This window comes from Lutjanus erythropterus, chromosome 13 (genome assembly GCF_056507025.1).
Source record: "Lutjanus erythropterus isolate fLutEry1 chromosome 13, fLutEry1.hap2, whole genome shotgun sequence".
NCBI lineage: Eukaryota > Metazoa > Chordata > Actinopteri > Lutjaniformes > Lutjanidae > Lutjanus > Lutjanus erythropterus.
The window spans coordinates 24,335,596-24,468,736 of record NC_139329.1 but is presented as its reverse complement, the minus strand read 5'-3'; the positions used below and the strand labels follow the sequence as shown (position 1 = coordinate 24,468,736).

The window sequence follows — 133,141 nt, the reverse complement described above, 5'->3', positions numbered from 1 at the left end:
GTTGCAGTGCTGCATTGATTAGAAACGGATGTTAGAGACAAAACAACATAGTAGCTACTTTTCACAACAACACAAACACGAGGCTCGATGTGTGTTATGATACAGAAATGGTGCATATCATGTGGATATATCTGCATTTGTGTTTCTGTGCACAAATGAGCCTCTGAGCTTGTGTGCGGACAACTGCTTTTTAAAGCTCCGCGTTTCAAAACCCTGTTATTATGGCTTCTGTCCTGCCAAAGCCTCAGTGCATTCCTCAGACTGTAGATTCTTGTCTGTAAGCCTTTCCTAAGGCCCGCTTCTCCATGTTCACAGTTAGCAACAAAGGACTGAGGTCTCTCTGATAATTGCAATCAAAGTCGTTAAGTACTTTTTAACAAAAGGTGAGCACATGGTGCGAAAGCATCTCTCAGTTAGATGTGTGACTTCAACTAACTTTTATTTTCACTGTCGATTCATTTTTCGATTATTTTCTTGATTAATCCATAAGTTGTTTGGTCTCTGAAAAATGTTTATCAGTGTTTCCCAAAGCCCAAGGTGACGTCCTCAAATGTCTTACATGATTTTTACTTTTTACAATTCCGTGTAAAAAGTAAGAACCATGTTCCAAATAGTGAGTTGGATCCATAGACGGTATATTAAATAGATTGAAATCTTTGACTTTGACTTTGACTCAAGTGATTAAATTATTAATGTTTTCTTATGACTCATAAAAAGACACTTCACTCATTTGACATTAATTTGAACTCTAATTAATGTGAATCGGACAAACAAAAGTACAAGTTACAGGCCAGTATTAATAGTATGTAATAGTGGATTACAGTTAGATGTGATGTGTGAGTAATAATCTCAACCCGAAGTGATTCCAGCCTCTCCTGTTGGTCTTATGAGAGATCAGAGAGTCGAAACAGACACAAAAGTCAGTATTGAAGAGTTAGTAGGTCATTTGAGCCAGACAGATGTGGAACTACTGCAGCTCAACAGTACTGTTCACTCCATTTGATGACCCAGTCCTGCACATCTGGCCCCAGTAAAAACACAGTGAGGTAATAGCACCTTTTGAAATGAGAAGAGAGATTACACAGAGCGCCTGAAACACTTCCTGCTCTCTTTCTCTCTCTCATGAACACCGGCCCACGGAAGTCTTCTCACCTTGGCGGAGGGTGTTAATTACGGCTCCTCACAGCTGCCATGCTCGCCACTTATTGGGCATGCTGACACTCGTCAGCGCACAGGGGATCCACGCTCTCAGAGGGGATTATGGGCCGGCACGCAGGGCAAAGCCGAGAAAGGGAGACTTTTCCTTTTGGGTGTTTTTCCACCCTAATAGGCTGAATATAAGATGAGAAGTGGTGTGACTGATGTGTCTGTGCTTTGGTGTGGTGTTTGCATGTGCCTGCACAGGTGTGTGTTGTGTCTCTACAGCCATCACACTTCATAAAACTTCCCCATGCTGATAAATCTTGCTCCCAAACTGACATTTTTGTTTTGTATCTCCCCGATGACAAACCATGATTCTGCTACTGTGCTGCAGGCCTCTAACTGAGCCTGGAACAGAGCATTGAGTAAGCATTTAGGTGGTTTTTCAGAAGCCAAAAGCAGCCTGGTCCTGATGCTCCTCTGCAGATCCCACCCTCCCCTCGGTAATTACAGGGTGCACAGGGGCCTCTCTGACGTACGAAAAGGATTTATTTTAGTGAGTTTCCACAGAGGTTAAAAGAATGCCACAGTGTGAGCACATGCACACACACACACATACACACCCGTAGGCTCAATTTTGACAGCATTTATCAACAGCCTATTGCTGCCTCCCCTTGTCCAGCTCAAATCATAGGAGTACAGTGGTCCTTATTGTGGCATTCACTTCAAAATATCTGAATTAGCATTTTCAACATTCAGTTTCTCAGCTGATTCACATAACTCAAGAGGTTGTCTGTAAATTCTGCAGAGGTAGCAAAAGAACATTCTCTACTCAAGGCGAAGTACAGATACTTGTGTAAGCAAAGACTGGTAAAAGTAGAAGTACTGATCCAACTTCTTTACTCAAGTAAAAGTGAGAAACTACAGGCTTTGAAATGCACTTAAAGTATAAAAGTAAAAAAATCGCCCTATGAAGGACATTTCTACTGGCTGCTTCTGTGCAAATCTAACTGAACCTCACCTCTTCTACACAGTCGAGTCCGTCATTCTTGTCATCTTCATCTTGTCATATATGTTGTGCAAAATATGTACTGATGGGTAAACCAAGGAATCATCTTTTCTATGTATTATTGTCCCAACCATTAAGGTTGAAATCGGTCCTGATGTTGGGAAGGTGGCACAAAATGCATGAAAAATGAAAATGCATTAAAACTAAAGAGAACGTACAAATGTTCAACATTCAGTTTCTCAGCTGAATTGTTTAACTTTCTGTAAGGTTTTCTGTAAATCCTGCTGTCAGTTGTCAAGAGTAAAAGGTTGAAGGAGGCAGAGTGAAGTCACACTCTATCTTTACTTTAACAACCTCAACCTGACTTAACACAGGCGTCTCTTTTTTAAGGCATGAAACCATTCAGCTTTTCTTGCCTAAACTAGGAACCCCCCCCCCCCTAAATTTAGCAAAGGTGGCAAAAGTATGTACAAGTTTTACTCAAGCAGAAGTACAGATACTTGAGTAAAAAACATAGAAGTATTGAGTCAACTTCTTTACTTAAAGTACAGACTCTGAATGTAATCAAAGTATAAATGTACAAAGTTGGCCTCTGAAGGATATTTCTACTTCCTGTTTCTGTGCAAAGCTGATTGAACCTCACGTAATATTAATATTATTTGAGGACTATCAGTAAACACAAACAAACTTAAAATAATGAACATTAACTTTGCTCCAATGTGGAAATCAGTTTTCACTGTCAGCAACATAACTTTGAAACATCATATTAAACACAAGGACACGCTTCAGGTGTGCTAATTAAGCTGTTTTTCTTTTGTTGGAAATTCCCTCATCACTACAAGACTGCCAAAATATTTTGTTTAGCCTAGGGCTGTCATGATTATCCAGGCCAAAATAAGCCATAATGATGATATTATCACAACATCTACTGAGTAAATAAATTGATGTGTAAAATCTAATTAATCACACTAACTAACTAACTAACTAGTATTGAGCATGTTAGAAATACAAATATCTGCATTAAAATGTAGTAAAAGTAAACACTTCTGAAGAATACACTTAAATACAGAAACAAAGTATTTGTACTTTTTTTCCTTCCCACATCTGGAAATCAGAATTGTTCTTTCAATGAACCCCATACCAAGAGACAAGCCTTCATTCACTGCAGAAACAGCTAGAATTGCATTCTTTAAAATCCCGTTTTTTGGAGAGGCAGAGTTTTCTCCTTGTCTGTCTGCATAAGGAGTTTGACTGATGAGCAGAGAAGATGTGTTTGCTGCGTTCTGTATATTGTCCCTCTATAATTTATACCAGCCTTTAATAGAGTTCCTTTATGGGCTATAATCAAATCCCTGCAGACCCCTTTATCTAAACTGTGAGGCAATAGCACATGAATGCAGTGTGCTGCAGCAGTGCTGCTGAGATACATATTTTTATGCCTGCATGGCTGTGGTTGTGCCTGCCTGTGGGTTTTTGGGAAATGTGACTCTTTTAGAGAACCAATCACGGCTCAGTTTTACACTTGTGCAAAGTAAGACAAAATACATTCACTTAACACCGAGTCTCACATGTTTTTAGAAGTAATCCTATATATTCAAGTATGACTTGCTCATTGATCTCACCAAGAGCTCAACAACTTTTTTTCCAGTTTGTCCTTTTAGAAGTCTGACTGAGTTTTTTTTTTTTTTTTTTTTTCCGAGGGGCTGTAAAAGAGAAGATCTAGGAACGCGGCCCCCTTTCTGCAGGGCTCCTAATATGTTCCATATTGTGAGTTTAAATGGGGTGGACTCAGGAAATGCAGTCACACTGCTTTGCCTTCCAAGCTTCCAGTCTGAGGTTTGGCCTGCAGTGCTGGTGGTTCTGTGGACTGGGGCTGATTGGGCGGCTGGAGCTGCCGAGGCGGTTAGGCTCAGCCATGTGGGCTTTCTTCCTCCTCTCCTCCGGAGCCGAGATGTCCACGTTGCTGGTTCTGTTTTGTTATGTTTCTCTGCCTGCAGAGGAGCCCCAGCTCATGTAGGCTGCACAGTAATGACTCTCATTCTGGCTCGCTCACACTCTGTTTGCCTGCTGCAACTTTCTCAAAGGTGAATCATTCTGGCATAATGTGCAGGATTGCCCAAGGGAATAGTTTGACATTTTGTGAAATGTGCTTATTTGCCTTCTTGCCAAGAGTAAGATGAGAAGATTGATAGCTCTCTTATGTTTGCGCTGTAAATATGAAGCTACAACCAGCAGCTGGTTGGCTTAGCATAAAGACTGGAAGCAGCTAATCTGGCTCTGTCTGAAGAGAACAAAACCAACCTAACAGCATCTCACTGAAAAAAAGAGGATTTTTGGAGCAACTTAAAAAGTATATTTCAATTAGTAACACACAAGTTACTTTTTTAATGCATTTCAGAGCAATTGCATAAATCTAACTCTGAAAAAATGTACTTCAAATTATTACTTCAAATGGTACCAAACAATCTTTTTCAAAGCAAGTTAAGAAGTAAGATTAAGACAAATGATTTTAAAAAGCTGAATTCATCATTTGTGTGTTACCCACTGAATTATTTTTTTTAAGTTGGTCCAACAAAACACAATCTTCAATAAAGAAATAGTCCAGCATATGACAACCTACAACAACAGATTACAAAAACAAGATATAATGTGTTAATTCGAGGTGCTTGTAGAATTTGTTACCTTCTGACAAAACCAAGCTATTTGTTTCCATTTGTTTCCACGCTGTAAGCTAAACTAAGCTAAGAGCTGCTGGCTGTAGCTTCATGCTTACTGCACAAACATGGTATGATTTTTTTCATCTAAACCCAGTAAGCACCAACTGGGATTTCAGCGATGCAAACTGACCGATTTTCGGTCCTAAGACCTCTTCCCACCTTAATTTCAATCAGATAAATGCAGTTACAACATCAGTGTGTCACAAAACACAGATTTGTTTAATCATTTTGACAGTTTGGTCAGTTGTGGGTTGAAAGAAAGACAATAAGTCATATTTCACTGGTGGGTGAAATGCGGTCTACACGAGAATGTCATTTCAGCCCAAGTTTTTAATTTTGAGCCTATTCCGAACGTCTTTTCTCATGTGGCCATAGTCATTTTTACCGGGACTTCTCCATATCTCCTAATGTCTTGCATTCAGTGTGACGGGTGAATTCAGGAAGTTACAACTTGCAGTAAATAAACAGTCTTGCACAAAATCCCCTGTAAAACCAAAGTTTTTGTACACATTAAATAATCAACACATAACTTGTTAAGACCTTTGGACTGAGCTAGGTTAGCTACTTCCCCTTGTGTCCAGTCTTTATGCTATGCTGAGCTAAACTAACACATGCTTACTGCAAAGGAAAAGTGTTTTGTTTTTTCATCTAACTAAAGACTGTTTCCCAAAATGTCAAATTAGCCATTTAAATTCTCCTTCATCCTTCAAACAGAAGTCAGTAATGCTGTCCTCCTGATGCTCATTTTGCTTCCAACGTATTGTGAGATCTTCATTTAGCCGGAGCCAGAGCTTAAACGGAACCTTCAGTTGCTGGAGATGACTTTATGTAGCTGTTTTAAGTCCTCTGCCGGGCAGCACGAGGCCCAGCTATGAGAGCGTATCTCTGAGAAGCGTGAAGATGAGTGAGGAGGCTCAAATTCCAGCCCAGAGGTCAGGTTTCGCATTCCTGGGGCACACACCACCGCCTGTCTCCACGCTGACATACCTGCTGAGTGTAAGAGTGCCAGCGAGGGGCCAAGAATGTGCGTGTGTGTGTGTGTGTGTGTACACATGCACGTGGTGGAGTGTATGTTTTTCATGCAAACTAAAGTGTCTAAATGAACATATTACATTCCATTACACATCATCAAACATACATACAGGAACTTATCAAAGCAAACAAAGCAGTGAGCTGTTTTCTCTCATGTGTGATGCAGGGGGAAAAACACACACAGATGTAGAGAGGAGTTGGCTCACCAAATCAAACCAAGCACTCATTACTCCACGCACGCCATTCACAATCAACTCACAGGGTGGATGGGAGTCCAAAAGAGCAGGAAAAAAAAAGCCGGGCTCCTTCTAGTCTCATTCGAGCAGAGCTGGTGCCCTTGAAACGCAGAGGAATCCAGCGAGGGGAAACCGCTGCAGCTTTTAACTGCTCGTGGTGCCTACTGGGCTGCTGTGCTGCAGCGTTTTATTTCAATGTTAAAAGCCTCGCTAAACAAAACGGACTTGTCTTTGTAATTGTTCAGTCATTTTGTTGTGATTTTAATGGGAAGAGGGATATGAATTCCAGTCCAGCCGCACACAATGGTTTTCATTATTTTAACAATAGTGTTTATTTCACTGTCTTTGAACTGGGCCTGTATGAGTAACATGAGGGGAAAGTAAATCACTAATTAGATTTAAGTGTTGCTTTCTTTGTTGCAAATATAGTTACAAGACAAACTTGAGTTCAAAACTGCAGGGATCATTTCTGTGTCCTTTTTTTCAACAATAAAACTCACGTTAGTCCAACCCAGTGTAAAAGCTTTACGGGCTATGACATCGTCTTGGATGTTAAAGGCAGTGTTCGTGATGCTATCTGCATTTATGTCAGGCTTGGAAACCCCAGTGCAGTCTAACTTTACATTCAATACTCACCTCTTTGCCAATATAGTTGCAGCCAGGAATTGTTGCCTCATCTGCTCAATACTATGGATCAGCAACACAATACCTCCCAGCAGTAATTTACCACTTGTTTCATGGTCACAATATACCGAAGATTTTGTTCTACATTTCCAGTTTTAAATCATTTTTAAGTTTGTCCAGTTGGAGAGTTATCAAACAACAAATTACAAACCCTGAATCCAAAAGAGTTGGGACACTGTAAAAAGCAAATGAAGATGGATTGCAGTGATTTGCAAACACTTTTTGACCTTCGTTCAGCTGAATACAGTCCAAAGAAAAGGCGTTAAAACTGATTCAAACTGTAAATATACACTCATTCTGAATTTGATGCCTGCAGCCTGTTCCAAAAAAAGTTAGGACAGGAGCAACAAAAATCTGAGAAAGTTGTGGAATGCTACACACACACACACACACACACACACACACACACACACACACACACACACACACACACACACACACACCTGTTTGGATCATTCCACAGGTAATCAGGTGAATTGGTAACAGGTGATAGTATCATGATTAGGTATGAAAGGGGAGTTCTTTGCAGACTCAGCCAACCTCAAGCAAGGATGGGTCAGTGTTCAACACTTTCTAAAAAGTGCGTGGGCAAATAGCCCAGCAGTTTAAGAAGTTTAAGAACAATGTTTCTCAACTCAAACTACAGGAATTTTGGGATTTCACCATATTCAATTATTAATATATTTTAAAGATTTTGATTTTTTGGGGGGAAATCACGGACATTATATCCTCTGGGTTAAAGGACCATCCAGATTGTTTCCAGTGCTGAGTTCAAAAGCCAACATCTTTGATAGTTCTAGGGGTTTGTTAGTGTCCATGGCATCATGGGTAACTGCACCATTACCCCTGGAAGGTACATACAGGTTTTGGAGCAACATATGCTGCTATCCAGAATACGTCTTTTTCAGAGATGTCCCTACTTATTACAGCATTACAATATGTTGTCTTTGTACTGTATTCCCTTATAGGAATTTTTATTTACATTTTGCATAGCGTCCTAACTTTTTTGGCTTTGGGGTTTGTACATTGAACTTCAACAAAAGTACTTGGTCCAGAGGACGGGTGATCGGTCCCCAGGCACAGAGCTTTTGTGGGGTCCCTTGAGAACGTAAGCGTCCCCTGAGGGTTTCTCAGCCAGTGTTAATAACACGTCTTATTCCTCGAGGCCTGTGCAACATGATCTCCATCTGGCATTCCTGCGCTTTTGTTTGTCTCCATTTCCACTGCGCTCTCCAGCCCCAACTGCTTCACTCGTCCCGTGCCATCCCATATGAGGCTGTTTAACATCTTAATCTGCTGCTGTCTTTCATCTGGCTCCTGTTAAAGCCTTAACAGAAAGATTGTGAATGCTAACTTCTGTCAGCACCTGGCTGTAAGAGAGCAGGGGAGCGGTGGATAGAGGGAGAGGAGCAGACTGCTGGAGAAAGACGGGGAATGGAGGATTTAGAAAAGCAGACAGGAGTGGAGAAAGTACACATTTGCTCAGTGGTGGAAAGAGTATTCAGATCCTTAAGTAAAGACACTAATATAACAATGCAAAACTATTTCATTACAAGCCCTACATTCAACTCCTGTACAGGCGTATGAAAAGTAAAAGTGCTCATTCTGAAGAAAGACAGGCCCAGTTAGTCTGATGCATCAGTTCATGAGTAGGATTTTATTGTTGTAGCTGTTCACTGTGGAGCAAATTTAAACCACTTTATGTAAATCTGGGTTAGTCCAGTGGTTCCCAACATAGGGGTCAGGCCCCTTCAAAGGGTCCCAAGATCAATCTGAGAGGTCCTCAGATGATTATTGTAGCAAGACAGAGGAAATATAAGAATTTTACTTCTTTGTGAAATGTTGAATAATTTTCATGTCAGAAATCAAAATTTTCATTTATTTTTTTAAATTACATTGTGTCAATATATATCGTTGATACATTTCCCGATATCTAAACATCTTGTGACTTTTTCTTTTTGTTATCCTTCATCCATACAGGAGACACAGTGCATGCATAAACAATAAAGTATTACAAAAATAGAAAGAAAAAGGAAGAAAGAATAAGAGATGCATGTTTTTTTGTTGTTTTTTTTTTTTGCATTTTTAATCTGAAATCACTGTCAAATATATACAGTGGAGTAAAAAAGTGCAACATTTCTGTCTGAAATGTAGTGTAGTAGAAGTGTACTTTCCCTCAGCTGTACTTTCAGTACTTGATTAAATTTCTTTAGTTTCTTTCTACCGCTGTATGTGATATACACATTTTCTGTAGAGAAAAATCAGAGAAAAGAAGCATTTCAGTGCAAACATAGCAAACTACCTGCTAGTTTTGACTGCAAACATTTTTCTCTGTGCTACATTTGGCTGCTCCTCCACCTCCCCTGCATGGGATCTTTCTGTTCCTCCTGCTGTAATCCATCATATAGATCAAATACCTGAGTGTATGACATGCGTTCATTTTCTGATAACTCCTCTCTCTGAGCCGCCATCTCTCTGTCTCGTAACCGTGGAGGGGTGGGTAGGCGAGCCAGGTACGCTTTCTTTGTTATCTCTGCCGCTCTTGTCAGCTTGTTGCTGTGCACGATGGTGTGGTTCTCACAGATTCCTCAGCAGATTTATGTGAACGCCCATCCCCTCGCCTGTGGCAGCAGGTACGAGTGGCGGCAGCCTGTCAGGGCTGATGGGACCGATGATGTTCTTACAGCCATTAACATGGCAAACAATTGCTAATAGGAATGAGCCCCCAGCTACAGGAGCCAGGTCAGTGTCAGTACAGTGGGCTCTGGTGTATCAGCCAAGCAGGGACCTTATTCACTGTAAAAACACAAAAGTTGGAAAAAATGCAGAATTTCAAGGCATCTCACTGTAATATTTTTTTGAGTTTTGAGCCCAACTGAAGCTCTCAAGTTTAAAAAAAAGCTTTGCCAATTTTACTGAGATTATTTATGTTTCCTCTTTAGATAAACTTGAATCTTTGAGTTTTAAAAACCCCAAAAATTCATTAAAGTGAGAGTGAATAATGGGTAATCTTTTGATATTTTCAATCAGTAACATTTCATTTTCAGGCATCCTTAAAAAGATGATAAGTAAAAGATCTCACCAAAGATTTTAGTTTGGCAAAGCATTTTTAATTTATTTTAAAACTCAAGAGTTTGAGATGGGTTTAAAAGTCACAAATCTATTGCAGTAAGTTGCCTTGAAATTTTGAGTTGTCTCAACTTTTTTTTACACCACAAACATTGACAAATCACGTTCACTGAGATTTTGGGGGTTTCTAAAACTCAAAGATTCAAGTTCATCTAAAGATGAAAAGCTGGCAAAACTTTGTTTAGTTTATTTCAAAACTGTGATTCAACACTCAAAAATCTAGTGGAGGCAGTTGCCTTGAACAAGATTTTTTTAATTTCAACTTTTAATTTTTTTTTTTTTTTTTGCAGTGAATTGTTGTCATGAGGACAACGGTGCCGAACATAAAGCCGTCTCTGTGCCATCACTGAACACATCTCCTCTCTGGCATTCCTCTAATTGCTCGAGTCTTTTTTTTCTTTGGCCTGTATGAACAAAATGAAGCAATCCGGGGGAATTAATATAAATGCTGTAATAACTGCCCTCAGGGCTGCTCAAAATCAGGATAATAGCAGGCGCCTTGCAAGCAGAAAGAAAAAGAAAATCCTCATTACACTTGCTTCTGCATTCTTCCTGAATGGCCGACATGCTTCGGCTTGTCACTCCTGTTTGGAAAGTGTACAGACTCATCTGTGCTGCTGCTGCCGTTCATTCCTCCTGCGCCCCAGAACGGGCTGCAAATTGAAGGAGGAGGTCTGAATCTGGCTGAATTACGTGTTTGTGAGGGATGTAATGAAATTCATATTTCTTGTAATGTGTTTTATGTCCCGTGGCGCTCTGGTGTGAAAGTTCAGTTCTTCTCCAGGAATCGGAGATGCAGCGACGAGCTCTCGTGCCAAGCTCTCGCTCTCGGGTATAGGTTTAAACTGAGGGCAGGGTAAATTTGGTCCTCAGTGTTGGTTTATTTTTGCTGGCACACGCGCGTTTTTGGGCACAACCAGGCATCTGCTAGTATTTCAGGTCTTTGGCTCGGCCTCAGTCGGCGAGGTACAGTATCAGGGGATTTCTTCCCTCTGGCGATGGCTCCAGTCCAGCCTAAGAGGCCTGTTCACATCTAAAGAGAGGCCCCCTCTGTCAATGCGATCACTGTGTGAGAATATAAGAGAATAGGCAGGTGGTTGTTATAGCAGGACGAGTTAGAGACACACTGATCAGACTCACTAACACGAGGAGTCAAAGAGCTGTTTTATTTTGTTTTGACTGGACAAATATTTGTGAGTCCATTATGAGGTTACACCTACATACATGGGCTTAGGAGACAGTAGGAGTTTGTTTTCATCCTTTTCATCTTTCCCTTGCTGCTCCCCCTCTTACCTCCCTACTCCAGCCCCCCCCCCCCCCCCCTTTGCAGAGTTTTTAATATCAAAGTGCGCTGTCTGACAGGGGTAAGTCTCAAACAAGGGCTCTTTTGTTGGGTCTCCCTCCGACCGGCCAGGAACGACAAGAACTTGTCAACCCTTGTTCGGTTAGAAAAGAAGATGAAGAGAGGAGAAAAGGGTCGGGACAGAATTGGCTCTTCTGCAACGTACAAAAGAGATTATTTAGGTGTCTGGCAGCGGGTATGAAACTGAATAACTTAATTTCATCTTATTAAGGAGCAGACATACTGTAGATATGAAAACACTATTCATTTTTCAGATTCCCCTTATATTTAATATCATCATGTATAATAGGGACACAATCTGTCTGTGTGTGTCTGTGGGAGACGGGGAAGACTGTTGTGACTTTGCCAGAAAACAGAACGACAACCACAGCCAAGGAAAATATAATACTCCATCAGTTCGCCTGGTATTTACACTAATGTCTTGTCATCTGATGCTATACACTGTATGTACATCCAGCAATGGTGGAAAGTAACCAAGTACATTTTGAGACAACTGTACTACAACTCTACTGCATTTCATGGGAAAATACTGTGCTTTTTATTTTACTACATTTACAGCAGGTATAGTTACAAGTTACTATAATTTTACATACAAAACATGTGAGCAATTTATATAATATGATGCATTATTATGAATAAAAGTAGTTTTGACCTACAGTACTCAGGTTGGAGTTTTTTGTGAGGTCTCCATGTCCAAGTGTCACAGTCACAGTCTTGTCATTTTAGATTTTGGCTGTCAAGCTTCAACAAGCCTGTCTGATGTCAGGGACAGACTGTGATGAATCTTAATCCAGAAGTATTTGTCTGTGTCTACTCTTTAACCTAAATGAACTGAAACTAACACAAAATGTAGACCTGGCTCCAACCATGCAGTCGAGTGAGTAACACCGTGGCCAAGAAGAAGTTAGTCAAAAAACATAATAAAAGTGGCCATATTCAGGTGTAAAGTTAAGGGTGAGAAAGATGGCCATCATCATGAATGTTATGGATTAACTTTAACAAAATCTTCCAAAGAATTGCGTGCTCTTACTTTGGAAAATTGAAATGCCCTCAGCTCTTGTGACATACCACAGTACTTTTATTCTTCTGTTTGTGATATGAGCAACCTCATGCCGGCTTTGATGGGCCGCTTGACAAAGATCTTCATGCTGATTAAAGGACTGATATTTGATGTTTGTTCCCACAGTCGTAGAGGGCGAGGATTAAGTCACGCCAGAGAGGGTGATCTTTTGATCTCAATGATCAACAAACTACGTTGCATTTGTGCATACTTTTAAGTGACTCTTTATCTGATCGTTGACCTGCCAAAGGTCACTACTGTCATGTCACCACAGCAAAATGCATTGAGTCTAATCTCTGTGACGTATTTGTTCATGTTAGCAACATGGGACCTGTGACAATCAAGATGTGCTGGATATCAGTGCTATTCTTACTTCAAACACACCTTCAAACAAACCCGGAATTGCACAGAATCAAATGTTCTTCCCATGCTATGTGTAAACTTTGTTTGACCTCTGTCCACAAAGAACGTCCCTATGAGTTGTGGTTCAGGCTGTAGATATGAAAATGTACGTTTACAGTGAGCTGTAATGTACACCAGGCGAGAAGGAGAAGGGAGTGCTTGTGGCTGGTGGCCAGCTGAGGCCCCAGATGTGCACCGTTGTTTGGGCCATGTCCTGTGTTGTAAGTGTGTAGTGTGGAGCCGGCTACCGGACACACACTGTGGGATCTGGGCAGCAGATGACGGCTCGCTGTTCCCAGTGTGTAAGATAAACTGTGGGCTATTAGGGATTTACAACAAGAACATGTTAACAAAAAGAAATCCTTGCTTAGTAACACAGAACATATATGTTGAAAAAAACAGGCAGTTAAACCATAATGTGGGAAAAATAACTGCTCTTATTTTGAAATTAATAACATTTTACGTAAAGTGTAGTTTGCATTTGATCATGTCAAATGGAAACCAGTTAATCAGATGAAGTCCAGTATCATGAGATATTTTCTCATTCCCATACTTAAGAAGGTAACTCTGAAAATCTGAAAATCTTATGCTGCCCACCCAAACCTTTAATCACAACACTGATCAACACATGAGAGGCAAAGACCCTATATTTACATATATATCTCTTATTTATAAATGGAACAATTTTATGTGAATAAAAATAGCAATGCAGTGCAAATTGATAATCCATCCACCAACGTAACAATTTGTAAACTTGCATATCTTTCCACCCCGACAAAGATAGGGTATTATATCACAAAACATGGTGTGATAACTGTTAAAATAGGTCGGATAAATCAAAAATAACATGTCATTTTAATCCCGTGGCTTTATTTCAGTAGTTCTGATCACCTTTTTGTAATTTTTCAACTAAAAAAGCTTTGCACATTGTAATTCAAGTGGTTTGAGAGAAAACTAGACTCCTGCTCCTCCTCTTGACTGTGTTTTCAGGCTTTAGAAAATCTAGCCCATGATGGGAGACTCTGGCCGCTCACACGTCGGTAAGATAGCTGATTGAGAGTTATTTGACAGCCTGGGAATGAGGCTCAACAATCAACTATCTTTCTCCAGAATCAGTTACTGCACCTTTAAGTTGTGGACCATTAAAACCAAAACAATAAAAGACACTTAAACAGGAACAGGATGTGAGCCACTGTAACAGTTCTCTGAGGATATGCTTGCATGTAGCTTGCACCAAACTGCTGAGGTCAATCAAAATCATAAATCAAATCAAATGTTCCTTCTTATGTTCCTTTGTCAACAGATAGGAAGTGATTTTCATGTTCCCTTGTATTTGTTTTTAATCTTTTGATATCTTCTGAAGAGCCCCTGGTTTTTACTCTGGTTCTGGGTGTATAGCTGTAATTTGTAACTAAACTGTTCTGTGTACCTCCTCCTTCACTATTTTCAGGTTTTCCCTTTGCGTCTCCCAGCACGTGAATCTGTGCTCTTGGAGAGTTTGTCTTCCTCTTGCTTCCCTATTTCCATGCGGTCATGGAGATGGCTACCTGTTCCCACACTGATTCCGAGGCGAGAGTTGAATCAGCGGAGCTAATGCTCATCCACCTTCCCACCAACTTGTTTGCTTTCCACCTTACGCTACACACGGAGAATGAAGCCGTGCTATTTTGAGACACTTGAGGAGGAAAAATACTCCACCCAGGAGTTATGCAATTTAAAAACATAAAAATGTTCCATATTTCTTTCATGGGCTTTTCAAGAATGGCCAGTGCTCCTCCGAGGGCCACGTGTGGAGTCCATGAAGGGTTTGTTGGACGGGCACAGCCAACACGCAGCTCGGGGAGGGACTGGAAGTGTTCTGTCATGGTTGAACATGGGCGTCTGGTGGTGATTAGAGACCATTTGTTTCTGTCAGAGCACAAAGCTTCAGCCTTCTCTCTGCGTGATAGATGAATTAGTGGAAGTGAACTGGATAAAAGGATAAAAGGGGGCACACTCATCAATGAAATACTTTGACACCGAGACGTTTGGTGATTACCTGCAATGGAATGTTTTGCCGCGATCTGCCAGATCAAATTTAAGAAAAATCTCTTCAGTCTGTTTTTCTTCCATGTGTGTGTTCTGTGTCCTCATTGATGGAGGTGGAAAGTAATAAAGTACAAATACTTGTTACTGCACTTAAGTAGAGTTTTCAGGATTCTTTACTTTACTCATATATTTATTTTTCTGGCACATTTCACTGCAGCTCCCTACATTTTAACACAAATGTATTTACTTTCCTCTCCTTACATTTTTTAAAATACGAGACATAAAAAGTGTACCAGGGCAAAAAAAAAAAGTCACAAGACTTAAAAAAAATGCGACACAATTAAAAGCTCTACAATTATATAAAAGATGTAACAAGACAAAAAAGTTTTTACAAGACATAAAAGACAGTATGACGAAAAAGATGTAACAAGATGTAAAAGATGCAACAAGACAAAACAGAATAAACGAGACTCGACAAGATGTAAAATACATTAGACAAAAAAGACATAACGAGACCAAAAAATAATGTAAAATAATGTAAAATATGTAACATGTAAAAGATATGACTTATAAAAAAAATGATGAAAAAGATGTAACGAGACTTAAAAGATGCAACAAGAAAAAAAGAACTAACGAGACAAAAAAGCAACATGAAAGACGTGACAGGACAAAGCAGACACACAAGATTCAACCCTGGAGAAAAGGTCCAGTTAGCTTTGCGCAGACACAGCGGGTAGAAATGTCCCTCAGAGGGCAACTTTTAACTTTTATACTTTCAGTACATCTCAGAGTCGTTACTTTTTCACTTTTACTTAAGTATATTAGTTGAATCAGTGCCTCTACAGGAGTCTTACACAAGTACCTGTACGTCTACATGAGTACAGATGTGTTTACATTTACAACCTCTGCTCATGGACAAAATTTTCTATTTGTGTTCTGAGTCCTTATATCCAAACTTGTCCTCCCCTCATTCTGCCCCCTTGTTGTTTTCTTTTCTCTCACACACACACATGCACTCACGCACATACATAATAAACATACGAGATGATGACCTGGCTAATGCTTGTTCCTTGTCTAAAGAGCAGAGATAAAGACAGAGAGGAAAGTGGCGAGCGGTGCAGCAGAACCCCCTCCCCTCCCCTCCTGTCCTCCCCAAGGGGATCGGATGTTCTCAGCCGTTATAAGCAAGCAAAGCTGGCGGCCGGCAGACCGTCTGGCTCCAGAGCAGCCCGGGCACACAGACAATGCCAGACCTTCTGTCATGAGGTTTGCTTTCACTGAGGTCAGCTAAACAAGCCTCTAGGCCCTAAACACAGCCATGTGCACACGCACACTCCTCCATCCTCATACACGTGTGCACATCTGAACACACTCAAGATAACTTTATTTCCCACCTCAGGCAACAGTGTCAGTCCCTTGTTTGTGTTGTCTGTGTCTGTGTTTGCAGTGTCACTCTGTGCTGCAGTCAATGACCGCGCTCTCCTTCTCTAACTCAGAAGCCGCCGTATGACCTGCTCGCCGTGCCAACATCCACATACTCTGCATGCCATAGCATTTTAATTAGAGCATTACTGTACGTTATTATGCATATAACACTGTGTCACCAGGCAGCAACTGTCAGAGGGAGCTGCTGCAATCACTGGTATTACACATTGTGACATATGGAGGCTTGGGGAGTAACAGATTACATGTAACAGGATTACGTAATCTGGATACAAAAAAACTAATTATATTCCATTATAGTTACAGATAAAAAAAAAGAAGTAATCAGATTACAGATATATTTAGTAAAAATGTGGATTATTAGCAGGACTACTACTACAATTTTAAAATAAAGAACAAAATACTACCATGCACATTTCACACACAGTTGCTGATTCATTATCCAGGACTGGAGTGAAAAAAAGCTTCACTGGGGGGAAATGTTGCTTTTTTTGTCTTTAAATTAATCAGTCAGTCAATGAATTGCACACAACAAAGGAAGAAACAGCTGGACAAACTAATGAACCTAATAGCAAACATAAAACACTTGAAGCTGCAATGATTAATGTCATTGTTTATTGAATTAATCTGCATCCATTTTGATAATCAATTAGGCGCTTTGGGTCATTTTTCCAGAAAAAAAACAATTCAAATTTCTCCGATTTCAGCTTCTAGCTTTTTCCTTCTGGTTTCTTTACTCCTCTCTGTCACTACACCTAATATCATTGGGTTGTGGACAAAACAAGACATTTGAGGATGTCATCATGGGCTTTGGCAAACACTGATTGACATTTTCTGACATTTTATGTATCAAAAAACTAATTGATTAATCAAGAAAATGATGAAAATAATCATTACAGGAAAGACTTGAAAAATAGGTCCAAACATATTTGGACCTATCACTACTAATCTGGTATATATGATTATATAAAACTGTACGAGGCATATCTCAGCTGTATTATTGCACGTTGGAATGGATTCATATTTTTCTGGTCACTAAGTGTAAATCAGTATGATATATGCAAACTTGCAAACTCTTAAAAACAGAAAAAGGTGACATTTTTTGTGATTCAAACATGTAAAAAGCATTCTGGTGCACTTCGAAAACTCTGAAATTCTGAAAACGTTCAAAACTATCATCCACTGTAAACATCCATGTTTATGAGGGAAAAGAGCCAAAAAACTTGTGACATCTCACCAAATATGTTTCATTGCCAAGACTGCCACACGACAACAGCTTCGCAGGATTCGCATGAATGACATATTTTGATTCAAAATGACAAATTTCACCAAAAAGAATCGGGTATGTGGGGCCACTCTTTCTCACTTGATCTAATTAGGTATTTCCATAAAGCTTTTAAGGTGTCATACTTACCTTTGAGGTTGCTAAAGTCATATTTTTCCACATTGTCTGGCAGTATCATACTGTATATATTCTATATCACCTTATTCCAGCTCGTCTTTGACATTATAAGTTGTTTACACTGAGTGAGACATTTAAATGTAAGGCCTCATGTTTTTTATGGCTTCACAATTCACCTGGTCATATTCTAAATGTTCAATTTATACACATTTCCCCCAAATTCTGCTTGACAAATCTGGTATCCACATAAATGTTTGGATCCCGACTGAAATTGAAAAGAGATTTGTGGGGGTTTGGTAATGTTTTGTTGCACAGCATGTAATGACTGACTCACCTTCTGTCCTCCGCTGTAAGAAAAGCAAGTTTGTTGCGAGTGAGTTTTATAGCAGGAGGACGCTCCTCTGTGTCTGAGGGGATGGATGGAGAGAGGAGGGCTGCTAGATGGATCTGCTCTCCTGTGTTTGGGGATGCGCCAATCTGCCCGCACTCAGGAGAGCAGAGTAACTTTTGTGAGTGAGTTATTCCAGCTGAGGCTTCTTTGTAGCCTGCTGCAGCTGTTTTTGATTTCACAGTCCATCCCCCTCCTCTCTCCCAGCCAGCATCTCAGAATGGACCCCCCCACACACCTCCCTCCATCATTACCACCCCTATACTACACACTGATACTCACTCACATTTACTCTCACATGTTAAAGTGGCGACACACACCACAACAGGTGTTTACACTCGCCTGTCTGTCCACACAGGTTTCAGGGTGATTTATGAGGGACGAGAGGAAATTAAGCATGACGGATTACATTGTGTTTAAGACACCGGCAAGACCTGCAGAGTGTGTGTTCCCTCTTAGAGGCTGCTGGCCTGCAAATGTGAGTCCTCCGACAGACTGATTCAGCCTTCAACCATTGTGGATCATTTACTGTAGACGTAAACACTTGTATAAACACACAACATGCACTTTTACAAAAGGAACTAGCATTAAGGCAAACTCAGCTTGAGATGTTCGTAATGTCAAGGGTCACGCCAATAATGAGGAGGATGTCAGACTTACGTTTCTCTCTCTCTTATACTTTTTGGGCTTCCAGTTCTTTTTGCTATATCAGACTGTGTGCACCAACAAATTCTAATCAGAGTTTAGCAAAAACTAGGTTTAGAATTAGTAAATTCAATTTAAAACTAAACAATTAAAAAGTGTTATCAGTTTAGTAAATCCAAGTGTAGTGATGTAAACTGAAATTACCTAGAGTTTATTTACCCAAATTAAAATAAATGAATTAATAATTAGTAATAAATTCGAGTGCTGTCAAGACTTTTAAAAACCAAAATGTTATACTGTTTGCTAGCAAGTAAAAAATCAATAAAATGTTATGTTGTTTGCAAGCTAGTTAAAAAGGTAACTAAGTGTTGTATTGTTTCATAGCTATCTTAAAAGCTAACTAAATGTTCTAATGCTAGCTAGCTAGGTAAAAAGTTAGTTAGCCTACTCATGAGAGCTTGGCAGAAAAGCCCAACTTCATACATACAACTCAAGTGGGTTGAGTCTGTGCCTTAACTTTCTTTGAGGAACTTAATTATCTTTCGCGATTTTTAAAGTTAAACTTCCTTAAGTGTAAGTTTAAAGTTAACACTGGATCACATTTTAAATTAAAGTCTAAAGTTTTGGTGCAACAGAATTAGTTTAAATTTAATCGGGGCTTAGAGTAAAAACTAAACTGTGGTTTAAAGAACAGTTCATCTTCAGTTCAGTGCAACATAATATAATGTTAAACCATCATTTAATTAGATGCTAAAAGTGAATCCTTGTTGGTGCAACCCAGACTTTTTCTGTCATGGTGTCTCAAAGCGATGAAAAGAGTTGCTTTAAAAATGCAGGGGTCTGATGATGTCTAGTATTTGAAATATATACTGTGTGAACTTGAGACAAAGGATTTGGCAGAAGTGAAACAAACAACCCTGCCATTTTAAATTGAGAGGTCTATAGCGCCGTCTCTAGAGAAGCAAATAACATGCTCTAAAATGTTTCCTTTCATCCTCCCTCCCCTTTGGCCTGCTCCCACTCTGCTTTCTAGTCCATCCTTCCCTCCTATATCTCCTTCTCTTCCTTCTCACCCACCCCTGTTTTTTATCACTCCCTCTCTCTCTGAATGAGCTGCCCTCGGATTACTGGGGCTTGTGGAGGTCTATCAGAAACATGTGTGGAGGGTTGGAGGCGGCTGATGGGAAGTCCTTCGTCAAGCGGCTCACCCTCATTTCTCTCAAAGAGCCCGAGCCAGTGGGGAAGAAAAACTCTCAGCGAGTTCAAAGACAGAAACTTATTGGCTTTTTACAGGATATTATTTTCCACCGAATGGATAAACAGGAAAAAACTTCTCACCCTAAACCGCTCTCTGTAAAATACAGGAGCCAGTTGGAAAACTGGATCAGACAACCCCCTCTTAGCGCTGCTTTCAGTCATCGCTGCTCCTGATTCTCCTGCCCTCTGTCTCTGTCTGACAACCGTGTTTGACTTCATATAGTAACATCAGAGACATGACATGCTGGGATTGTCATATATGATGATCACACTAAATCATGCCAGTGAATGTCAGAAAAAATGTAACATAATCATGATAAATTGTGTGGTCTGCTGATTGTAAATGTCTCATCATAACAATGTCAATATGTGACAACAGTGCAGGCAGCCAGTGAAGGAAATTAGACTTTTAATTCACCTTTTTTGGAGCTCATTCAAACACATGTTACACTGCCACCTTGTGGACTCTAATTGTGTTGTCCTGGTAGGCATAAACTTGCAATAAGATTTTAGTTTTCATTTTTAAAAATGAACTTTTTTCATAACATACAAACATACATTGAAGCTGTGTGTGTTCTGTGTGTGTGTTGAACAAGTACTCAGATCCCTTACTTAAGTGAATGCACATTTACAACAATGTTAAATACCCCATAGCAAGTAAAAGTATTCAAAATCCTGCAAGTACACAGGTATTATCAGCAAAATGTACTTAAAAATTGTAAAGGCTGTGTTCAAAATCACTCATTATTCACTATACAGCCCACTGAGTAACGTGATATTTTGCAGTGTTGTCCACATGTATAGTGAGAATTATTATCCCCAACATAGTGAACTTTTCACACAATGCATTGTGAAAAGTAGTATACGACCGATTGTCACTGACCAACCAATGCATGCCAATTATAAATTATTACATTGTTATTGTTACTGTATTGTAAATTAATCTAAGGGGTCGTGAGATGGTTAATGTAAAGACAAAACATTTCTGCCACATAAATTTTGCTTTTTGAGGACTTTTCTGTAATCCTCTTAGATTTTGGGGAATCATTTTGGAATTTGAACAGTGATCTTAATGAATTTAGAGTGACAATCCCTCTTTTGATGGTAACATGACAACTTAATACTGCTTTTTTGTAATGAGTCACATCCAAAAATGTTTGGCTTAATCTTTAACATGTATTTTTAAATTAAAAACCTAATGTCCATAAACTACTCAGATGACTGTGAATAACTCTTTATTGGTTACTTTTGGTTCTTTTTGGGGTACTTGTCTGTTGATTACACTATGAACTCTATTTAGTTACTTTAGTCATAATTAAAGGGATGGTTCACCCAAAATTGAAAATTCAGTCATTATCTGCTCACCCTCATGTGGACTGAGGATTGTGTTTAGTTTTTCAGTCCACAAACCATCACATGCAACAAAGATCAAAGGTCTGGTGCACCTGCTATAACCAAATCACTCCATCACTTCTAGTCTATGTGGTGTATACTCAACAGTTACTGTAAGTGCTCTGCGAAGCTTAAAACCAGATTTTCTGCTTATTAAGAAGCAATTGCTGCAGAAGAATGTTGCTGCTGAAACAAGAAAATGTCTTCCCGGTCTCTCTTTTAGCTACCGAGCCGAGTCTGAGCCGCCTGAGAATGGGCCAGAGAGGGAATGGAAAAATCCACGGCATTTAGGTAAAGCCATGTCATAAAGGCAACACTAATGAGCCGGAGGTTTTAAGAGAGGGAGAGGAGGAGGAGGAGGCAGGAGGAAATGGTTTACATATGGATTTGAAAGAGCACAGGCATCACAGCTATGTTGTGTATTTAATGAAGCAAAGTAATCCTGGTGCACATGTCTCTCCACTGCTGCTGCTGCTCTACCACTCCTCCTTCACGCTCACTTCTGTTTAATCTTTTGAAACACTTTCACACACATTCATTTGATGCAAACAGTAGGTTAGTTAAAATTACTTTAGCATGATTAAAAAAGCAACAAATGCTAATCACACTGGCAGTCGAGTCCATCGTTTTAAAATACATCTGTCTTAAATTTAACTTTTACTGTTATTTTTTTCCTTTAAGTACACCTTCTTTAAACCCTATAAGGCCATTTGCATCATATTAGATACATGAGTTTCCTCTAGTATCAGTATAATCAATACTTTCCTGAAAAACCAGTTGTACACAGTCTGAGACTTGTGCCCTCTGGTGGATTATCAGTGCACTGCAGGTAGCAGCCTGCCTCTCAGGGCAAAAGCCAACATGGCTGCCTTCACATTAGTGAGTTGTGAGTTTTTAGCAGACAAATCTTTGCTAATTTTGAAGTTACAGAAAAATAACAGTAATTTTGTTAGTAATATTTCAATATGAATATTTACTTTCAAGAAACAACCTATGTTTAATATTTTGTACCTTATTTTATAGTAAAATCATGTTGAACATGTGTATCAAATGATACAGCCAGTACATAAGATCATTTACTTGTGAATTCCTCAGTCATTTTTCTATTGAATTTCATGAATAATCTGCATTAGTCCTATAGCCGACAGCAACATTTTATCACCTTGACACTATGTCAAAATCCCTCAAACACTTTAAAAGTGTTATAATGGAAGGTTTTGTAATTTTATTGAAATTAAAAAAATGTTCTATTTTACCAACAATTAGATTGTATCTCACTTAGAACAACACTTCACTTTTCTGAGCAACTGGCACTAAAACATATAATTTGAGATCCATTTAATGTCTCTGTGGCTGAACTGCTCAGCAAATATGGATTGACCAGAGGCAACGTGAAAATGCATAATAGAGCTTATTGCTGAGGACTACAACAAGCCTGATTGTTTTCTTCTCCTGAGGCCACATTAAATCATCTTCCAAGCCACATTTAACTGCATTCCCATTACAAAGATAATAAAACTGTAGTTTTAATTAGTGATAGGCAGTACCTGGATGAAGACAAAAGCCATAGACATTATAGATCATCATCTAAACACAAAATGTAGCATAATAAATTAGAAAAAACTATGACAATCAAGAATAACTATGACATTAATTTTAAGTTTCAGTGTGAAAATTTTACAGGGATTTATTGGCAGAATATGGCAGAAATATAATCACCTGAAAATAAGAATTGTTGTGTTTTTCTTACCTCAGAATGGGCCATTTATACAGAGAGCACGGGTCTTCTTCCATGAAGGCCACCATGTTGCACTGCCATGTTTCTTCAGTAGCCCAGAACGGACAAACCAAACTCAGACTCTAGATACAGATGTGTCACACGTTTCACAGCCACCGTAGGTTCTCCTACACTCTTGGAAGGCGAGAGTTAGGGCTAGATTATATGGCTTATAAATGATATCTCAGTATTTTTAGGCTGTTCTATGCAAAGTGCAAGCTCACTGCTAGATACCACTAAGTTCACTAAAGGCCAGCACATTTAACATTCACAGGAACTTGACAGCGTCTTGAAACTTAATTGTTTACCCACAAACGGGAAGGATGTGCACATAAAAAGATCTTCTCATGAACCTGATCAAGATCAAGCGATTTAAATGTTGTTTTTGTGTAATTAAATTTTTTACTGGCTGCCCCTTGGTGTCACGGACATTCTTCGCTTCAACCACTGAATGAAAACAACAGAGGCGATTTGGTTGTGTGTGGGAGTTTTTTTTTAAAGACACTATTTTATGTGACACATAATTAGGGCAATTTGGTCCTAATCTGGTTGCCCCCCCTCCTTCAGACTTAATCCCTTTTTATCCCTCACATCTGTGGCTCCTAGTATGCATCCGCTTTTGAGTCCAAACAATGCAAACACGCATTCGACAACAGAAGTAAAGAAGATAAACAGTTGCAGCCTTTCATCCGAACCTTACTGTCATATCACTGTTAAAGATGTTTAACGATTCATTCAACTAAAGAAAAAGAACAAAAATTTGTAAAAGCCTAATTTCGTGTTATTTGCAGGAAACAAAAAATATGACAGTGAGCAAATGTAACTACATATTCATAATGAAGAAATAATCAAAGTTTCAACCACACGTGTTTTGGTGTTCTGATGGATGATTAACTCTCTTGGAGAGAACAGGTTGGCTTTGTCTGCAATAAAGTCACTAAATCTCTTGGGATTCTGAGAAAAATAAGGTGTTTTGTACACAGTGCATGTTTCCTTACATTATACTACAATTTAAGCCATCCTTGTTTTAGCATACTGTAATATAGTATGGACAAGTACATTTCCAACTTATTTGTATAAAACATTGCTGCTGCAGAAACAGTTCATTATATTAGCAGCTTTTTCAAAAGTTGTTGTACCAAGTGCACTTGCAGTTGCTGACTATCTTTGAAATTAACATTCTTCAAATCTATTTGTCTTCAAGGTGAGATATAAGAATGTCAATTTACCTCACAGTTTCAGATTATTTTGTTAATAATTCACAATTCCATGATTACTCAGTTGGACAGACTAAGAATCTTCATATTCTATTGTACAGAACATCCTGTGGTCAGTTTTCTATTACATATTATTATGAGGCATGAAAATGTACATTCAATAGATTCCTTTTTGTCATTGTCTGTGTATAAAAATACATTTATAAATTCTCTGCTGTTAAAAACATTTTATTAGGAAATATATGGCCATTCTTAGAAAATGTACTTTAAACATGGCAACTATTCCAGCTTCTTTGCATTTGTAACTGTTGAATGTATTTTTAAATTATGATTTTACTAATTTTACATGTGCAATTTTCAACTTTTACACTTAACGCGTATTGGTGATTTTTTTTTTTTTTTTTTTTTTTTTATTTTAACTGTAGTATATCTCCAGGGTGTGGTTTTGTATAAGCTTTTACAGGATTCTAGCCACACCTCATGCATACTTTTATATTTCCTTCATGTGTTTGTCTTTTCGTATTTTATGTGTGTGTGAATGTCACAAGTCATTGTATTTCCTAGAACACACCTGCTGGTCTCTCCACCGTCTCTTATAGACACCGCGACTGTGTCCGACCTTGCTCATCGTGTCCCAGTGATCCAGGCCTGAAGGTATGCTGTGATGTTCAAACATTATTAACCCCCTGTGGACTGGATGACAGGTACACAAAATAGGGAAGGTTGTAAAGGACACAGATGATGCAAACAGGGTTTACCTAAAAACAACAGCTGAGGGACAGGATTGGTCTCTACTGTCATCGCTCAGTCCTGAGGAATGTGTTTATTTACTTATCTAAAACATGTCTTCTTTCTCCTGTAGCTAATGCAGGTCATTCAGCTCAGAAACGACTGCCTGAAGGTTAGTCACTGGCTTGTTGAATGTATTTGGTGACATTTACCAGAATGTGGGTTAGTAGTGCAAAATGCATCTGCAACACTGCTATTAATGCACTATTATCAGCTGTGGAGGAAGTCCTCAGATCCTTTACTAGTACCACTTTACTAATACTCTGTAACACAGGATTTCTACACATTTGCAAGTCAAATTCTTGCTATTCTCAAGAGTTTTCAAGATGTATTTTCAAGCTTTTTCACCTTACCTTGAGAAAAAACAGACAGAGAGGGAGACTTGACTGTGGAGAAAAGGTGAGGTTCAGTTAGCTTTGCAAAGACACGTCCAGTAGAAATGATGACTTTTTACATTTATACTTTAAGTACATTTCAGAGCCTATACTTTTCCCACTGTATCTGTACTTCCACTTGAGTACAGAATGAGTGTACTTTTGCCACCTCTGACAAATACACTTTTGTGTATAATCGAGAAATGTATGTTTAAATGTTTAACAAAGATTACTATTGCTAATATACTCACACTAATGAAATCCCATTTTCAGAATACAGTACGAGAGATCAAAAAGTTTACAATTGCTCGCATACTAATGCTAATGAGAACACATTATAGGGAAAGACCAAAAATAGTGATGAGTCCAATAAGAGCTCTCCACTGCCTGCAGCTCTCTGAAATAAGCAAGTTTTAATGTTCAAGTGTAATGCTTAATTATCCATACATGGCCATTTACAAGCATATTGCCACAGGGCTCCAGCTTCACAACAGTCCCCAATCTAATAGAAGATAGCATTATTGCGTGCAGTCAGAATTATTCACTGCATTACCCACGATTCATAGCATGTATTAACACAAGCAATTTCATGCATATGGATACAGTGGGTCTTAGCAGGGGAGCTCCTGATTGCTCTGAAACTAATTTCACAATCATTAGTTTTGGTGGTGGTGTGAGTGACAGAGTGTATTTACCAGATCTCAGAAAATGACAACTTCCACAAGCTCGGTGGAGGAAGTTGTAAAGATGAAAGTCTGTGATGCTTTTCAAGAGAAAAAGTACAGTGACTGTGCTGTTGTAACTTTAAGAAAATCTGCTTTTATTTCCAAACTTTTCCTTTTTGAACACAACAAAGGAAAAATTAATGATAAATAATCATAAATATGCATGTCTATGTCCACCCATAACACAGAATCACAGAGGGGCGGTTTCTTTGTAAATACAGGACCAAATGCTCGAGTTGCAGGCCATACAGAAAAAGCCATTTTAGCCTGGAGGTGAAATTAATGAATCATGGCCAAGTGCTGCATTCCATCCATATGTAAGATGAGGAAATATTTTGCAAAGCCTCTGAATCAACTTAATGCTGTTATGGGCCATTGTTCACAATAAACATGTAAATTGTGTTTATGGAATAGCCCATAAATCAATGGCACTGATTCACAAATAAATTATAATCACAGTGAGTTGGGCACAGGCAAAAGAAAAAAAACACACACAAAGACACACACACACACACACACACACACACACACACACACACACACACACACACACACACAAAGGGAATGTCCTATTGTGCACAAATCCAAACTAAGAAACTATATTTTCATGGTATAGTCAGCATTTTTGCTGAAATAAAAAAGCATAGATGTGACAAATAACACTTAGGATGGCTCTGTTCTCTTGTAAGTAATTAAAGGGACAGTTCACCCCAAAAAGAAAATCGTCATTGTTCTCTACTCTATCTACCCTCATGCCGATCTAAAGTCTGACCTTCAGTTGGCATACAGGTGAATTAATAATGATTGAATTTTCATTTTTGAGTGAACTACCCCTTTAAGTACATTTGCTCAAGAACTGAACCTAGTACAATTTAAGGTATTTGTACCTTTATAATTTTCATTTTATTCTACTTTACCTTTCTGCTTCACTACGTTTCTTAGGGGAGTACTGTGCTTTGTACTTCAATTTAATTATTAGTTACTAGGACAGCACATTTAATCAAAATATTATCAAAATAGCAATATCGCTAAGTGCAACATCCAAATTGTGAAAGCTGAGATTTTTTTATTTAAAAATGTATGATAAAACAACATTAAAATAAAACATTATTGTACTGTAACACAATGTAATGTAAGAAAACTGAATTTGGTACAGACCCCAACAAATTGCCCTACTAGTTACTTTGCAATTTCAGAAAAATAATGAACACATAAAATATGATGTATTATTCCAGCTGAAAATAACACTTTTTGATCCTCAGGGAGGAATTCACAAGCTGCTATGTAAAGTAACTGAAATTAGCTACACCTTTACCAGGTGCAGCATTTATACACTGATGCATCAATAATTATAATTCAATAATATAATACACATCATGCTGAAAAGGGCCATTCTGCATAATGAGTACTTTCACTTTTGGTACTATAAATGCATATTGATACTAAAACTTTTGTACTTTTACTAAAGTCAAATTTTGAATACAAAAGGCATTATGCACAATACCAGGACCCTAAAACTGAAGCAGCTAAATTGAATTTAGCCATCATTAATTGTATTTTTTACACCTGTGCTTTTTCTACTGTGACATGTCAGAATGTCTGCTGTGAGGGCTCATAGGAGATTTTTTTCTTTACAAATTTAAGATAAGTCAATGGGTAGGATGGAAAATATTTTCCATAAGTCCACAAACATCAACTCGGTGTCTGTGTGCACAAACGTACAACATTAAATACTGCAGTAATAGTTCAAAGCCACTAGGTGGTGATATGTTATCTATATTGAAGAGCATTTGTACTTCAACCAGTGTACTACAGTATCTTGTTAAAGTAATGTAACATATATGCTACAGATTTACTTGCAGCTTTAAGAAAATATAATATTCTAGATAATAATGTGTAATTAATGCTGAACAACACAGCATGACTAATATGATTGTAGTTCACACTCTTCTTGGGATCAAAGTGTTAATGGTAAAGCAAACTTAACAACTAATATTGAATCATTTACTATTTCCTTATAGTTTGGGGTATTAGGCTGTGAAAAAAAGTGAATTCTTATCTTCTAATAAGCCGTCATGCCGGCATATGTAAATGTTACTGTTATGTTGTAATAAATGGCTTTTGGTCCAGATGGTCTGCAAACATCAACAGCCCATTGGAGGGGTCCTCCTGATAAATTAAAAACTCAATAAAAAGACAAAGCAAAGAGTCATGCTGATTGAGAATAAAAACCAGACAGAGAGATTTTCATAAACCTGGTGACCCATAAGTTGCTCTTATTAATGGGCTTATGATTGAAATATTAAATATTAGTAAATGATTTATTAATCACTGATAAAGCAGTGAGTTACAGCTGGTTAATCCATTATAAAGGTTTGTATGTTGCTCGGGCGACACGGTGGTGCAGTGGTTAGCACTGCTGCCTCACAGCAAAAGAGTTGTGAGTTCGAATCCCACGTAATCAGGGCCTTTCTGTGCAGAGTTCTCCTCGTGTCTGTGTGGGTTCTCTCCGGGTTCTCCACAGTCCAAAGACATGCAGGTTAATTGGTGACTCTAAATTGGCTGTAGGTGTAAATGTGAGTGTGAGTGGTTGTCTGTCTGTATGTGTTAGCCCTGCGATGAACTCCAGGGTGTACCCCGCCTCTCGCCCAATGGATAGGCTCCAGCCCCCTGCAACCCTTCGGGAATAAGCGGTGACAGAAAATGAATGAATGTATGTTGTTCTTGCACAGAGTTAGATTAAGTTTCATTAATTTATTGTCCATTAAATTCACATAAAATGGAAATTTGTTTTTGGCACTGGCATATGGGAAGAACACACATTATACAGAACAATACAATTAATAATGATCATAATGATTTAAAGCAAACAATGACCACTTATAGTGACTTATAACCAGTGTCATGTGTTACATTTGCCTATTCCTCAGGAATTTCATTACTTTAATCACTCAGCGACCAAGAGCGGTTTGATTATGTTAAGTTAATCACATTATAATGCATTATAAAATGGTCATAATGTATTAGAACTATAAGGATCATAATGCATTATGATCCTTGTCAAAAAATGTCAGTGATGACCAGCAATTATCTATTAATTATCTATTATGATAACCTAATAAGTCATTATAAAATGCTTTATAGAGTGTTACATTTCTTGTTTAAAGCACTGTGAACATATATGAGTGCTTACAGCTATAATTACACATTGCTGTGAGCACAGTATGATGCATTATGGGTATGTTTATTATGCATTATAGACATGGGTGTGATAGAAAGTGTTACCAAAGACAAGGTTAGGGTTAGAGAGGAGGATGTGATGGTGTGTCACCTTCGTGGGTCTGAAGCCAGCAGAGGAGGATTTGAGGGTGCTTCAGTTCAGGCCAGAGGGGGGAGAAAGGAGGGAGGTCACTTCTGCTCCAGATTTGGAGGTGCCACTGTCTGGGGAGAGATTGATGGCTGCGAGCAACAGATAACAGCTTGCAGTGTGAAGGGAGATTTAAAAAAGGCAGAGATTGTAGGGAGAGCCATACTCCACCCATTTGGGGCTATGCTGAACAGCCATGTCTGATTCTAACACACTGCAATTAGCTGCTGAGCCAATTACAGGTTGGTGGAGGGTAAATGTGAGATGTTTTTTTTTTACCATACAATGGAAACTATCACTCATCCTACAGAATGTGCATTTATAGCAGAACTGGATGAATACTTGCTTTAAAATATACAGTTTTTATATATAAGAATCCAGTGGTCATATAACACTTCATTACAATTTGCCCATATGGAAACACAAAAGGCATATTTACTCTAATTGCTACTCCATCTTTGTCTAACTATTGTTGTGACAGCAACCCAGCTGATCAGGCCTCTGCAACACATCCTGCTTGTTTCCCACGTAACCCATGAGTGGTCCATCACAATGCCATTGTTATCCATCAGATTGTCTGCGGTCATTACTTATTCAGCCAGCCGTCGTGCCTTTTGTCCAAAATCATCCTTCACTCTGTCCCTGAGACCTTCTCCTGCCTGCCCTGGCCCATCTGCCCCCTGTCTGACACATACTACACAAGCCCCCCATTTCTCACTCTCTCGCTCTCTCTCTCTCTCACACACACACACACATGCACACACAGACATGCAAAAACTCTCCACACCAGCTGTCCGGCTCGTGTCCCCTGGCAGGAAAAGGTGCCGGCCGGCCCTGAAGCAGACCATCGGAGTACACAAGGAAGCACTGCTCACCGCTCTGTTTCATTTACCAGTGACAATGACTTGTTAAACACTGAGTGAGCCTTTTTCAGCATCAATAATATTTGAACAGTACAGTCAAGATACACAAACTTCTAATCAGCACGATTCCATGTATGCAACAGTAACAGGTCCTCCACTTTCACACAGCATTTTATCATCTATGGATATCGATGTGTCAGCACTATCTTATCCCAAATAAGCATGTTTGTTTATTAATTTTTCATGTTAATAAAGCATATTCTGCTTACTACTGCTACTTACTATCTTGCACGTTTCAAATACATATTCCACTTTTAAGATCCATCTCAAACAATAGCTTAAAGTGAAGTGTTTTGTATATTTGTATTTGTACATTGTCATTTGTAATGAATAAAATGGCAGGAATTGCATTTCATTTGACATTGTTTTTTTTCTGGTGAAGTTATTTGTTGAATAAGGAAACTTAAACATAAACTCAAAATGAGATAACTATCAGTTAAGGAAAATGCACAAAATTTGTGACCTCAGTATCTATCAAATAAACAAATATAAAATATTCTTTCTTTCATTACTTTTTTTCTACTTATTGTTATGCACCAAAACAAGGCAAATTTCTTGTATGTGAAAATCTACTTGTCAATAAAACTGATACTGATTAAGTGTAACATTAGTGGACTAATCAATTAGTTGGCTGACAGACAAATATTAGCAACTATTTCAATAGTCAATTGATCATTTAACTAATTTCTCAAGCAGTGATGCCAAAAATTCCCTTTAAAATTGTGGTGATTTGTTGCCTTTTTTGTGTTATGTGGTGGCAAATGGAATATCTTTGGATTTCAGATGGCAGTTTGGACAAAACAAAACCTTTGAAGCCATGTTAACACGTGTTACTGGTCTTGTTGATGTGTAATAAGCTGGAGGATGATCCAAGTTTCATTAAGTCACTTAACTTTTGAAAATGGGGTATGCAACTGATTTAATTTATTAAACCAACTGATTATTTATTTTGAAAAATGCTGGTTGTCAATAATGAAAATAACTGGCCCTTCAGAGTATATCATAATACTGAACAAGGCATACTTTTAGATATACTGTACATACCAACTGACTGTTGTGCAGAGCTATGAAGTGTCCTTTAATATTATTTTTCATGTGTAGCTGCCAAGATAGCTGTAATATTTATTTAAGAAGAAGGAAGTAAGAAGCCATGCCAAATACTTGCTTATAAATAGACGGCAGTCATTGATGGAGGTTATAAATAGAGAGAAGGAGAAGGGGCTGGTCCTGGACAGGGATATTTATAGCACTGACACACTGCTGTTTACTGGAGGCAGCAGCCAGGGGTGCACTTATCAATAACACCATAAAACCCCAAATACCACTGAATGAACAGTCACACCCTCATCCATTTCTGGAAAGATGCATCTGAGGTGAAATTAAATCACTTTTATGAGGGGATCAAAGGGATTACATCTAAGGGTCTTCTATTCATGGACACAGTAAATGCAAAAGTTGGATCACTTTTCAGTGTTGACATATCTCTGATTACAACATTTTTTCCATTTCTTGCCTCTTGAGTCTGACGTATGACATTGATAACCCAACTGCACACTCCTGCTGGTTTAATTTGCACATCTTATCTTTATACTCCCACTCTACCTAACTGGGCACACTCATCTACTGTATATTGTATGTTAATCTATTTTGTATATTAGTTTAATGTCTTCTTGTGTATTCTCTATTTTGTGTATTCCATAGATATTCTATAGACATATACATATCTATCTATCTATCTATCTATCTATCTATCTATCTATCTATCTATCTATCAAGACATATTGCATCTTAATATGAATTAAAAACAAATGACCAAAGCTCAGTGCAATAATTTAGCTTATCATATATAATGTTTTATCACTGCATTTTAGTTTAGCTGTTTTACTGTTAAATTGTTTTACCCTTAGCCTACGTTAAAAATTAATTCTTGCATGTGTTTTTCTGTTGTAACAATGTTTAATTTAGTGGTGGTACTGTAATGTGTAGGAAAATAGCTGTCCTACACAGTAGCTTGATACAGGTGGAGGACAGACCAGCTGACTGAGGAGAAGCATGAGGAGGAGGGGCAAACAGTCCGGCTGGCGGTGGAGCTGCTCCTCTCCGACAGACGGCCAACTTGATCGGAGTGAACCTGCGACGCGAGCCGCCGCTACAGCTGCTGAGTCCCCCGGCAGCGACCAGCCTTGGAAATTAGCTGGCTAAGCTAACTAGCTGACTTCTCATAGAAGCTGTGCTGTTAGCAATTCTGGGCTGCAAAATTAAATCAGAGTACTGTGATAAATTGTTTAAGTTGCAATTTGAAATGTCTATATTACCGTTCACTCCTCCAATCGTGAAGAGGCTCCTTGGCTGGAAGAAGGGAGAGCAGAACGGGCAAGAGGAGAAATGGTGCGAAAAGGCTGTCAAAAGTCTGGTGAAGAAGTTGAAAAAGACGGGACAGTTGGACGAGTTGGAAAAAGCCATCACAACACAGAATGTCAACACGAAATGCATAACCATACCCAGGTAAGGATGCAAACGGGCTAGCTAACAAGCTGCCTCGTAGTTAGCTGTGCTAGCAAGCTAGGGTTGGTGACAGCTAACGTTATCTAAGTAGGTTAGCATGCTACTTAGCTTGAGCTAATATTAGATGCCTAGTGCTTTGCTCGTGAAGAAGTTTTATTTTATTTCTTTACTTGCCAGTGTCTAATTTGTCAAGTCAGTTACTAAATTTATCAATGAGGTAAAAAGTTAAATGGTATGCACTGAGTTGTGATTGCATTGACAGTTAGCTTTAGCTAGCTGTCTAAGAAGGTTGCATCTAGAAGGGAACCCCAGACCCGCGAAAAATCTCGCGAGAGTGACACTTATCACCCAAAGCTTTTCTTAATACTAACAAAGTGGTTTCTGTCTAAAAACCTACCCAGGTTATAACGGCTGCTATGGCACATTATAAACATAAACACGTAATTCACGATGCACTAACAAGAAAAGACCGGACATATCTCGCGTGTTTCGCAGATTAGGGGTTCCCTTCAAGACACGTCCAGGTAAAAACAATACTCCATCGCTAGGAACGTTAGCGTTAGAGCTAACATTAGCTTATCAGTGCAAACTCAACCCGCTTTCGACTTATTTCTTCGTGTAGTTGTGTGTAATTTGTTTGCATCATTCTGAAGTACTGATTCATGATAACTGGTATTAATTTCGGTTAATTTTACTGTAAAAAGACATGGAGCGCCTGTGCCTGTCAGCCCATACATTTAAGTCTGTTATGTCATTTTCCATCTGTACCACTAGCATACCTATGGTAACCTGTAAGTGCAGATGAACTGTAGGAATGTGCTGTACAGTAGTACTTAGTGTGCCTAAGCAAGTTTCACCTGCTGACTTCGTAGCTGTGGCACATGTAGCACTACATAAACAAGTATGTGCACAGTTCACACGTGTGACGAATAGGAGAAGGGGTGGTTTGGTGGAGCAGAGCACTGACTCACAGAGGATGTTTAGACTGGAGTGTGTGTACTCTGGGAAAGTTGGAATAAGGGCTTGGTTTGGGATTCCCCATATGGGATACCCATCTGTCCAACTGATCATAGCTTACTGACCTATGAGCTAGATTTTTTTTAGTGGTATGCAGGACTGTGCACACAAACACTTGTATTCACAGTTGTGAGAGTGAGTAAACAACAAATGTTTGTCAAATGTTTTCACTTGGTTGGATGTTGAACAAAAATATTGTGCAGCTGAATTTGTGTACTTGTGACTTTCTTCAGTCAGCAGCAACTCTGTAAATGAGACAACATCAGTAGTGAATCATTTTTTTTATGTATTTTGTCTTGGCCAGCTGTGAAAATGTAACCTTAAATAAAATGACGTAGATAAATTTGTTACCAAAAAATAAAATGATAACTCAATCAGGCATGTAGTGACATAACAACATAGAGTAGACTGTAAATACATAGCATACTTCAAGCTATTCAAACTGCTGTGAATGATTTCTGGTGTTGGAACTGGAGTTGTCCCAATACCAGCATTTAAATACAATACCAGTATTGAAAAAAGCATAGTTGATATCACTTTCGATTTCCTGGCATAAAAACTAAAGCCCTAGGCACTCAAAATAGCTATTTTTTCATTTTTTAAATTTATAGCCTGAACACAGTGCTAGCACAGAAAAAGTCACTGAACTGAGGTCTTTCTCTTTGGTTTTTATAGATTGGGTGCTGGATATTTTATCTCTTTAAAGACATAATATTAATACTTAGATGCTTGAGACAACCTGAGTTGTAAAGTTACTCTTTCCACCTTCTAGATTTTTTTGTTGCTTTACCCTTTGTTCCTAAATAACATAAATAAGGTAGATTGCTATACATCTCTGCTGGTAATAAGCAGTGTCAAAGAAGCCAGAGTACACCCCTTATTGATTTCTTAAATTGTTAAGCAACCTTTTATTTTTTTTTTCAAGGAATATTTAATCAGGCAGTTTGTAGGCCTAATTTCTAATAAAACTCTGTGTCCCTCATCGTGTTGTGTATACAAGTCTGAGCATGGGTGTTGACCTACACTAAAAACTTTTTCTCAGTTCTTGGGAATGTGCTCTGGGCTCTGGGGAGGGCGTGGGCCAATGTTTGCATTGTGGTTCAATCTCAGTGGGTCCTGCAGAGACTGTAGGTTTACAGAATAACAGCTGTCTTGCTATCTGTTGGGGATAGTGATAGTGATTCTGTACGTCAGTAGGTCCACTTTGCTATACTTTCATCTTCTCCTGTAATGTTACCTCAGGAGAGAGGGATTGTTGGCATTTAAAGGGGCCTGAAGTGCTGTCCTGTTGGTTGAATGGACTCAGCCAAAAGAAAATATTTGTTACTTAACTATCTACTATCTACTTTTTGTTTGTTTTTTGTTTGTTTTTTTTCAGTTGCCTGACTGAGCGAGTGGGTCAGAAATCTGCTTTCCCGAAATCAATTCTTATTTGCCCCTGTGCAAATTGTTTTATTGGCAGTTATTAAATAACAGTAAAACTAAAGTTGATTGTCATGTTTAATCTAGGGCAGCGGCATTCATAAAATATCAGAAAATAGTGAAAAATGTCCATCCCAGTTTTCCAAATGTCTTTTTACATGTCTTGTTTTGTAAGTCTAAAACCCAAAGATATTCAGTTTTATATGATAATAAGCAAATAAAAGTGGGAAATCTCCATATTTGAGAGGCTCAAAACAGCGTTTTCTGCCATTTTGCATGAATCGAATATCAGAAGAGTTTGACAGTTTAATTCTTTTTTACAACTTGCTGAGTCTGCTGAGTGAGTTGCCAGATTGTTGGGTCTTGATGGTAAAATAGAAACTTCAGTTAAATGTTTTCCACTGTTTTAATTCATTTCTACAGAATGTAATGAAGCATTTAGCCTGGAGCTTCCATAACTGCCTATTTTAATGTGTCGTACTGGATAATTTATTGACTTGAAATTATAGTGATGAATGAAAGTGATCTGCTTTTTGGTTGAAATGAATGAAAACAGTGTTGAGTTTGTTTGTCTTTTTTGGTGGGGGGTGTACTTTTACCCTTATGCAAAAGATGACAGTAGATAGGTGGCAAGAAATAAGGGAGAAAAAGAGTTTAATATGCAGCAAAGGTTTCTGGCTGGAAGCAAACTGGTGACATTGCAGTCAGAGTGTGTGGTATGTGCCTTAACTGCTTGGCTACCATTATCATTTTTCAAATGTTTTTTCTATGCAAGAACTGGAGAGTAAACATTTTTTTAACATCATTAAGTGGTTTCTCTCCCACTCAAGATTGTCACAGGGTAAGAGGTGCTGCCTTGGTGTAGAGATGTCTGCGAAACCCTGGCTGGCTGCTGTACAGTTGTTGTTTCTTCTGGTGGATTAGAGCATTGCCTCAGTCCAGCTGGGTGTCATAGTGGTCATCATGTCAGAGTGGCAAATCAGGGAGACAGGACATAGCCCAGGCCAATCTCAGCAGAGGCATAGGAATGCTGACCTCAGCTGACCCAGCAAATACAGCCTCTATGGAGAAGACGGTGCTGGAAGATGAGTGTTTTGTGGAGGTCATGGATGTAGTCTGGAAGCTTGAACTGAATTGTTGGAATAGCAGGAAGAGGTGGTGGTGCTCTGTGGTGTATTTGGAAGACGTTTCTACTTATTTAGGCATCAAATTGCCCAAACTTCACTGGAGCTGTGCGTTTGTCTTGGTCCCACTTCACATTTTTTGCTTGCTTGAAGTAGATAAGTATTTTATTTTTAAAATTCTGGTGAAAACCATGTCAAAACAGGTTGTTTATTCAAATCGGAATATTTCAAAGTTAAAGGGATAGTTCACCCAAATTAAAATTCAGTCATTATCTACTCACTCACTCCTAAAGCCCCAAAATGCTGTTCACTTGCACACACACACACACACACACACACACACACACATAGTTCAGCCAGTATGAACGCAGGTGAATGTGACTCTAAGCTAATGATCTACTGTGAAGATTTGGACTAAAAACATTGTGTAAATGGTGTCTTTCAAGTCAACAAGTCACTTAAATGTTTGGGAGATTCCGCAATGCTGTTTTTCTGTGAAAAAAACTAAACCTGACATTCAATTGGCATGAGAGTGAGTAGAGTTTTCATTTTTGGATGAACTATATCTCTAAGATGGTATTCATTGTTGGATTTGGCTTTTGATTACTACACAAATGTGGAGACATGTATACTTTTATGTCATGATCCATTAACCAGAGCTATCAGACTGAATATCAGCACATTGACACCAACACTAACCACACTACTGGGCCAGTGTCAACATCTGAACATGCAAATAATATAAAATTATGGTATATTATTTAAGATAAGATAGATTTTTGAGCTCCAAACCTGTGATTTAGGAGAGTTTGTTTCAGCTTGGAACATTTGGCCCGTACGTCTTACCGTGAATGAAATGTCAGTGGGAATTTGTTACTGCAGGTGTCTCGTCTTTGAGATGAGATGACCATGACTACTCATTGTAGTCTGTGTTCTTGATGGAAGGCCTCTGTTTGTTAGCAATATCAACTAGGTGCATCACTAAAAGAATAGGTGATGGCCTATTTTAATATTAGAGATTTACACCTTATATTTGATTCAATTCAGAGATCTGAGGCTCCTTTAGATCTGTATCACAGTGACAATGCCCTCTTACTCTTCCTGCTTTGTAACATGCCAAATAAATATGACAGAGATCTGCACTAAAATTTGAAATTCAGTTGCCATGCATCGCATTCCTTTGAGACTGAAATAACAAATAAGGTTAATTCTACTGCTTCCTTGAGATTTCTAAGTTTTGTCAAATGTTTGACATCTTTATCTGCCTGGAGTAAATAAATGGGCCATATGTAATTATTAGAAATCATTATATATGGGTTTGATGATGTAAGTTGCTTTGTCGGTCACCTTGAAACCAGCACCAGCTTGTTTACCTCAAAGCCCAAGTCCTCTGTGACATTCCTTGCAGGAGTCCAAGGCCATGGTAAAGAATGAGTACCATATGTTTCTTGTCTGACAGCTCAACAATGAGATGAACTGTTGTTGAGTTCAGCTGGAAGAAAAGCCCTGACCACACTGGATTCTGTGTGAGGGGGGCGATCCAGGATTGGTTATAATCTTTACTTTTTTTAGTCATTTGAGTTTCATGGCAATACACACAATAAGGTCCTATGCTTCACAAGTCCAAAAAAATTGTTGACATGAGGTTTCATAAATTTTTGTGCATATGTCAAGCAGTTCTCTTTCCATGCAGTCACTGCAGTTTTAGCTACTTCATCAATGGACTGTGTCACACCAGAATTTAAAACTCTCTTTAGACATATAGGAGTAACTTTTGCATTTCAACAACACCAATTTCCGTAGATTTTAGCCAACACTTGATCGAGATAAAGTGTATGTAAATTTCCATTGTCTCATACCAATCAGAATTAGTCTTCCATTTGCACTGCAGTTTGCAGTGATTCATTTATTGATCACAAACTTAGAAACAAAAAAGAAACAGTAACTCAACAAATGACTGAAAGAATCATGAAAATTGATTGTGGTCAAACACTTATTATAATGTGTGAATGAAAAAGAAAACTTTTTTCGACAATTATTATTATGTCATTAAGATGATTATTATGACAATGGAATGTATAATTTGGGACAGTTGTGGGACACTGAGAAAAAAAAAATTTTCAAGCCCTGTTTGTAGCTAGTCTGTTGTTCGTTGCTTATTCTGAAATGACAATTTTGTGTCTGCATTTTAGGGTGGTTCAGACAGCTGATGTTTACCTCACCAGTCCTGCTGCGTGGGAAGGGCTGAGGGAATGGTTGGCATAAAATACTGACTTTCATACTTGGAGTATTTTAATATAGAAAATGGAAAAAACAAACATTGTATAAAACAGTATTGGGAAAAAATGTATTTTGAACTGGTCTGACACCAGTCCAATGCTTTGGTGTTCTTCCCTAAATTAATGTTGATGTGTTGGGAACTGGGATAAAGCTCAAAGGTTGTACCTTGTAATTAAAAAACATGATTTCAGTGATAGTCAGGGCATCGAGCAAAGCCACACATTGAATGATTACATTTAATCTGCATGTATCACTACAGTGTTTTTGGTGGTGTCTTTCAGATCTTTAGATGGGCGTCTCCAGGTCTCCCACAGAAAAGGTCTTCCTCATGTCATCTACTGTCGCCTGTGGCGCTGGCCAGACCTGCAGTCCCACCATGAGCTGAGGGCTGTCGACCACTGTGAATTTGCCTTCCACACCAAGAAGGATGAAGTCTGCGTCAACCCCTACCACTACCAGAGGGTGGAGACACCCAGTGAGTGCAGTTAATTGCTGCATGATTCAAATTACTGTATTTAAAATAATGCTTTTACCATAGATTATACAGAACTGAACTGGTCCTTAATGAATGTATCTGCGTGTCTGCAGTTTTGCCTCCTGTCCTAGTGCCACGACATACAGATATCCCTGCCGAGTTTCCACCCTTGGATGACTACAGCCCATCCATCCCTGAGAACACCAACTTCCCCGCTGGCATTGAGCCCCAGAGTAACTATATTCCTGGTGAGAAAACTAGTGCAATTATTTTTGAGCACAAAACCTAAACGTCTGTAAACTCTTTTCTCATGATTGCTTATATAGCCTGTGCTTAATTTGGAGAGGACTGTTGAAAAATGGTTGCATCCCTGAATGCAGGTGGTTATTGTAAGAATTTGGGAAACAAAAGGGAAATTTACTGTAAGCAGAAAAACATTCCTTGGTAAATGCTGGTTGTATCGATATTTTTGGCTGTAAGCTTGAAGATTGGCTTAAAATTTACAGAAAGAAAACACTGTAAAGCAATCTTTAAGTCACAAAAACCTGTTTCAAGATTTAAAAACATGTCAGACGTTTGCTATACTGAGATCTGGAGCGAGCACTTCATCTTTGTCTGTTTTCTGTATGTGACAGAAACTCCCCCACCAGGGTATCTGAGTGAGGATGGTGAGACAAATGATCACCAGCTCAACCACAGCATGGACACAGGTGAGTCACGTGACAGTACACACAATTCAAGTGCATACTGTTCTAATTATGCCTTATCAGGATCTTGAACCAGTCCTCAATTACTGCTCTATTTTAGGTTCGCCCAGCCTGTCGCCCAATCCTGTGTCACCCGCAAACAGTAATCTTGGTAAGACAACCCAAAGGGGTCAGCTCTACTCACAGAGCATATCATTTGTTATGTGCACTTATCTTGTTGTTGTATTAAGGTATAGCACTACTTATACCATTGCGTTTCCCCAGCAAACTGGTATATGTAATCAGATTACATATATCAGTGATTGATTTCCTATTTTACCAATTTTTGTTCTTGTTTCTCTGTTTTCTGCTGTGTCCGAAATGACTCTCTTGACATTAAGATATTGGACATTTGGTTATTATCACTGACAGCTGTTAAGTCGCATTACTGTAATTTTCACTATAAATTGCAGTGCATTGCATTGCATTGTGGAATTGTTGTCAGAAGTTGGTGTCCATGGGAGCCCTACTAGCTCAGCTGGTAGAGAATGAGCCGGTTCTCTGTGGCAGCTGTTTGATTCCAGCATGTGGCCCTTTGCAGCATGATATCCCCCCACTTTCTTTCCACCTTCTTGTCACATCCTCAAATGTATTGTCTTAAAATGTTAACTACAAATACTACTTAATTCATTCAATTGTGGAAGTTCTGAGGACATTATGTAGTGAATATATAACATTAAAATAAAATGGCAGACAGTAAAAGTAGTGCATTGTATAATAAATAGGGTGATTTTGGACATAGTCATTGTTCTTCTACCCTGAAATTCTTCCTGAAGAAAGTTGATTGTAAAGTACGGTATATATTTCACCAAGTTGTACAAGAACTTTTAAAATCCTCACACATTTTAAAATTGTGTTTTATGAAGTACATAAAACTACATTACACTACTACACTAGAGAATAGGTGAAGTAAACTTAACAGAGATGGAGGCAAATATTTTTTAGAACTAGCCCCATGGGTCACCCAGCCGTTAAATTTGGTGGCCCAAATGTAAACTTAAGTAAAAAAAAAACACAATGTAGAAAATTTAATGTAATACAACTTAACATGGCCTTCCATAACTGTGACAATTGTGTGGTCCATTTTTGTCAAGAATTATGATGTGGTGTTTCTTAAGGGCATTGTTTCTGATGAAAAATTAGCTTTACTGTTGGCTAGTTGAGGAAACTGCAGTATTATGTACTTAGATGTATCATATTCTAGTCACTTGTGTCCCTGTTTTGTTTTTTCATAGACTACCTTTTGTGTTTGTGGTTCTTCTGTCAGGACTGCATTAACAGTTTGAGTGATATTAGTAAACCCAGAGTTTAGTAGCCCTGACATATCAGTAGGATGTTTGTGGAACTTTAACATGTTGGTGAAGGCTTGCAGTATGAGGATAAAACCTGGCGGCCATGGACATGGAATATTTGATGGCCACAGAGTATCTTGTTGAACCCTGTTGTATTGTAGGCTACGTAGCCTAGCAATCATCTAGTACTTTCAAACACGTCATTTATCCTTTTCTTCATTCAAGCTCTCAAACCCTGAGGCTACCGGCTTCATTGTATCCAATAGTATGTCAGCGTTCCTTCCACTATTAATTACATTTTTTCAAGTATCAAACTAGATTTAAATTCAGTTTGCACAGTTCCAGTTCTTAGGCAATTTATTTGATTTTGTATTGGGTTAGAAATACAAAAAACACACAAACAGCAAGCTTTTTAACTAAACCCCTAAAGCCTTAACTATTACTGTCATTATAATTAAACACTGTAGCATTACTTTAAAATGTCAAAGAAACATCTGCATCAGAGGTGTCAAGTTATACTGTCCTGTTATTGAAAATGATTGGATATCTGAGGTCGGAGCTGGGAATTCTCAGTGGGCAAGAAATAATTTAGAATTAATGTTGAGTTCATCTTGATGGCTCGGCTGGCTAAAACACACTGTATACCATGCGTGGTTAAGACAGTAGCAAGAGCTTACATCCAGGACCAGCTCGAGAGACCTTTTAATCTGAATCATCCTGTAACAATGGACCCATCCCCACCTGACTGTACCTGATGACCCGATGACTGTACATATATCAGTCAGAACAAGTCAAAACAGGTCAGTAACCCAAAAATAGCAATGGTGATGTTCGGATTAGAATAGCCTTGTAGGGGTGAGTGTGAGAGAGACACATGAGCAATATAGAGGAGCAGTGGACTTCGTCTGGACGGCGTAGCTTCAGGGCAGTAACAGAGTAACTATGGTATGAATGGAGTCTTTGTCTGTGGTCTGTCCTCGTCTGTGAAAACAGCGACAGAAAGCTCAAGGTAATGCAATTATAATAATATCCGGTTGCCAGGTTATTCTATATCTACATGGAAAGCCACCAGGAGGTCATTGTTAAAAACAATAAATAAATAAATACGTACGTCATGTCTTGGCCAGTCCTGGCTGGGGCCACGAGGGTCATGGGAAAGAACTCTTCAAAGGGAAACTTTATCAGTAGTGTGCATCTTCACAATCAAATGCTTGTTTGACCACAAAGCAGTTTACCTGTTCTCATGGACTTCTTAATTCGATTTTCATGGACCTAACTGGAGCTTGTATTCCTGTTAGTGTCTCTCATCTAACCCCGACCCTCTGCTTACAGACTTACAACCTGTGACGTACTGCGAGTCTGCCTTCTGGTGCTCTATCTCCTACTATGAGCTGAACCAGCGTGTAGGAGAGACCTTCCACGCCTCCCAGCCCTCCCTCACAGTAGATGGATTCACAGACCCCTCCAACTCTGAACGCTTCTGTCTGGGCTTGCTGTCCAACGTCAACCGCAACTCGGCAGTAGAGCTCACACGCAGACACATAGGTACTCATTCTATTTCAAAGGCACCCCATAAGCTCAGATCTAATTTGCCTTTTATATTTGCACTCAACATAATGAGCAGGTAGCTGTGTGCTGAGTGAAAATCTTCTCTCTCCAGGACGGGGCGTGAGGTTGTACTACATTGGGGGTGAGGTGTTTGCAGAGTGTCTCAGTGACAGTGCCATCTTTGTCCAGAGTCCAAACTGCAACCAGCGTTATGGCTGGCATCCTGCCACTGTCTGCAAAATACCTCCAGGTTAGCATGACGGGATGCACACAAGCACATGAATCCATTAGAGACAAAATGATCAAAGCATAACTGGCTTACAATGAAAAAAAAAGAAGAAGCAAAGAATGACAGTCGAGAACATTAAAGAACTGCAGCTAAATAAAATTTGATGTTGTATTTTTGGTTTTCTACAAACAGCAGCTTCATACATCAGTAATTCTTTGCTAGAAATATTCTCATACTTGCTAAGCTGAGGAAAGGCTGCTGTCACCATCAGTGGTTCCCCCATCATAAAAGTCATTATGACACGTTGCATCTAGTGTTTTACATCTATCCAAATAAGAACCAGTGCCATATGGGTAGCAGATTTTATTACCCAACCCTTATTGTCAGTGCTAGTATGCCTAATAATCTTTATTTTACAGGCTGCAACCTGAAGATCTTCAACAACCAAGAGTTTGCTGCTCTGCTCGCTCAGTCAGTTAACCAGGGCTTTGAGGCTGTCTACCAGCTCACCAGGATGTGCACCATTCGCATGAGTTTTGTCAAAGGTTGGGGAGCCGAGTACAGGTAAATAAATGTATTTCAAACAAATTAAGATGCTTAATACAAGTATATGAATGTTTACATGTTATTGACTTAATAAATGTGTATATATAACGATAATAGGCTTAAAAATGACAAGGAATGTAAGGCATTGGAAAGGTCAACCAGTAAATGTTCAGTTAATTCAGTGCCAGTATAAGTTGCTAAGACAAATAAAAAATATGTTGTTTGCTTGAGACGCCATATTAAAGCAATTTCAATCTAGGCCATTTCCAGTATAATAAAAGACAGGAGCATTTCTCAATTCAGTCAGAATTATTTCTTACCGGTATTTGTATAATTTTGTACTTGAGATTCTGCCAAAAAAAATTCAGTGTGTGTGTGTGTATAAAATTAACTGTTTAGCAGCAGTTTGCAACATATTCAGACAGATTCTAGACTTCAAATAATCTTTAACTGACTCAGGAAATGACTGTAGCCTCCTGTCACATAGCTTTTTTCTTTTCATCCCTCATACGGTCTTATATACTTGGATAAACTGTGTGTGGATGTTGAGGGATGCTGTCAGCTCTGAGTAATCCTCAGAGTGTGGGAGAGAAGGGGGCAGAGAATTTAAGGGCTGAAGTGGGTCCTCTGTGAACTTGTCCTTCTCTGCTCAGGGCTCCTCTCTTGGTAGACAACGTCATTCTGGAGACACAACAGCACATAAAGCCTAGACCAGACACACAGGGCTGCACTTTCTCACTTATTGTTTGTCACTTGTGTAAAAAGCCTATCCATAGTTAAGTGTTCAATTAGCTGTTTCTATTTCAGCTTCCAAAGGTGGGATAAAATGCCAGCTTTAACACACAGACCATATGCTATTGTCATTGTCCCTGACTGTTTAAAGTTTTCTGTCAACAACGGTTCTAAATGTATTCATTAGGTTTTATGGGTTTATCATCAATCACACATTTGGGACACAAATGTTTCATTAAGCTGTTTATGAAAAAAAGGCTTGATGTTTATGGTCAGGACAATTAAATTTGGTTTTGCTGCAGATGGTAGCAGACTTGGAAAGGAAAAAGGGGGTGATGGGGGAAGGGACAGCTCTGAGTTGGGAGGAGAGGGTTGAGTAACGGAGGAAGAATGCGGGGGACATGAAGTGAGAAGTGAACACATTTCAGACACCCTTTGCAAGGGGGATTCCCACTGGGCTTTGAGTCCTGCGTGTTAAATGTCTGGCACCAAACACCTTGGAGAAAAACATCTCTGATAGAAACTTGAATGACTTCAGGAATAGCCTGTACAGTTGGCTTCAGTGCTGGTGCTAATTTAACTGAGACAAGAAACACTTTGGCTCGACAGTGATTTAAAGGGACAGTTCTGATTATTTAATGTGGTGTTGTGTGAGGTATATATCAGTAGTGTATTACGTACAGTAGATGCTGGTTGGCACGTCCCCAGTTGAGAGAAGCAAGTAATATACTGCTGTGGCAAGGGCCAGCAACAAAAGGTATTTAGCCTCTTAAAAAAAAAAGAAGAAAAAAGATTAATATCAGTTGGAGAAAACACTCTATTTAGAATAATTTCACCACTTTACTTTGCCGTCAGACAGCCTTTTTCTGACAGGAAACTGCAGATAATTAAGCTAAATATCACTCTCTCCAAACCAACCAAACTCTGTGACAATGACTAACACAACATTACATGGCCGTAGTAACCAAGCAACTCTGGTGTTCTGAGAGGTAAAATTACCGATTTCACCCACGGAATGTGGTTGGTTTGGAGAGGCCAACATGACAACAACTTGCCCTCAAAAAATGCTGTCTGACAGAAAGGTAAGGCTGTCAAAATATTCAAAATATAGTGTACATGTAATTGCTATTGATTTCTTTAGGTGGACCTTTTTTAATTTGGCTAAATTACCTTCTGTTGCTGACCCTGTCCATGGCAGTACCTTGTTTCCCTTCTGTGTTGGTCCTCTCCGTTTCTCCAAACTGGGGACGTGCCAACCAGCATCTACTGTAGGTTGGTTATTTAGGTTATTCTGACTGAATATCTCCAAAACACTGCAGCTCACACAAAAACAACTTAAATTAATAAATAGCATTACCGGCCAAAGGAAAAATATGTATTTTTGATTCTGGGGTGAACTGTCCCTTTATATGTATGGTGTGATGTACTATGAAAAGCTATCAATAATGACAAACTATGTTTTCCCTCTCCCTCTCCTGTGCCCTGTGCAGACGTCAGACAGTGACCAGCACCCCCTGCTGGATAGAACTGCATCTCAATGGCCCTTTGCAGTGGCTGGACAAAGTCCTCACACAGATGGGATCTCCCAGCATCCACTGCTCCAGTGTATCGTAGGAGCAGCACATCTCCCAAAATCCTCCTTCCCATTCACACAGTTATACACAAACCACATAGGAAAACTCAAGTATCTCTCTGTGATGACATGGAAAGAGACACCATTCTTCAAATCAACAAATCACTCTTCTCCCTCGCTGTCTCTAATATTTCACCTCACACCTATAGCACTTTCCTTAGAACCATTTAGTGTTTCCATTTGATGGTTTATTTTAGGACTTATACATTGTTTTGTTATCATGTCACTGGGCAGCCACAGGGTATTTGCAATAGGTTTCAAAAGACTTACCACATTTTCTTCATTATTCTTTCAGATGTCATGTCTATGCTTAGTGTTGTATTTTTTAAAAGAAAGATTGATTGAAATGTTGAAGTTATGGTACAGTTTCAGCTTTGTCACCTTTTACATGTTTCAAAATATTTTTGATTCTATGAATTAGCTAAAATGATGAATACGCTATCATCACTGGTGTTTCAGTGTTCAAGTACCACTCTTTGTAATCGCTGAATTGGGAGGCTTATTTATCAATTGAACCACAAATTAACATTAAAAAGTAATCTAAGTAGTGATTAAATAGAATATATTTAATTCATATTTTAAGTACAAGGTACTTTGCCCATATTGATTTACCTGTATTAATGAAAGTGTCAATTATTTGATTGATCATGTAATTGGTATTTTATCTATTTTAAACAAAATGTAGACATTAGCACCATTGTTTCTTGAAAAGAACCCTTGTATGAAAACTATTTTGCTCAGTGAAAGAGACATTTTATAAGTTATTTTTGCATACTGTCCTGCATGGGAATATATTTTTTTTAATGCCTCAATATGATTGTATATAAATATTTATAGCTTGTGATTTCTTGTAGTCATGCATTGCTTGAAATAGTGGACCTGACTGACCTCTGGCATGAGTAGATTCACAAAAGGACTTTGCTTTAACGACCCAAAACTTTTAACAAGGGTCAACTGGTTCTTCTGTGTGACACATAAGATTACCATACCAGCTATTACTGTTAGTTCATTATAGGGACATGGAGTATGAAATACAGTATGAGTGATCATAAAGGACTGGTTGAAATAGGCACTGTGTGACTTGAGTGTGAACGGTACTCACTAGCGGCAACCATGGCTGTAGTTCATCCATTGATGGCATGTAGAGTGAAAACATAACTGCAGGTCTTTTCACGTATTACCAACTTTTAGACAATAGTACACTTTGCTCCTTGTGGGTACATAATGCACTTCCAACTTAGTGTGTTGATCAGTGTAAAGCTTTAGTTCTGGTGGTAGTTTGCTTGTCCAGTAAATACTGTATATTACATGTACATTGCTACAATATAAGGCATGTGTAATATGCTCGCTGTCCTTGGTCATTGTCTAAGAAGCCACCATGTTTATCCTGCACTTACTTACAGTACATAAGCACCATATAATCTGTTTAACAGGGTTACATGGTGCTAAACTGAAGTACTGTTAAAGTACTGTGTACTACAGTGCATTAGCTAGTTGGTAGATCTGTATCAGTACTTGTGTTCCTTAGATGTTCTTAGTTGGTGGTTTTCTGTTCCAAGTCTTATGTACATGTTTTTTTCATGTAGCCTAATATTTGTTCTCAAATGACCATTGTTTTGTTATCTGTGAAAATTTAATAAATTGCAACTGAGTAAAACAAATTCTAAACCAATTTTCTTTTTTTTAATCATGGCTTGTTAATACAAGGCTTCTGTGGGTTTTTCAGACTTTTTCAGACCATTGTGACTGTCATAATTCAATTTTTAAGACCTGTCAAAATTGTATTTAAGACATTATGAGGCCTAAAATTTAGATGATAAGATTTTAGACTTGGAGAAGTCCTGCAGAAACCCTGCAATACACAGTGAGAAGAAAAATAGAAACCCCTGTACATGAATGCACACCAACATTACTGCCGTGTAATAAATGCAACCATTGTGGCAACTTTTGAGGTTGAAGTTTGTGGTTATAAGTGGTAAATAAAAATGTAAACGAGAGACAAAATATCCCCGACACTCTTCAGTAAAATACTGTCCAGTAAAAAGGTACTCCATTGTGGCCTACAGGTGTTTCTATGTCTGCTCTGCATATTTTTCTTCTTGAGGATGAGGCAAGTTGATTGTAACCATGTGGGGCAACAGTCCTCTGTTCACAATGAATACACCACACAATAAAAAATAAATAAAATCACAAGTCTTTATGTTGATTCAACAGAATGTGCATTAAATGTCTTACAACTCTTCTAAAGATAAGGCACATTATGTCACTTGTAAATGTGACAACTGTACCTAAAGGACGTATACATAAATCCACATACTTTAGTTTTGTTTTTCCACCTGCAACACCATTATGTAGTGAGGTTCACTCAGGACTTAAAGCATAGCGAGGGACCCAGGGGAGAAGACTGAGGGTCAGGGCCGTCCATCTGTTGGCTCTCTTCTCTCCCTAATCAAGATAGTTGACTGTTTTTCACTATAGACCAGTATTGCAATCATTTCATTTTAAGAATCAAAAGTTTCTAAACATGACTATGCTTACAGTACCATCTGTAAGCATCTCCGCTTTCCAGGTGTAAGAAGCAAGTCAAAGGGCACTGGATCTTGTGGGAGCCCCAGGAAAGGATGAGGATCAGGAGAAAAGAGACAGAGTCACAGGCAGTTACTTTTAGCTTTCTTCACCCGATGATAACCCGTCTATCTCATCATCATCGCCACCGATGGCCATCCAAAACGCTTTTGCTACCTGGAAAACAGATTTAGTATGTAAATACTTTATATGTGAGTTTAAATAAACTCAACAAAATGTATTAAGCCAATTGAGGATTTGCACTGTAACATAACTACTGCTCCAAAAATTTGATTTGAACATTTTTATCAGTTACATAATTTATTGTGAACCATGGAGATACCAGTGATACCAGTTTGTAATATGTTGTTCAAAAAAAAAAAATGCTGATGATGATTAACCTTTTATATAACCATAAGTAAGAATATGAACAGGTCCTAGTCTTGGGGGCTAGTAACCAAGAGTGAACAGTTGTTTACCTTCTCTGCATGAACCTTTCTCTGCTCATGAGGTAATGAAGAAGCTTTGTCTGCAGGTTATAAATCAGAGAACACCAAATCATCACAAATGACATCAGCTGAACAAATATTTCACCTCCACACCCACAATGAGAGCAAGATACAAAAATACAAAGGGAATCTTGTACATTTTAAAAGGCTGTATTTTGAGTTGTGTTTACTTTATTTATTTTTTTTTACCTTTCATCTCTTTTAATTTGGTAAAGAGCCGTTCAAAGTTATCCACATCTGCATCTCCAGCTGTGAGATTAGCAAGTTCCTGAATGTCCAAATCAGTCATTGCATCTAAGAGAACCCACATAACAGATTATTTAATAACTTTACATAAAATACTGTCATCTTCAGTCATCAAGACATCCAAGTTTTGGCCAAGAATACAGAAGAAAATGTGTCATTAGAACTGACATTAGTAGTAAACAGTTTTCATGAGGGGTTGTTCACTTACCAACTACTGTGTCTTCCTGTGTATCTGTGGTTGTACTATTTTCTGTACGGTTAGCATCCTCACTTACAAGTGAGCCCTCTACTGGCAAGCTGGAAGCCTGTCACAGAGAAGTAGTAAAGGTTAGTAAACCTTCTTGAAAACGTACATATTTAAAAATCAAATTAACATAAAAATGGATTGATATAAATGAGCAAGACGTTTTTCACAGAAGCCATATTGATATGAAATAGTAGGGTAAACCGGTGTTAGAAATTACACTAAATAAGATCCTGTTCTACGTAGTGTAGCAGAGCCTGTCTGTTGAGCCAGCATGCACAAGAGCAGCACCCCAACTCTGTTTTCCCTGAATGGAATGAAACCTTAATTTCTATCATGTGTAATACCTGTGTCTACCTTCTATTTCATGTCAAAATGGCTACCGTGGAAAAGGTCTATTACACATGTAAAAAATGAAATTGCAATCAAAATAAATAAAAATGGTTCCAACAAAATTGCCACTGACTGGAGGATCTTGACAGCTGTGTGGGTGTGGGTTGTTGTGCCTGGAGGCCACCAAGCTACTCATCAGACCAAAGCCCTGATTGTGCCCTATGAAACAGAGATATAAACTGTCACATACCCTACACAGCCATAAATTAAATAGTCACTGGAAAGTGTAATAGGTAATTGCCTTATATCATATCATCTCACCATCTTTCATCTCCACGCTGGACCACACATTGGCATTGAGAGCCTGGACAATCCTTTTTACTCCAGTGGATTCTGGAAAGTCATCTGATGAAGACAACAAAGACAGTGTGGATGAGTGTTCAAAAATTGATAAAACATGAACAACAAAAATATGATCATTCACTATATCATTATAATTCTTGCAGTGTGTAAAACTCACCATCCTCATCTGGCAGCTCCTGTGGATTGAGCTCCACCAGCTCAAAGGCGTGAGCCAAACACCACTGTTGTGCTGCATGCCTGGTGACCCCTAGAATACAAATTGCGTTTCAGATGGCATACTCTACATATAAAATTATATTCTTTTGTTTCTGCTTTAAAACCGAGTTGGAGAAGGCCGTACCATTTTCACAGACTCTGTCACACACCAGAATGAGCACCTCTGGAGCAAGATCTTCAACCACTGATATCCAAGGTTGTAGTTTTTCCAGACCATCCTTCTGCAAACATTATGCACAGATAATAAAAGTTACATGTGTATCACAGGATAAAGTGTTGAGATTTTCAAAATATATCTCTTGGTTAAGACACGTACCACTGTGCTGTCAAAATAAGCGATGAAAGCCTGCATGGACTGGGCAATCTCGGATGACATTTGAAAAGTGCTTGGTACAACACATAGTCTGACATCTGCGGTATAATATTTGTTGTTGATGGTCCACGGATACCACGCTACTGATTCTTCTCTCTTGCTCGGCTCAGGCAAAGTCTGCGAATTGAGGATCTCTGAGGCAAGAACACATTTGTTATAAATTGCACGTACAAATAGAGACATTAGCCTATGCTATGCAAAGCTGCTCAGCTTGTTTTCACTGTGACCGCTGATTACCTACGGAAATAATCTGTATGCAACCTCCTTCAGCCTTAACATTGCTTTTTTAAGAACAGCCCAACAAAAAGTAATCGCTTTACTCGCTTGACAACCTGAGACAAACGGGTTATTAACCTGTATTAACGTCACACAGGGGCTACTAAGCTATCTGCTGTGCTAAGAGTCAGTTAGCTTTGTTTTGCGTTAGCTTGTTAGCCAAATCATGCACGTTAAGCTTCACCAAACTTACGCTTTATCAGCTCTTCTTCTTTAAACCCACTGTCTGAGCTAGTGATGAGCACACATGGAATAGTAATGTCTGTGTTGTCTTCTGAGGCTGACATTCTGATAATATTTGGGACGAGCTTCTCCAACTCCTAGCTTACCGTGACGTTAAACTTTGTTGACCTTTCAACTCTGACTGAGCTGCGTCCTTCCGGTGCAACGAAACAGGGCTCACATATTCTTTCAATAGCAGATTTCAATAAATGTACTTACGCTGCTATTATATAATTTGTTATAATAGTATAAGTACTAAAAAATTAATTTGTGTTTTAATTAAATTTGCTTCCTGTAATGAAGCCTTTGAAAAATAATAGTTGTCGCCGCCGAACTTGTCTTTCAGGCAACGCACCACCTCGAAAAGGTACACCCATTAATTCATAATGTATGTTTACGTTGGTGGTTAAAAGAAGAGTGAAGTAGGGCTTTAACTGGCATTTTTATCTGCCAACAGTAACGAAAGAGATTTGTATGTAGAGCTTAGTGAGCTGGGAGGAAATTGCCTGACACTTAAAACTCGGGGCAAAAAGAACCCAGATCCATCTTGGTGTCATCTCGTCGTCATGGTTACACGTATTGTTCGAATAATTTTCATTCGATAACTAGCTAGCTAACTCGTTTGTTATTAGTAGCTTAAGTTAGTTATTACAAGTTGTCATTATGATATCGTGACATAATATTTGAGTCGTATTATTATACCCAAAACAAAACAAAAATGTCTGACACGGTTAGAATCGAAGATAAGCTGGGAACAGTTTTATTTCAGGTAACGTTGTCTAGCTGCCTTAGCTTTGCTAGCGAAGTTAATAACTAGCCTCTAGTCTAACGCTAACTAACCAAGTCACACTGAGAATATTTAAAGCTAGCTAATTAACCTTTAGCTTAGCTTTAGCTAGTTTTTTTTTAGATTAGTTCAAGTTAACTATAGCTAAAATAAATAAAATTGGATAACATAACAAACGTATTGAAAAAAAAAACCTTTTGCCTTTTAGAGTAATAGTAAAGTGGAAAACTGAGTATATTGATATTGATACCGACATTTTAATGCCGCTTATGTGTGAGCACAGTGTTTACAGAGTGCAGGGCTCCTTACATGGGACTGTGTGTGGCTTTCCTGGGCCAGATATTCACAGTTTGTGCATCACAACTGTATATTACAGGTTCAAGATGATCTGAGACAACTCAGACGTAGTCTTAAGAAAATCACCGTCAATGAGAGTGGAAAAACACTGGATATTCAAGCTTTGGACACTGCCATTCACAGGACAGAGAGTAGCATCAGGGTGAGTGAGCTGCATACAGCATTAGTACTGATAACAATAATATTAAATATACATCGGACAAATGTAGCTGAATTACAAACAGACAACTTCTGTGTTCTTTAATTGCAAATAGAAACATGCAGAGGATTGTCTGAAAACATTGACGAAGCAGGTGGTGGTTCTTCCAAGCATTGAAGACTTACAGAAAAAGAAAGTGCAGATTCCCAAATGGTAAGTAATCAGAAACTTACATGCACTGTTACTAAACATGTTTGAAGAGTGGACACTTTCCTTCACTATCTCACTATTAGAGCTTGAAGAAATATGTCTAGAGTTGCATAAATTATGGTGATTGATATTGTGAACCTGAAAGAGACACATTACACAGGAAACCTGCTCTGGAGAGTATCCCAGATGTGCATCCACAAATAGAAGACCTTCCAGGAGCACGACAAACAAAACTAAACAAGGTGTGATAGAGCAGCAGAGATATGCATACATTCAAATCTTTAATATTACTATTGCTGTTTGTACAGTACATCTTATTATAATAAGTTTTGAAACTTTTCCTCTGTCTACCTCATTCAGCAGAAGTCAGCATTAACCACGCGTTTGCTGTGTAATCCCGCTCACCCAAACAACAGAGCCATTATGCACCAGAAATTTGGTATATCACTCCCCGATGTCCACAAGAGGACTGCATATGCGGTAAGTAATCTGGCTATAAATGTACATTAACAAATGCATGCATGTTTTGCATAGAAACTACACTTTACACAGAAATTTGATTGAGTACTTTAAAAATGCAGTATGGTTAGGGGCCATCAGTGTCATGAGGTATTGTTAAATTTATTAATCTTAGAAAAAAAATATTCTTGGATACATTGTGATTCTCTCTTTAAAGATTATGAATTGATGCAGAAAAGTCAAGTAATTGGAAATTTAAAACTCAATTTTTTAATATCTTGATCAGCTGTAACAATTTTGTAAGACCAGGCTGTGTGTTCATTAAAGCTGAACCAACTAGACAGTGAAATGTAATCTTCTAAACAACGCTACTTCTTGAGTTTTGGTAAGGATGGTGTGCGAGTGTGAGCAATTACAGATGGATACAATCTGAGCAGCCTGACGTGGCGTAAAAGCTATTGTATGGAAGCATTTTGGCTTCTAAAAAGTTGAAGGGAAAAGGTAACTGAATAAGTCCCACACTGTCCTCAAGTCATGAGAAAAAAATAAATCATGCATAGAAATAAAGAAAATAAATTGATGCGGCAGTATGCATTGATAATCATTTTACAATCACATCATAGTGCTCTGAAACAGAACTAAATTGAATGGTGAGGTGCAAAGAGATTCCCACCCCTAAGCCCATTGTGATACACCTTGTACTCCTGGTGGGTTTAAAGCAAACACTATGACCTTAAAATGCCACTTGAATCAGGTCTGCCCTGGTGCTTTTAACTTCTTTATGGAATTGAGAAGATAGTTGATTTTTTAAAGCATCAATATATACTGTAATTTGTTGTCAGAATGAGTAGTTTATATGACAATCATGGCATGGATGACAGTTAATTCAGATGTGCTTTTGTAAAACTGAACACCCAAAAGAACTTGCAGAAATCAGGCTACATCTGGTATTTTGGCTCTTTTAGTTGTGTAGCAGATTTTCTCATAATTTCTCATAAGTCTTACTGCTGGAAAAGATTATAATCATCTATAATCATAAACTATAATCAGAATATCGTGTCCTGCAGTTATTTGCTTCGTGCAGTGAGAAATTGATTCCTGTGTCCTGAGTCTATGTTGATATTAATTGTAACATGCAGCACAAGCCTCGGGAAAGATTTGATTAGGAAGCATTACAAGAGTTCCTGCTACAACTAAGATGAATTATATATCATGATTCTTTTTCCTGATACTTCCTCCCTTAATCCCCAGAACAGACACTTTATGCTGGAGTGAAGAGTGATGGTACAGGTCTGCATTAATAGATGCTTCAAGTCTCGTGCTCAGAGAGACAGTGACATAAAGGTCACTTGGCTTAGTGATGACAGCCAGCACTTATCACAGCAAACAAATTAATCTTTGCAAAGGTCGGCATTAGTTTTAGATATATTTTACACACTTTCTTCTCCAATATGTTTTTGGGAATCTGTACCTGACATGAGAAATAGCGGCCAAGACTGTCACTCTGATATAGGAGAGATGGAAGTTCTGGCTGCAGAAAGCGGAAAGCAGCAGATTGCAGCACATCAGCATTCTTCTAAAGAAACAGGCGCCTGATTGCTGTGCTATGGGCTACTGGTTTACAGCTGTCTCAGGACAGAAGTGAGTACCTGGTCCAGCATGCCAATAAGACAGCCGTAGCTTCCCCAACTGCTAACCACTGGCTCTCTGCCTGCTGCCTCCTCCTGCAACTCAGTCCAGCTCTTCTCCACTCCCTACCCATGCCAGGGAGAGAGCTTTTGCATTTTAGCAATTTTACAAAAGGTGCCACCTTTTCCCAACCTCATCTGAAACAGATGTGTGCCTTTGAGGGGAGAATCTCCCAGCACCTGGCTGCTACCTGTGGTCTGTCAGAGAGCTCAGTGGTCTGAGGAGAACGAAGGAGAGGACATTAGGTGACAAGTCTGGAGGATCAGCAGCACAAACTTTGTGTTTTCTGAGTAATGAGACATTTGAATATTTATATTAAACTAGGACAGGGAATCTTTTAAACCTTTTTAATGTTATTATGTTAAAGTAATCTGTTTTAAAGTTTAGCAGAGCAGAATTGCTTTGAGTTACAGTATTTTCAGATTAATCCTTAATCTTGGCTACTTTGTGATTAATTGCTGCAGGAGAGTTTACAACCTTACCCATGCCAGTTTTATGACTCTCCTAAATTCTTAATGAATACAGAAAATCTATTGTTTAGACTCTCCTTTACACTCATTCTGCTGGAAGGTTATTCTTACATCACCAAGCTGGCATGATGGTTGGTTGCCTTCTATACTTACAAAAATCTCTCTAGAATGGACAGAAAATCTAACTCCTGAAGGGAAAACCATTCAATCTAAACATGTTCGAACTCGCAGCTTGTATTTGTTGCACTTAGTTTGATTGAAGCTACTGTAGGGCCAGGTTTCTTTTACTGTAAGCCATAACTTTATAGGGTCAGGAAGTACAGGACCAGCATCTAGCAGGTCTGCTTTGATTTTTATTTATATCAGATGTACAACCTCTGATCTTATAAACGCTTTCTATTCAGGCAAAACATCACAGAATGATCACTGGCCCTGTGGTGAGTCTTCAGGCCATTGAACCAAAATACCACCATATCCTGGCAATGCCTGAAGAAGAGATGGGGACAGGTAAACAGACATTTCACCACCTCATCACCAATACCTCACCACTGTCATACTCCAGACAAATGGCGAGTGGAGCCATTGTTTGTCAACTACTAACTGTAATGTACATTGTTATGTTAAATTATTTTTACATTTTTCATTTTAGTTCAGCAGTATTTTCATATAGTATCTTGCATTTTTTTCTGACACCATGTTTTGTTTTTGTTTTTTATTTTTTCATTAGTGCCAGATACAAGTTTGCATTGTATGTCGATCTCACAAAAGGCTGCTTCTCTTCGCCCCAGAGAGGATTCACATCCTTCTAAGACAGGCAAGTGCTTCTTCAAAGACTCCACAGAAGATGATACATTTAACTGGATTCTATATGCCAGCTTTTAAAAAAAGTGAAATTATATATAATAATAGTTATATATATGTATATATATTTAGTTCTTGCTAAATATGTAAAATATCCCACATGGGATTACAAGATACTGCTATCTCTAAAAAAAAGAGATTACCACATTATAAAATACCTCTATATTTTTTCAAATAACATATTTGAAATTACAAATTTAAATTGAAATGTATACTGAAAAGAACTGCTACATAGCTGTAGTTTATTCTGATAAAGACCTTTTTTGCGAATCTCTCAGACTCTCCAAGTAGGTGGTAATCTAAATGTTTCATATGTAAACAGTCAACTCAATCTTTGTGCATCCTCCATATTTACAAAATCAATATGTATATCCATTTTATATTTTCTAAACAAAGTATTACTATAAATATTTTAAAGTCTGTGTAAAGGAAAAAGGAGAGTTTCTTCTAAACACACCAGACATGTTGCTGAAAACATATTAAAAGACTGAGCTGTATGTAGTGCTGAATTGTGATAGACTTTTGTTCACGATTTTTTAGGTAGAGCTGAAACATGGCACGGTGATGTGCTAGAGCCATGGTCCCCCAACACTATATGAGCCCCACAAATCGACACATGAACGACACTGCCTCACCCTCCCTTCATCCTCTGGTTATGAATGTATCTTAAGTGACTCTCTCAGTCCAAATCAGCCCAGCAGTTCACTTGACTCACTTCAGTTCCTATAATCCAACACAGAAGAAAAAAACACTTCCCGTCTCTGTTCTTTAGCAGCTTAAACATGTCTGGACATGTCTGATAAAACTGGACAGAGCGTCCATGTTTCAGGTAATTTTCAGGTCACAGTTTGACACCGAGGACACACTCCCAGTGTTTCAGTGCAGAGAAACCTGATACCTATTTTTATATACTTGCCAAATTTTTAATCATTCAAATTTGGTTGGGTGGTTAATAACATGTTTCTGTGCTGTGACAAAGTCAGAACGCATATTTATTGTTGCTTCGATATGTTGCTGAAAAAATTATTATGATACTGTTCACTGGCTCAGGTGATTTTTGATGCTCTGGTGCATGATGAAAAGCTCTGCTCTGGAAATATGATAACTAAAGTTCTCCCACAGTGGCAGTCTAGTATTGTGTCATGGATTATTGCTACAGCGACAGCAATTATGGATTTTGTTTTCTATTTTGCTCTCTTGACATTTCTCTCATTGTTTTAATCATCTGTGGGTTTAAGCCCTTTAATAACTCTGTTGATTTGACAGTGAACGCTGGTTGCCACCGATCGATCACTGATAGAGTACAATTGAGCCTGCCTGTTTGTTACTTTAGGTCTGAGAGGTTTGAAGTCCAGGTATCTTAAGCAGCTGAAACTGGAAACAGAACCTGGATCCACCTGTGAAAGAGGCAGTGAATGCACACCACTCTGGACCACCAAGACACCGCCTCCCTCCACAACCTCCAAGAGCATCGACCGCAAGAGTGTGATGCAAGACATCCCCAAAAGCCCTCAGGTAAGAAGCCCGTAATAGTTTTAAATAGATTTTAAATTAAATCAAGAAAGATAAGGTCATCAAGGTATTATTTATCCCCTTAACTGCATTATTAAGTCTAGTTTGGTTGCCTCTCACTTGCTTCCCTCTGTTCTATAGAATCTACCTGTTCCTGTGAACATCAGCAAATATCCCTTCAACATCGTAAAGGGACAGATCAACCCAGTGGCGACAGATTTCTGTCACTTCAAGCAGAGCTTTAGCTTGTGCTGGAGCAGTGTGCTTGATGCTCTGGAGGCCCTGAAAAAGCTGCTCAGGGACTTTGCTGTGCCTCTAGCCAAAGTGAGCGGGGAGCGGCTTGTGGAGTTTGGCCATCGTTGGGATAATAGTTGGAAAAAGGCTCCTCCAGTGACCAGCCTCCTGTCAGTGCTTGAAAACTGGGAGGAGGTACTGGGCCTGGTCTTACGCCCAGGTCAGCGCTACAAGGGAGAGGGAGGCGTTGAAGCGGCTGCCATCTACATCCAGTCCTGCTGGAGGCGCTACTTAGCCCGAACAGCCTACTGTCGGCTCAAGTGGGCGGCACTGACCATCAGCCTGCGCGCTCATTTGCGTCGTGTCAGGAAGGCCCTGAAGGCCCGTCATTTGAGACAACTGGAGAATCACCGCAGCAGAGCCCAGGTGATGTTGCTTACATTCAACATGTGCTTCTGCCTCTCTCTTACTTAAAATTGCTCTCTCACCTTTTAAAATATTGCATTTCTTTCTCCCTTTTCACAGTTTATCAAAATTATAATCAAACTTTTAAATCTAAATGATATTAAATAAGACAAATCCTACATTTCTAAAATGTGTTGTTCTCCGGTTGTCATGCCACAATTTTAAACTTCAACATAATATAAGAAAGGATACTCAATACTTTTTTCAATACCATAACAGAAAGAAAAAAGTCCTAGATACACAAAAAGGATGCTTTTTTTTTCAATTAAAAACCAGCACACAGTGCTGGCCCAGTAACAGTCACTGGCCACTGTCTGGTTTTGCTTTGCTGCAAGCTGAATTTCAGAGAGTACTTTCTGTACTCTTGAATGTCAGTATTGTATTGATTTGAATGTGGTATAAAAAAAAGTATTGAAGTGTTAATACTTTTGACAACCTTTTTTTTTCAATAGAAGTTTTGTTATAGTAGTAGTTTATAAATGTCTTTCTGTTTGTGTGTTTTAAAATTTGAGTGTTGTTAACTGTAGAAAAAAAGACAGGTTTATTGTTTCAAAATATTGTTCAGGCTGGAAAGAATATTATATTTCTACATTTCAGCTTGTCTTATGCTATGAAGTTCTATTTCCAAATCAAAACTGTCAGTGTTTTACAGAGAGCCAAACAAAATCTGTGTTTGAGGTAGAGGTGGGAGTTTTAGAATCTCTACTATTCTGAGTAAATGACTGTAAAAGTAAGGATGCAAATGGTCAGTAAGAATGCAGGGTCATTAATCATGGTATGTGTAACTTTAACTAAAATGTGCAGCTAACGTGTACTTCTGATTCGAGATGAACAAAAACACAGAACAGCAGAGGGGGGCAGTGAGACAGAGTAGAACAACAGAAAGACGCAAAATGAACACAAAACATCAGCAGAGTTAGATGAACAGAGGGGGACAACAGAAAGAAAGAGTGAGGCTGATTAACAAAATAAAACTGCAGCCACACTGACAAAAAAAAGAAGATGAATGGAGAACCAGTGATTATGAGGGCAAAGAATGTAATAGTAACTAAATATATAATGACATGCTATAAATATTATTAATGGATTTAATGTTTAAATAAAAAAAAAATTCTGGTGCAATTAGGTTTCAAAATGAGAACAGATTTTAAAGGGAAAATTCTTGCTTTGCAGCTGACGTTATTGTGAATGCAGTGACCTAATGTAAGGTTTGTATTAGAATGGGACACATGGAGCTCAGTCCGTCCAGAATTTCACAGGCTCCACTTGGAATTGTTGCAGCCTAAAATGGCTGATTTCGTGACAGCTTTTCTAAAAAAAAAAAAAAAAAAAGTGATGCATTTTGCAGTGTTTTTAGGTGTTTTGTCATGAAATTGCAGGAGCAAGTGCAATTTACACACAGAAAAAGCTGAGCTTGTTTTCTTTTTTTGAATATAATTCATTAAAAATCAAAGGCAACTTGTTCCTGGGAGAATACAACTGCACTCGGTTTTAAGTGTTGTGATGTGTTATTTCAGTGTCTGTGACAAAATCCCATAAAGGTACATAACAATAAAAAATAATAAAATTACTTGGTTCTTTGATATATACATGTATGATGTTTGTGCAAGGAAATGCTTTGATTGATGGAAGCTATGATGATTGGTCAGATTTGCGGAAATGTTACAGTGATTGGACAAAATTGCAAGGTCATGTAGAATTCACAAAGATTGGTTGAATTTCTGTGATTTACTGTGATTGCAACATCGCAACTTCCTGGAGAGACTGATTTATGAAATGTAAACCATGTCAAAAGTAATTTTATATAATGTAATTATAATTGACTAGAAAATTATATTCTTGGATTTTATACCTTTTTATAACTTTTATGCTCAATATCTTCAAGTAATTTTAACTTCTCTCTACTGGAGCTAAACCTTACAATCTTATGCTCAAGAAATAAAAATGTGCTTCTATTTGTCTTTTCATGTGAGCAGTATGACAGCACAATGTTCCTAGATGCATGGTGCTCTGTACTTTTTTTCCCATTCAGCGTAGATGTCATGTCTGTGCTGTCATCACGGCTGAACATCTTTAGAAGCGCTGACACAATATTAATTAGTGCCTACAAGTTCATTTAGTTTTAACATCGCTGTGTGTGTATACATGCACTAAATGTATGTTCTCACTCTTTAAACATTCATACCCTGTTAATTAAGCCTGCTAATCTTCCCCTGGCAGTAGCATCATGTACCTTGCTGATTGAATTAATTGTGAGAAGATGTTTCTAAAGTAAACGCTTAATTTAATTAAGGTGGTGTTTTATGCTTGGTTTGCTTCTGTTAGCCCAGAGAGATGTTGGCTTGATGTGTTTTAGCTATGCAGTGATGTGATGATTTGTGTGTGTGTGTGTGTGTGTGTGTGTGTGTGTGTGTGTGTGTGTGTGTGTGTGTGTGTGTGTGTGTGTGTGCGTGTGTGTGTGTGCGTGTGCATGTGACTACGTGTGTGTGTGAAGCAGTCTCTCTGATCACTCCTTTTCTCCATTCCCAGCATCTGGCAGCCAACTGGAAACACATCCAGTCCTCCAAGAGGACCATTATCCACATCCCTTCATTAGGTAGCTTTCTCTGCCTGCTGCACACACACACATGCACACACTTTTGATCTAGCAGCAGCAGTCATCCCCTGTCTGTCTCACCACTCTGCTGCCCCAGTCTGTGGCCCTGGTGGAGGCACTCTGTCTCGTTCAAATGACTCTCTGCAGGAAAGCACTCACAGGATGATGACAGTCCCCATGCCAGGGAACTGAACAATTTAGTCTCAATCGCCATTTAATTTGCAGATTAAGCAAATGAAAAGCCATTATGTTGAATATTTGCAAGAGGCACAAAGGTCTTATTTTATTGCAGTGCAAAAAAAACACAAGAGGAAGAAGCTGCTGTGTTGTTGCACCAGACATAGAGTGCAAGCTATGATCCGTTCTTGTTCTAATTTCACCATGGCACTCACATTTAGACTGTAATCAGGCATGTGCATTGTAAATCATTGAGCGATTGTCTAAAATTATTAAGCCTAATTACTAGCAGATGGAATGCTTTATTTGCACTTGGGGTGGCTACAGAGAGTGCTGTGTGAGCAAGGATAATTAGAAAGTTGAACCCCATTGTTGTTAATTAGCATGAATCCAATCATTTAATTACCTTGATTCAGTTGAGGATTCTCTCTCAGGCAGAAATCCAGACAGACATTGAGTAAAATCCTGGAGGTGCCACTGGATGTAGCTCAGTGGTGGCTGGACATGGTGCAACAGGACTCCCAGCACTCGACAGACACTGCACCTGCTAATTATTAAGCTAAATTAATCATCAGATTGCAATACTGTGTGATTAGACTTAATAACCCCACCCACAAGTCTAGTGGTATTCACGTCTGAGGGTAGTTGTACAGAGCTACAGAATTAGAATAAAGCCAATTAGAGAAGAAAGTCTTGTGCAAAAATTTGTGACCTTGTTTTGACAGGATACTCTCAGAGCCAGCGACTGAACTTGAGGGGATTTGAAATCCTACAGAATGTCCAAATAAGCAGACTATGTGATATTAGAGGTATGAGCGTTTCACAGCCTCACACTCAATTGTAACTTTCTCTGATTTATTGATTTATTGTAAACATGTAATTTGTGACATCCTCTTCATGGGGTTTATTAGTTCATTGGGTGCTGGAAATCCTTGAAATTACTTGAATTTTAGTGTAAAATGCAATTTTTGTAAAATTTTTAAAGTTTGAAAAGTATTTGGATTTTGGATAAAATTTTTGAAACTTATTGAATTTGCAATTTCATTACTTTCTTAATAAATTGCTACCTTACTGCTTGCTTTTTAGATAAGTCAGATAATGACTCAGATGCTAAGACTACCTCCAGACACTTTGAAACATGAAACTTTCTGTTGCGTTTTTTTTTTGTTTTTTTTTTAGTTACTCTTCTCCAAAATCCTCTCACAAAATATAATTTTGGTTGTTTATTGCATGATAACCGTAAGGTGCCAGAAAAGCTTGAAAATCTACCTTGAAAATTCTTGTAAGGTGCTTGTATTTGACTTTTGAAAGACTCAAGAACCTTGTGTTTGTATATTTTTAGATGAAAATGTGAATGTGATCTACGTATGTCCAAGCCATCTTGGGGAACACACCTTAGACTTTTACAACAGGCTCCTGAAGTGTGATGGAGCCACAGACGTGGCCAACACCAAGATAACTCAGGCCTCATCCTGTGTCAGACGCTTTGTCATCCTCACACCTGAGGCTGTAGATTATTTCCCGGTAAGGTCAATCACTTTCACATTTAGTGCTCTAATATAAACTTTAAGGTAAAAAAATGACAATATCTGTTTTATGCAGGAATTTGCTGTAGGGAAATCAATTGTATTGTGCTGTCCAATCAGCTGTAGTTTGTGAATTCTCCTCTAGAGGGTACTAGAGGAGATTGTTAGCATACAGTTGTCTTGTGAGAGCTACTCTGTCTGTTATTTTATTTTTCATCCCCTTTTACTACTTTTGAAATTAAACATCTGTGTATTTCGAGGTAAACACACTAAAGCTATATTAAGTTATACTTAATTAAAATACATTTAATGGTCTCAGCTGGTGTTCAGCAGATAATTAAATTCCATATTAGTTGCTTTAATTATCTGTTCATTTCATCTAACTGCAGCACTTTCAACAATTCTGAATTGTTTTGATTACCTGAACACAATAAAATCAAGGTGTTGTTATATTATCTTTTTACATCCAGCCATTCTATCTATCTTTTTACATCCTTTTGCACGAGATTGAATGTGCAACATGACATGGCCTTTTCATTTCTTTCTATTGATTTTCCTGCTGTTTTGTTGTTAAACTGTGCCAGACGTGTTGCTGAGATGAATCACTGCTACCCATGGCTGGCAGCGCATTCTGCCAGTGACAGAAGGGATAATTCCGTGTGGATCAAATAAATACAGATGTGAAGTAATTAGTTATATTCCCAAGGAGCTCATTGCTAGCACACATTAAAGATGTGAAGGATAGGGGAGGCCTCCCACAGGCAGCTTTTATCAATTCAACCTGCTGGAATACAGAAGAGGTCAAAACCCTGCTGGCTATTACAATAATAGATCTGTTGTGTGTACACAGTGATAAATCAGGTCAAGGAACAACCCTTGGAAGACACACTTAGAACTCTTAGCTCCAGCACTAATCTGTTTCAGCTCTTGTCTTCCAGACCCACAACATGTGCCTGTCCACGCTGCTAAAGTACAGTCCATGCACCCTGAAGCTCATCAGGAACTTGATCCAGGGGAAGCAGGCCTATATCGTGGGTGGGGTGGCCCATGTGGATGACCTGGCAGTGGCAGATGAGTTAGGAGTGCCAATCCTGGCTCCAGAACCAGCTGTTGCACAGCTCTACAGCACCAAGTCAGGAGGGAGGAGGCTCTTCAATGGGGCAGAGGTTGATGTACCTCCTGGTCAAGCAGACATCTACTCACTAAACCAGGTCAGAGATCAAAAACACAAATGCATTTCAGAAGGGCTCAACCGATACTGGATTTCTGGTGCAGATACCAATACTGATATCATGTATTGAAAATATTCCAATATCGATTTATCAGCCAATGTTCTTTATAGTGAATATAATAAAAGCAATAAAGAATATATACATAAACACACATTTTTGAAATGATCCTTCAAAAGTGGTTAATATTTGGATATGTAAAAAGGATATGTAATGAAGGAAGGATATTTTACAGTTGAACAATAAACCTTATTGTCCAAAATGACACCAGGGCACTGAAACAGTAAACTTTCCCTGGCATTTTGTGATAATTATAAATAACTATAAAAACAGTCTGCATTATGTTCTGAAAAAAAAAAGTTTTCATATAGATGCATATCAGAGAACATATATGCTGATACCTATATAGACTGATGTAGGTGTGACAGGCCAATATTGGCCTGATAATATAGGTGAACTGATATACTGGTCTTGCTCTACATTTCAGCACAGTATCATTCCTTGTATCAGTGCCCAGTAACAGAAAACACATTTTAATTTTCACCTTAACTTTTATTTGTAATTAGTTTGTAATTCCCACGTCTCTGTCTTGGTTTAGCTTCATGAAACACTGGCTGAGCTCATGGCTCAAAACATGGACGTGTGGCGCTGGCTCTTCAAGATAGACTCTGAGCACGGAGGCCGTGGTACGGCATACTGTGATGTGTGCCGTCTGAGCTGCTATAACTGGGCCCTGCAGGAGTACCATCGTCATGGTCCTAAGCTGTGGAAAGCAGAACGGATTCAGGTAAAAGTATGACTTAAAGGATTACGTCACTCCTTCCCTGTCATAAACTATAGGACCACTTCTTAAAGCACATTTTATACACTTACTTTTATGCAATCTTTTATTGAATTTGCTTGAAATTTAGGTTTGTGTTTTTATTTTTTTTATTTATTTCCCTTATTACTTCTCCCTAAATTGATGTTTTTTACTATTATGTCTTGTTTTTATGGCTCCCTGCAAAGCACTGGTTTTAGAAAAGTGCAATACAAATAAAGTTTATTGCTATTATTATTACTCTCATACCAATGAGGGATCGGCCATTTAAAGTTAACATGGTAACAACTAGATACTTAACAGACAACATTACAGTAACAGCTAGATATTAAAATGGAGAGTGTGCTCCTTGTTGAGATGAGGCAGCTCAAAAAAACGGTTAGATTCACTTCTGTCATTGATGGAACAACATCACAGGTCACAGTGGGGTCAGAGGGAGGCCATCATTTAGCCCAGAGTAGATGTGTTGACCTAACAGTCACAATGCCGCTCCCTGTAGTACAGTATTTTTAGCACCATCCCCAGAGCCACAGAACATTAAATCAATACATAAAATATCTGTTTATACACACAGCCATTATCTATTCTCTGAGGCACACATCAACTAGTGTCGGTGTGTTTGGAGAACAAAAGCCTGTCCAGAGGATGTAGTGTCTTAACTCAAATGCAGGTGGGGTCTTTTGGAGCACTGCAAGGGGTACATTAGATTTTTTAAAAATGTTTATTTAAAAAATAGCAGTTATACATGATTCCTAAACATGGTTGGATAGTAACGGATTACATGCAATCAGGATTACGTAATCAGATTAATGAAAATGTGTATTAGGATTATAATTACATTGTCAAGGATTACTTTATTACATTTTTGATTACATCTTTAAAATATGTATTTTTTTTAAATCATTTATCATTCCATGATAAATAATGCTCTATTAACAAGTGTGTCTGACATACTGTGTTTTTTAGACAAGTTCTCCACAGAAAACAATCCTGTGCAAAAATGCACTATATTTGCACTGAAAATGTTATGAGATGTTTAGAGAGAAAAAATAATATATTTTTGTGGCTGCATCAAGTTTTTTAGTATAAGGTGCAATGTCTTCAGAGTTTGATTTTGAAGTAATCCAAAAGTCTTCAGTTTAGATTACTTTTAGTAATTAATTACAAATATTGACGTGTAATTTGTATGCAGTAAATGACTACATTTCAAATATCTGAGCATGTTGATTAAGCCATCTTTTATATTCAATGTTCTTATTTTCAATGCAATCGTTAACTGCCGACAAAAACTGTCAACTACAGTAAAACCTCACAGAACAAGAAAGCAAAGAACGTTATCAGGTTCACTGTGAGCGGGTAGCCAGTTTTGTCATTGAATGAAATGGATTCTTGGTTGAAACGCAGCAGTGATACAGCTGAAAACAGAGAAAATAATGAAAAAGCAAAACCAGAGCCAATAAAATACCACCAGTATCAAGAAGTATATGTTTTAATGAGATTTAGTTCAAGGAGCTGATACCTCTTTAAATAGGCTTTTTTCCTCCCCAAAATGTTTTGCGCTGGTCAGGGGGCACTTGGCTGAAAATTCATTTCAATAGTGGTACATACATAAAAAAAGTGCGAAAGTACCTCTGGCCAACAGAGGATTTCTGTGTCTGTACATGTGTGTATGTTTTTATTAAGCTACTGTGTAGATTAATGTCACAAAGATTCACACCTGCTTTAATTTGCATTGCAAATGTATTAAAAGTATATTAAAGTACAAATGACAGTAAACACTTTAATCCTTAATTGCAGCTGATGTTGATGCCTTGATCTCCTGCTCTAACATTACAATATTGAGCTCTCTGTCTCCGCCTGTCCATTACATTCATTAAATTAGACAGACATTTCTAAAGGGAACATTTTAGCACAAATATGTGTATATGGTTAAAAGTGTGGCATTGTAATTATTCACTAAATATCAACATTTGCTTTCTCCTCAAAAAATAAATTCAGATTTAATCTCAGACCTATTTGAGACAAAGTGTACTTAATCATTAGTAAACCATTCATTTAGTACAGATGCAATCTGTACACAGCCTCTGAGCCCCTGGCTCTTATTTCTCATATGCTTACAAAGTAGCCTTTGATTTTCTGTCATGTGTTAATTACCGTATTTTGCCATTTAACTGGGAGCTTTGTGTAAACTAATTACTGGCTAATGATTGTGGGCTTGGAGCACAACGATTTTACTTTTTATTCCATTCGAAAGAACAGCAGTCATCTCGAGCTTCTTACGGCTCACTCTGTTTTGTTCCTATTAGCTCGTTCTTTGATTCATAGTGTATGTGCGGTGCGGGGCTGTAATTGTTGTGGCATTGGTGCTGTTAATTATGGCAGAGAATGGCTGAGCCGCAGCCAAGGTCCATAATGGTGGCTAAGGCAGCACAGGAAAGTAAATGGGGTTTGTTTCACCAGCTGGGGTCCCATGGAGAGGGAAGAGTGCCGAGGCCCCCAGTGTAGGCCGACAGCCTCAGGGCTTCTGGGCCATATGGACACAACACTTTAACTGGCCTTTATTCTACACCTTGCTCTTTTAATCAAAGCAAAGCCCACATCCTGTGCTCCTCATTGCATGATTTTTTGTTATGACACTGTTTCCCCCTAAAACGTATTAGCCCCCTTAAATGTATTACATCCTCCTTCTGCTGTTGTTCTTGTGTATATTGACGATAGCAATTTGGCTGTATATGCTGAAAGATTACAGAACAGTGGTGTTGATTAGATAGAAACATATGAATATTTTATATCAGGGTATCTCCTTGTTTTTTTCTCCTCACAGCAGAAACTGTAGATGGATGTTCAAACGTGGCAGTATATTCTGAGATATAACACTCATTAACGTAGCACTTTGCTGAAAAGAAGTAGACCTAATTGCAATGGTAATGACAGCCACTGAATAGGATATATACTCACAATGCTGAATGTTTGCAAGCATTTAAGGAATAGATGTTTAAACCTATGGTTATGAAAATAATCGCAATTTAATTAATTATTAATGAAGCACCAATTATCAAATGAAGCATTTTAAATATTAATTCAGAATTTGAAAGTTCTTCACCAGGATTACTGCTTACAAAAAATAACATGTGATGACTGAAGTGTATATTGTTAAATGTATTGTAAAATTCAGTGTAATGTCTTATATCCTTCATGATCACTATAGAAGTGGGATTAGAGAGTATCATTGGCCTTAATTTACACGGATTGTGTGTATATTTTTTTAATTATTGCTTGTTCTGAAGATCCCAGCATGAGGACGCCTGACTCACAAGAAAGCCATGTGGTCTTTCCGAATAATACCAAAAATCAGATCCCTTCTGGCTATGCAAAAGAAAGCCTAAAAGGGTCCAACATAAAGGAGGGGTGACCACATCAGCGGTAAAGGTCTAGGAGACAGTGTGTTTCTCTGAATATTGTGAGGCCCACAGCCTCCGGCACAATGTTTCAGCCTGCAGAAAGCCCCCAGGCATCTTTTAGCATTTACACAGGGAGAGGTTAAAGACATGTAGATCTGCACCCATGCAATGCCTGAAGGGGGCCACACACACACTTAAGCACTCACACAGCTTGCATATGGATCATTAGGCACAAGAGGGTAAAAATTACACCTAATAGCGTCAACAGATGGAGTATTTCTTTTTGTCACGCTGTGTACAAACAGATCTTGAGCAACACCTTATTTAGGTTAAGTTTGTCAACGAAATGGGTCATTTGATAATCACTACCACTGGAGAGGTGCAGGGACATTTTATACAGATGTTTTCTGTCTAAATATTGTGCAGTCTGTGATTGCATGGAGGAGTTTAAATATATAATACATAATTAACCTGAAGTACCTTAATACGACGTTAAAACGTTTTCTGCAGTTCTCGTTTGATAAGTGTCTGTTTTGTGTTTTTTTTACTTCACTGAAGGCCATAAGTGCTTATTGTGTGATCCTTAAATAGAGCAAATGTTGCTGTCCTTGTATAAATGTTCATTTCAACCAGGAATGAGAATCATGTGGTAACAAGAAAGTGACATTTAATATTACACAAAGATCATACTACAGAAAATGAATATATATGCAAAATGTGTGACTAGTCCGATTATATCACTCTTTGCCTGAGACTTGCTGCAGCTTCTCAGTTGTTTCACTATGTATTGGAGAGATGAGATGGCAATCAAAAAGGCAGGGCAACATCTATTTTATTTATGGCCAGATTGCTTGGCTTTATGTGGACACCAAGCAAAGCTTGAATCCTATCACAGGGTTCTGTACGCAGTTTAAGTCCAAATAATTTATTGCAAAATACCTCTCTTTCTTTTCTTGCTGTCCTGCTGTTTCTGTGAACTGCATAGGCAAAGTCCTGGGGTGAGCTTGTTCTTCCGTTGAAAATGACAACCGTTCCCTTACACTTTTTGCCGCACCATTGTGTGCTTTATGGTTTGTATAGGGAGAATCACTGTGTAGCATTTGACCTCGCCTCTTACAGTACTTGAATATGATGATGGCTGTTACATGACTGGAATATCAACAGCATAATCTCCAGTCCTGTCTCCAGTGAAGCCAGACAGAATATACTCAAAACAAAGTAACGTCCTGGATAGAGCGATGAAAGAACAAAGACATCATTTCCATTCAGAATTTAACCATCTTGCAGACAGTTTTCACATATTTTATTGTGTATAAGCAAATTAAATTCCTGTCTAATGGTCATAAACAGACATTATTACATACAGAATCCTGTGTTTAAAAGAACACTCAGCACTTGGACTCTTCATACAGTCATCTAAGCACTCAATTGTAGTTTTACAATATAATATATATGATATAGAATGACAGACAGCTAAATGTTTAGTAGTCAGTGTTGTTACTTTAACTTTATCACAGCATGGTCAGAGGAAACAGTGTGGAAACGGTGTACACAAGTTGCCAAACTGTTTTAGAGACACCTAAAACAAAAGTTAGAAATTAACAGCGTAATTAAGTGGTGAAACCATTATGGCATATCCTAGTTACAGAAACAAGAGTGATATCGATCCCAGTCAAGCCCTGATTGATCCCCAGATAGATGGGGCAAGCTTAGGCATTCATCAGCTGCCCAGTGGAGAGAGTTGTTATTGAGGGCAGGTGCTGTCTCTGTGGCTGAGAGTTAAAGCCATTAGACTCCTGAGGCCTTCTGATAATAGGCTGTCTCTCACAGATAGACCCTCCCGCAGCATCCATCAGACACTCACACAGAAATTGAAGCAGCCACCAAAGGTCTCAAGGATAACAAGCAGTCACTGGAGTCATCCGGATAACACAAGGGCATTTTCAATAATGTAGTCGACACCCAGAAAGCTTTGATAATGGAACAAAATAAAGTAGCCAGGACTTGTTATTGACTTGCGTTTGAATTAACCAACATACATAATGTCCTCACATCTGTCCAACTAATGCATGCACCTTACTGTAACTTTCTTTCTGCAGGAGTCTGTACGGCTCAGATATTTAGATGAGATCCCGGAGTGGCTTGCCCGTTATGCCCGGCCTGCTAAAACCTCCTGCTATCCCAACTGGGCCTGCTTTCTGAAGACCTTCCTCAGGCAAGGTCAGAAACCCATTGTCAAGCACTGAATGCTATTCACCTGCAAATACAGCCATTTGGAACATGCTAACAGTCATTTCCTATGTCCGTCCTAGTTCCCAGGTGTTGCCTGTGTGAGCTGACAAATTAAATCATTTTCATGTTACTCTTGTTGGTTGTTAAACAGCTGCTAGGAGTGTTTGAAGATGATGTGTCATTGATAACTTTCTGTTTTCTGTACTGCAGAGGTTGAAAAAGTACACGCATTTATTACTCAAGTAGAAGCACTGATTCAACTTCTTTACTCAAATAAGAATGAAAAAGTACAGGTTCTTGACTGTATTCAGAATATGAAAGTAAAAAGTAGCCCTCTGACGTCTTTTTCATCTTGTTACATATTTTGTGTTTAGTTACGTCTTTTTTCTTTTACTGTGTCTTTCTGTTACGTCTTTTATGTCTTTTTTTGTCTACTTATGTCATTTTGGGCTTATGTCTTTTACATCTTTTTTGTCTCATTACATCTTTATGTCTACATCTTTTTCATCATTTTTAAAATCTTGTCGCTCCTTTTTCATCCTTATGTCTTTTACATTTTGTTATGTCTTTTATATTTTACTACATATTTTTTGTCTTGTTACATCTTTTATGTCGTTACATCTATTTCATCTTGTTACATCTGTTGTGTGTGCTATGCACTGATGGATACACCAATCGTCTTTTCTACATGTTCCTGTCACATCCATCTAGGTTGAAATTGGTCTTGATGTTGGAAGGGTTTTGTACAGTGATGCAAAATAAAAATAATCAATTCCCTGCAAATTCATTAAAACTCCAGTAATAAGCCTGTTTTGGCTGCAATGTAATGTAAGGAGAAGAAAGTACAGATATATGTGTTACATGTAAGGAGTAAAGATAATAAGTTGTCAGAAAAATTAATACTCAAGTAAAGTACAGATACCTGAAAACTCTACTTGTGTACAGAAATAAAGTATTTGTATTAAGTTACCACCTTTGCTGTACTGTAACCATTCCTCTGCTCTCGCTGTGTGTCCAGGCGGTGTGGTGGAGGCCTACCCCCCTTCAGACAGTGTCACCTGTCTGACAGTAGATCTGCTGCTGGAACCCGGGGGTGAGGTGACTATGCTGTCCTGTGGAGACCAGCTTCATGGCTCCTGTCAACTGGAAACTATTGGCTGCACTGTTCCTCAGACCTCCATCCACCCAGAGACCCTTCACTCCATGTGCATGCGTGTGGGCCATGCCTGTCTACAGCGCCTGATCATAGGTTATGTCTCTGTGGACCTGGCCACCTATCTGAACCACAACACCATGGAGCAGAAGGTGAGACACTACCATGATATTAATGGTCTGCAGCACGTGGTGTCAAAGCTTTCTATTCCGCCATATTGGTGTAAGAGATCAATTTTTAGGCTGGATCAGGGATCCATATGAGCAGATAGGTGCCTTCCTTACTGCTCCCTTGGGTTTTGGAAAACAGGCAAGGTAAACAGTGGGCGCAGGGACCAAATGTGTCACAAGGCCATCTAATAAACTGTCAGGTCTTATTGTGTCGATACACTGATTCTACCATTTAAGGCTTGCCCTTTAACCTTACAAGCCGAGAAATTCTGAGCCTCCTATCTTTCAGACAATAGGTCACTCTAAAGTGATTTGGCAGCTTCACAGTGATGTCCTGTCAGTGTTTAACCCCGAGCTGGTTACCTGCACTGCTCTGCTGAAATTTCTCTTGTTATTATAGCAAGGCACCATCGAAGCCTCATCTCATTTGTCAGGATTAAGTTTTGTTGAAACCTTGATTTATGATATTGGAAATGGGCTGGTTTATGATGGTTTAACCTCTGCTCCTAACATGTGGCTACATTGATTGCTTATTGATCCAGAGCTGTAAAATGAAATGCTTTGTTTATAATATGGTCTATAAAATACTAAACCTGCAGAATGGTGGAGAAAGTACCAGAGCTACTTTACAGTTTTAAAAAAGGGTATGAAAAAGGACACTAAATGCATTTTTTTTCTTTTTCTTTCATTAAAAATCCATCAGGATTCAACACATGAAGTGAAATGAAGCTTTATTTATGTTTGCATTCATGATGGATTATCAATTTTAAAAAATGGATTTGGAGTAGACACAAGCTAAGGGCATGATTGCCACTAGAGGGTAGTATCTTATGGATTAGATATTCACACACAGCATGATCAAAGCAGTGTTCAGACAATGCAATTTGTATATTAAAACTTTCAATATCTTATTATATCTTATATCTTAATATCTTAAATATTTTGTATTTAGGTGAAGGTTTATTTTAGTGCATTGGTATTCTTGGTTCCTTTAAAATACTGAAAGATTTCTTGTCAGGAATCTTTACATGGGCTATGGATTTTACCACATTATATTCATTTTAAGGCAAAGGATATCTCACAGTATTTCTTACATTTCAGGAATTATGTAGTCAAATTAAATAGTAATTTCAATAACACTCAAATCAGAAAATGTGCCATTTCTCAGATTCATCACAGGCACAGACGCTGCCCTTTTCTTTAACTGTTTAAAATGATATAATGACAGCCTTAGAATTAATTTTCGGTTTCAATGTTGACCCAAAATTGAATGGGATTCACTGACAGCATAATTAAGAACAGACTATAAACAGCGTGCGCTTCAATAGAGGCAGGAGCATTAAAGACAGATTCTTAACCATCTCCCCGCACACAGAGCTCAGACAGAGAAGAGCCACATGGGCAAACCTGTCTGGATTTAAACATCAATTTAGATTCAAACCTGTTGCTAAAAGCTGCCTACTTTATTTGATGGGAAGAAGTGGGTCACATATGTTTGCCCTTGCAGTCTTTCCTCACATTGTGGAACGGTGGGGCCCCAGCTGCAGCATCAGGGTTTTTAATGAAAATGCAAGGCAATAGAAAACAGGTACAATCCAGGCTTACATTTCCCACGGCTTTGTTAAGAGCGACAATGAGACATTGGAGTATGATTTTTAGTGAGTCTGGTGAATGGCGCGGTGGAGTGTGTCCATCACTCGGCCCAGGTACCAACCTGATGCATAGAGACAAGCATCCATCCAGTGGAAGGTAGTGTATCTCTGACAGTAAAGGTGTCTGAGTGCAAGACGTACTACTGAACTCTCACTAAACACAAATGTACAAAAGTTTCAGTTGTTAAGAACGTTGTGACATGTATTGTTTACTACAATTTGAAAGCTCTGTTAAAATTTTGAAATTGTGATATTTACTCATGCAATTACAAATTATAAGCAATTTTTTACTCATTTGAAATAGGGCTGCAAGTAAGGATTATTTTCCACTGTCGATTAATCTGTAGATTATTTTCACGATTGATGCTTGTCGAGAAAATGTCAAAAAACCCAAAGTGACGTCTTCAAATGACTTCTTTTGTCCAATCAACAAGCCAAGACCTAATGACTTTTCATTTACTGTCATAAATGACGAAGGAAAGCCGCAAACCTTACATTTGGAACCAGCAAATGTTTGACATTTTTGCTTGAAAAATGTCTAAAACAACTAATTGATTATCAGAATAGTTTAGTTAATTTTCTTTTGATTGACTAATCAATTAATCAACCAATCACTGTAGCTCTAATTGGATAACAGTTACCAGCTACAACACTCTGGTTGAATGCATAACTCTTGTCTAATAAATCAGATCATATGTTATAAAATATTTAATATTAATTCTATATTATTTATAATGATGGTAATATTTTAGTAAATTATTTAGGGTATCGTGTCGTCAAGTGGTTCTGTGGAAGTGTTGTGAAGTTTTGTGTAACCGCCCCTTTAAAATGCGTACAGTAACTTGATTATCTGAACCTATGAGGTATTTATCAATTATTCAATGACTAATTGCCGCCAGTTATGATAACTGATTAATCATTTTAATAATTTCTCAAACAAAAATGCCAAACTTTCCCCAGGGTTGCAAATTTTGTACATTTTTCTCATCAGTAGTTGGAAATCGATTAATTGATTAATAATTTATAATTTATAAATTTCTCATTTTAGTTTATTTTTACGTTTCTTTATTCAACAAATGGCTCCACCAAACAAAATAATGTCTAATATGGGGCAATAACTGCCATTTCTGGCTATAGTTTAGTTATTAATTAATATTTTTAACAGGTTAAATTCTCAAAAACATATTTGATTATCTGACTTTCTCTGATTTCTGCCTCCCAGATGTGAAGAAGGTGCTGATTTTCTTCATCTTACATAATTGTTAATTGAATATATTTGGGTATTGGACATTGGTGGATGTCTCCTTGAAAAATACAAAAGGATTTTTTTCTATTCTTTAATTTTTTTAATCGACAATGAAAATAATTTTTGCAGCCCTAGACTATGACCTATGTTTCACAATATATTTGAATTTAATGAAAATAAAATATAGCCTGTAAGAAGTGTGTTAGTGGAGATAAAGTGCTCAGGTTACAGAGACTGCGGGGTTCAGACAGGCAGCGATTTGCATCTACTGGCAGGAACGTTTACTTTGACAAATAGTAACAGCGAAAGGAGGCAGCCGACTGCCACTTAGTTATTAACAACTCCTTCACTGGTGATTTATTTGCCACTTTTGAAGAGAGGGCATAGCTATTAGGTTATTATTGGGAAAATTAGCCCTGTTTAAGTGGAAGGCTACGACCATACCTGACCCCTTAATATACTTATAATGATGCCATTTACCATACATATCTGAACTTAGCTTCTCATCAGACCTGAGCCAAACAAACTAGCCCAGGGCAGACTGAATCCAAATACGCAGCAAAGGATCTACTTTGTGCACGTGTCACTCCACGACTGAATTACCTACATCTGTCGAGCATACACCATTAACCGTGTTTTTCCTCTCCTCTGCCTTTCACCATGGATAACATTGTAAGGATTAAAAAGGTACTGACCCTTCTCTTTCTAAGGATTGCTGGGTGAAATACTTTGATGTTCCATTTTTGTGATTAAATTGGAATTATCAAGTTTATAGTGTCTGTTTTTCTCTGCAGTGACACAGAGTTCATGGTGTCTTGTTTGCAGGTGTGGGCTATTGATCTGGACCTCACATACAGTGACCAGCTGGCCATGACCCAGATGCTTCTGATGATGACTGGAGGAACACTGAATTGCCGCGCAGGCTGTTTACAAGTGCCAGTGCCAGTCAGGGAGAAATGCTGCGAACACCAGATTGCAGCCAAAGTACCTATTGTATATTTGCTTATAATAACAGTGCACAGAGTGCACAGAATGGAAAAGTGTGGAATTTGATTTTAATAATATCCAGGTCTGGATAAATATGGAAAAAAAGAAAAGGGAGTGTGGAAAATATTTGTCTTTCCAGACTATTTTCCCAATTCTGTTTTCTAAAATATAAAATTTTGAATTTTTCAAAATAAACTGATCAGGCAGGCAGCCGGCGCTGACGATGTTATCAAAGTAACATATGAATGAAATGTAGGCACTGCCTCAGCCTCACACTGCAATTTTGCAGTACAGTATGTCCTAGGATGCTTTGGTAATTTTTGCTATTGACCAGTTATGCAAACTGATGTCAGATGCCCCAAACCATGATTTAACGATTCTTAATTGCAAAAGTTCTTATCGGTCAGGAATAGGCGTGGTTTTAAATATTAATAGCTATCCAGACTGTGTGGGATAAAACACACACAAGCCTAATTCTCCTTTACAATATTTCACTGTGTGTTTACGATCAGGCAAACTCATTAAATATGAAACAATTAAGATTAGTGTATATGATAGAATAGTGGCATTAAAATGTGCAGAGCCACCAAATTTGAGCTTTTACATCCAAATTTTTTCTCTGGCAAAATATCCTTGGTCCACCCTTAGATGGCTCTTCATATTGTTGTGAAAGCCTTATGAGTAATGCCATAAGCATTTGGTTCTAAACTGGACTGAAAATAGGATTAAATGTTAAATGCAAGTTTGCTGAGGGCTAGCCCTTCTGGAAATACTTTCTTTCTAATAGGAAGAAAATTATTCCTACATTGTTCAAAGTTTTTTTTTTTTTTGGTTCTTTGAGCACCACAAGCCAAGTGCCATTTAGTCTCATTACACTGGAGAAAAAGCAGACATCTCCAAAACTCCATAACTCACACTAAAACAATATAAATGTATAAATGGCACTACAGGTAGAGGAATAACATGTACTTTTGATTTTGGGCCGAACTGAACCATAAACCCTGGCCTGCTAAGGATTCCAAACATGAAAAGAAAGCTCAATGTCAAATATGGTCTGAAAAATCTACCGAGATGTCTGAAAATTTGAGTCCGACAAAGAATGGAATTTTAAAAATGGAAAATGTGTAGGAACCCTGTAAACATGAGAAGGTCAAATTATAAAGCTATACTTGAAGTTGCATGCTTTTATTGTGTTTTTTCCCTCAAATGATGTTGTTATTCTTTTCCCCTCAACAACAAAGAGACCACCAGTTCTAAAGCGAGCTGAGACTTAAGAGGATATTATTTCACCACTACAGTAATCACAAAGATAGATCAATGTTTTGCTCTTCATTTTTGTTAAATACAACTAAATACTGTAATTACGCACTGTGCTCAATTGGTGTTTAGGTGCTGAATTCATTATCATTTTGATAGATGAGCCTAAATAATCAACACATTAATAATTCATACCATTTTCATTATGCATGTGTATGCATGCTTGAACACCTCATCAACCTGGTGCCAGGCCTTAAACAATAGCGTCCTTTTATTAGCAGTATGCCTGAGTTTACGCTTGTTAATCTGCGACTTGTATTATTTTATCAAACATTCATTTAGTTGGTGGCCTGGTGGTGCTTCAGTGCAGCAGTTGAGCCGCCGCAGTGGTTAATGGCTTTAGCAGTGGCCATCATTAGGGGCCTGCATATTACAAACACAATTAAATCCCTGTTGGACACTTTTATTGTTGTGTGAGGGTCTCTGTGTTTGACAACTGCAAACGTGCAGCCATCACAGCGAGTTATGGGCTATCTCCTGAGCTCACAGGGGCTTAGGCCTCCTCTTTTTGTCTCCCAGTGGCGCCTGAGAGCCAGAAACATTTTTATCCTCTTGAGCCCTGCCACTTTTAAGTAATCAACCTCTCTAGTGTTACTTATGACACTCACACCCTCTATTATGGTTGTATGTATCGCGTGTTGAGTGGTCCTTTTGTGAATTCAGTAGTGCTTTTGTCTCAAATCGAATGCAAACATTTTCAGTCCCAAAACTGTAGTTTCTTTGATTGGCACCATACAATTAAGCTCATCTTGTATTTGGCATGTCTTCTAAACATTAATTGTTCCTCCCCGCAGTTAATTAAGAAAGGCCCAACAGTTTACCACATGTGCCCCACACTCATCATGTTTACTAATCACACACACTCCCCAAACTCAACAGTGACCCTAAGGACATGTGTATGGGGTTCAGCCATCTCTACTCTACCCATTTTACACACACCAACACCTATAAGGCTTTCATTCCAAATCTAAAAAAACATACAATGATTTATTCTTGTTTTAGATGAATAGAAAGACTGATGCCAACAATCATACACTTTCTCTTTCTTGTTTTCTTTCTTTTTTTTTTTTTTTTTTACAGCATCCTGTGGTTAATCGTTACGCAGTCATTGGGAGCCACTTGTTTCACTCCAACCTCTCCATGTTATACCATAATGTCTTATTTAAGATATGCAAGGCTCATGGCATGGGATTTGACCTGAAGGTAAGGACTCAAAATTCACTTGTTTGCCTTTAATTTACTGTACATCTTGTTCATTTTTGCAGCGTAATGTTGATTGATTTTAACTTACTTATGCACAATATGTAAGTTCCGTAGCGATGGGTCATTGTGAAGTAGAGGGGGATCATGTTTTTTTTTTTTTCTTTCATTGTTAAACACCCCTCCATAGTACCAAGTGCCTGGGTTTTGGATTAAGGGATTGAAACTGCCTGTATTTGTAATTGCATTACTTTCACGATAAATTGCTATCTAACTAATTAGTTTGCTTTTTAGATATAGAAATAAAACAAGTTGAAGAGAGCCTAATTTAGTAAAGAAACCAGAAAATATTCAAATATAAGAAGCTGAAATCAGAAATCAGAGAATTTGGACTTTTCCTTCTTAAAAAATTATTTTGATTCAAAATGATTAATTGATTGATTAATCCTGTCACATCAACGTTTGTTGATGATTTCCTCCACTAATAGATTAGTCGTTTTGTCTATAAAATGTCAGAAAATGTTAAAAAAAAAATGTCAGCCAGTGATTCCCAGAGTCCAAGATGACATTGTCAGATGTCAAATGTCTTTGTTTGTCAAACTGATTAAAAAATTATCAAAATAGTTGGAGATTAATTTAATAATTGATTACCATCCAATTAACTGATTAACTCTAATAGGATGTCAAGTCTACTCAGAGGCGGGTGACACATTTTGAAGCATGAAACTTTGTTGTGCTTTCCTTGAATTTGTCACACACATGTAGAATTCTGTCACAAAACATAATTTTGGTTGTTTACAGCACACTAACATCTGATATTAACATTTTGAGCGTGCATATGTATAGAAATATGTAATTTACCACAGCTGCAAGGTGCTGGAAAGCCTTGAAAATGCACCATGAAAGTTCTTGAAAAGTGCCTGAATTTGACTTCAGAAAAGGTGTTGGAGCTTTTAATATGCAAGTACAAAAGGACAAGCTCCTTTCTTAGCATGTTCCCAGTACCATGTTCATAGCAACAGACATGCCTCTGAATCTCCAACCAAACTTTCAGTCAAGTTGCATTGTGGTTAATGTTGGCATCAGTTTTTACCTGTATATCAAGTTGGTGTTATAGGAGTGCAGTGCTAAATCAGGCAAGTACTCTTTTAATCTGCAGTATGTGATAATGGAGCTCTGCTTTTACCTGTATGTTTCTGACTTTTAAATTTAAGACGAAGCAAGGCACTGTTTTTGCTGTTTACGACACCAGTGAGCGATGCAGGATTGGAATGATGTAAGTTGTTTTTATTGCATAAAATTCATGTACACCCAGTATTGAAGAAATTTAGGGTTCATCACGAGGGGAAATAACTCTGAGCACATTTAAGTTTGCTTCACTTCTCTCTGTTCTAATAGACAAGCACAAACAGTAACAGTAGAGGATTAGTTGGATGAAAGACTTCTCCTGACTGAGAGTAAAGTCAATTCTTTCAGAGGATTAAGATGCCACCTCTGGCTTTGTAAATGTTGGTACAAACTTAAGCAGAGGGTTATTTAACATATTTATCACCCAAATCCTTTAGCTTACACAGTGCTGTAACAGTTAAATCAAGCTGTGCTCATCCCCCTGAAGACTGAGGATGTTGTCTGCTGAAAGTTTCATTTAAGCACCACCGTCAGATGAACGGGATGATTGTTTCTTAGCTGGCGACATGGGGAACATTAGTAAACTCGTTTGTTTGGGGTGTCATTAATAGAGCAGTCTCTGAAGATCTCCGGGGAGCTCTGGTGACCTTTGCTCGGAATCTGTCAGTCATTCATCAGGAAATATCACCCTCTAAGATGCACGGAGAAACCAATTTTAAGGTACCATGTTAATGACTTAACGATCTCTCCTCATCTCTGTAATGAAACTTGCATATTCAGCCAAGCCCTGGTCAGTTAGTGTGCTTCTGCTGAATGGGTAGTCGTTTAATTTCACTTCTTTTATCTTTTGTCTGTTGAAGGAGCTGGTCAAGGACATAGAGGATGTGCTACAGATGATGGCTCAGAACAAACTGCGAGCGTTAGAGAATAAACCTGCTGTTAGACAGCTGCTTCACAGATAAACCTGGCTTGACCAAACACTGATGGCCAAATAAACTCCTGAAAAACTGTCAGAATCTGTCATGGATGTTTAAAATAAATGGTTTTGTGATCTGTTTTAACTATTTGAATAGAAGTAAATATTGTATAATGACAGCTATTAAAGACATAAAGTTAGAGCTCCAATTATTATTATTTTCATTAGCGATTAATCTGTTGATTATTTTCACGATTAATTTATTAATTGTTCAGTCGATAAAATATCCCAAAAATTGTGAGAAAAAACTCATCACATTTTCTTAGAACCCAAAATGACAGTCCAAAACACAAAGACTCTTTATTTATGATCATAAAGGACAAAGAAATGCAGCAAATCCTCACATTTAAGCAGCTGAAAAATGACTTAAATGATTTATTGATTATTAAAATAGTTGACGACTATTTTTTTCGATAAAGTAATTGATTGATTGATAGTATTTTGACTGTGTCCAGATGTACAACACAGATGAGTATAGTGAGTGTATAGTTTATTGGTATTGTTTAGTAACATGTTCCATAATATGAACCTGAGGCCAAACATTATTTTGGTGGGTTGATGTGAAGTGACTGGTACTGGCTGTAATTTGACTGTCAAATTTGTAAGCTGACAATATTTATTTCTTTGTCACATAGTATAATATTAAAGATAAAGTTTTCAGAAATGTCGTATTGTTGAAAATGTACAGAAGGGCATGCTAACTTGCCAGGCTGGTCATAATTTTTCATTATTGTGACTTGTTCTTGTTTTGTGATTCCATGCTTTACATATAACTAGTAGAGCAAATTATCCAGTAAAGTCAAGATTTTTAAAGAAGTATTTTATAATAAATATACACATATAGTATAACATTTACAGCTGTGTTCTTTATTTTATCTAGAGTTGTCAATTGTAAATGCCAGGGAAAAAGAAATCTGTCATTTGTTTTCAGATGAGTTAATTTTATTGATGAAGATGTACATATTTTCATTGGTTTGAAGAGATGTTTTTATATGTCACCCACACAGATTTTCTATATACAATAATCTATATTTGTACGTATATATACTGTGTGTATATCATTTAATCTGCAAATTCATGAAATGTGTGTGTGCATAGCGCAACATGTTTGTTTTTTTGGCTTCATGTAGTAAATCTGGCTGATATGAAGACAGTTTGGTTCAACTGACAGACTGTGGTGGTTTGTGGTCTGCTGTCCATGGTGCTGATCTATAATAGACCACTGAACTTTGTAAATAATTCAGCTAATGCTGCAGCATCTCTGAGTGGATCTAATTTGTACTTAAAGGAGGACGTGCTGGTGGTGCTCATGTGGCCAGAAGCCTAACAAACACATTTATTACCAAATGGGGTCAGTGGTGGCAAAGTTTCAAAAGTTTTATTTGCAGCAGTGGTTATGGTGTCAAACTTATCTTTATAAATATGATCATCATAAAATGCAGAATCTCTAACAACGGCATAGAAAAGATTAATATTTTCAGCAACATGTCCTTCATTTCAGTGACACATACTTAAGTGATTGTGAGTCATTTAAAAAATTGTAGTCAATGCATGACTCACAGTCATGTAGACATCCCAGTCTCAATAAACATGCACCAATGCCTCCTCATGCGTGTTGTGTTAACAAATGTGACCTAACTGACAGGGGCTAAAACCTAGGACTTTTCCTTTATATATACATTTTTTTTTATTATTATTTTGTGTTTTAAGTTCACAGTGTTGTGTCTGATTGGTTTATTTTTTTTCTAAAGTTTTTTAGTTTGTAATTGTAGTTAACCGTAACAACCATACATACATATAAATAAAATACAGAGTAGTAGTAGCTAATTCTGCGTCCAGCGTGCAGGAAACCCATAAGAAGAAGAAGAAGTAGGTAATTCTGTTGAAGAGGAACAACTACGCAGCGCCGTGTTTCCAGCCGGACGACTTTAGCAGCGGTACCAGGTCAGAGCAAACACACTACAACACAAGTCTACAAAGAGGCTCGATTTTCACAGGTTTCTTAGACAGTTGAGACAAACTGTGTATGTGTGCATGTTCACTATATCTATCCGGACATGTAGCGGAACATCTTCAGCAGAATAACTTCCGTTTATCAAAAGAAAAACAGGAAGTGTCTTGTTTGCTAACGTTAGCTGCTGGTGTAAACTATACTGCCCTTCTGTCTCCTCTTATTTAAATGATGTTTTACTGTTGCACGTCAGCCGATTTAAACTGTCGGTACGTTTCATCTAGTCAGGGCTCTGTCTGTGAGTAATTTAATGTCGTCCAGATGATAAAATATAACCAGCAGCAGGTGAATCATCCTGCTGTTTGCTGAAGTCATGAAGGAGTTTTTCAGGAGGATCCACAGTATCTTTCTAAAGGTCGCCTTGTTTCCGAGCACACTGGGCAGGTCAGGCCCGCGACCAGCCGCCTCAGAGGTGTTGACCTGCCACCTGCAGCAGAGAAAACTCCCGCCGTGGACCTCATACTGTGTCCGCTACAGCTCGGTCCACAATGACCAGTTTGGACTGTCCAACTTTAACTGGAGAGTCCAGGGGTCCAACTACCACATACTGAGGACAGGCTGCTTCCCATTTATCAAATATCACTGCACCAAAGCTCCTCCACAGAACCTGGACTTTGAGAACAAGTTTTTCACCATGTTGAAAGCTGTTAATCTGGGTCAGTACATACATTTTACAGATAAATATTATATTTATTTTAAAAGAACACTTCACCCCAAAGTCAAAAAAACATTCTTGTCCTCTTACCTGCAGGGCTTATTTATCAAAAATGTGAAGTAACTAATTACATAAACTTTTTACTGTACTTAGATGTACTTAGATTTTTCAGGTATCTTTACTTGAATATTTATATTTCTAACCATTTTTAACTTAATCCTCTACATTTGAACAGAAATATCTGTATTTTATACTCCTTAAGTTTTCAATTTTTGGATTTTTGGTGTGAGTTGAATTTCAGAGATATCTGCCAGAGAGATGTCTGGCTTGTCTCAAATATGATGGAAGTAAATGGTACTCAGCTTCTGATACTCAAGAGGCCAAAATAATACATGTGAACAACTCAACAGCAATGTCTCTTTGCAAAAATCATGACCCGGCTACTCAAAATAATCCACAGACTTTGTTGTGAGCAGATTCATGTGTCGGAATTATTTTGATTCTACTGACCTACACCTGCCAACTGGATCACTGTGCAGAAGGAAGTGTGCATCTACTCACAGACGAGAGGCTTGTGGATGTGACGGCACAGGATGTAAACATTAATGGTGTCCTCTGCTGAGCTGTAGTGCTGGAACCACTGAGCGAGCTAGCATGCTGATAAAGTTGGCGGGTGTAGTTCACACACTTGGCAACTTTGAGACCTCAAACACAGGGAGGACTATGAAACCCAAGCAAAGGGTCTGGCGTCCTCCTTCAGAAGAATTTGGCTTTGTTTCCTGCATTTAAAGAATTCTCAAAGAGGTAAAACTTCAGCAACACTTGTAATATGTCGAACAACTTTTAAAGAATGAAAATAATTAAATAATAAGTATGCCACAACAGCATTTTTATGTTAAATATTTAGAATTTTGCTCTTAATATTCAGGAAAAACTAAAGAAGAGTTTGTCCCTTTGGTGTGAACTTGAGTGAATTTCTGTCACAATGTAATATTAATTAGTGTTCACTCATTCATTCAGACCCCCATGCTTGAGATTTTACAAAATGCATAGCCCTTTCCTTTAAAACATTATGTAAAAATTTGAATTCTTCTTTCCAGGATGTCTGGAATTTGCATGACTATTTCTTTATTTTCCTACTATTTCTAACATCCACCTCTGGAGGACGAGGCAACAAAACAACATCTGATGCAGCTACATTGTTATTCAGGTGGAAACAGTTCAGAGTCGTGGGGTTTATACACACTGCACTGAGCCAGAAACAAGTTGTGATAACAAAAAGGGAAAGAAAATATCATTAAATGGGATAAATATAGGAGAATTGTAACCCTAGGAGGAAAATGGGAGAGGACAATAATAATAATAAAATATTAATATATTTATTTATATAGCACTTTAAAAGGTACTCAGACACGTCACATGGCAGAAAAAGGAAAAACAAAACATGGAAACAATAAGGCAGTATTGGCATAAAAGCGACAACAAAAAAAAGTGAGTCTTCCAGGAAAACCGTCAGGGTTGGCATGTATGGTAGTTCAGCAAAAAGAAAATTTTTCCTTCATGACACTGCTCACATCAGGGTCTGTGGATTGTCTTGAATAACAGGGTCTTGACTTTTGCAAAGAGACAGACTGTCTAGATGAGTGTCATCTAGACAGACATCTCTACAGCTGATATCTCCAGAATTCGTCAACTAAACGATCTAGATGGATAAATAGCATTACAGGAAAAGGAAATATATGTATTTTTGACTTTGGAGTGAACTGTCCCTTTAAGCACTGCAGCCACCACATAATCACTGTGTCCTTTTATTGCAGGCATTCCTTGTTTGGCCTATGGCATTGGTTGCTGGATGGTGGTGGGAGCTGCAGAAACAGTGCAGACAAGTGTTGGACCGGTCACAGTCTATTTCGCTTACAAAGAAGATGAAGGCGCTCAGTACTGAAACATGAAGAAACACTGTTTTGAACTCTTGACTGCCAAGCTGCTGTATTTATAACAGCTCCCGAGGTGATGTTCTGCTGGACCTATTGACAAAAGTGTAGTCTTGTGTCATTAGTGCTCCTATTGTGTGACTGCACAGGTTCATTTGTGTTTAATTATTTAAGATTTAAAAGTTGCAATGGAGGAGTCAGTTATGCATGTTATTACACTGACATACAATACTGATGGTGTTTATTCGGAAAGCTAACTTTCCATTAAAATTTAATGGAAAGTTTAGGATTTCTCGAAGAATAGACTATTTGACACTGCGCCTTTTCCTGGATGTGTTCACAGCAGTGTCTGTGAACATTGTGTCAGCCTCCAGTGCATACGTCTTCAAAGTAAAAAACACTGTAAAAGTATATTTTTGGAACAAATATTAAAGAATACAGAATGACAGTGCAACAGATTGATGGTTTTTGACCATTTCTTTCATACAGATATACCAAAGCATGATAAACAGGTAAATAAATGAAACAGATATAAATATATAAATAAAAGATAAAGATAAATATATAAAATTTGAAATTTTTAAACCAGGCTAAATCATGGTTGAACCAATCTTTTAAACAAGCCATCATGAGTACATTAACTAACCTTTTATCAGGATAGCAAACAATACAATGCTTTTTTTTATTTATTTATTTATTTCTAGCTAACTACAGCAACAATGCAACATTAAGGATTACAGAGGAAGTAAAAATTCAGTTTTCTTTCCTCTCTACTGACTCGGATAAGCAAGCATCTCATTGATTATACTCCATTTAATTTCAGTTTATATTACTAAACTGGGATTAGTTGTTAATTTGTTGTTAGAGTTTGCGTGAGTTTTAAATCTGGATTTACTAATTTTACTCTGATTAGAACAAAATTTAGATTATGTTAATCTCTGTTGGTGCAACCAAGTCTCTTAGACAGTGAAGGACACAGTACAGCACAAAGCATACATCTGCTCTTTGATTGCTCCTTAACCCTGACCTGCCTCTTCCCCATGGGTCTCTCTCAAAATCCCACTATATATGCAGTATATTTTCTAACATTATGCTGCTTCATAAATAAAAAAAACTTCTTTGTTATATGTTTTTTTTTTTATGCCACATGCACTCAATACCCGTGTTGTTCGTAAGGGTCAGCCAGCTTCTCAAGATGAACTCTTGAAAAGATGTGATGGTACACGAGACAGACAACTCTTCCTTCAATGCCCAAGTCTTAAGAATTATTAATAATTCATGTACGTGATACCAAGTGGCATCATTTATTTAATACCACCATGTCTTCTGCTTCATTTTGTGTGACAAATGCAGGAATTTAAATAACTCCAGCTCATTTATTTAAAGGTAAATTAGTGATCACTCTCCATGCAACAGATAGTCAATAGTGTTAGAGGAAAACCAGTGACAAGACAGGTCTGATAAAATAGGTTTTAATTACCAAAGTGTGGCCTTTGTATAGAGACATCTGCATCCCTACCTTCAGGCCCTCCCCGGCCTTTGATTTCTGGTAATGTGCTTTGCTGACAGGGCACACTTACCCTCTGCTGCAGAGTCCTGCTCCCTCTGAGAGGCGGGTTGACAAACTGCCATATTGATTTCTTCACCCCTCAGCATCTCCTACTAATAGCATTTATCAGCGACCTCAATTTTCTGGCCTTGGCCTCTTCATTTTTAGCAACAATGAAAGCGAACGAATAATTTCTTGTCGTACATGTAAATCAATGCACCTTTTGACCTTCTTTGCACTTGAAGGCAACTATACAGGGTCTACGTGCTGCTGTTCATGATGCACGGCCTTTTCATGTTTGGTAAATCTTGCTCATCCTCTGCGAGAACATTTAACCAGATAATTGAATTTCACATAAAAATGTTAAGGTAGAATATGCAGGATTTGTCAGTTGCTGTTTGTATACTCACCAGAAAGATAACCGATAGTATGTTATTCACACTCAGACCTCAAGTTAACTGTCATTAATTTATTCTGAGGTGTACGTTTATACCCACACACCATCCGGGTCACCAAAAACTAATATATTTATATAAATACAGTTAACTTTTTTGGTATCCAAATTATATAATCACGTTACATGTAATCTGCTACTCCCCAAACCTGGTGATGACTGAGGGGGACTTTTTTTGTTGTCTACACATTGTTTTTTTTTTTTTTTAGGAAGTCCTGCATAGTATAAGAGCCTGCATTTATGTACAGGCTTACCAACACTTATTCCAGAGCACCTTCACTACCCACCCCCACCCAAAATAAAAGAGAAAAAGTGCTTTGCTTTGCTGTAGCAACCACTCTAATTACTGAATGAGACATTAAACAGATATTTAATGTCCCTGGATGTACTGTAATTTGCACAACCCTTCCACCAAATTAAAGAATACAGTCATAAATATGGTTACATTTTAAGATACACTGTAAAAAAACATAATCAACTAACCTTTTTTATTAAGTTGACATAAATATATATCTTTTATTTGTTCAAGTTGATTAAACTTAAAATATCTGTTTATTTTCAGAACCTATAAACATGAGTTCTTCCAACTAAGTATTTTGACTGAATGAATGAATAAATGTAGTGATTTCAATCAACTCATTAAATTAAGTTTCTAAAGACACATGATTAGCATATTAGCCAAGCTCCCAGCATGCACAGTTAAAACTCTCCAGAGACCCTTCTTTTTATATTTTGTAGAACACATTAATGATGTAAACTTGCTGTGTCTCTAATCTATTTTAATATAAGTCATGCTCGTTTGTTTTCACAATAATGGAAACAACTGTGAACCACTATGAAGGTTAGGAGCAGTTTTATGTATTGTCTTTGTGCCAGTAACTCTTCTGTAACACTAACAATGCCACTGACTCTTCAATCTGAGGAGCTGTAAAAGTGAGTAAAATGCGTTTGTAAAGTTCGTCAGTATGACTTAAGAGTTTTTGGTTCAATTTAATATCTTAAACATATTTTCTAATGTACAAATGAATTGGTTCTTTTGACTCATTACAAAATTGCTTCAACCTTTTAAAGTTACAAGAAGAAGGGTTTTGTTGTTGTTGTTGCTTTTACAGTGAATGTAACCTGTGCAGAATCCATGTGCATAGCCCTCTTAAACAGCGTGATGACACCACACTATCTGTTAATCATACTAATTGCCTTGAACACGGAACATTTAGACACACTTATGGAAATCTGATCCATAGTATCAGGCTGCACTTAAATCCCCCTCCTTTCATCTCCGACCTTTCATCAGGACTGAAAGTGTGCATGGGGAATGCTCAGGCAACCATGTCTTAATTACTCATTGACCCTTTGACCCGTGAGCTGCATTGATACCGCTGTACAGCCAGACACAATGTGCATGGGGTTGCAAACTGACTGCGGCTTTGTGTGCGGCTATTACAGGATGATGCGAGTCAGTGAAATCTAAACTGTGGAGCATGTGAGTACACTGTATTCATTTTCAGGGCTTCACCTTTGAGTCACTCTAAACTGCAGGGGAGGGCACCCCGTCCAGCTCGGCCACAGGCTCAGCGTTTCACATGGAACCTTCAGTCACCACCAGTGCAGGTCTTGGGTATCTGGGGCCATATTACAGAAACTTCCGAACTTGCAGATCTTATCTTAACTGTTTAGTAACCGTGTTAATCAGGGTTAGGACCTGATTAAGGAAGAGCCATTGCATATGAACAATTTTCCAGTCCTAACTTAAAGGTGCAATAATAAACGTGCAAAAATGAGGACAGCAGTCCAAATAGCAAGTTGGAGCCATAGACTGTACATTAAGTTGCTTGAAATCCTATTAAATATATGATCTATGTTTTGAAATTAGGTGTTTTTTTCTTTTTTTATGGCAGAAAAACACTGGCAGGACACTGCAGAGCCTGCAATGAAGCATCTGTGCTGTTACAAAAAATGCTGCATGTGGGTTTTGTTTCTATGACAACAATATGTTGAAAACTACTATGACTGCATAATTGTTGCACAGTCTAGCTCCTTCAGTCTTTAGTAGCTTTTTGTATCTATTTGTTTGACTTTTCTTCACTGTGAGCACAGACCGGAAGTTGTGCAGCCTCAGTTTGACTCAGCTCGTCAGCCCAGCACTGCAGGGATCTGCATCTGAGCTACCTGCATGAAGGTGTATCTTGATATGGGCTCATTTTCAGTCAAGTGTCTGTAAAACGCTGTTTAACCACATGCCATTTCCTATTACCGTAAATTCCTTACAATCAAGGTTCCCGTGGGTTTTATCTCAAAGCTTTCATTACGAGGCAGCAAAATCAGGAAATGTTCAGTTTTCATCTGCAGTAAACTTAACAGGAATCCTATCAGCGAACATGAAAGTAAAATAAAGCTAATACCTCTTTGGAAGCTGCAAAAGTACCGAAAGATGAATACAGACACTTTTAAAAACGTCTTTCCCTCTGGCTGCTGCACAGACATGAGTTGAGTCTCAGCTCTCTGGTGCACACAGAAGTAAACTCTCCCCTATTTTCTTGGTTACCTGGGTGATGAGTCCCCATCTAATATATGATTGGTTGCCTGTAAAAAAAAAAAAAAAAGTGCCCATGACGACTCCAGCACCTGAAAAGTTCAGAGATTTTCAATTCGAGACGCTCAGACTGGCCCAGCACAGCACCTTTTCTCTAGACGCTCTCTCCTCACTGGCGCTCAGAAGAAAAAGTTATATGAACACAGGCCTCACTCATGCGGTGAACATTCAGCATTAATTTGAACTCTAATTAACATGAAACAGGCATACAAAAAACATTATTATTTTTATTGATGCTCAGAATAGAAATCTCAAAGGGGGACAACAGTGTTGTTGTCAGAGAAGCGAGTATTTCAACTTAACATGCTTCCTTTACCTCTGATGACTGCCCTTTTTTTTATGATTTACAGTAAATATATTACAGATTTATCCTTTAAAATAGAAATCTTTATCATGCAATCATCCGCACTTCCCAAAATCTTAAAGAAATTCCTAATTATAGGATAACTGTAAGCTGTCCTAAACACCACTTTTCCAGTAGCTAATGTAATAAGTAACAGACATGAAAGTTGATAAGCGATGTTGGATTGAGTATTTAGGGTTTCCCTCGGATCAGATAGGATTCCTAAAGTTAGTTAGGATTTGCTTCTGTAATACCAAATTGGAAAAATCCTGCCTTAGTTCTGTAATACGGCCCCTGGGCTGCAAATGAGATGCTGTAAATTAACAAAATATATCAGCATTTGCAGCACGATTGATGCCTTTTAATAGCCGTGGTAGTCTTGTCCTGTATTGAAGTGTTTAAATTACCCAGCACACATCTAATGTGGTAATGAACAAAGAATGAATGCCTGTTTGGCAAGTTTAATTGCATGCTGAAGCTGGTAATAAGTTTTGTCAAGGTGAAATCTTTAAATACTTGTGCTGTTTAGAATTTAGGTAAGTAAAGCAAAACAAGTGCTAAAATTGAGTGTGGTGTTGCTGTAAATTGTTAATGTTCAACAGTGAAATTGCTAATCAACTTGCAGAGACTTGTAATTATCTTCTAATTAGCTAATAAGTTCTTAGTTTCTTGAGTGCCAAAAAAAAAAAAAAAAAAAACACAAACCATGTTCATTTCCTTGAAATAGTTGATACGGGCAATTCTTAAATCAATTATTTAGCAGGAAAGTCACAACAGCTTTTTCTCTGTCATATAGATATATGGCTTGGCAGAAACAATTATTGTGTGAACAACCCCTGCAGCTAACTCTGGTGAGGTTATCATTATTAAGCCTCTGGATCGGCCACCAGCACCGTGTCTGTGTTTGCTCCACGAGCAGCAGGGGGACCGGAGCCATCACTCAGATCACTTTAAGGATCACACTGGAATTACATCTTAATGCAGAGGTGTCAGCCAACATCGTCACAGTATTCACTGTGAAATGGCACTCCTTGAATTATAATGTGACAACTGAAACACAAAGCTCATTACTTTTCAACTAGAGGTGCCTCATGTTGCAGACATATGCACACTTTGATCAGAGTAAGTAACACTTAAGTGAGTTTAACAATCAGAAATGTAGTTTTGCTCATGTTAAAAGATGTTTCCGTACTTAATATTTGATTGATTGATTTGAAAAGACAAGTTAAGGTAATTATGGCATGAGTCAAAACAAATTTGCAACTTTTCTCATCAAATAAACTTAGTATTAAAAATGTTAATAAACTTAAGATGAAACAATAATTCTCAATCAGACTGACGAACATTAAAAACAAATTTGATTTTCTTTTTAATTTTCTCAGTTTAGAATCAATTCTTCACTAAACACACCTCACTCGCCGCTTCAGCTGCTCCTGTTGGAGCTTCTTTGTTCCAACATGTGAAACTGCTCCTGCTGCTTGAATTTACTAAATTTTAAGTGGAAGGGAAACTGAATTCAATACTCATTTACCCATTTTACCCATATATAAAATGCTAAAGCATAATATGTTTTGTTCAAACTATAAAAACGAAGTGTCTCAGGAGAGTTTTAACAAACAAAGCACACTGGGAAGTCTGACACGTTTCTTCATCAACTTAATTTAATGAGTCATCATTAGTCGTAATTTCAAGTCAAAAGAATTCAAGTTAGAAGAGGTTGTTTATAAGTTCTGAAGTTTTCTGATCATAAATACTACATATTTTTGGTTTACCTCACTTGAACAAGTAAGATTTGTATATTTACGTTAAGTTAATGTGAAAATATTCCTCTAAATTCCTGCATGATTCTTTTTTACAGTGCTCATCATAATAAGGACAATATAAAAGAAAATGTGATTCGTTCTCAGCTTCACTTAATTCACATAATTCACACAATCTGTTGTCCTCCTGGATGTTTTTGACTCTGACTTCATGCTAAATTTGCAATAACATAAGATTCAGTGCCATAAGGGGGCTTGATTTGAATATACACTCAGAATTTTTGCTTTAACAAAATACCTTTACATCATAAAATCTAGCAAGTCTTTCCTTGGATGCTGCATAATAATTAATGTACATATTGCGTAATTCAGTTTCCTCAAAAAGAGCATAAAGGTCTTTAGCTCATGGAGACTTGTATGATTTACTCCAAAGAAAAACCTTATTATTGACCCTGTTTTCTGACATACAGTATTAAGCAAACAATTCCACAATCTTATCATTTCAAATAATTGCTGACCTCTTAACTTGAATCACTTTTTCTTTCTCTTTGGAGGGGGGGGGGGGGCAGCGTGCTGAAGCCATTAAAAATCAATTATGGTGTATTTCTTCACCCAGGGGATGACAAGGGGCACAATAATTCTTTTCTTTACATCCCTCTTCCTTCTTTATCTTTATGATGTGTTGTTTATGTGTGTATGTATACGTGTGTGTGTGTGTGTGTGTGTGTGTGTGTGTGTGTGTGTGTGTGTGTGTGTGTGTGTCTGTGTAGGGGGAAGGGAAACTCTATTCCTGCTGTGCCAATCAGTGTTGCCAAAGTTACTGTCAGTGGGTGGCTGAAATGTCTGTCAGTCATCTATTCTGCCTTTTCCAGACCACTCCCTCTGGACAATTTTCTAAAGACTCCTTATATTCTACTTTATGATAAACATGCTAATTTTGTATTCTTAGAGTGGATCTAAATTTATATAGTTTAATATATCATATTCATTGCTTTTATTGTATTTAGTTCATGCCCTTAAGCTTATGCGCTTAACTTTACACCCAAATCCTATTTTTCTTTCAGTTTGAGTTGATTATCGTTTTGTTTTTCTTTCTTTTTCTCGATGATGTGGTATCATGTTCACTTCATTCATACTTAATGCTTACTCTGTTGACATTAAGAGAGTAATGGATTTTAATAGTTTTTCCACGACTTATCCAGAGAGTTAAATGAACTATCCATTTTTATTATATATTATGCAGTATTTAAAGTTTCAGCTCATTAAAAAACAGACGCCCTCCACACCCCCCAGGCTGTCTTTTACCCCCCACCAGCATGCAGTCAGGCTCCTCTAGCCACGGGCTCTGCTTGATCTGTTTTTCCTAAGTCAAAATTGAAATATTCAGAAATATTTATTTATTTGCTTATGCCTTTTATTTCACAAGCGAGCAGCCTAATGTCTTTGTAGCTTAAACAAGCGGCATCAATGGATCTGAAAAAGGGCATAATGCATGGTTTTACTTGATTGATATAATTTGTTACATTGCATATATGTTTTATCATTCAGTTCAAGGCAAAATATCTTATATAAAAAATACTGCATGTACCTTAATTTTGCACCAGGAACAGGCCCCTCGTGTTATTTGATTGCCCTGCTTGCTCCTTACTTGCACAATAAGCAGCAACCTACACAGCAACTCAATGCCAGACTGGGGATTTACATTAAATACACTGATACTGATGCTGCATACAAACATAGAAATGGAATAAATCAATTTTGTTCTGAGAAATGCTTCACATACTTTTTGATGCAGCGTGATCTCCAATCTTTCTGCAAATGAGCTGCAGTCCCTTGTAATGGTTTCTGCTCCTCGTGGGAGGCCGGTGTCTGAGAAAAGCTGCTGATTGAGGGAGAAATGTAATACAGGTGTAAAGCAGACTTGATAGGGGTCTTACACGAGGGTTATGCATTTTAACAGTGATATACATACTGTTACATATTTATCAAAGAATATGGAGAATTTGCTGGGTTGACTCTTTCTGGCCTGCAGAGACTTGTAAGTTTCTGCTAGAGTGCTGTTAATTCTGGCAGAGAGGGTGGCTATTATGTTGAATTAATAGGAATTAAGGGTTTAAATTGGTTAAGTAAGCACTTCATTAATCGTGAGTGGATTGCTGAGTGTGAGAGGTTTATAGGTGGTGAAGACCACCAGTGCTTAGATGAAAGAAAAGGAGGGAGTTCTGAATTAAAAAGCTGGTTGGCGCTCAGCGGGTGTAGACAAGAAATCCCAGATAAACGATATAATGCAGAGCTGGAATGATTAATCAATTAGTTGGCTAATATATATAATAATCTGTTGTATACTATCAGATGGTTAGGGTTATTTACAGCAATGCAAGAGAATCACTGAGATCGTCATATGTGTGCACTAGAATTTTACAGCATGTCATTCTAGAGAAAATGTGTATATCAAGATATATGTTGTACTTTGCAGAACAGCCTAACAATATTGAAATATTATTTATAGGCCATGTTGCCAAGCCCGGTCTGCAACTAAGTGATTGCTCATTTCAGTCATTTATGAATTAAAAATAGTAAGAAAATTCTACAATTTCTCACAGTGTAGGGTTAGACGAGGTGTTTACAATCTGCAAGCTCCCTGCTAGATGCCACAAAATACTACACACTGGTCCTTTAAAAAAAAAGAAAGTAAAACTCTAGTAGGTGGAGATTCTTTCAGAGTTCTTGAGCCTCGCTGACTGTATATCTACTGTATAACATGCTGATTGTGCATTGTACGTACTGTCCTGAGGGCCTTTTGTGTACATATTCTGTTTTCTTTTACTGCAAGACACAGACTGACAATTTAGGGATTTAATTTAATTAAAAGCTCCCTTTTAATGCTGACACCTTTTAAGCAATGCGTGATTGTTCGATATCTTTGGCCCTCAGCGTGGACACGGTGTTCGCTGCTGTAAGTGAAGTTATGGCATGGGTCAGTTGGAAGCGTCTGCTTTACTTGATGTGGCTCCCCCAGCAGAGGTGGACTAATTGAGGTGTGTTTTTATCTGGGCTTGCTAATGATGATGAGGGTGCAGGAGAAGTAGACTGTCCCCTTAGGCTGAGGAATAGCATGACTTAGCCAACCTTCTGTACTTATTGTCCAACAAAGGGGGAATTCACTTAATGCAGTGCTTCAGAAAAGTGGATAATTGTGGCCACAATCAATAAAGTAACAGAGCGGAAAATGAACGGTGTGTGCAGTGTGTAGCTGTGTTGTAGATATTTGACGGAAATCGAAAGCGGCGAGGTTCTTGTTTTTGTGTTTGTTTCAGCCAAGTCATCAAACGAGAAGTCGATTCCGGTCTATGCATACAACATATATGCTAGCAGACAAAGCTATACATGTTTATTTTGTGTATTTGTCGCTGTGACCATAAGCGTGTGTGTGTGTGTGTTTGCATGTGTTTGTGTATATATGATCGAGGGGGTAGGTTTGGTTGGATGAGCCACATTGTTCCTGTGCGGCCTAGTGACATCGCTGGAGGGCAGAGAGGGATGGAACCTGAGAGGGGTGACAGTGATAAATAGCCCTTTTAATAACAGCTGCCCCACTTGGCCAGCGAGTCCCAGTCAGTGTCCTCTGTGTATTTATGCCTATGTTTATTTATGCATCCATAGCATGCAGGAAATCACCACCGCAGGGGTACAATCACTCTTTTTTTTTTGTGGTGGGGGGGATTGCATTGGTTTAACTTTGGGAGGGGGTAAGCTAGCATAAACCGAGCATATATTCATTTAACCCTCAGGTTGATCTGTTGGTATGTCTGCACTGAAATATACATATATTCACATCCAAGAGAGGAGTCTCACCACAGTTCTTATCAGATGTCTCAATACTGTATCAGACTGTGACAGACTGTGATATTGTTAATTTGTTTATTTTATTTTATAAAATGACAGCTACTGACTGCTGCATTGTTTTTGTTTTGCAACTGTGAATACCTGATTGAAGTAACACTTTACAGTGAGGGTACATTAATTAACATTAGTGACTGCAGTAAGAAGCATAGACCAGCAGTTAACTAACAGTTATCTAACATGTAACTAATCATTTACTAATCATGCTCATGTCTATATATCTATGGTATTAATTTAAGCATTATTCAACAGTATATAAAAATGCTATTAACATTAGTTAGTACAGTAATAAGCATTAAGTAACTGTTAACAAATGTCTGTTGTTAACATTTATTAAGGGGCTACAGGTTAATTAAGGTATTAACTGTACTAACTGTCACTAAACTTTTTTTTTTTTTTTTTTTTTTACAAATGTTTAGTGAAGGTTAATGATTGTCCACTTGTCCATACTTGTCCACCCTCCATCGTATTATTTATTTTTGGTAATCCTAATGTAATTGTTCCCTAACTTACACCTAACCTATACATTTTTGTGCATATTATATAAGCATTAATTGCCCGTTATTGGTCATTACATTATTGTAAAGCTAAAAACTTGTATTGTAGCATTACGTAACCAATATTAACCATTTATTAATGCTCTTTATGACCATTATTGTAAAGTTGAAAACATGTATTATGTAAGTTCTTCATAACTGTAATATTATTAAGTAATATTTAAATGATAAAATGACAGTAGTTAGCACGAACACATCATTAAGTCATTACTGTAAACATTAGTTAATTAATGCTTATTGCTGCATTAACTAATGTTAATTAACATACCCTCATTTCTAAAGTGTTAATAATTCAAGCATTGCTTGCCAGAGACAGTTCATTCCAATTTTTTGCACGTGCTTATGTCATGGCCAGCTACTTTTATTTTATTTCATAAAAGTAGAAAAACAGAAGAATTTTAAATTAAAAGGGGAAAAAATTACCCAGACAAAAAATGTGGTACACATCAGACTTATTGTTTAATAAAGGACATTTTTTCAAGCCATCAGTGTTCGTTGTTTTTAAATGCTGCGATAAACGTCTTATCATGGACTTTTTATTGTGATGTTATCATTCCTTTAGTTTTTGGTATCGTTACATCTTCAATACTTACAGCACGAACAAAAGTCCTGAAAGTACAAACAAAGGAAGGATTATACTTTAATGTGCATGAGATCTCACTACAGTGGTAGCAATTTGTTTATGCATAAACAAATCCTTCAAATCTTTTTCTCCAGTTTCTGAGCACAGACTCAGTACTCTAAATACCATTTTCTTAACGCCCTGGATGTGCTATTACTTTGTGCTATAATGGCTTGTCTGATGCTCTGTTCAGCCTTCAATCTGCATGGCTTTTAAATTTCTTGGTTCATTGTTGCTGTATGACTGAAGTCAAAACCCTTTTGTCTGCTGAAATATGACCTCAGGCCCAGGTCTGTGAATAGGGAGAGGGGAGGCTGTAGATCAGAAGTGTCAAAGCTTCTTCCCGGAGGGCGCCGCCGCCGCTGTTCTCACTCAAACCAGTTCCCTCCCTTTAATTGGTTCAATTAGTTAAGTATCCATATACATTATCGTGTATGCATTTTTCATGACTCCTCTTAACGCTCTGTTTAAACAGAACAACTTCCGGCTATGATTTGCCATTTGGATGAATGTCAAGGAGACTAAATGATTGCGCTAATTGAGTAATTAAAAGCAGATGTTGGAGCAAGAGCCAACAGCATACACTTTAAACACTTTGCCCTCCAGAAAACCTACAGTGTTTTTGACACCCCTGTTATGTATGGTTATCCCAGAGGTGCCTCTGTAATAGTTACAGTTTCACCCTTGTGATTATTCAGTTGAAGTCTTTGCTATTGAACCAAAATGGTGTTTTTATGCTATTTTGACCATGGGAAATGGTCTGGAAAAGAAAAGCCCATCATGCTGCCTAATGGCCAGACTCAGTGGTGCACAGATTCAACACGAGCTCTAGACAGGCAAAGCACGATATCTCCACGCTCGCCCTATCACTCTTACCTCCCGCTGTCCTCTGGTGGGACACGAGTGGCCTGCACGAGACTCTTTTGAGGGAGATGATGTTATGTTGAAGGTAATTAACATTGGAAATGTGCCAGTAATGGGAATCAGTGTGCCATCAAATCGCAAAGGAACAGAGTGTGTTTCCGTGGTTTTGACAGCTGTGGTGATTGGAGCATTGCTGGAAGGCTTTACAAAGTGCAGATCAATAAGTAACAATTTTCCTATTAAAGAAAAATTACTTGGACATTGCACAAGATAGCTCGTGGCTCTTTCACTTCACACCAGCAAAAGAGGAAAGGTCTTGTGTTGAGGGATGGTTTGTGTAATTTTGTCTTTACTGAGGTGTTATTTGCTTTGCTGATGGTGGGATTCTGGATCCCCCCCCCACCCACCCTCGATCCTGATGGGAAAAAGAAACTTGGACTGGTATCAAATTGAATGGTATTGTTAAAATGAATTGTTTCTCTATAATATTTTTTATATATAAACAAATATCATGACATCAAATTCAGTGTCTGTCAGTAGTTTTAAATTGTGTTTTTCTCAGAAATGCTATAAAGTCACACAGATCTTCAGTTTCGTCCAGCAGGATGTAGATGGTGAAAAAATGTGAGCAAATGGAACAAAGATTCTCATCATGAAAGAGTTTTTGTTATGACTTAGAGCTGGAACAACTGATTCTTTGGTCAGCTGATTGTTACAAAAATGATTCTCTAACAACCATATAACCAAAAATCCAATATGCACAGATTCTAGCCTCTTAAAGTCAAGGGTTTAATCCTGTACATCATTTATAAATGGATGTCTTTGACTTTCAGACTGTTGCTGGATAAAACAGAAGTAGGGTTTCTCTATGAGATTTTCCCAGAATTTTTCAGGAACGAAACCAGAGGATTTTTTTTTTATTTAACAAAGTATCATGTCCTGACAGACATGACACTCGATATAAACTTCAACATTTCAAAGACAATAACAAACTAATAAAATAACACTAATGTGGTAGAATTCAATACCATAGTAGGCATGTTAACGCTTAATCATCAATGGATAATTTAACAGATTAAAAATTTATTAATTGATAATTAATCAATTGTCTAGATATGGCAGTAATCTAATTTCACATTGTTTTGTCTGGTGGATGCATTTGTTGAATAAGTTAAACTTAAACTTACAATAAGAAAAAAAAAAAGAGAAAAACAATTAAAGCTGAAAAAAATGAGTCTTATTTCTTGTTAATGATTAACCCAGTTTATCTATTCTTGGGATTTTCAACAATCAATTAAGGGAAATGCAAAAAAATTGTAACCCTGCAGTATATATAAGCAAATGTATAAAGTGGTGACTGTATGCTGTGATACCACTATATACCACTGCAGCCCTAAACTGGACATTTGAAGACTTCACCTTTGGCATCTCAGAACTTGTAATGAGCTTTTTTCATTTAAAAAAAAAATTGTCATAGATTAAATGCTTAATTGTAAAATAAATAAATATACATAATTTTTTAAGTCAACTGATTAATCGTTAATAAAAATATTTTATTTATTAGTTCATCTACATTAAGACAGGAGATGAAATTACCTAAAACACTAAATGTCTTTATCATATTAAAAATTGATCTTAAGTAGTCCGACTCAGTACATTTAGATGCATCCTATGGTCAGGGACTACTTACAAACCAATTAACCTAAATACCAGATTTGAAAGCATTTATATGGTAGTTTATTTGCTGACTTGATTTTAATTGCAATTGTGTTTGTTTTACAAATCTAAATGTGTCCAAATATGTAGCATTATCTTAGATTTTCCCCTGAAACCTGGCAACATAAGCATCACCTCTGACACTGGACAAACCATTTTTCTTGGCTGTTTTACTTGTAAAAAAAATATATATATATATATATGACATAAAGAAGGTAATCACTGCCTAATTTAATGCCAGATGTAGTCAGGGTATTCAAAAGCAGTGAGGAGATCTGATGACAAATCTTGTTTTAATAAATCTCTAGGCCACTAGCGTGGCTAATGAACTTAGTAATTACTCATCACTGGTTGGAAGACTTTAGCCGGGGTGAGATGAAAGCAGTGGCTGCTGGGAGCCACAGGAACGGCACAACAGGCAACAATCAACACAGTGTCTGCACAACAATCAATCAAAACTGTCAGGCCCTTAACACTCACTGCAATTTGCTGCTGTTTTTCAGAAATGAGTACACCTTGTAAAATGTAGCTAAGATCACTTCCCCAAACACCTTGAAGCACAATATTTTTAAACCAATGAGATCTGTGTTGTGTGATTTATCACACTGCTCCCAGAAAAATTATTATTTTTTGCTAAGGAACTGTTTCATGAGCTCAAATTACTCCACTCAAGCCTGAAGTCACTTCCTCTTACAATACAGTGTACTGTGTGGGTGAATGTTAACATTTCTTTACAGTTTTTTGCCTCAGTGTTTCAGCTCAGCAGTTTCTGTTATTTGTTTTGCTTTGTTTTTCACTTTAATGTCTTGTCAGTCACACATTTTCATGCCTTAAGTTTACATTTTGGTAGCTCAAGAAACAATAAAATATATAGAACACACGCATTAGAAATGAGACGCATGAGTTTATTTATATATATCTAAATATATGCATATAAAACTTAACAAACATTTCCATTTATACATTTATTGATAGACAGGCTGACAGATAAATAATGGCACTTTGATAGAATAATAATACAGGGGTTCTATTGCCGTACTGTAAGCAGGTCAGTACAGAGTGCTGCAGGAAGGAGTTGGCATCGATGACTGTAAATAAAGATGGACAACACCTCTTCTCCCGAGTGCTGCCATCTTGTGCTGGTGACATCATTTGAAGCCAGAGTCTGCACAGCAGTGACCACCGTTGGAGCCACAGTATCAGTTCCCGCCCACATAGCCGACTGATTCAATAGTGAGCAGAGTTCAGCTGTCAATCATGACATAACACCCTGGTTTTATATAAGCAAAAAACTAATTAAAATCAAACTGATCCAAAAAAAAAAAAGATAACACTTGTACAAACATTAGCATGATAAAGACTACCTAAAATGACAGAAACCTTCTTTGGGAAAAATTTATGTTGACGTTATAATTTGGCCCATGTGCTATCTATTAACAATGTGAGGCAGGGTTTAAGTCTTGTGCTGCTCCCAGACACCAAGGGGTGATCAAGATGCTTTGGCTTCACTTTTGAAGAGCTCTGATCCTGTACATTTCTAATGTATGTCAATGGTTAGCATATTAGCACTTACAGTTCCCTCATCTTGAAGTTTTAGGATGAGGTCTACATTATTTGCCTGAAATAAGGTCTATGGTAAACAGAAGCTTAGGAGACTTTCACATTTTGCTCTATAATAATAAAATCAGTAAATCAGTTAATGTCAGTAAATACCCCACTTGTGAATTTTGAAGCTTTAACACGTCTTTAAAAAAGCAGCACTAGTCACTTAATTGTTGTGACGGTGTGTTACACGAATGGTATTAGTTTATAGCTTTTTACTAATAGCGATTGCAAATACACTTCAAAAATCATTTAAATGGTGTTTGTTTGTGAAGATCTGACTGAACAAAACGTGAGTTTTATCAACTTTTGTTTGCCACAGAGTTTACTTTGTGCAATAATCCAGAAAACCCTACAAAAAATCCAGTTGTTTTTTTCGTAGAATGAACCAGAGTGGAGTTAACCTCTGAGTTGGCCTACAAAAATACATCATCCCATGCACCACTATATTCATAAATTCTGAGTTTATAAAAAGTTTTTATTAGGGATATAACATTATATTAAATATTGTGATAAGAAAAAAAAGTTGGACTGTGATGATATCTACCATGATATAACATGGTCGACCACTTAATTTCATTATTGTAATGACTGCTGCATTGTCCTTGTTTTTGAAATTACATACAAAATTCAAACATTCATTGTCCAAGACAGTTCATGCCAATTTTTTGCACGTGTTTAGGTCATGACTGGCTATTTTTATTTAATTCTATTTTATTAAGAGGGAAAGCAGAGGCTCTTTAAGTAAAAAGGAATAACAAATTTTATATGATCAAAAATATGCTGTACACATCACATCAGTTATTTATCACAGTCCTTTCTTTCTATCTATCTATCTATCTATCTATCTATCTATCTATCTATCTATCTATCTATCTATCTATCTATCTATCTGACACTATTAATCATTCAAATGAATTGTCAAACATTTAAATATGAATTGTCAAATATATTTAAGTATGAATTGTGGTGTTTTAGTGAGCATCTGTTAAACCACGGTGATATTTAAATACGAGTCAGAGCAGAGTGGTGGTGAGTAACACTGGACTATTCACAGATGCTCCTTTCTGCAGAGCTCTAAATCATGTTTCTTAATTCCCAGAGCCACATCTCAATCATACTCCTTGCTAATTTGAGAGTCACCCTCATTTCATTTTAAACGATTCATTTTTGGCAAATTTGTAAATGGCCCCGATGTGTTCTACAATTTAGTCAATTACTGTTTCAGCCAGCAGGACTCCAGGGACCAGGAACATACATCGCCTGGAGGTACCATCTCAATAATTGTTTCAGAAAAGTTGGGAATGGATTGCTAACGCTCTGTTCCACTTATTGAAATGTCAATTGGAGCCAAGACCCTTTTACTTCTCTTCTCACTCTTTCTCCGTACAGTATGACTGCCTCGCCTTTCCCTCCCTGTCTGAGCTCTAACCATTACTGAAAGAAGAAAACTGAGCTTGATAATATTTAAACTCTATTTGATGATTGTTCTCACACAGATTGTTTACCAGGAACTCAGCGGTTTAGACAAGCTTCTTAATGTTTATTTGAATTGATCCATGACTTGCAGTTTTCCTGTCATTTGGAAAATATAAATGTAGCAGATGAGTTGAACTCTCCTGTATACTGAAATTGTAATTAATTATTAATTAGCTGGATAAAAATTAAGAGATGATAATAATCTAAATTAGGTCTTAATGGGTACTAATTAAGAGGAGAATCCTTCTTTATGGACCCAAACAGCGTGACCTGCAGACCCCAATTAATGAAGTTATTATTAGACATTTCCCTGTGTTTGGCTGATCTGAATCTCGTTTAGTCGAAGGCAAAAATATGCTTCAAAATTGTGGAAAAAATATGCTTCTGTTTGTTTTGTGACAAGGTCCCTCACCCATCCTCTGAGCAATTAACCTGTGATGAGTCTGTTGGTGCAAGGCTGATTAATTAGAACAGGGAAGGAATCTATACATGATGCTGCAAAGGAGATTTCAAGTTAGTGTTCAGCTAATATCTGTCGTCTTTGTTCGCCCAAATATGCACCAAAGCACAAGGACCCACACAATGAGCTGTCCATGTAGAGTCATGTCAGTCATCCACTCAGTATGATGCAGGCTGTACTGTAAAACATCCAAAGGAAGCCCCTATAAGTAGCAGAAGTCTGTTTGCTGAACCACTTGCCTAAGAACCATAATGCATTGATTTTTGTTTGGTTCTTTGGTTCCCTCTGGAAAAAGTCAACTGAGCTTTTCCATTGGACTTTGGATAAGTTCATGGTACTTTCACAGGCTTTAATGAACTACAGCACCACTGCAGAACTTCAGTTCACCACCACTAAGTAACTAACGTTCAGCATGATTACATTGAATGTTTCTGACAACCTCTGTGGTCTCCTTAGCCACTGTTGCCAACCACCTTTTAAAAGACATGCAAAAGCTTCAAAATTATCAAGTGTGGTATTTACTGATGTGGATAATGTCGTATCTAGTCTCACACGGCCAGACATCTCTCCACAGCACTCAGCGCTGGAGAAAGGTTACACATTCTTCTATATGGGGAAAGAACGCTGTGCCTTGTTTGCATTCCTTTAAACCAATCACAAACATCTTAGGCCGTGCTAAGCTAAGATGCAGTGACGATGCTGCTGCAAAATAGAGTTGAGGCTGAACTTGTTTTGGTGTAACATTGACAAGCCGGGAGGCGAGCGCTGGCATTAAAATGACTACATCACTGCAAAAGAAAAGGTAACAGCTGTTAGCTTGTTTACGTTCATACCATTAGCGTCCCAGGTGCTAATTTGTCGTTTTGAGTGTGTAAGGTTGCAGCTCAGAGGTTTTCCTTTTTCCCAGGGATCTTGAAAATGTAAATAGTTGACGCCGTGATGCTGCTTGAAGCAAGCGGCCAACGGCAGGACTTACACCTGCAAAGGGCATCCAGTGAGTCAGACTATGTCAGATCAAAATGCGGTAACCACAGACCTTCTAACCAAGAACTCAGTCAAAAAAACATTAACTTTGAGACAAGTGAAATAGAAATGCTAATGTGCTAACTAATTTCTGAGTTTTAGGACTCCTGCAGCATTCCTGTGATTTTATTTATATAAATAAGCACATTCCCACTGTGAAGTGAGGCAAAAAAGGCACAAAGGAAATGAAGTGTTAGATGCTTGAAATTTTCTGGTGGAGGATGCCCGCTTAACATGTTGAAATGAAACCTACGGCCTTGGTTGGGCAGTTATTAATAAGGATGTTGTAAATGGAAGATGTCAGGCCCTTTGCAGTAAGTAAATCTGGTATCAATCTGAATGTCAGCTTTAAACAAACTTTTCCTTCGCAGTGTGTATTACAGTCATTGTTAATAATAGAGAATAAAGTGTGCAGGCTGTGTATGTCTACACCGTGGGTCAGCTGCATGTGTCTGTTCTGATTACTGGATGGGTAATTTTGTACTTCTGTGTGTAAGACCTTCAGCTCTATTCTATAATTAACTTTTGCCTGCGCCCATCAGGTTCCATTCCACACTTGATGTGTCCATAGTGACTGTTACATGCAACCAGCTTGCCATTCAGTATGTATTAAGCTGTCAGAGTGGGCTGCTCTCCCAAGCCGCCTGTCTTCACTGAACAACCCAGCCTATTAACTCCTATTGACTGTGACACACATGTCCCTCCAAAATGAGCGGTTCCGTATTGATTTTTCCTGAGAGCTGCTCACTTCCCCCTTTCATGCCACCAAGGGTGAGATCTTTATCCTGACTGATTGTATATGTTCATCGTATCAGAGTACTGTTGTGCAATTGCCATTTCAGACCCATGAACCCTCTTCTGCCCCCCCCTCCCTCCTACATATCCTGACTGCTTGTATGCAGCCCAGTCTCAATGAGACAATTAAAAGGCCTGACTCCCCTGTGTCCCCTGTAACACTGCGGTCAGAAGGAGCTGCAGACCCTCCACATAGCAGCAGCTTTAATACAGCACACTACATAAGACATAAGACATGACAGCCCCCCCCCACACACACACACACACACACACACGCTGCCTCCCGATCAATGGACCTGAATAGAAGGGTGCCATATCCTCTCAGCGACGCTCCTTCTAACTGCTCCAGCCAAAATGAACCCTGACAGCACGTATCGACGTCATATCAAGCTCCGCCATTGAGAGAAAAATGATTATCTGCTGGTGAAATCAGTTATTGACACGTTGTGGAATAGCTTCCCCTCCCCGAGGGATTTATTGATACAGTTTATGGTGTATAAATATTTATCTAATATGTGTCTGAAATAGATTTGTCTAGTTTAGGTGTACAGTGCGTGTGTCTGGTCTGGTCTGTGGTTAGCCCACGGAGGGCTATCAACGCCTCTCGCTCCCTCCTCTGCCACTCAACCATGACTCTGCCTTTCCCTCTCGTTGGATACTGTTTTTACAGGCAGCATGAAATTGCTTCGGCTGTTGTGGCTCCGTCTTGAAGTCAATAGTAAAACATGTTGTAATTACATTTTATTGCCTCTCACTCTAGAAAATCAAAATGGCTTTACTGCGGCCATCATATTGTAAATGCATATAGACGTGCTACGTGTCACACCATCAGTGGAGAAGGCACTTAAACACTTTACACAAGTAAAAGTAGAAATACCTTAATGAAAAGTTACTGCAGTAAATAAAAGCAATTCAGGTTTTACTTAAAGCTCCATGTGAAGACTTTTTCATCGTGCAATGCTATCTTTTAATTTTCACCAGTATTGTAGTTTATTTCTAGGGAATATCATGATCCTTAAGACCCTTCTGGATTAATGACAGTCACAGATTACAGCTTGGAAGGAAATAAAATGGTTCAAATGCACCCAACAATTGCCTACAATACTTCCTGACACTTTCTGCTCACATACTGTGGCTTTGAATAGCTCCTGTTATACAGTGTTTGTAATGGAAATGTGTGACAGCAAACACAGTAATATTACTACTCAGTTATTGAGGCTAATATGTTTAAGCACTGATCCCATAAATTTGGTGGCCCAAATGTAAACTTCTATAAAAACAACACCTGATGGACAATTTAAAGGAATTTAGCACAGCCTTCCTAGATTATGACACTTGTGTTGTCCACTTTTCCCATGAATCGGAACATTGTCTCTCCTGAAGGCATTGTTTCCGATGAAAAAACGAGGTAGACTTCAGCTACTTTAGGAAACTAGCAGCACATTGCATCCTTAGATGACTCGTATTCTAAACACTAAATGGTAGAATCAGTGGGATTTTTCAAAGCTGTCAATTAACGCACCAGAAAGATGGTTGATTGTTGAGTCTCGTTCCCAAGATGGCAGATACCAACTTTTTTGGTTGGTAAAGCGTCCAGAACACTGCAAAATAATGAGAAAATAAGGAAATGCAGGCAGAGGGTTCTTGTCAGATCTCATCTTTCTGCTGAATGTTTTTTCACTAAATGGTGTACAACAGAAATGGACAACTTGGCCAGCTATTGCAGTGAGAATTTTTATTAATGTTGCCATCAAATTTCCAAGTAGTACTTGAAGTATAGAACTTAAGCAAATGCACTTTGTCACTTAGTCAATCTCCTATCTAAACTAATAATGAATGCAGAATCTGTATGCAGAGGACAAGATTTTGGTATCAGAAGCATTCTGGTGTCCGTTTGTCATCTGAATAGTATTGGCCTTTCAGTATTGGTGGGCTTTGGTTGCATCAGGTCAACAGTCCATGTGGAGAGCAAAAGAGGCAGAGCGCACTGACCAAAATGCAATATGGGAACATACTGTCTGATGACAATTTAGCTTTTCTAAAATTTATCTATGCATGATTAGATGGCTGCTGACAAAGTCTCGAGTTGCTAATCAGACTGTAAACAATGACCAGCGCATGAAAGAGGAAGTCTTGGCCCGGACATCTGAAACTTTGGCCGCAGTCCCCAGTAGCTAAATCATCATCAGACAACAGCTGACAGTTTCAGAGACTGACTATTGACAAATTCTGTTTTTGTGATTTAAAAGGCATGGAAAATAGAAATGTTTTGTTGGTGCTCGTATTATCTTCCCTCAGGCAGAAAAGAAAAAGTACATTCATGACTACCATTGCTTTTGATGCTTTTTGTCCATAGCCAAAAGAGTAATTGCTCTTTTCTTATAGAGTTTAACTTGTTTTTAGTTGTTTGACCAGAGACTGGAAGTTCATCATAATTCATTTTTTTTGGTGATGCCTGTAACAGCATCTAGTGATGTAAAAGATTAATAAAGGGACTCTTTCTCTAAGTTATTTCAAAATATTCTTCTTCTCTCATAATACCAGTAAAGGGGCCTTGTTTTCTAGATTATTTCCTGACAGGTTATATAAAAATCAGATGAAACAATTCGGACCCAACAAATTTGTCATTTTCTATCAGCACCTTCTCCCTGGTATTATGGCTTTATTGTATAAGAAATGTTATATTAATCTTCCTCTTCTTGGGCTGAACTTGAGGTGACCTGCTTTGCTGCTCAGGGCCTCAGATACAGTACACCCTTGGTATTTCACTCATATGGCTTGAGCTTTACGTATTTCCTTTGTTAGATGCATCTTGTGTGGGTAAAAGTTGGAAAAAGGTTAGAGGGTCACCACTTCACAAAGTACACTGAAAAGCAAAATATTCAGAGATATTTTTTTCTGATGTAAGAAACAGATGACAGGTGAGTCATTGTATGATATTGATTTTTGCAGACCAGCACATGGCACACTGACTTTTTCCCCTTGATGATGCACGATCGCAGCCTCGTGAACATGACAGGCAGTCTCAGGTCAAATACCTCCGTCTCCCATCCTCTGCTGTGTCTCTATTACAGTCTTCCGGCTCTCTGGCTGACTTATTGACCAGCTCTCATGCTCGTTACTCAACAGAGGAGTAGTTTGCTGTGATTGATACCATGACTACTCTAAGACCCCCTCCTCTCTCCTCTCCAAATCCTATCTGCGGGTTTTAAAGCCATGAGTGGGTTTCATTAATGGTCTCTCCTGTTTATGACACCATAATTAGAGTTGAGGAAAGGCACCTAACTACCACGGTTCCACCATACTGAGAAAGTCAATAATGCAAGCCCAACAACTTCTCACACAATTGAGCCCCGTGGAAAATCTATATGCTCTGCTGCTCTATATCTTTATGGCGCTGTTTTAAAAGAAGCTGCCACCTGATTTGTTAGTGTTTTGTCTTCCACTTTTAACTAATCCCACAGAATTGATTATTAACACCAGCCATATCATTTAGCTTGCAGCAGCCTCCACAGAATAGACGCTGTGTGGGATGTTTCCTCCGTGTTCACGCAAGGCCGAGCCTCGTGGCCATTTACCTGCTTTATAATTTGTTTTGTGCTCCACCTCATGTACATGCAGCAACTCCTGTAAAAACCCAACCAGGCTGACCGCTACGCCTGGGTTATTTGTGTGGAGCAGGTCATGGGGGATATTACATTAGATTGCTTTCCCGGAAAATAATTCTGCTATGAGGCCTATTGGGCTTTTCTCTGTGTATCTGTCAGGTTGGATCGCATGCAGTTACACAGAGAAAGAGAACAGTTTGAATACACACAAATACACTGTTTTTTCTTACTCACCCATCTGTCTTTTTAATTAAAACAACAACAAAAAACAGCTCAGGGAGTACTTGTGCTCTCAAAGAATATGTACTGTTGCAGACAGCATCTTACATTATGAAAGAAGTATGTTGCTTTATTTTAAGAGCTAGTTTAAAACGAACATTTTATCAATGTTAACGTAACTTCAATCATTCAAGAAACATGCTGCTACTTAAAAATAATTTCTCAGTAGGGCACCACTTGTCAGGCTCTTGATGTGTGTTTCTTTCAAAAGGTTAGTGTGAGACAACAGCTTTTTGAGAGGTGGAGTTGAACAGAATAGTGTGTATGGTCTTTAAATGTTCAGCAGATGGTGTTCCTTTCAACTAAAGACAAGTCAGGTTTATTTATTGTAGCCCAATATTTCAAAGCGTGTCTCAAAGGGCTCCACAAAAGAAAAAGATGAAAAGAGTGACGTAAAGCAAAAAAAGAGTTGGAATTAAAATAAGATTCTGCTCTTGATGCCACTGAGCCAGGACGTCAGTATTTGTAACACGGCCCCTTGTTCTCACCGGGGTCACAACTGTCATCTGATGGGTGCTGAAAGCACCATGAATAGTTGATGCCGATCACTGCATCCCAGACTTGAATGTAAATAAGATGCAGGTGACTGGGACACCATTTCAAGGGTCAGGCTCACTACAGCTTCGTTTCACATGGCTTTGCTATTTGCACATCTCCTGTAAGCCCTTGAGATGCAACACCGCCATGTTCCGACTGGTGGCCCTGCATGAAAACATGCGGCCCTCTCATTCTGTGGAGTGAAACCCGTCTGTTGATGCAGTGGTGGTGCCAACGCAGAGTGATCCACCAGAACAGTGCAGGGTTGTCTGGCAAAAAAGTTGAACCAATGTTGTGTTCAGCCCCATCAAAATGTAGCAAAATATGTAAATAGAAACTGTGGTGTGTTGAACAAGGGCATTGCACTGACTTTTTAATACAGCAGGGTTTACGTATACGTTGCTGCAGTTTTCAGATTCAACACACTCTTAACCTTGCAATCGTTGTGAAGAAAGATACCATAATTTCCGCCGCGACATCTTGGACCTAATTCTGTCTGGACTGGAATTGAATTTCAGGATCGAATTTCAGGTCTAAAGCAACACACCACACAGTCACTGGTGTTGTTTTTACACAGAGGTGATTTTGGTCTGAACGCCTGCTAATAATCTACAGCCATGCTAGCAGCTCTGCAAGGCTGCATGCAAGATACATCTACATCTATTATATGTTATTGTTTCCAAACCTATAACTTTGGCCATGTTTACGGCTAGCAGCCACACTTTGAACACTTTAAATTGATACTTTTGAAACCTCTGCTGACACTATTTGACCTATAGTTTGAAAACTGAAGCAGGATTTTAGTCTGGATGCACAGAAGGAGAGTTTTGAAAACACCGACACTCATGTTTTCTTCCTGTTTGGGTCTTATCAGTCACAATATGTCTTTTCCTGATTCGTCACACTCCTACCATATGACTGTTTTTCCTCAAGAAAACAAACAACACAAGCCTTACCCTTGTGTTTCTTTCAGTAACATTTCCACCCCATTATAGGTCCAAGAAAAGAAATTTCTGGTCTTAATTTTTGCCACTGCTGCTCTTCATTCATAGTATCTGCTGCCATTTAGGAAGCAACCGCAGAATCTGCTTACTTTTTACATCAGCACGTGCATGCCCAGTGTATGTTCATTTTCAGGTGTGTTAATATGGACAGAGATTATTTCTGAAAGTCAGGGATCACCAAACTCAGTAGGATTCATCTTCGGGGAACCTTAAATGTCTGCACACAATTTCATTGCGATCCCTTCAACAGCTGCATGGATAATTCAGTCCAGACCAACCAGAAGACCAAGATTGCTGTGCCCAGAGCCACACAGCCAGCAGGGCTACAAAATCCTCATGAAAAATTATCCCACTTTAAAAATGCTAATAGCAAAAGTAACCACCCCTACAAGTTTTAGCTGATAGGTAAGAGTCACGTTGCAATATGAAAGCAGTGTTAATGAGGCCAGGGAAAACATGTTGAGATGACAGCAGTCTAATGACTTCCATGACAGTATACAGGCACTGGTGTAATCACAACTAAATGTCAGACACCATAAGGCCTGGTGCATAATGGCTCAAGATTGATATCTCCCTCTTGCTTTAATTAAGAAATGCAATTTTTGCTTAAAAGGTATTGATTGTAGTTTAAAGGAAGAGCAAGACATCAAACTAAAAACGGAAGAGAGGACATAACACACCGAACATCTGTGTGAGGAGGGACAAAAGACAAGCAACCACTAGCTGGCTGGTTGCATTGCTCTATTTTACATATGATGAAGATAGAGGTTAAGTAAGCACTGTAGCCGTCAGGGTTGAGTTGATTATCAGTTATGATAGTTACCATGAGGTGCAGACTTAGGCCATTAATCAAAGCAGTCTGTCAGGACTCTGTGAAGCATTTTTCTGAGTAACTGAATCTCCCAGAGTGAGGTGCATCACTCACTTTGCTGGGCAGGAGATGAACCGGTGCAGGTAGCAGGACAGTGGATAGTTATATATCATGAATAAACTAGGCCTCTGAGAGCAGAGCGACAGGCTTAGCTACACAGAGCTGAGGATGGGACATTTTCCCCTGGAGAACCCACACCCTCTGGCTGGCCTTCCAGGGAGATTAAATGTTATCTGCTTGGGATCCAACATGTGCTTCTGTAAACGTAAACCAAACTTGTCGCATATCAGTTCACCCATGACTGGAAACCTAACCTCTGTGACTGAATGAACCAGTATCATAATTAAATCATCAGCGCTTCGTTTTTACAGTGCCTGCAACCCTAACCACAGCAGGAGAGGAGTAAGAGGAGCGTGGCACTGCCGGCCAGTGATGACAGTGAAACTAGGAACTGAGAGCTGACTGAATGGTCTAGCATGGCAGGAGCTGGTGGGGCAACCGCCACCCACCTAACACCCGCTTAGACCTTATCTGGATATCTGTGCTATCGCTCTCTTAGTTACTCCTACATTATCCTTACTTACCGCACTCCTTTTAAACATTCTTCATTACCTTTGAGAGGGAGGGTGCAAATATAGTTATTAACCTGCAGATTACCTTTATGTTCTTAAACCTATAAGAGACTTTATATTGCTCACAGATACTGAATGATCTTAAAGGGATAGATCAGATTATTTGAAGTGGAATTGCATGAGGTTCTTATGCATAGTCAGTGTATACCTACATTAGATGGTGGTCTGCACGCCCCCAGTCTGGAGAAGCAGCAGGAGTGATGGTGTAAGAGGCCAGGCAATGTTCTGCTGTAGGCAGGGTCAACAGCAAAAGGTATTTTAGCCACTTGAAAAAAGGTCTACCTAAAAATTAAATATCACTTTAAGTGTACATGATGATAAAAGAATATTTGCTCTGCTTTACCAAATATCGCTGTCTCCAAACCAACCAAACTCCACAGGCGAAATTAGTCATTTTTACCTTTTACCTATCTGTTAGTAAGTTTGTATTATTGTGTGACTTTGGTCAATCAAAATTATTAATTAAAATTATCCTACATCACACAATAACACAAACAAACTAACAGAGTTTGGATGGTTTGGAGACAGCAATATTTGGTTTCTTTAATGTTTGTTTCTGGTTTCTGGCAAAGTACAGAAGGGCAAATATTTTAAATACAGTGTGCACTTATTTTAGGTGTACAGTTTTTTAAAGCTGTTATATGTATCTTTTCTGCTTGAACAGGTCTAAAAATGTGAGATATTGTTAAATATTTTGTTGTGTTGTGTACTTATATTGTGCCAAATGTTTCCAGCAATGTTCAAGTACACAGAAATCCATATTTTATTCATAGTAATGACATAATCATGTTACCTGCTAGCAGTTGCTAGCAAGCGACTAGTTGCTATATTTCTGGGAAAACACAAGGAAACTAAAAGTGAATACATAAATAAAACTTAAGGAAGCTAAACTACAACTGTTAGGTTTCTTGGAAAACCCAGATATGTAAATGAAAGTGGCTAGAATACCCTTTGTTTCTGACCCTGTCCACAGCAGTTCGTTGCTTAACTTAACACACTGGAGGTGTGCTGACCACCATCTACTGTAGATAATACAGATAAGTATCTCATACAGCCCCACTTCATATAATCCAAACCATCCCTTTAAATCCCCAGCCTACAGGATGCAGTGCAGCTTCTGGAGTCGTGCAGTCATGTCTCCTCTCTGTTATCCTAATGCCTAGTGGCTTGTTGCAGCGTGTGTGTAATGACTGTGGACCTACCGGAGCTTATCCTGTTGAACCGAGGATATTAAGGGGGGTAGTTACAAAGGCCAGACTTTAATTTGACCTCTGCCTGCCCTCTTCTCTAGCGAGGTGGCTCGGAGAAGCAGAATGGTGGTTTGGGCAGTTGGTGATGAATGACTGTATTTGGTGGGCAGATTGTTACAGTTCCACACTAATTGAGGGGTCAACACAAAGAGCAAATGTGGTAATTGAGTCACTTGACTGCACCTATAGAGCTTACCGCAGCTCTTTTGACCCTGGAGTCGACAACTGAGCACTTTCCTGCCTCTGTTTTTATTGTGCCATCCAAAAGACATTAATCTCTTGTTTATAAGTTATTTTTGCACAGGTCTTAGGTCTAAGATAGATCTTCAAGTGCTACACATTTTTTTAGAATAACTCTTTAAAAGCAGTCTGCTGAACAGGACTTCTTTTCCTTGATATTGTTGGACTGCTGCATCGGGTTTTGCCCTTATTATAAAAAAGACAGTACTCATACTCAGCTGTTTACACAGCTAATGAAAATGGAAAATGAAAATTCCACTAATATTACAATTTAAATTCAGCCATGCATTGATTAACTAGCACAGCCTTCTTCTTTCATTCGTTCAACCACTGTCTTCAAAATGTCAGTGTTGTGATATTTGCACAAAACCTGTTGATCCTGTTGAGCCTTTAATAATGTTTAAAAGTAGGTGTTTTGTGCATGCATCTCTATCTGAGCCTTGCAAACTGACTAGTTTGTTTACAATGCACAGAGCCGACCAAAATCAGTAAAGTCTGTGTGGACAAATGGGTATCAAAAAAACTTAATTGACGTGCATATTGGTTGAACTGAATATGTTGTATATATATTTCCAAAGAATGCTCCAAAAATATCAGCACATCTCACAAGTCTTAATCAGAAATTCAGAACATCTTGAGTTGGTTTACATGCTGGTTTACATGACCTGTGCTAAATTCAAAATATTGCCATATTTAGAATAATAGCAGAAAATTAGTGTCCATGAAAACAAATAAATTCACATTATCAGAATACTGTACTGTATACTGTGTATCCACTGGATACTACCAGAGATGCATGTAAATCATGCTTATGTGTTGCTATATGTCTTTGATCTGCTGTGTTTGTACAGCTTAGTGTATTCATGTCCCACTTGGCACTTGGGCCTGATTGTCCTATTTAGTGTCTGGCTAAATAATTCATCAAACCAGTTCTCTTGCTCCCCTCTTACCTTGTATGGCTTGTCAATAGGAATATAAGTTGCACACTGAAACAGAGCAGTAACTAACAAATATTTTCTTGTGCCAATATTTTCCTTTAATTCTCGATGGATTGTCTATAAAGTATCACAAATAAAGAAAAAAGGTTATCATAATTTCTCTCTTCAAATGTAATGTTTTGTTCAAATGTTGTAGGTTTTTGTGGCGCAGCTTCTTTACTTTCAAGGTGCATGGAAAAGAAAAGGTCTGAAGAGGCCAAAACTCCAGCAACACTAGTCTAAAGAACAGTTTTATTGTGAAACCGCCGACCCTGATGGAGGCTACAAGCCAAGGCACATTGATTTCACAATAAAATAGTTCTTTATAAGATGTATGTTGCTGCAGTTTTGACCTCTTCTGCCTAGTTTTGTACAACCAACAATGACATAAAACAGAGAAAAGCAGCAGATACTCACACTGGAGAAGCTGGGCCCGAAGGCATTTTAGTTTAAAAAAAAAAAAAAGTGAAGGAATCAGTGTGTAGGATTTTGTGTGATATCTATGAGTGAGCTTACAGATTGTCTCACTCTTCCATGAACTGCAACATGCAATCCTCCAGAAATGCATACATATACTAGAAAAATCTAGTCACAAAAAGTTTACATTGGTATGAAACAACTAAATAGAAGATTAAAGATTAAATAAAACATAATTTTGCAAGCCAGACTTTATTACATTTTTGACATCATGTCACTGGCCAGAGGAAGCACAAGAGCCGCCAGTTTGAGACTCCTGGAGTAGGAGAACTTATGGTGGCTGTGAGTCACCGCAAAACGAGAGAGGCTGTACCGAGAGCCATAGTTTGATTTGTCCCTCCTGGGCTACTGTATAAACATGGTGGTGTGACATAGGAAAATGTAATGATAATGTAATGGTGTAATTTTGGTTTTCTTATTGTTACCAGTAAATTACCGGGCATACTCATGCATCTCTTTCTCTGTCCGTCTTCAATTAGAGGAAGAACATTCTGTATCTGTTTCTGTATCTCAGTGTTCTTTACATGGCAGATCGTGTTTAACTTTATTGCAGTTTAATTCATATTGTTGCAGTATCTTTAATTGCATCTGAATGCACCATGGTGGCATCTATAAATAGGCATTGTTGTTGTTTAGGGTGTAGTGGAGGTTGTGGGTGTGTCAACCTGGTGGGGATGTAGAAGTGGGGGCATGGCCTAAAAAGAAAACATGCTTATGAAGATTATATTCCATTTCTGCCATAGTCAACCAGTAAACCCTCATAAATCTTACATACAGGAACTTTAAATGACTGAATGAATGAATTTATTGAGAAGATCATTGGCAGTTAATTTTCTGTCAGTCAAATAATCAATTAATCAACTATACAATAAAAAAAACTGTGCTGCTGTGATTATTGTCTATACACTGTGCATAGTATATTAATCTGTTCGTTACCATGTATTTACTAAAAGTCATTTTTTTTCTCTGTCAAGACATTTTTTTCTGAACCTCACATTGTTGTTATTTTACCAAAGTGGTATCCTTTGTGTTGGAGACAGAACCTGGTGTTATTGTATGGAGTTTAATGGATCTGTTGGCCTTTGCATTTGCTTTGCTCCTGAAACATGCGTTCAGCTGAGACATGGGCAGAACACCATCCATTTACACCTAATGGCTGTTGCCTTTGAATGTGGTGAGTTGTGAACAACTGTGTATGCGTGAGTCTGTGTGTGTGTTTGTGCGCGTGTGTGAAAAGCTACAAGGACAAATGCATTCTGCATTTAATGAGTGTGGGCCAAAGGGAACCTGGGTAGTTAAAACTGAGAGTTGGCGAGACTATTTTGTCCCTTGTTACCTGACTCTTCTGTTGCACCTTTAAACTGCAACATGCCACTAAACTACTCTGATGGTCTCGCAGGACAGATGTAGAGGCTGCGGCCCTGTGTGAATGGGATTGATGGAGCACATTAAACTCTGAGCTTCATCCTGCTTAAATGCTTTTGCACTCTAAATCTTTTCCACAATATCACTGTCGGAAGACTGCAGACTGTAGAAGATTTATCCGTAAGATTGTTGGAGTGTCAATGTGAACTGTATATTTGGATGATATGTGAGCTAACAGTCGTCACAAACTTGTGTGTCTATTTATTTTAGTGAATGCATGGCTGGAGACAAAGATGAGATTTCTTTGTTTACGGCACGTCTCCCAAAGGTCTGTTTAAATGTCCACCGTCCTTCGCTAACCGTCCTTACTCTTGACTAAGATGTGATTGTTTTAATGCACAAAAATGTGGATGTTGTAATTACCATTTGCACAAACAAGACAGCAGCTTCATTGATATGCTGCCGCTGATAAGGCGAGAGCTTGGCAGCGAGACAATGGCTGAGGCCACCAGGGGCTCGCCAGCACCAGGGACACGGGACCGTCCTGCCTCCTCCGTCAATGCAGACGACCAACAAAAGCGGCCTGTCATTCACCACACACTAGCGTTTTTAATTAATTTTCACTCAGCTCTCCTCGGGAGTGCTTGTGCGGTGATTTGACCCCAGATCTGCTCATGAATGTAGCTTTCCCCTCAGCCCTGGCTGTCAGGAGGTCAGCAGTGCAGGCTCCCTGAGCAGGAGCCCCTTTCTCTATACTGCTGGACTCAGGAGGCTGTGGCCATTGTCCTAACCAGCAGAGTGCATGTGTTTGAGAATATGGATGTGATAGAGGTCAGTAAGGGAAATGGCAATTCAGTTGGACTTGTATAAGAGCATGCTAAACATGATAGACAGTATTGATTCTGAATATCAAGGCTTTGTGTAGTATTCAGCAGGATGTGACCCATGGTGCGAAATACAGGGGGTCTCGTGAGGTCCAACACCCCTTGATTGACATTTGAGACCCCCTGAAAGCCTCAACAGCAACATTTTTTGGGGGGGGGGGGTCTCTTGGAAAATCTTTTTAAAAGATTATTTGTAACTTGGAATTGTCACTAAAAATGTCTTGTAAAAGGTTGCCATGTCCAGTATTCGGTCAAACTTTATTTTGCAGTACACTAATAGGACAAGTCTGTGCATCACTTATAGACAAATATTCCTTCATGTCTGTAATTTTGACATTTACTTGATAGATCTGGCTCACATATTGTTTTTAAGGAAGTAGCAGATATATGATTTCACTTAAGTTTACAATACAGTTCTGTTGTAATGTGGCCAAAATTACTCTCAAATAAAGTCTAATACATACATATTATTTCTACTTTTTGTCTAATTTGATACAAAATATTGTTTGCTGTTTTATATAAAGCGCAACCCAGTGTTCATTATTCAAAAAGATGAATACAGACAAATGTTGCTCAGGTGTTTCCTCTTATATTGCCAACAAATTCTCGATTGTTTCTAGTAAGGCCTTTTGGGTGGTGCTGTTGCAAATGGCCCACAATCCAAATATTGTGTATGGTAGTTTAGAAAATGTTAACCTATACAACCTTAAAAAGCAATGGATTTTTTTTCTGCTTTGACATAATGGCTACACTTAAAAATAGGGACTCAATATGGATCAAGTCAGGAAAATAATAAGTCAGAATAATAACAGACAGTGCTGTTGAATTTGTTTTTTCTTTTGTTTGATTTTTGGTAGCACCACAAGCCATGTAGTCCATTTTATTGGAGAGACGCCTCTGTGGCTGATATTTCCAAAACTCTGCAACTCACACCAAAACTAGATGGATTAATAGCTCTCCAGGTAAGAGAAGCATTTTGCATTTTTTAAAATTCTGGTGTGGACTGTCCCTTTAAGCTTTAGCAGGACATAATGTATTACCACTTCTTCTTCCTCCTCTTTGTTGCATTAAGACGCCATGGCGAAGAGTTTAGTGCTGCTTTTGCTCGCTACGCATGAGTACAAATCTGGGCGGCCTGTGGATAAGCCGGATCAGAGTTGATCAAATTGCTGTTGTTTTAAAGCCATTCTGATTTGGATTAATCCACAGGAGTGGTCACACCCGCTTGGTCTGTAAATCTATAGGTCCTCATGTTTCCATCTCGCACCCCTGGCAGGCTTTGTGATCTGCCGGGGGGTTTGAAGGATGAAAGAAAGGAAGTGGGACTAGTTATTTTTGTTGAATGTGCCAACTGTGTTCAAGGAGGCTTTTTAAATAAGTGCCCTTGACCCATTCTTAGGTTTATCCCTGTCGTCTTGTTACCCCTCTTTTGTCTCCGCAGGGGGCTAAATTTAGTCTGATTAACTAATGGCTACAATGTTGTTAGAAATGAGGGTTTTTTGGTTGACTGGGGAGCTGTCTTCAAAGACGAGTGATCAAGCGGGTTCCTCTTTGTCTTGGCTTTCTAAGAGGAGATTTAGACCTGTAGTCCACCTGACGTGCTCACTGATGGCTACACAAGACATGTTTTGATCATATCCTCTTCACTTTTATTACTTTTTATTCCATGTTCTTTGCTCTCTCTAAAGTTGATATTTAGAGTGAAAAAAATTCAAAGGAATTAAATTCAGAGTAGAATAGGTTAAATTATAAAGCAGAAGAAAATAAAAGTCTATATAGAGTTGTCTGCGTATTTGGGCTGAGAAATATATTGATTCTATTTGTTATACTCGTGTGTAAATTCATGTGTGATAAAGCAGATGCCTCATGTCGTCATATTTGAGGTTTCAGTGTTTTCCACTGGCCGCTGCTGTGTGTGTAGACCAGCTCAGATCACAGTGTAACAGTTACCGAAAGGCTGTGTGTTGTGTTTGTCCTTGTTTATGTAATGTTACTTAAGTGTTTTCCTGCACTCTTTACAGCAGAGCTAGTCTGACTCACCGGATGGACACTGTGACTATGAGTCTGCTACTGGTCACTTGTTTCAAGTGGCATCACGGCGTCCACTATCTACGTTTTCAAAGTCCCTGGAAAACAAGAAAAACCTCCGAGCTGCAACATACTGAAAACAGCAAATTAGTGCCTGGGACGCTAATGGTACAAATGTAAACAAGCAAACAATTTTTACCTTTTCTTTTGCAGTGATGTAGTCATTTTAATGCCAGAGCTCACCTCCCAATGTGTAAATGTTCCAACCAAACAAGTTTGACATGGACATTATTGTTTTTAGAAAAAAGTCACATGAGAAAAGACGATTGATCATATGATCGCGTTTGCTGCTCTACCCACGGCTTCCAGCTCTGAAATGTATCTGGAAGACCCCTGGTTTCACTTGTCTTCAGCCTGACTCATATCAGTTAGCTAGCTTGCTAACTTTCATAACAAACCCCTCTAGACCTCCGTCACACAGGTTACCCACAAACCCACCTTCCTTAAAGGGGAAAGTTTGTCCGGTAATAAAGGCGTTGTGGTGATGTATTTCAAGTCCATTACTCAAACTAAAACCCTACACTAAAAATACTCCACTACAAGTAAAAGTTCTGCATTCTGAATTTAACTTAAGTAAAACTATGTAAGTATTAAATTGTACCATAAAATGGTCCCTGTCACTGCTTTATTATTATATCTGATGTTTCTGGATTAATATCACAGCTGTATAAGTGTGTAAATTGCATTTGAGTGCTGTAGATATTTAAAGTTGCACTCATTATAGCTCCTTCATGTACTATTGAAAAGTTTAATCTGCAGCTATGCATCATATTCTACAAGATCATCATATGTTTCCACTATCTGAGAATGTCCAGCATGTTATTTTAGCAAAAATGTATGATATATATTGTATATAGCAGAATAACCTAAAAATTTCCATATATCATTTTTAGGCCGTGTCACTTAGTCCATTACATGTACATGTATACACCCAGGAAATAATTCTGAAGTGTAGTTTTTTGAATTTGCAGCAGGTTGAATGGAAATAGTAGCTACAAGATGGTGATGATAATATGGTCAACATCTTTACTTAAAAAATTTAACGCCTGGTAAACATTATCCATCAGTCTTGACTTAGTTTATGCATGAAGCATCATCAATGTAAACACAGAGTCCGCCTCCCTTTGTGTTGCATGTTGCATCCTGTCAGCTCAGAGCATGATTTGCTGTTAAGTGCTGCACCTTGATCCTGGATGTTGTAGTAGAGTAGTTCTCTGTAAGAGTGGACACAACAGTCTCTGATTTTTCATTGCTTCATATTCCCATTTCCATTTAATATGTTTCATTTTCCTAGCTGGCCATTAGCCAGGAACAGCCTTATGTCCAAGCTGGGTTAGCATGGCTCTTATATCCTATATCTCCTCCACTCCTCCTTGGATGGTCACATTGCAGTGTATTCAGCTGATCTGGCTGCATTTTTTGAAAGATGTTTTGCTGCATATTTGATCATCTCAAGGTCTGCTGCACTTTTATCCAAACTCCACACTTTTACCAACGCCTACAAGTGCATTTCTGTCATACGTCTTTCAGCAAAATAACAGATTAATAGAGTAAAGTTACTCTGCACAGCCGTTGCCATGGGAAATAGAAATAAAATAAACAAAGAATAGAAATAAATTAAGAATTGTTTTGTTTTTACCTTAAAATGAGCCATTTACATCTACAGAAGATGTTGGTCCTCTTCCAAAGAGTCCACCACATTGCACCAGCATGTTTCTACAGTAGCTCAAAAGGGACAAAACAAACCTTGGCCCTAGATATGGCCTTTCACAGTTTCCGCGATTTCTACACCCTTGGAAGGGGAGTGTGAGATGAGGTGTTTCCAATCTGCAAGCTCACTGCTAAATGCCACTAGATCTTACACACTGGTCTTTTAATCAAGCCTTAGAAAAAAAAGATTAAAAATTGTAGGTAAAATTTTGTCAAAACTAAGGTGGAATTATTTCAGCGAGCTTTTGAATCTGGCCCTCGTGGCGGGGTAAGATTTCCTCTGGTCTCTAACAGCATTAGATCTAATGGTGGACCATTTTGCTCACAATTAATAGAGCTCCCCAAGAGACCGGGAGCCTATAGACTTGTGGAAATACTGTAGCAGCCTTCAGGCAGCTGGCTAGATGTGACTTTCTTCCCCGTCACTCACATTTGTCGTAATGGCACGAGAGCCTCACTGGCTATTCCCCAATGCTGTGTGTATGCATGAGTGTGTGTGAGCCCACTGCCCCAAGCATGTCTCATTTCAAAGTGCTGTCACTCCCTGCTTCCTGGCATCTATTAACACCCACCATTATCATGCTAATCTACATTGTATGATTACATAAAGTAATTTATGCACACTTCTATTCCACGGCTGCACAGGGATGCATGCTCCTATTGTTGAATGCTTTAAAAAGAACATTTCACGATCATCAGACTCCTTTTATGGCCTCTTTGAATCTGTTTTGCTTTCTCGCACTTTTCACACTTGTCTTCTCAACTTTATCAACAGAATCTGTGAAAGCTCTCGCAAAGATTCGAAGGCCTCTGCCTACTGAGAAAATAATAGCTAAAATCGCCAACTGAGCCATGCTGCTTTGTTCATGAGGAGACGATGAGTTGAGATCACTTTCCTCACAGTCCTCGTTAGCTCCATATCGGAAATGGTAAGAATGTGTTTTGTGTTGAAAGCGGAGGACAAGAGATGAGCTCTCTTCCTCATTTATTCACAGCTAGTGGAGTAATTAGGAATGCAGAGGGCTGTTAAATTAAAACTGAATTGCACTTATTAACATTTTAACTACCAACCCCACCCTCTTTAGACACTAAACAAGGACAGTTTCAGCTCTAATATGCCTGAAGAATCCCGCTGAGGGGACTCTTTATGTATCTCTAAAACAAAGACGTTCTTTAAAGTAAGATCTCCCTTTTGTTTAAACAACCAAGCATTTAACATTCAGTGTAATATGCCAAGGCTTCCTCCATGCTGTCAGGAGACGCACCACCAGAGCTTCTCAAACTCTTTGCTTAATGGAACGCTATTTGTGGTCAGATTGGAAAGCTAATGGTGGTCCCTTTGAGGGTAACTCTCCAAATTAAATAGCATGGATTCACATCTGTCAGACAAAACCAGGAGGCTCTTTGTAATCAATGACCCAAACCAAGAGAGGCTCCACGGGGGGCTCCTCCGCTATGATGGCAGCAAGCGTAAGGAGCCACCAGGGACGGAGGCAGCTCACCTGCACTAACAGCCACTGTGCTAGGCTCGTGGAGCAGGCTCGAACCTGCGAGGGAGCACCGGCAGGGTTAATGTACATTTATAGAACAGGTCAAACTACTTAAGCCAGGCACTGATTTATAATGCAGGAGTGCAATGTGACTAAACTGTAAAGGGAATTCTTGTTTTTCTGTGCAAACATTGCCGTCGGTGTTGTGTTAAAATGTTGAACCCCATTAATTTTATCACTCCCCCTCTCTTGTTTCTCTACGTCTTTAAATTTTGTTTGGAGGAGAGACTAGCAAGGCCTCCCGCTGTTCTGGAGAATTTCCTCTCGTTGTTAATTTTCCCTGCTCCATATGGCGCCACAGACACTTCACCTGCAGGCTGTAGCAGGCCGCGCGGCAGCCAGCAGACATCCTCGGGCTCAGGCTGTCATTTACACAGGCCTGTGCATCTGTCTGAGCAGAACAGAGCACAACAGAACAGAGACAGCTCTTCCCTTCACCTCACAGCCTGAGTCCGGCACCATCCACCTGACAAAATCACACGCTATGTCTGAAATACAGCGAAATATAACGGCGGTGGCAGGTTAAGACAAGACTCCCGTCACGTCCTCGCTACCGGTTTGGAAAAAGTCAAGCTGGAAAATAGCCAGAGAGATCATGCCAAGTGTGTCTGTGTGCATGTGTGTGTGTATCTGTCAGTCTGTCTTTGAGCATGTGCATGCATGTGTGTACACAAGCCTGTGTGTGTGTGTGTGTGTGTTTTCAGGGGGCTTGAAGTTTGCCTATGGCAGAGCCATGGAAGAGAGGGTTTCATCCTGGCTTGTCATTGATTAGAGAAGGGTCTTTAATTCCATCCCACCCCATGTTGTGATTCATTTGCATTCTGTGTCAGGAGGTAATGGAGTTTTGCTCTACGGTTTGCTCTGAAAATCTTGAAGATGTGGTCTAATGTGCATGCAGCCGCTAGCAAAGAGCTTTCTGATTTATTATGTCTCTCGTGTTAGCTCATTTTTCCCTCTTCTTCCTTGTCTTGGGGTAGGACTGTGTGCTTTCAAATGGTTTGGAGAGAGGAGAGGTGCAAACACTCCCGAGATATTTGTCATGATTGTTATTCTACAGATGAGATTCAAGCCCAAAACTGAGACATTTGTCAGGGGATTGTAGTTTTCTCTTCACCTTACAATCACCTTATGTGTGGTGGAAACATATTATTCTCTGCATTATTTAGACAAGGACCAAGCAGTACTGCAATATAATGTATATAACCATGATATTTAAAAAATGAAATATTAACAATATGTTAATAATACATTTATGATCATTTTGGAAGGACTTGTGGATCTTTTATCAGTTTTTTTCTGGTTGCCTTTTTGCTATCTATTACTTTTTTCTTATCAGCTTATCATTACAGATTTCACCTCCCTACACTCGCATTTTAAGTGTAATTCATTTACCAAAATGCACAGTAAACAAAGTTAAAAATGAATTTGACTGATTTGACAGCATTATTATTATTATTATTATTATTATTATTATTATTATTATTATTATATGATATTTTTTATCATGAATCTTTTTAGGTGTGAAAATCAGGCATCATGACAGCCCTACAAGTGTGTATATTGTGTGTTCTCTGTTCATTTTTTAACAGTTTGTCTATTGCAAGATTAAAGATATTGATACATTTTAAGTTACAGTGGTTTGTAATTGAGAAAATAAGAAAATTTCTTACCACTCAGGTCAAATTCTATTATAATTTTGTTATTTTTCAAAGCATAGTTACAAAGTTTTTAACAAAGGTTAATTTGATTTAACATCAGTGGTGTCACACATACAGCCCGACAAAGTGTCAGATGGAGATGGGTTTGCCTTTTCAAGGGTTTGCATGAAAAATGGCACCATTTTAAATTTAACATGAGCTCTTTTAACGCAGGTTTATTTCTGACTTCTTGATCTTGGAGGATCTGCTGTGTCCTTGGGGCCCCACCCAAAGGTCCCCAGTGCACTGCCCACACAGTCTATATTTACACCCCTGTGCACTTCTTTACACAAAAAAGGGGACATTTAGAAGGTATCGGTTATTATGCAGTGGTTTTACTCATCCAGCCCACTTGAGATCAGGTCAGGCTGTGTGTGGCCAATGAGCTAAAATGAGTTTGAAATCCCTGTTTTGAATTATTTATTACTACTATTGCAATTGTTTTAGAACAAATGTAAAAAGAAAAAAATATTGTGTGACTGGCATAATTTGATAATTGCATCCTGATAGTTCTTAGAGACTTAATACTAATATTCTGCTCACTGTCCCTTGTCATTCCAGCATGTGCCCTTATTTTCCATGAATCTTAAAAGCTTCCTGTTCACAGAGGTCTGATTTTCCCATTATGTCTGAGATGAGATATGAGGTTAGGGGAAGCTACTGGTGGGGCTGGATTGGCTGTGGGTTGGTGAGTTTCTGAGCAAAGTTGGGAAAATGTGGTGATAAAATTTGTCAACCTCTGGGGGAGGCCATGTTCAGGGTCACGGCTAAATCTGTGCGCCGCGGGCAAAAGGCTAGCCCATAATTCCAGCACAGACGAGCAGAGAGAGTTGACCTCAGTACAGCTGAGGCCAAGCCACACCGATTTCTGCCCACCTGCAGGGTCGTCAGTGGGATAACAATGACGGCGAGGGGACAGACGAGGGTCTTTCTCTCTTTCTCTTATTCTCTCCCTTTCTTCTTGGCCTGTCTGTGGAGACACCTGAACGTCCTTGCACGCTGACCGTCTCCCTGCTTTTCTTCATTCCTCCTCAAAAGAATATAGCTGTTCACATAAGAGTGTGGTGCTTTTGAAGTAGCAAATGGAATTTTCAAGGCATCCTTACGAATACTTAGTCTGTCAAAGAAATAACTCAATAAATATCTAAAGTAACAAGAATTGCACTCTTGCAGTTGCTATCCATTTGCATCCACATATTGATTTTCTATTATGTTAAAGTGTTGCATCAACATGCAATCATGTTAATACATCTTACCTATTGTGAGTCATGGCTCATTCAACTGATAAATATGTAAATTAAAATGTTTTATAGTTGATAGCCAACATTAATCTCATTTGGATGTCTTAAACCAAATTAAATGAGAAAGTGTAGCACATAGCAGTTTGGAAAGTGCGCCGTGAATTCATCTCTGAATTAAAAAGGAAATGAGCAGGGGACAGAACTTGCTTTTTTTATTACAAATGTTAATGAAAAATGTTATTGACTTGAACAAATGGAGAATACACCTGGAAATGTATATTAAAACCCCTTTCCAATTTCTCTCTCTGTGTAGTTTGCAATTATAGTTATTTCAGCAATAGTGGGGGAATTAATTTTGCGTGCAGACTGATAATGTTAGCAGTGTAAGAAGAATTGATATTGTGTTGGATAGGGGGTCTCTAGGTATTTACAAGGAGTGGAGAGAGCAAAGCTTTATTTAATTGAAAGAATGAATCAATAACAGCTGTAGTGCTTTGTCAGAGAAGGCCTTGCAAAATGAGCAAGTAATTTACTGTGGACAATCCCAGGCCCAGTGGATAGCTGATTGAAGGAGTGTATTCTGGGTGTAAAGACAGTCAAGTGTAGTGAGATGCAGGTGGGTCTCTTAAAAACTTAACAGATTACAAGGACAAACACTTCCATGGATGGTTACCTCTAGTGCTGAGAAGTGACAGAAATCATTTGTCAATACTGTCTTTTTTTGACAATGACAGAAAATCTGGATGTTTCTCTGTCACTCATCTTATCTTGAAGTGCATAAATGTCTTTAAATCTATAATTAAGATTAAGAACTTTCAACGTGTCCCCTCCACTCTCAAGTGATCAGTGATGGACTGGGATCAAAAGGCAGCTCTCGTATTTGCAACAGACTGGCCTATTGTCACAGGAAAGACTTGGAAAATAGGTCCAAAAGTACAAAGTTTTATTAAATGTTAGCTTAAAAAGCTTGAGATAAACCCACACAGGCTGTCTAGAAAGCATAAATTCGGATTGTAGCACTCACACTCAAACGACACACACATAAACGAGCCTTTAGTTTGATGGCATTGTGAGGTAGTGTGGGATCATGGGAGTTGTTTCCTTCACTTTTAAAAACCACCATAGCTGATGAAAATCCACCTGAGATGGCTCAGAAGTGTGTCAGGACTCAGAAATCATAATCATGGCCAAGGTCATATATTAAAGTTTTATCTATGTGACGTTTGTCAAACTCCTTCCTTATTCTCTGTTTTCCTGGAAGTCTTTGCAACTAACAATGAGTTATGAATGGCTAGTAGGATACACACTTTTACCCTGAATAAATTATGGATTTCTCTGCGTTTGAACATTGTTGGAAACATTTTGGATTATGTAGAACTCAATAAAATATATAGCATAGGTCTAGTGTTTTTAGACAATTTAATGCAGAAATGTTGCACATTATAGCTTTAAAAGGTAAAAATCAGTGGTTTGTGCTGCATGCATGAAATGGGTTTATGAATCAAAATGATTAATCAAAGTGAAAATCATTATTATTATTTTATTATCTTTATTTTTTGTCATTCCAATAATGACACTTTCAAAGCAGTCTAAGCGGCCCATTGTTGGACTGCCCTTCTGGCATCTGCCCAGTGTCGACACGGCCAATCCATCACTGCAAGTGATCCATCTCGATGCAGCCATTAACAGTAAAGCAACAGTGTAGGTTTCAGAAGTTTGTAACTTTGCAGAAACTATTTTTCTCTCATAAGAGAAGCCTGTCGCTTGTGCATCAGCGGAGACAGAATTGGCTTTTCCTCACTAGTTACATCTTACAATCCAGTTTTTCCATTGCGGCTGGATGTTGGTAAATGTTTTCTCAGATCTCACTTATGCATCATTGCTCTCACGCCATCACCGAGATCCTTCTTTTAAAAAAATCAATCTTTAAGGTAAATTAGTCTCCGTGCACACTGGCAGCCATCCCAGTATGTAAATTCATGTGCTAATTCACAACATGATTTCATTTCAACTTCCAAGCAAATGAGATTTTAATTGAAAATGAGATCTTCCATAGAGTCTCTCACTGGAGATGTGCGGCGGGGGAATGATACTTTTCACAGATTGTTTTAAGAGACAAGGAGACTTCTTTTTTTCTTCTTCTTCTTCAAAGCCATTTACAAAAGATTGTATGTTTTCTCAGCCCGCTGTTTCCCCACAACCTGCAGGTTAGTGAAAATGCACTGTGAAATTAACATTGTGCTTCAGCTCCTCGTCCGTATGAAGAGGCGTGCTATTAACATTTGTGTATTTTCATTATGTTAATGGTGTTAACACATGCCCACAGATTGCCACCAGTGGTGCAGTAATTTTGTCTTGCTGATCATAAAGTGTCCGAGTGGGTCATTTTGATTATGACACGCTAATTACATATTGCCTCTCTACTCTGTGTATTCTTCCCCCCGAAACTCAGAGAGACCTACAGTCTTTAATGGTGAGCTTTTATGAGTTGGAGGAAAGAAAATAGCAGAAAAAGATCTCTGCCTATGTTCCTGACGGCTATGCTGCACGCATGCTTCACTGCTTCCCTTTAAACTTCCTAAATTGTGTTTCACAATAAATAGATGCCCAAGCCTTTAACTGCCAGTATTAGATTAGATACCATTAGATGTAATAGAAAATTCTCTCCCTGTAATATTTCCATAAGAGTTTGAGGCATTTGATTAATCTGACCACATTTTATTGCATTAATGATTTTTTTTCCTTCCCACTCTGCTGTAAAGACATTGTATACAGGCTAATGCTGTTTTCTCTCTCCCCTCTCTGCTCACTCTCATTCATCCTCAGCCGTTATTGCAATGCATTGTTGATGAGGTGAGTCGGCGTCTTATGTGCTTTCACTCCTAAAGTCATTCCTAATGGAGTGGAAACCTTATATTTTGTTTCCTAATGAAGCACAGGAGTGGCAGACAGCTCCGCTTGGGCTGTCCTATGGCTGCCTGCAGGTTGAAGCCACCGGCCCGAGCCAAGCTGCTCTGAGGGAGCCAGCAGGGGATGGTGGGCCGGGGCAGCAGACAGCAAACACATGAGCTTATGCACAGGCCACAGCAAGAAAATCTAAAAATATGCAGCAGTGGAGGAAGAGTTCAGATCTTGTTACTTAAGTAAAAGAAGCTAAACAACAATTTAAAAATAATCCATTACAAGTAAAAATCCTACATTTAAAAATTTACTTAAGAAGAAGTGTGAAAATATCAGCAAACTTGTACCAAAAGTATGAAAACTAAAAATACTCATTATGCAGAAGATGGCCCTTGGTTATGATATATTATATTCTAATGTTGGAGAGTGAAAGAAGCTAATTTTAGCTATGTCATAGTTTAATCTGTAACAAAGCATCATATTTTATAAACTCGTCATAGGTTTCATATGATAAATCCTAAAAACACTTATTTCCTTATTTATTTAGCATGGTGGCGTGCTCAGGATGAATTAAGCAGCCTCACATCCTGTGAGGAAGAAGCTGCACAGTGGTCTGCTGGTACGGCAGTGGATACTTCTGTATCTCTTGCCTGATGGCAGCAGGGTGAACAGGGTGTGGCTGGGTGACTATTGTCTTTTTGTATACTTTGGACTCTGTGCAGGTGCCTCACCTCATTGATATCACTGATTCTCGGTATGGTATCAGTTTGGTGGCTTTAATCATCTGCTTAAGTGCACTTATAATGTGTTTGTTTGTTGAGTCAAATAGCTGTTTTACAGTTAGTGATGCGTTGTGCAATTTCTTGGGAGTCTTGCCCCTGCTTTCAGAGAGAGGTTCCAGGCTTTATGCTATGCAAAGCTGAGCTAACCTGCTGTAGCTTCAAGTGGAATCCATCTTCTCGTGTAACTTTGAAAAAATTTATGGTGGAGTGAAAAGTATAGTCTATCTCAATCATAATATTGACAGTAATTACTCTCAACAAAGAAAAGCTACACCGATAGTTATCCATGTTTGTCCTCACCATCGATTGCTCTCTGTTTTTTTGACAGTTGTCCTTCCTTTTAATGTTGAATTTCGTTTTATCTGAAGAATTTCTTGAACACTTCTTAGGCTTTTCTCCTAGTTATTGTAGCCTGCTTTGTCACTATCAAACCAATCATTGCTACTTGACACCAACAATGTCACTACAGATACCAGATTTAAAAGGTCTGGTATACTGCAAAATAGAGAGAGATTTATATGGAGGTCATAGGCTTAATGCGCATTATGTTGACTCCTTTGGCAAGGGCTTCAATGTAACAGACATTCATATGTATGTAAAAGTCCCACAGTTCAGCTTTAATGTAGCAGTAGCATAAGATGGCAGTACTCAAGTAAGTAAGTAAAATTATCCCTTAATTGTCCTTGATTAATGTACTTCTATTCTAAATACTACCACTGGAAAAAAAAAAGGCCAGCATCTGTAGTGTCAGTGTATCTGTAGCCAGTCAGGCTGCATCACAGTATTACCTTGCCATTTTCTGACTAAGATTATCCACTTTTAATCAGCAATATAATGAGGATGTGATGGCCCCATTCAGTGTTTAAATCTCTGTTTAACAGAACCTGAAATGATAGGTCTGTGCACTGAGAGTCCATGGAAAACTATCTGAGCTATTCTGAGCGGAGGTTTCACAGCAAGGTCACTTTTAAAACAAAATGTCTCCTCCGCTATCTAGGTCACAGCACATTCTGTTACTTTCTCCGAAACTTCCTCCCTTCCTTCTTTCCTTCCTGCCACGGCTTATAATTAAACACACACAATTATCCCAAATTTAATGGGATTTCAGAACCAGGCTTTTATTTAAGAGGTAATGAATAATATTTTAATTGCATATGTAACTGTGAGATCGAAATGTGCTTCTCTCATCACGTGTAATTACAAAGCCACATTTTTCCACTGTGATATTCGGAGAATGCGATCAATAGCTGACGAGTGTCCTTTTTTTTTGCCTGTGTTTTTAAGGTCACTGTGTAACGGTTACTAATTGTGGAATGATCCAGCAGGGAAAAGTGGAGGCATAAGCACACTTAAAACATATGGATGGTGTCCTATTGTTTATTGATGTCTGTAATTAATGATATAATGCATGCCAGTGAAGTAGTTTGACCTCTGAACCGATCATTATTCAGAGTGTAGCAGCATCAATCAAACTGTGCTTTTCTCAGATCTATTTCTGCACACCCCCTCAGGGACAGACGGGGCACCCACTGTATCCTCATTTGTATTCAGCTGACCAAGGCCTTATATGAATGATTTAGAAGTCTGAATCAGACATAGACTAGATGAGAGACAGTAATGTGAGAGTTTACAAGCTGCTGGGTGAAGTTCATAAAGACTGCAGCGTCCAAACAAAAACTCCAAAACAGTCATTTTCTCCAGAGGACTTTGGTGTATTTACTGATTCTCTTTCTCTGAATTCCACCACACACTCTCAGAAATAAGGGTTCCAAAAGGTTCTTCCTGATGGGCCAAGGTTCCACCATTTGCTTCTAAAGAACTCTTTTTTTGTTGCTGAAGAAAGGGTTCTTTGTTCTTAATGTTGCATGTAGAATCCTTTTCATCCAGAGATCCCTTTTTGGATGAAACCCTTAGAATTTAAAGGGTTCTCATTAGAACCCTGAGGGCAGGACCTTTGGATTATAAAAGGGCTTTCCACAGAACCCCTCGGATGAGTTCTAGATGAAACGTGGGGAGTGTAGTCTAGGTAGAACCCTCTGGGTGGGCTTGGGATGAAAGCCTTGTAATATAAAATGGTTCCCATTAGAACATTTGGGTGGGTTCTAGATAAAACATTTAAAAAGGTTCTTGGTAGAATCCCCTGGGTGTTCTCTAGACAAAACCCTTAGAGTATAAAAGGGTTCTTGTTAGAACCCCCAAGTGGATGCTTTGTAGCACCCTTAGAAAGTAGAAAGGTTCTGGATAGAACCCCAAGAGAGGGTTCTGGGTGGAAGCATCACACGGTAGAGGGGTTCTCTGTAGAACCTCTCATAGGGGCTTCTCGATGGAACCTCTCACAGGTGGTAACAGTTATAAACCTTTATGTTGGTTTCTAGGCACAACTCACTTAAAGGGATCCAAAAGGGTTCTCCTACAAGGACAAGCTGAAGATCCCTTTGTGGTTCCAGTTAGCACCTTAATTTCTCAGAGTGCAGAATCGACATGTATTTACTCGTCTTTGGGAGATGTAGTTTTCTGGTCCAGTGCTGTCGGGCTCAGCGCCGTTACTCACCCTCTCTCCCTCACATCATAATGAGCACATGAACGTTGTGAATGCCTCTTGGATGGAGCACTGGCCAGATTGTTTGGGCTATCTGGAAGGAGCGACATGCATGGCTGCCCAGCCTGAGGTTTAGAGGTGGTGTGTTGGTGGTGTTGACGTCCCACTCCGCCAGGCGTCCCGGGCTCTCCTCCTCAGGACGGGCGTATTAGAATAAGTCATTCCATTGTTAATTTAAATGGCTTAATACATCACTCTAAGGTAACAGAGTGATGTGAGCAGCAGAGAGTATGAGAGAGATGCCAAGGGGTGTTTCTTTAATATCAAATGAAATTGAATCCTGCATTACCTCACTAGTGCCGTTTCTCAAGCAGCTCCCAGGCTATTAATGGAAAGCTGTAACAGGATTGGTTCAGTCTTTCGGTGCTTTAATTTCACCGCAGCAGCTCCCAGATGTTAGGTCTTTGTCTCATTGCCGATCCCTGGCTGATCTATGGTGTTGTCTTTATCCCGCCTCCAGTCCATTGTGGCCGTGTGTTGTGTTATTGGGTCAGGTGAATCTATCAAGGACGGAGAGTTGGGCAGTTCACACACCAGGGGGATAATTACAGGGTGATTGGTGTCCTCACGCTCTCTGCTCTCACTATCTTTGTCTCCTCTCTGTTAGCCTCACCCTTACATAAACGCACACAGCATGTCTGGCACCAAAAAAGCTGCTCAGTCCCGGGATCCCGGCCCTCTCTTTACCTGTTCGATCTCCGGGGCCCCGTTCTGAGCAGCTGTGTTTGTTTGATAGAAAACATGTGCACCATTGTTTACAGATGTTTGTGGACTTATTTACACCAGCGGATTGACTGGAGCTCAGGAGACGGCAGACTTTAATTCTCCACCACCACATCTATTCCTGCTATTATTAACCCAACCTCCTCCCATAGATAATTCATCACAGTTACCTTCCAATCTCACACTTTTTCTGTCTCACTCAGCCCTGAATCCTCACATCGACGCGTCCTTTCTGGGTCATAATGACACACTCTCACAAGCTGCTGTTCAAGTTCACATAGAGGGAACACCAGTTGAATTAATTACTATGTAAAACCAGCTCCACTTTCGACCCTTGAAGGGATGTTTTGGGAAATACCCATGTTTGCTTTCTCACTGAGGGTTAGCTTAGAAGAGTAGTACCACTCTCATGTCTGTCCTTTGAATATGAAGCTACAGCCAGGAAATGGTTAGCTTAGCTTAGCATGGGGACTGGAAACTGCTAGCCTAGCTCTGTCCAGATGTGAAACTTGAAAATATTCAACTTAATACTAGAAAAAGCACAATGAAACATCAAGCAAAGTTGGAGTTCCTACTAGTAAACTTCAGAGTTCCTTTGTTTAAACTTGGGGCAAATCCATCTATGACTTCATAAAGAAATAGTTGTTTGACTTCACACAACGGTGTCAGCACTCATGGAAGTCTAAAATAATACTGTAAAATAGTAAAACCTGCTCTGCATGTAAATTGATGTCAAAATATGGTGCCAGTGTTATTAAATGCCATAAAATAAAATGTATAATTGTGTCATTTTCCTCCTCTGCGCAGGGCTGATGATTCAGTTTTTGTACACTTGCCAAAGAAACTCATCAATTTGTCACAGTCAGCAATGTTTTTGTTAACTTTTGGCATCATGCACCTGGAACACTTTGAGGTCAGACGTTGGAAATTTCAACTGGGAAATTCTGATTCTTGGCCAGAATCAGTGACTTACTGGAGTTACTTTCCCTCATAAAACCACTTGTCATTTTTATGCTTT

General features: G+C 38.5%; 4 protein-coding genes across 4 annotated transcripts; 3 read left to right on the top strand and 1 right to left on the bottom strand.

Moving 5' to 3' along the window:
- Positions 1–32,585: 32,585 nt before the first annotated feature.
- Positions 32,586–47,716, top strand: smad3b (SMAD family member 3b). The gene is made up of 9 exons (XM_084734728.1): positions 32,586–33,004; positions 39,129–39,322; positions 39,436–39,570; positions 39,958–40,032; positions 40,130–40,180; positions 42,693–42,905; positions 43,021–43,158; positions 43,557–43,701; positions 45,906–47,716. The coding sequence occupies exons 1-9, from the start codon at positions 32,802–32,804 to the stop codon at positions 46,027–46,029; spliced, it is 1,278 nt and encodes a 425-aa protein (XP_084590854.1). The 5' UTR covers positions 32,586–32,801; the 3' UTR covers positions 46,030–47,716.
- A 514-nt stretch (positions 47,717–48,230) lies between these two features.
- aagab (alpha and gamma adaptin binding protein) lies at positions 48,231–51,545 on the bottom strand. Its single transcript, XM_084734729.1, has 10 exons — positions 51,367–51,545; positions 50,841–51,031; positions 50,649–50,745; positions 50,466–50,555; positions 50,267–50,350; positions 50,079–50,164; positions 49,577–49,673; positions 49,312–49,416; positions 49,093–49,142; positions 48,231–48,790 (listed from the first exon to the last, which is right to left on the bottom strand). Exons 1-10 carry the CDS (start codon positions 51,458–51,460, stop codon positions 48,713–48,715), a joined length of 972 nt encoding a protein of 323 aa, XP_084590855.1. The 5' UTR covers positions 51,461–51,545; the 3' UTR covers positions 48,231–48,712.
- Positions 51,546–51,988: 443 nt separating this feature from the next.
- On the top strand, positions 51,989–81,256 carry iqch (IQ motif containing H). The gene is made up of 21 exons (XM_084734730.1): positions 51,989–52,164; positions 52,559–52,681; positions 52,794–52,891; positions 53,049–53,130; positions 53,255–53,368; positions 55,911–56,013; positions 56,234–56,321; positions 57,696–57,882; positions 58,021–58,539; positions 61,108–61,174; positions 62,077–62,160; positions 62,694–62,875; positions 63,816–64,088; positions 64,705–64,893; positions 70,427–70,547; positions 71,578–71,864; positions 75,606–75,764; positions 78,165–78,287; positions 79,499–79,560; positions 80,024–80,132; positions 80,273–81,256. The coding sequence occupies exons 1-21, from the start codon at positions 52,114–52,116 to the stop codon at positions 80,372–80,374; spliced, it is 3,123 nt and encodes a 1,040-aa protein (XP_084590856.1). The 5' UTR covers positions 51,989–52,113; the 3' UTR covers positions 80,375–81,256.
- Positions 81,257–82,310: 1,054 nt separating this feature from the next.
- On the top strand, positions 82,311–85,442 carry c13h15orf61 (chromosome 13 C15orf61 homolog). Its single transcript, XM_084734283.1, has 2 exons — positions 82,311–83,055; positions 84,872–85,442. Exons 1-2 carry the CDS (start codon positions 82,713–82,715, stop codon positions 84,997–84,999), a joined length of 471 nt encoding a protein of 156 aa, XP_084590409.1. The 5' UTR covers positions 82,311–82,712; the 3' UTR covers positions 85,000–85,442.
- The last annotated feature ends 47,699 nt before the right edge of the window (positions 85,443–133,141 follow it).

Coding starts and splice junctions, on each gene's coding strand:
- smad3b (XM_084734728.1), top strand. CDS start 32,802: ATGTCTATATTACCGTTCACTCCTCCAATCGTGAAGAGGCTCCTTGGC. Junction 42,906..43,020: donor GCTCACACGCAGACACATAG/GTACTCATTCTA, acceptor TTCTCTCTCCAG/GACGGGGCGTGAGGTTGTAC. Junction 43,159..43,556: donor TGTCTGCAAAATACCTCCAG/GTTAGCATGACG, acceptor TTTATTTTACAG/GCTGCAACCTGAAGATCTTC.
- aagab (XM_084734729.1), bottom strand. CDS start 51,460: ATGTCAGCCTCAGAAGACAACACAGACATTACTATTCCATGTGTGCTC. Junction 50,746..50,840: donor CTTATTTTGACAGCACAGTG/GTACGTGTCTTA, acceptor TAATGTTTGCAG/AAGGATGGTCTGGAAAAACT. Junction 50,165..50,266: donor CAGCGTGGAGATGAAAGATG/GTGAGATGATAT, acceptor TCTGTTTCATAG/GGCACAATCAGGGCTTTGGT.
- iqch (XM_084734730.1), top strand. CDS start 52,114: ATGTCTGACACGGTTAGAATCGAAGATAAGCTGGGAACAGTTTTATTT. Junction 62,161..62,693: donor CAGACTATGTGATATTAGAG/GTATGAGCGTTT, acceptor GTATATTTTTAG/ATGAAAATGTGAATGTGATC. Junction 71,865..75,605: donor ACAACACCATGGAGCAGAAG/GTGAGACACTAC, acceptor TCTTGTTTGCAG/GTGTGGGCTATTGATCTGGA.
- c13h15orf61 (XM_084734283.1), top strand. CDS start 82,713: ATGAAGGAGTTTTTCAGGAGGATCCACAGTATCTTTCTAAAGGTCGCC. Junction 83,056..84,871: donor GTTGAAAGCTGTTAATCTGG/GTCAGTACATAC, acceptor CTTTTATTGCAG/GCATTCCTTGTTTGGCCTAT.